This window comes from Arachis stenosperma, chromosome 1 (assembly GCF_014773155.1).
Source record: "Arachis stenosperma cultivar V10309 chromosome 1, arast.V10309.gnm1.PFL2, whole genome shotgun sequence".
Classification (NCBI taxonomy): Eukaryota; Viridiplantae; Streptophyta; class Magnoliopsida; order Fabales; family Fabaceae; genus Arachis; species Arachis stenosperma.
The window spans coordinates 131,015,956-131,148,773 of NC_080377.1; the positions used below are offsets into that span (position 1 = coordinate 131,015,956).

A 132,818-nucleotide genomic window follows, 5' to 3' on the forward strand; every position below is an offset into this window, starting at 1 on the left:
ATGCATCATTTGCATCTATGTGTTTGTTTGGTGTGATTTATTTGGATTGCCTAAGTGACAGCATAAACTATTTGCTACCTGCTTTATTTGCTGTATATGCTTTCTATTTGTGATTTCCTTGCTTGAAATTATTGTGTTTGTGGCACTTTTTTTCGTTGGTGGTTGGGTGGTTCAGAGGAGTTGGAAATGGGAGTTTTAGATAGCTTTGAAGACCCTTAGCCAGTTGCCTATTTTATCTTTATGGTTTAGTTATATTTATAAGCTTTAATTATATGTCGGAAGTTCTAGGATTGCCTTCAGCTTTCCTAGGACATTATATGTTAGATATGTGGACACTGTTATCATGCTGAGAACCTCCGGTTCTAACCCATGCGAATTTTGTGATTTTCAGATGCAGGACATGAGGCTCCTCACTGAGGCTTGCTGGAAGCTTCTGATGTTGCAAAGGTTTTTATCTTTTGGGCTTTATTTTGGTTATCTGTATTTGCTTAGATATTTATTATCTCCACCTATTATATATATGCTGTATTAATTTTTCTTAGTGGTCATTTTGGAGAAATAGGTTCTGTAACTCTATATTTTGGGTGTATTTCAGGTTCTCTAATATATATATATATATATATATATATATATATATATATATATATATATGCACACTTATTCGCTCGGGCCGGTTTATCTTCGCGAGCCGAGTCTTGACTTTTATTATATGTATTTTAGAACTCTCGGTATATTATCTCCTTAGCTTTTTCTATCTTACTTCGTCTACTTTATCACTTCGTGAGCGTTACGCTTTTCGATTTAACGATTTTTGCTTTACCCTTTTCTTTAAAGGCTCATAGCTATAAATCTTTTTTTGCTATATTATATAAATATATTTTTCTTTTAGAGGTCGTAGCGTCTCGCCACCTCTATTTTACATCCTAAGTGTAAAGCTCTGTGTGGTAGTGCGTTACAACTATTGATTCCTCTCTTCCCTCCATTGCTGCTTCAGGTAGGAAATAATTGATTCTCATCCTTGCATGAAATTATTGAATGGATTAACTATTGGATTCTAATTTAGTGACTACTTGATGAGCGGATAATTTATACGCTTTTTGGCATTGTTTTTAGTATGTTTTTAGTATGATTTAGTTAGTTTTTAGTATATTTTTATTAGTTTTTAGTTAAAATTCACTTTTCTGGACTTTACTATGAGTTTGTGTATTTTTCTGTGATTTCAGGTATTTTCTGGCTGAAATTGAGGGATCTGAGCAAAAATCTGATTCAGAGGCTGAAAAGGACTGCAGATGCTGTTGGATTCTGACCTCCCTGCATTCGAAGTGGATTTTCTGGAGCTACAGAAGCCCAATTGGCGCGCTCTCAACGGCGTTGAAACGTAGACATCCTGGGCTTTCCAGCAATATATGATAGTCCATACTTTGCCCGAGATTTGATGGCCCAAACCGGCGTTGCAAAGCAGCCTCAGAATTTCCAGCGTTTAACGCTGGAACTGGCATAAAAATTGGAGTTAAACGCCCAAACTGGCATGAAAGCTGGCGTTTAACTCCAGAAAAGGTCTCTACACATGAAAGCTTCAATGCTCAGCCCAAGCACACACTAAGTGGACCCAGAAGTGGATTTTTACGTCATTTACTCATCTCTGTATACCCTAGGTTACTAGTTCACTATTAATAGGATCTTTTGACATTGTATCTGTACCTCATGACACTTTACACGTTTCTTTGTGTACTTCTTACAGCATGAGTCTCTAAACCCCATGGTTGGGGGTGAGGAGCTCTGCTGTGTCTTGATGGATTAATGCAATTACTACTGTTTCTTATTCAATCATGCTTGCTTCCGTTCTAAGATATCACTTGTTCTTAACCCGGATGAATGTGATGACCCGTGACACTCATCATATTCTCAACTATGAACGCGTGCCTGACAACCACCTCCGTTCTACTTTAGATTGAGTAGATATCTCTTGGATTCCTTAATCAGAATCTTCGTGGTATAAGCTAGAATTGATGGCGGCATTCAAGAGAATCCGGAAGGTCTAAACCTTGTCTGTGGTATTCTGAGTAGGATTCAATGATTGAATAACTGTGACGAGCTTCAAACTTCTGAGGGCGGGGCGTTAGTGACAGACGCAAAAGAATCACTGGATTCTATTCCGGCCTGATTGAGAACCGACAGATGGATAGCCGTGCCGTGACAGGGTGCGTTGAACATTTCCACTGAGAGGATGGGAGGTAGCCATTGACAACGGTGAAACCCTACATACAGCTTGCCATGGAAGGAGCCTTGCGTGTTTGATGAAGAAGACAGTAGGAAAGCAGAGATTCAGAAGATGGAGCATCTCCAAAACCTCAACCTGTTCCCCATTACTGCAAAACAAGTATTTATTTCATGTTCTTTTACTTTTCACAATCAACCCTAATAGTCTTTGATATCCTAACTAAGAGTTACAAGATAACCATAGCTTGCTTCAAGCCGACAATCTCCGTGGGATCGACCCTTACTCACGTAAGGTATTACTTGGACGACCCAGTGCACTTGCTGGTTAGTTGTGCGGGATTGCAAAAGTGTGATTGCAATTTCGTGCACCAAGTTTTTGGCGCCGTTGCCGGGGATTGTTCGAGTTTGGACAACTGACGGTTTATCTTGTTGCTTAGATTAGGACTGTTTTATTTTTGTTGGTTTAGAGTCTTTTAGTTGAGTCTAGTTTCATATTTTAAGTTTGGTGTCAATTGCATACTTTTGTTTTCCTTCTAATTTTCGAATTTGCATGTCTTTAGTCCCTTTTTTATCCGTAAAAATTCTAAGTTTGGTGTCCTCTTTGTGTTTTTCCGTTAAAATTTTCGAAAAATTGTGTTTGATTTTCTAAAAAAAAAATTTTAAGTTTGGTGTCATTTTGTTGTTTTTCTCTTTCTTCATTTCAAAAATCAAATCTTTTTCATAAAATTTTTTCAATTATATCTTTCTAATTGCTAATCTCAAAATCTTTTCAATTAACTAATTGATTCAGTTTTCAATTTGCTTTGATCTTATTCTCTTTTAATTTTCGAATTTTTATTTTATTTTTCTTTTGTTTTATTTTATTTTATCTTTTTCGGATAATTCAAAAAAAAAAAAAACAAAATTTATCTGTTTGCAATCCATATCATTTCCCTTTATCCATTATGGACCTAAGTGGGATTGATCAGTCCAGAAGGACTCTGGGGTCATATGCCAACCCCATTACAGCTGCATATGGGTGTAGCATCTGTACACCTCCCATCAAAGCAAGCAGCTTTGAGCTAAATCCTCAACTCATTATCATAGTGCAGCAAAATTGCCAGTATTTTGGTCTTTCACAGGAAGAACCTACTGAGTTTCTGGCACAGTTCTTACAAATTGCTGACACAGTACATGATAAAGAGGTGGATCAGGATGTCTACAGACTATTACTGTTTCCATTTGCTGTAAAAGATCAAGCTAAAAGGTGGTTGAATAACCAACCTACAGCAAGCATAAAGACATGGAAACAGTTATCAGACAAATTCCTGAATCATTTTTACCCTCCAAAGAGGATGACACAGCTAAGGCTGGACATCCAAAGCTTTAAACAAGAGGATAATGAATCCCTTTATAATGCCTGGGAGAGGTATAGAGGTATGCTAAGAAAATGCCCCTCTGAAATGTTTTCAGAGTGGGTACAGTTAGACATCTTCTACTATGGGCTTACAGAAAAAGCTCAGATGTCTTTAGACCACTCAGCTGGTGGATCTATACACATGAGGAAGACAATTGAAGAGGCTCAAGAGCTTATAGACACTGTTGCTAGAAACCAATACTTATACTCTAGCAATGAGTTCTCTCCAAAAGAGGAAGTCATGGCAGTAGTCACTGATCCTAATCCTCAAGAACAGATGATTGAGCTTAATCAACAATTGCTTCTGATGACAGAATAGTTAGCAGAATTTAAAGAGATGCTCCATGAAACTAAAGTTGCTAACAAAAACATAGAACTGCAGTTGAATCAAGCAAAACAGCAGATATCTAAACAGATAACAGGAGAGTGTCAAGCAGTTCAACTGAGAAGTGGGAAGACACTGAACAACACCACTCAAAAGAGCAAAAAGTCAAATAAGGAACAATTGACAGAGGATAACCAAACCACTGTTCAAAATCCCTCTGAGGACAGTAAGAGCCCAGAGAGGAAAGCTAGTGGCGTTCAAACGCCAGAAAGGGAAGGAAAGCTGGCGTTAAATGCCCATTCCCTGCCCAGTTCTGGCGTTCAAACGCCAGAAAAGGGGGAAAAGTTGGCGTTTAACGCCCATTTTCCACCCAATCCTGGCGTTCAGACGCCAAGGGAGGATCAGACACCTGAGAGTGCTGACAGTAATCCCTCTAAAAAGGATTCTTCAACCACTTCTGTAAGGAACAAGCCTGCAGCAACTAAGGTTGAAGAATATAAAGCCAAGATGCCTTATCCTCAGAAACTCCGCCAAGCGGAGCAGGATAAGCAATTTGCCCGCTTTGCAGATTATCTAAGGACTCTTGAAATAAAGATTCCGTTTGCAGAGGCACTTGAGCAAATACCTTCTTATGCTAAGTTTATGAAAGAGATCTTAAGTCATAAGAAGGATTGGAGAGAAACTGAAAAAGTATTTCTCACTGAAGAATGCAGTGCAGTCATTCTGAAAAGCCTACCAGAAAAGCTTCAAGATCCAGGAAGCTTTATGATACCATGCACATTAGAAGGCGCTTGCACCAAGACAGCCCTATGTGATCTTGGAGCAAGCATCAATCTAATACCTGCATCCACTATCAGAAAGCTTGGGTTGACTGGAGAAGTCAAACCAACCCGGATATGCCTCCAACTTGCTGATGGCTCCATTAAACATCCATCAGGCATAATAGAGGATATGATTGTCAAGGTTGGGCCATTTGCCTTTCCAACTGACTTTGTGGTGCTGGAAATGGAGGAGCACAAAAGTGCAACTCTCATTCTAGGAAGACCTTTCCTAGCAACTGGACGAACTCTCATTGATGTACAAAAAGGGGAAGTAACCCTGAGAGTCAATGAGGATGAGTTCAAGTTGAATGCTGTAAAAGCTATGCAGCATCCAGACACACCAAATGACTGCATGGGTGCTGACATTATTGACTCTCTGGTAGAAGAGATCAATATGACTGAAAGCCTAGAATCAGAGCTTGAAGACATCTTCAAGGATGTTCAACCTGATCAAGAAGAACCACAGGAAACAAGGGAATTTTCAAAAATTCCTCAGGAAGAGGATAAGCCTCCCAAACCTGAACTCAGACCACTACCACCATCCCTGAAGTATGCATTTCTGGGAGAGGGTGACACTTTTTCAGTGATTATAAGCTCTGCTTTGAATCCACAGGAAGAGGAAGCACTGATTCAAGTGCTAAGGACATACAAGACAGCTCTTGGGTGGTCCATAAGTGATCTTAAGGGCATTAGCCCAGCTAGATGCATGCACAAGATCCTGTTGGAGGATAATGCCAAACCAGTGGTCCAACCACAGAGGAGGCTAAATCCAGCCATGAAGGAGGTGGTGCAGAAAGAGGTCACTAAATTACTAGAGGCTGGGATTATTTATCCTATTTCTGATAGCCCCTGGGTGAGCCCTGTCCAAGTTGTCCCCAAAAAGGGAGGTATGACAGTGGTTCATAATGAAAAAAATGAACTGGTTCCCACAAGAACAGTCACAGGGCGGCGTATGTGTATTGACTACAGAAGGCTCAATACAGCCACCAGAAAGGATCATTTTCCTTTACCATTCATAGACCAAATGCTAGAAAGACTAGCTGGTCATGATTATTACTGCTTTTTGGATGGCTATTCAGGTTACAACCAAATTGCAGTAGATCCTCAGGACCAAGAGAAAACAACATTTACTTGCCCTTCTGGCGTGTTTGCCTACAGAAGGATGCATTTTGGTCTGTGTAATGCTCCTGCAACCTTTCAGAGGTGCATGCTATCCATCTTCTCTGATATGGTGGAGAAATTCCTGGAAGTCTTCATGGATGACTTCTCAGTATATGGAGACTCATTCAGCTCCTGTCTTAATCACCTAGCACTTGTCCTGAAAAGGTGCCAAGAGACTAACCTGGTTTTAAACTGGGAGAAATGTCACTTTATGGTGACTGAAGGAATTGTCCTTGGGCACAAAATTTCAAGCATGGGAATAGAGGTGGATAAGGCAAAGGTAGAGGTAATTGAAAAATTACCACCACCTGCCAATGTTAAGGCAATCAGAAGCTTTCTGGGGCATGCAGGATTCTACAGAAGGTTCATAAAGGATTTTTCGAAAATTGCAAAACCTTTGAGTAACCTGCTAGCTGCTGACACGCCATTTGTGTTTGACACACAGTGTCAGCAGGCGTTTGAGACCCTGAAAGCTAAGCTGGTCACAGCACCAGTCATCTCTGCACCAGATTGGACATTGCCATTTGAATTAATGTGTGATGCCAGTGACCATGCCATTGGTGCAGTGTTGGGACAGAGGCATAACAAGCTTCTGCACGTCATTTATTATGCCAGCCGTGTTCTAAATGATGCACAGAAGAATTACACAACCACAGAAAAAGAATTACTTGCAGTGGTCTATGCCATTGACAAGTTTAGATCTTATCTAGTGGGATCAAAGGTGATTGTGTACACTGACCATGCTGCTCTTAAATACTTACTCACAAAGCAGGATTCAAAACCCAGGCTTATAAGATGGGTGTTGCTTCTGCAAGAGTTTGATATAGAAATAAGAGACAGAAAAGGGACAGAGAACCAAGTAGCTGATCATCTGTCCCGAATAGAACCAGTAGCTGGGACGTCCCTCCCTTCTACTGAGATCTCTGAGACTTTCCCAGATGAGCAACTCTTTGCCATTCAGGAAGCTCCATGGTTTGTAGATATTGCAAACTATAAAGCTGTGAGGTTCATACCCCAGGAGTACAACAGAGTGCAAAGAAAGAAATTAATTTCAGATGCCAAGTACTACCTATGGGATGAGCCATATCTCTTTAAGAGATGTGCAGACGGAATGATCCGCTGATGTGTACCCAGAGAAGAAGCACAAAGGATCCTATGGCATTGCCATGGATCACAGTATGGAGGACATTTTGGAAGTGAGCGAACAGCCACTAAAGTCCTCCAATGTGGCTTCTACTGGCCTACTCTCTATAAAGATTTCCGAGAGTTTGTACGTAACTGTGACAGTTGCCAAAGAGCTGGTAACTTGCCTCACGGATATGCCATGCCTCAACAAGGGATATTAGAGATAGAATTGTTTGATGTATGGGAAATTGACTTCATGGGTCCATTTCCACCATTATACTCAAACACTTACATTCTGGTGGTAGTGGACTATGTATCTAAGTGGATAGAAGCAATTGCTACACCCACTAATGATACCAAGACCGTGCTGAAATTCCTCCAGAAACACATCTTCAGCAGGTTTGGTGTTCCCAGAGTACTAATCAGTGACGGGGGCACTCATTTTTGCAATAGACAGCTATACTCTGCTATGGTCAGATATGGAATTAGCCACAAAGTGGCAACTCCGTATCATCCACAGACAAATGGGCAAGCTGAAGTCTCTAACAGAGAACTAAAAAGAATCCTAGAACGGACTGTGATAGCCCGAAGAAAGGATTGGGCAAAGAGTTTGGATGATGCTCTGTGGGCATACAGAACAGCATTCAAGACTCCTATAGGAACCTCTCCATACCAACTAGTGTATGGGAAGGCCTGTCATCTGCCCCTGGAACTGGAACATAAAGCCTACTGGGCAACCAGATTCCTAAACATGGATGCTCAGTTAGCTGGTGAAAAAAGATTGCTCCAGCTAAATGAGCTAGAGGAGTTCAGACTCAATGCCTTTGAAAATGCAAAAATTTATAAGGAAAAGGCAAAGAAGTGGCATGACAAGAAGTTGTCAACCAGAGTCTTTGAGCCAGGACAAAAAGTTCTGCTCTTCAACTCCAGGCTCAGATTGTTTCCAGGAAAACTTAAATCCCGGTGGAGGGGTCCGTATGTGATTACAGGAGTGTCACCATATGGATATGTTGAACTTTAGGATATTGATTCTGACAAAAGGTTCATTGTTAATGGGCAAAGAATCAAGTATTATCTTGAAGGCAATTTTGAGCAGGAATGCTCAAAACTGAGACTTGAGTGATTCTCAGTAAAGGTCCAGCTAAAGACAGTAAAGAAGCGCTTGCTGGGAGGCAACCCAGTCATTAGCAGGTTATATGTTTTGTTTTTACAAAGGCAAGTATCAAAAATGAAGGAATTCATAGAGTTACAGAAGGATTCAGCGCAAAAAGCAGAGAAAAAGAGCTTACTGGCAAAAAAACGCCAATAAGGGGCATTTTGGGCGTTAAACGCCAGAATGGGCACCATTCTGGGCGTTTAACGCCAGTAAAGGTGCCATTTTGGGCGTTAAACGCCAGAATGGGCACCATTCTGGGCGTTTAACGCCAGGTGTGCAGCATCCTGGGCGTTTAGCAAAACGCCCAGTGACAAAGGGGATTCTGGCGTTTAACGCCAGCCAGGGCACCTGGCTGGGCATTAAACGCCCACAATGGGCATCAAATGGGCGTTAAACGTCAGAATGGATGCCATTCTAGGCGTTTAACGCCAGAAAGGTGGGGGACCAAGATTTTGTTTTCCAATCAAATCTTTTTCAAACTTTCCTTTTCTTACCCATACTTTTCTACATAAACCCATCTCAACCTTTCATCATTCACTTTCAAATCCTCAAAAATTGAAATCATTCTTCAAATCTCTCTCAAATCAATCCCAAATCTTATTCAAAAACTCACCCTTCTCTCAAATTCTCTCCATATCTTCTCAAATCTCCTTTCAATTTCTTTCGAAATCTCCTTCCTCCCCTTATAAAACCACGTTCGGCCTCACCATTCCCCCACACCATTCGAATTTGCTCTTCTCCTCTCTCTTCTCCTTCCTTTCTTTTGCTTGAGGACAAGCAAACCTCTAAGTTTGGTGTGCTTTTCCGTGATCACTAAAGCCAAGATTCATCAAGATCATGGCTCCTAAGGGAAAACAAACCAATTTAAGAGGAAAGAAAGAGAATAATCCAAAGAATCTTTGGAATCAAGAGAAGTTCTTAACCAAAGAACATGAAGACCATTATCACAAAATAATGGGTCTGAGGTCAGTGATCCCGGAAGTAAAATTTGATCTGAAAGAAGATGAATATCCGGGGATCCAAGAGCAAATCCGAAACAGAGGATGGGAAGTTCTAACCAATCTTGAGACAAAGGTTGGAAGGAATATGGTTCAGGAATTCTACTCAAATCTGTGGCTAACAGATAAGCAGAGAATGACTGGAACCGCTTACCATACTTACAGAACCATGGTCAGAGGGAAAGTTATGTACTTCCATCTGGACAAAATAAGAGAAATCTTCAAATTGCCTCAACTGCAAGATGATCCTGAATCCTTTAATAGGAGAATGGTGAGAGCAGATAAAGGGTTGGATCAAGTTCTAGAGGACATATGCCTCCCTGGAACTAAGTGGATAACCAATTCAAAGGGTGTCCCAAACCAACTCAAGAGGGGAGACCTCAAACCAATTGCAAGAGGTTGGCTAGACTTTATTGGGCGTTCCATACTGCCCACTAGCAACCGTTCTGAGGTCACAATCAAGAGAGTAGTGATGATTCATTGCATTATTGATGAGCGGATAATTTATACGCTTTTTGGCATTGTTTTTAGTATGTTTTTAGTATGATTTAGTTAGTTTTTAGTATATTTTTATTAGTTTTTAGTTAAAATTCACTTTTCTGGACTTTACTATGAGTTTGTGTACTTTTCTGTGATTTCAGGTATTTTCTGGCTGAAATTGAGGGTCCTGAGCAAAAATCTGATTTAGAGGCTGAAAAGGACTGCAGATGCTGTTGGATTCTGACCTCCCTGCACTCAAAGTGAATTTTCTGGAGCTACAAAGGCCCAATTGGCGCGCTGTCAACGGCGTTGGAAAGTAGACATTCTGGGCTTTCCAGCAATATATAATAGTCCATACTTTGCCCGAGATTTGATGGCCCAAACCGGCGTTGCAAATCAGCTTCAGAATTCCCGGCGTTTAACGCTGGAACTGGCATAGAAATTGGAGTTAAACTCCCAAACTGGCATAAAAGCTGGCGTTTAACTCCAGAAAGAGCCTCTACACGAAAATGCTTCAATGCTCAGCCCAAGCACACACCAAGTGGGCCCGGAAGTGGATTTTTCTGTCATTTACTCATTTCTGTAAACCCTAGGTTACTAGTTCACTATTAATAGGATCTTTTGACATTGTATCTGGACCTCATGACACTTTACACGTTTCTTTGTGTATCTTCCACGGCATGAGTCTCTAAACCCCATGGTTGGGGGTGAGGAGCTCTGCTGTGTCTTGATGGATTAATGCAATTACTACTGTTTCTTATTCAATCATGCTTGCTTCCGTTCTAAGATATCACTTGTTCTTAACCCGGACGAATGTGATGACCCGTGACACTCATCATATTCTCAACTATGAACGCGTGCCTGACAACCACCTCCGTTCTACCTTAGATTGAGTAGATATCTCTTGGATTCTTTAATCAGAATCTTCGTGGTATAAGCTAGAACTGATGGCGGCATTCAAGAGAATCCGGAAGGTCTAAACCTTGTCTGTGGTATTCTGAGTAGGATTCAATGATTGAATGACTGTGACGAGCTTCAAACTCCTGAGGGCGGGGCGTTAGTGACAGACGCAAAAGAATCACTGGATTCTATTCCGGCCTGATTGAGAACCGACAGATGGATAGCCGTGCCGTGACAGGGTGCGTTGAACATTTCCACTGAGAGGATGGGAGGTAGCCACTGACAACGGTGAAACCCTTGCATATAGCTTGCCATGGAAGGAGCCTTGCGTGTTTGATGAAGAAGACAGTAGGAAAGCAGAGATTCAGAAGATGGAGCATCTCCAAAACCTCAACCTGTTCTCCATTACTGCAAAACAAGTACTTATTTCATGTTCTTTTACTTTTCACAATCAACCCTGATAATCTTTGATATCCTGACTAAGATTTACAAGATAACTATAGCTTGCTTCAAGCCGACAATCTCCGTGGGATCGACCCTTACTCACGTAAGGTATTACTTGGACGACCCAGTGCACTTGCTGGTTAGTTGTGCGGGGTTGCAAAAGTGTGATTGCAATTTCGTGCACCAAGTTTTTGGCGCCGTTGCCGGGGATTGTTCGAGTTTGGACAATTGACGGCTTATCTTGTTGCTTAGATTAGGACTGTTTTATTTTTGTTGGTTTAGAGTCTTTTAGTTGAGTCTAGTTTCATATTTTAAGTTTGGTGTCAATTGCATGCTTTTATTTTTTCTTCTAATTTTCGAATTTGCATGTCCTTAGTCCCTTTTTGATCCCCAAAAATTCTAAGTTTGGTGTCATTTTGTTGTTTTTCTCTTTCCTCATTTCAAAAAAATCAAATCTTTTTCAAAATAATTTTCAATCATATCTTTTCAATTGCTGATTTCAAAATCTTTTTAATTAACTAATTGATTCAGTTTTCAATTTGCTTTGATCTTATTTTTTTTTGTTAATTTTTGAAATTTTATTTTATTTTCTATTTATTTTATTTTATATTTTTTTTCGGTCACTTTAAAAAAAATAATAAATAAATAAATAAATAATCTACTTGCAATCCATATCATTTCCCTTTCTCCATCATGGACCTAAGTGGAATTGAGCAGTCCAGAAGGACTCTGGGGTCATATGCTAACCCCATTACAGCTGCATATGGGAGTAGCATCTGTATACCTCCCATTAAAGCAAGCAGCTTTGAGCTAAATCCTCAACTCATTATCATAGTGCAGCAAAATTGCCAGTATTCCGGTCTTCCACAGGAAGAACCTACTGAGTTTCTGGCACAATTCTTACAAATTGCTGACACAGTACGTGATAAAGAGGTGGATCAGGATGTCTATAGACTATTACTGTTTCCATTTGCTGTAAAAGATCAAGCTAAGAGGTGGTTGAATAACTAACCTACAGCAAGCATAAAGACATGGAAACAGTTATCAGACAAATTCCTGAATCACTTTTACCCTCCAAAAAGGATGACACAGCTAAGGCTGGACATCCAAGGCTTTAAACAAGAGGATAATGAATCCCTTTATAATGCCTGGGAGAGGTATAGAGGTATGCTAAGAAAATGCCCCTCTGAAATGTTTTCAGAGTGGGTACAGTTAGACATCTTCTACTATGGGCTTACAGAAAAAGCTCAGATGTCTCTAGACCACTCAGCTGGTGGATCTATACATATGAGGAAGACGATTGAGGAGGCTCAAGAGCTTATAGATACTGTTGCTAGAAATCAACATTTGTACTCTAGCCAAGAGTCCTCTACAAAAGAAGAAGTTATGGCATTAGCCATTGATCCTAATCCTCAAGAGCAGATGGTTGAGCTTACTCAACAATTACACCTGATGACAAAATAGTTAGCAGAATTTAAAGAGATGCTCCATGAAACTAAAATTGCCAACAAGAACATAGAACTGCAGTTGAATCAAGCAAAACAGCAGATATCTAAACAGATAACAGAAGAATGTCAAGCAGTTCAACTGAGGAGTGGGAAGACATTAAATGACACTGCTCAAAGTAGCAAAAAGCCAAATAAGGAACAATTGACAGAGGATAACCAAACCACTATCCAAAATCCCTCTGAGGACAGTAAGAGCCCAGAGAGGAATTTTCTTGGCGTTCAAACGCCAGAAAAGGGGGGAAAGCTGGCGTTAAACGCCCATTCCCTGCCCAGTTCTAGCGTTCAAACGCCAGAAAAGGGGGAAAAGTTGGCGTTAAACGCCCAATGGGTAGCCAAGTCTGGCGTTCAAACGCCACAAAGGGGTCAGACACTTGCAAGTGCTGATAGTAAACCCTCTAAAAAGGCTTCTCCAACCACTTCTGTAAGGAATAAACCTGCAGCAACTAAGGTTGAAGAATATAAAGCCAAGATGCCTTATCGTCAGAAACTCCGCCAAGCGGAGCAGGATAAGCAATTTGCCCGCTTTGCAGACTACCTAAGGACTCTTGAAATAAAGATTCCGTTTGCAGAGGCACTTGAGCAAATACCTTCTTATGCTAAGTTCATGAAAGAGATCTTAAGTCATAAGAAGGATTGGAGAGAAACTGAAAAAGTGTTTCTCACTGAAGAATGCAGTGCAGTCATTCTGAAAAGCTTACCAGAAAAGCTTCAAGATCCAGGAAGCTTTATGATACCATGCACATTAGAAGGTGCTTGCACCAAGACAGCCCTGTGTGACCTTGGAGCAAGCATCAATCTAATACCTGCATCCACTATCAGAAAGCTTGGGTTGACTGAAGAAGTCAAACCAACCCGGATATGCCTCCAACTTGCTGATGGCTCTATTAAATATCCATCAGGCATAATTGAGGATATGATTGTCAAGGTTGGGCCATTTGCCTTTCCAACTGACTTTGTAGTGCTGGAAATGGAGGAGCACAAGAGTGCAACTCTCATTTTAGGAAGACCTTTCCTAGCAACTGGACGAACTCTCATTGATGTACAAAAGGGGGAAATAACCTTGAGAGTCAATGAGGATGAGTTCAAGTTGAATGTTGTCAAAGCTATGCAGCATCCAGACACATCAAATGATTGCATGAGCATTGATATTATTGACTCTTTGGTGGAGGAGGTCAATATGACTGAAAGTCTTGAATCAGAGCTAGATGACATCTTTAAAGATGTTCAGCCTGATCTGGAGGAACTAAAGGAAATAAAAGAAATTCTGAAAATTCCTCAGGAAGAAGATAAGCCTCCTAAACCAGAGCTCAAGCCACTACCACCATCCCTGAAATATGCATTTCTGGGAGAAGGTGACACTTTTCCAGTGTTCATAAGCTCTGCTTTGAATCCACAGGAAGAGGAAGCACTAATTCAAGTGCTAAGGACACACAAGACAGCTCTTGGGTGGTCCATAAGTGATCTTAAGGGCATTAGCCCAGCAAGATGCATGCACAAGATCCTATTGGAGGATGATGCTAAGCCAGTGGTTCAACCACAAAGGCGGCTAAATCCAGCCATGAAGGAGGTGGTGCAGAAAGAGGTCACTAAGTTACTAGAGGCTGGGATTATTTATCCTATTTCTGATAGCCCCTGGGTGAGCCCTGTCCACGTTGTCCCTAAGAAGGGAGGCATGACAGTGGTTCATAATGAAAAGAATGAACTAGTTCCTACAAGAACAGTTACAGGGTGGCGCATGTGTATTGACTACAGAAGGCTCAATACAGTCACCAGAAAGGATCATTTTCCTTTACTATTCATAGACCAGATGCTAGAGAGACTAGCAGGTCATGAATACTACTGCTTTTTGGACGGCTACTCAGGTTACAACCAAATTGCAGTAGATCCTCAGGACCAAGAGAAAACAGCATTTACATGTCCTTCTAGAGTATTTGCCTACAGAAGGATGCCTTTTGGTCTGTGCAATGCACCTGCAACCTTTCAGAGGTGCATGCTCTCTATCTTCTCAGATATGGTAGAGAAATTTCTGGAAGTCTTCATGGATGACTTTTCAGTATTTAGAGACTCATTCAGCTCCTGCCTTAACCATCTAGCACTTGTTCTGAAAAGATGCCAAGAGACCAACCTAGTTTTAAACTGGGAAAAATGTCACTTTATGGTGACTGAAGGAATTGTCCTTGGGCATAAAATTTCAAACAAAGGAATAGAGGTGGATCAAGCTAAAGTTGAAGTAATTGAAAAATTACCACCACCTACCAATGTTAAGGCAATCAGAAGCTTTCTGGGGCATGCAGGATTCTACAGAAGGTTTATAAAGAATTTTTCAAAAATTGCCAAACCTCTGAGTAATCTGCTAGCTGCTGACACTCCATTTATTTTTGATAATGAGTGTCTGCAGGCGTTTGAAACTCTGAAAGCTAAGCTGGTCACAGCACCAGTCATCTCTGCACCAGACTGGACATTACCATTTGAACTAATGTGTGATGCCAGTGACCATGCCATTGGTGCAGTACTGGGACAAAGGCATGGTAAGCTTCTGCATGTCATTTATTATGGCAGCCGTATTCTAAATGATGCACAGAAGAACTACACAACCACAGAAAAGGAGTTACTTGCAGTGGTTTATGCCATTGACAAGTTCAGATCTTATTTAGTAGGATCAAAAGTGATTGTGTACACTGACCATGCTGCTCTTAAATATCTACTCACAAAGCAGGATTCAAAACCCAGGCTCATAAGATGGGTGTTGCTTCTGCAAGAGTTTGATATAGAAATAAGAGACAGAAAAGGGACAGAGAATCAAGTAGCTGATCACCTGTCCCGGATAGAACCAGTAGCAGGAGCATTCCTCCCTCCTACTGAGATCTCTGAAACCTTTCCGGATGAGCAATTGTTTGCTATTCAGGAAGCTCCGTGGCTTGCAGACAGTGCAAACTATAAGACTCAAGGTTCTCCTTCTGTAACCATGGAGAGGAAGCATGAAGAGCTTCTCTCAAAACAGAGTCAAACAGAGCCCCCACAGTCAAACTCTAAGTTTGGTGTTGGGAGGCCACCACCAACTTCTAAGTTTGGTGTTGAACCCCCACATTCAAACTCTAAGTTTGGTGTTGGGAGGTTCCAACATTGCTCTGAGTATCTGTGAGGCTCCATGTGAGCCCACTGTCAAGCTACTGACATTAAAGAAGCGCTTGTTGGGAGGCAACCCAATGTTATATTTATTATTTTCCTTTGTTATTTTATGTTTTCTATAGGTTGATGATCATGGGAAGTCACAAATTCAATTGAAAAAGAAGAAACAGAATGAAAAATAGAAAGAAAAATAGCACACCCTGGAGGAAAACCTTGCTGGCGTTTAAACGCCAGTAAGGGCAGCAAATGGGCGTTTAACGCCCAGTCTGGCACTATTCTGGGCGTTTAACGCCAGAAAGGGGCACCAGACTGGCGTTAAACGCCAGGAATGGGCACCAAGCTGGCGTTAAACGCCAGAAATGGGCACCAGCCCGGTGTTTAACGCCAGGATTGGTAGTAGGAGCATTTTTGCTCGCCACTTGGTGCAGGGATGAATTATCCTTGACACCTCAGGATCTGTGGACCCCACAGGATCCCCACCTACCCCACCACTCTCTCTCTTCTTTCTTCTTTTGCTCGAGGATGAGCAAACCTTCTAAGTTTGGTGTGGTAAAAGCGTTGTTTTTTGTTTCTCCATAACCATTTATGGCACCTAAGGCCGGAGAAACCTCTAGAAAGAGGAAAGGGAAGGCAAAAGCTTCCACCTTCGAGTCATGGGAGATGGAGAGATTCATCTCAAGGGATGCACTTTCCTCCACAAAACTATTGGGAGCAAATCAACACCTCCCTAGGAGAATTGAGTTCCAACATGGGACAACTAAGGGTGGAGCATCAAGAACATTCCATTCTCCTCCATGAAATTAGAGAAGATCAAAGAATCATGAGAGGGGAACAACAAAGACAAGGAAGAGACATTGAGGAGCTCAAGCACTCCAAAAGATCTTCAAGAGGAAGAACAAGCTGCCATCACTAAGGTGGACCCGTTCTTTAATCTCCTTGTTCTTTATTTTCCTGTTTTTCGAATTTTCATGCTTATGTTTATCCATGTTTGTGTCTTATGATCACTAGTGTCTTAGTGTCTATGCCTTAAAGTTATGAATGTCCTATGAATCCATCACCTTTCTTAAACAATGTTCTTAATTGAAAAGGAGAAGAATTGCATGAATTTCAGATTTTATAACAGATTAATTATTTTGATGTGGTGGCAATACTCTTGTTTTCTGAATGTATGCTTGAACAGTGCATATGTCTTTTGAATTTGTTATTCATGAATGTTAAAATTGTTGGCTCTTGAAAGAATGATGAAAAAGGAGACATGTTACTGAAGATCTGAAAAATCATAAAAATGATTCTTGAAGCAAGAAAAAGCAGTGAATTCAAAAAAAAAAAGGGAGAAAAAGAAAAAGAAAGAAAAAAAAGAAAAAAAGAAAAAAAAAGTTGTGATCCAAGGCAAAAAGAGTGTGCTTAAGAACCCTGGACACCTCTAATTGGGGACTCTAGCAAAGCTGAGTCACAATCTGAAAAGGTTCACCCAATTATGTGTCTGTGGCATGTATGTATCCGGTGGTAATACTGGAAGACAGAGTGCTTTGGGCCACGGCCAAGACTCATAAAGTAGCTGTGTTCAAGAATCATCATACTTAACTAGGAGAATCAATAACACTATCTGGATTCTGAGTTCCTATAGAAGCCAATCATTCTGAATTTCAAAGGATAAAGTGAGATGCCAAAACTATTCAGAGGCAAAAAGCTAAAAGCCCCGCTCATCTAATTAATACTGATCTTCATAGATGTTTTTGGAATTCATTGCATATTCTCTTCTTTTTATCCTATCTTGATTTTCAGTTGCTTGGGGACAAGCAACAATTTAAGTTTGGTGTTGTGATGAGCGGATAATTTATACGCTTTTTGGCATTGTTTTTAGTATGTTTTTAGTATGATTTAGTTAGTTTTTAGTATATTTTTATTAGTTTTTAGTTAAAATTCACTTTTCTGGACTTTACTATGAGTTTGTGTGTTTTTCTGTGATTTCAGGTATTTTCTGGCTGAAATTGAGGGTCCTGAGCAAAAATCTGATTTAGAGGCTGAAAAGGACTGCAGATGCTGTTGGATTCTGACCTTCATGCACTCGAAGTGGATTTTCTGGAGCTACAGAAGCCCAATTGGCGCGCTCTTAACGGCGTTGGAAAGTAGACATTCTGGGCTTTCCAGCAATATATAATAGTCCATACTTTGCTCGAGATTTGATGGCCCAAACTGGCGTTGCAAATCAGCTTCAGAATTCCCGGCGTTTAACGCTGGAACTGGCATAGAAATTGGAGTTAAACGCCCAAACTGGCATAAAAGCTGGCGTTTAACTCCAGAAAGAGCCTCTACACGAAAATGCTTCAATGCTCAGCCCAAGCACACACCAAGTGGGCCCGGAAGTGGATTTTTCTGTCATTTACTCATTTCTGTAAACCCTAGGTTACTAGTTCACTATTAATAGGATCTTTTGACATTGTATCTGGACCTCATGACACTTTACACGTTTCTTTGTGTATCTTCCACGGCATGAGTCTCTAAACCCCATGGTTGGGGGTGAGGAGCTCTGCTGTGTCTTGATGGATTAATGCAATTACTACTGTTTCTTATTCAATCATGCTTGCTTCCGTTCTAAGATATCACTTGTTCTTAATCCGGACGAATGTGATGACCCGTGACACTCATCATATTCTCAACTATGAACGCGTGCCTGACAACCACCTCCGTTCTACCTTAGATTGAGTAGATATCTCTTGGATTCTTTAATCAGAATCTTCGTGGTATAAGCTAGAACTGATGGCGGCATTCAAGAGAATCCGGAAGGTCTAAACCTTGTCTGTGGTATTCTGAGTAGGATTCAATGATTGAATGACTGTGACGAGCTTCAAACTCCTGAGGGCGGGGCGTTAGTGACAGACGCAAAAGAATCACTGGATTCTATTCCGGCCTGATTGAGAACCGACAGATGGATAGCCGTGCCGTGACAGGGTGCGTTGAACATTTCCACTGAGAGGATGGGAGGTAGCCACTGACAACGGTGAAACCCTTGCATACAGCTTGCCATGGAAGGAGTCTTGCGTGTTTGATGAAGAAGACAGTAGGAAAGCAGAGATTCAGAAGATGGAGCATCTCCAAAACCTCAACCTGTTCTCCATTACTGCAAAACAAGTACTTATTTCATGTTCTTTTACTTTTCACAATCAACCCTGATAATCTTTGATATCCTGACTAAGATTTACAAGATAACTATAGCTTGCTTCAAGCCGACAATCTCCGTGGGATCGACCCTTACTCACGTAAGGTATTACTTGGACGACCCAGTGCACTTGCTGGTTAGTTGTGCGGGGTTGCAAAAGTGTGATTGCAATTTCGTGCACCAATTATGCTTGGAAAAGAAGTGGAGGTTCATCATGTGATTGCTTGTGAGATCTACACAATTGCAAATAAGAATTCCACTGAAGCCAAACTGGCTTACCCAAGCTTGATCTCCTTGCTCTGTAAAGAGGCTGGGGTAAAGATGGGAGTAGATGAATTCATACCCATTGAACATCCAATCACCAAGAAGTCAATGGAAGGACAAATGCAAGACAACTCTATCAAAAGGAGGGCGCAGGAGTTCCTCCCTGAATTTCCTGAAATTGGCTACTGGGCCAGCCTAGAAGCATCTATCACCAAGTTGCAAGAAACTATGGAGCAACTTAAGGAAGAACAGCAGAATCAGAACTGCATGCTCTGCAAATTGCTGAAGGAACAAGAGAAGCAGGGGCGTGAACTTCAAGAATTGAAACGCCAAAAGTTCTTCCCTCAATTTGAGGGAGCATCCACTTCTCAAAATCAAGGTTGTTGAGTCCTAACTCTGTGAAAACCTCTATCATTAGGAGCCTATTTAAATTTTTTGTTTTCTATTTTTTCTCTAGTATCATCTTATATCTATTTTTGAGTCTTGTTCTTAATTCATAATTAATAAAATTTAAAATTCATGTCTTAAAGCTATGAATGTCCTATGAATCCATCACCTCTCTTAAATGAAAAATGCTTTAATCACAAAAGAACAAGAAGTACAGGATTTCGAATTTAGCCTTGAAACTAGTTGAATTAGTTTGATGTGGTGACAATACTTTTTGTTTTCTGAATGAATGCTTGAACAGTGCATATGTCTTTTGAATTTGTTGTTTTGAGAATGTTAAAATTGTTGGCTCTTGAAAGAATGAGGGAAAAAGGGAACTGTTATTGAGGATCTGAAAAATCATCAAATTGATTCTTGAAGCAAGAAAAAGCAGTGAAAAAAAAAGAAAGAAAAAGAAAAAGAAAGAAAAAGAAAGAAATAAAGTTGTGAACCAAGGCAAAAAAGAGTGTGCTTAAGAACCCTGGACACCTCTAATTGGGGACTTTAGCAAAGCTGAGTCACAATCTGAAAAGGTTCACCCAATTATGTGTCTGTGGCATGTATGTATCTGGTGGTAATACTGGAAGACAGAGTGCTTTGGGCCACAGCCAAGACTCATACACTAGCTATGTTCAAGAATCATTATACTTAACTAGGAGAATCAATAACACTATCTGAGTTCTGAGTTCCTAAAGATGCCAATCATTCTGAACTTCAAAGGATAAAGTGAGATGCCAAAACTGTTCGGAAGCAAAAAGCTACTGGTCCCGCTCATCTAATTGGAACTATGTTTCTTTGATATTTTGGAGTCTATAGTATATTCTCTTCTTTTTATTCTATTTTGATTTTCAGTTGCTTGGGGACAAGCAACAATTTAAGTTTGGTGTTGTGATGAGCGGATAATTTATACGCTTTTTGGCATTATTTTTAGTATGTTTTTAGTATGATTTAGTTAGTTTTTAGTATATTTTTATTAGTTTTTAGTTAAAATTCACTTTTCTGGACTTTACTATGAGTTTGTGTGTTTTTCTGTGATTTCAGGTATTTTCTGGCTGAAATTGAGGGATCTGAGCAAAAATCTAATTCAGAGGCTGAAAAGGACTGCAGATGCTGTTGGATTCTGACCTCCTTGCACTCGAAGTGGATTTTCTGGAGCTACAGAAGCCCAATTGGCGCGCTCTCAACGGCGTTGGAAATTAGACATCCTGGGCTTTCCAGTAATATATGATAGTCCATACTTTGCCCGAGATTTGATGGCCCAAACCGGCGTTGCAAAGCAGCCTCAGAATTTCCAGCGTTTAACGCTGGAACTGGCATAAAAATTGGAGTTAAACGCCCAAACTGGCATGAAAGTTGGTGTTTAACTCCAGAAAAGGTCTCTACACATGAAAGCTTCAATGCTCAGCCCAAGCACACACTAAGTGGACCCAGAAGTGGATTTTTACGTCATTTACTCATCTCTGTATACCCTAAGTTACTAGTTCACTATTAATAGGATCTTTTGACATTGTATCTGTACCTCATGACACTTTACACGTTTCTTTGTGTACTTCTTACAACATGAGTCTCTAAACCCCATGGTTGGGGGTGAGGAGCTCTGCTGTGTCTTGATGGATTAATGCAATTACTACTGTTTCTTATTCAATCATGCTTGCTTCCGTTCTAAGATATCACTTGTTCTTAACCCGGATGAATGTGATGACCCGTGACACTCATCATATTCTCAACTATGAATGTGTGCCTAACAACCACCTCCGTTCTACTTTAGATTGAGTAGATATCTCTTGGATTCCTTAATCAGAATCTTCGTGGTATAAGCTAGAATTGATGGCGGCATTCAAGAGAATCCGGAAGGTCTAAACCTTGTCTGTGGTATTCTGAGTAGGATTCAATGATTGAATGACTGTGACGAGCTTCAAACTCCTGAGGGCGGGGCGTTAGTGACAGACGCAAAAGAATCACTGGATTCTATTCCGGCCTGATTGAGAACCGACAGATGGATAGCCGTGCCGTGACAGGGTGTGTTGAACATTTCCACTGAGAGGATGGGAGGTAGCCATTGACAACGGTGAAACCCTACATACAGCTTGCCATGGAAGGAGCCTTGCGTGTTTGATGAAGAAGACAGTAGGAAAGCAGAGATTCAGAAGATGGAGCATCTCCAAAACCTCAACCTGTTCCCCATTACTGCAAAACAAGTATTTATTTCATGTTCTTTTACTTTTCACAATCAACCCTGATAGTCTTTGATATCCTGACTAAGAGTTACAAGATAACCATAGCTTGCTTCAAACCGACAATCTCCGTGGGATCGACCCTTACTCATGTAAGGTATTACTTGGACGACCCAGTGCACTTGCTGGTTAGTTGTGCGGGATTGCAAAAGTGTGATTGCAATTTTGTGCACCACTACTCTCCCAAATTTTATTTGATTATGAGTATGTGAAAATACAATGGATAATAGTTTCAACATTAGAGTAGCATCTGGGATAGGTTGGATTGGTGTTTGAGAAGCAATGGTAGAGAAATTTTATCACTGGGAGACATTCATGGAGGACTTTTCATATGAAGATTTAAACTTTGTGTGGCGCTTGAATTTTTCAAATATTGCTCCATACTTCAAGGTGTTAAGTTGTGTTTGGATATGTAGCTCAGAAGGCACATAAAAAAATTGGTATGCAATTCTATATCCTAAAGTTACATCATACTGTTTTGAAGTGTAACACCCAAACTTCTAGCACCTCATGATCGCGCTAAAAGTCTAAGTGTTACCTACCTCTACTCCTTTAATTTCATACTATATTTAATAATGAGCATTCGCGAATAAAAACCGAATTTTTAATTGTGAAAACGAAAAGTCTTTACTTTAAATCACTTAATCACATAATTATATCCACATAATATAAATACATAGACTTAGTCAAAACTTTTCAAATACGAGTCCTACCCCTCTAAAAACCAAAACAATAATTATCGAGGGAAAAATCTAATAACTAAACCAAATTCATAAAGTACAATCATATACAACAAGCTTGTAGTTTAATCGCGGCTTCGCGCCAAATCTTCCTGAACCTATCACTGAAAAAGAAAATCTGTATGAGGGTAAGAACATCGTCCTCGCAGGTTGTCAGCAGAACAACAGGGGGTCGCGTATGCATACACATGTTCGCGTACGCAAAAAGTTTGGCCAGTGGAGCTCGTTCGCGTACGCAGGACTTACATGGCGTACGCATGAGCGTAAACGTGATAAAGTCGCATACGCAACCCAATGTTTGTGTACACATGGCATATCAAAATGGGAAAAAGCTGTTATGTTGTAAAAAAACAAGTTTTTCAGTCCACATCTCAAACTTTCATAACTTTTTCCACAAAATTCATTTCTCAACCATTTTTGAACCGTTGGAAAGATTGGTAAATAAATTTTCATAAAAATCTAGTTTTTTTAAAATTTCCAACTCCGAAGAACGAGATACGACCTACCGAAATTGGCTGAAAATCAGTTGTTAACCAAAATAGAATTTATCAAATTTTCAAAGATTCATAAGCAAAAACAATTTTTAACTTAACAAAACAACCTTAAACTACTTCAATCCACTCATTCACAATCAACCAAAATCAAGCCTACTCAATTCACACATTTCACTCTATTCTTATTCATAATCATCGTTAGTCATCACCATACCTCGATCATACTTAATCATTATCCTCACTCCCAATCTTGAAAACATCATCAAACTTCAAGCAAATCCAATTGTCACTAATCACATCTTGATTTCAAGTATAATCCTTCAAAATTTATCTCCAAATCAAACACCACACAATTTTCATCACACTCCATAAAATAACTCTCTTTCTCTCAACTCTTATATTTCATTCACAACCTCAAACTCACTCATCTATCCCAAATCCTTGAATTTATAGAGAATTTAATTTTTAAAATCTTTAACTAGTTAATCAAACATCTTTTCGTTGTTATTAAAAATCAATAAAGTTAAAATGACAAATCAACCAAATAATAAAAATTCGATTCTCTTTAAAATCCTTAAAAATATTCAAGACTTGTCTCGTTTGATAATTAATTCAAACCAAACTCATTTTAGAAATCATAACCAAAATTTTTTCAAATTCTTAGAAAAATTTCAACAACATCTCCCCTAAAAACCGGAGTTTGCCACCCATCACAAGTCCCCTCTTATCAATCTCAACTCAACAAAACCAACATTTCAAGTCAACGTTTCCAAATCCATCATTTAAGACCAATCATTATCAATTTAAATCAAAGAAACTAAAATCAACGTATTCTTTCCATTTTACCAGAAATTCGGAAATCAACCAATTCAACAACAAACACAACAATGACAATCTCAACAAAAAATCATTTAGATCACAAATATTCATCACTTTGCATTAACTTACTAAACTTGTCAGGTATTCAAAACCCAAAATATTTTCTTATTAAAACAATCCCTGACGTAAGGATTATCATCGGCTTATAATTTTTTCTCGGTAAAAGAAATCATTTCGTTGTAAGTATAGCTCCAAATCGACTAATAACCCTCAATCAAAGTTTAATTTTGTTTGTCACGAATACAAATCCAATAAAAATAACTGAGAGTATTACTTTCGAGTCGTTCTCCCTAGGAATCGCAATCGAGTGCTCAATTATTGGTTATAAGTTTCACGGGTTGGGTTGATAAAGAAACAAGAATTTAAATGACAATAAAATAAAGAAAACAACTAAAGATAACAAATAATAAAAAGGGACATTCATGGCAAGGATTGAGAATCAAGGCTTTCCATCCTAGTCATTAATTATCATACAATAGTTGTCAAGAGCTAATCCTATTAAGTTATCTCCAACATCGGAAAAAAGTATAATGTTATCTTCACATTGAGAGAAAGTCAAATAGGACTAGTTAATCTCAATCCGTAAGTCCTAATCAACTTACTAATTGAATTAGCAAGAGATTAGCGTCAATGGAAGCAATATTAACTACAATTCTAGATCACCAACATAAGTTGGGTATTAATGACTCAAGATTACCTAATTTCTCTTTCCAAGCCAAGAATGTTCAAAAACTACTCTATACCTAAGCCAAGCATTTTGTCAAACTCTTGAAAGGCATAAAAGAATAGCATATTAAATTGCAAGAAATAATAAATTCTACAACTACCCAATGCAAGGAAATCAATAACAATAACTCAAATGAACATCAAGAAAACATAAAACATCAAATTTGCATTAAATGAAAGTAAAAGTTACAAGAGTTCATAAACTAAAAAGTAGCTCAAAAGAGAAATTAACAAGTAAAAACTAAGAGAATTAAAGTGCTAGAACAAGGAAAAGTAAAAGGAACTAGATGAAAACAAGAATTAAAACCTAAATTAAAGAGATTTTAACCTAAATCTACCCTAATTCTAGATAGAAGAGAGAGCTTCTCTCTCTAGAAAACTACCCTAAAACATGTTGCTAAGCTAATCTAATTGCTCCCCCCTTTCTCCTTCTTGAATTTTGCATCAAATAGCTTCAGAAATGAGTTGGACTTGGGCCTAAATGGCTCAAAAATCGCCCCCACCTTTTTTACTTTAATAAGGTCACGTGACCAGTGTCACCCGTACGCGTGGGTGAAGCGTGCGCGTTGCTTAACAAATTTCCTCCTCACGCGTACGTGTGGGTCACGTATACACATTGCCCTGAAAGATGTCCTTCTCACGCGTACGCTTTTGTTACGCGTACGCGTCGCCTTGAATTCAGCCAATCCTCATTTCTTCATGAATTCTCCACTTTGCATGCTTTTATCTTCACTTCTTCCATCCAAATCTTGCCCTATAAGCCTGAAATCACTCAACAAACATATCAAGATATCGAATGGGATTAAAGTGAATAAAATTTTTCTATTTTAAAGCTTAAAAAGTATGTTTTCACTCTTAAGCACAAATTAAGGAGAATCACAAAACCATGCTATTTCATTGAATAAATGTGAGATAAGTTGATAAAATCCCCTAAATTTAACACAAGATAAACCACAAAATTAGAGTTTATCAAACCTCCCCACACTTAAACTAATCATGTCCTCATGCTAAACCAAGAAAGACAAGAAAGGGGTAATAACATTTATTCAATGCAAATAAACTATCTAAATGCATTTTATCCACATGCATGTAACTACTTAGTCAAAATAAATCAATCCCCAAGAAAGCATGTATAAACATAAGGGTTAAAGCAATCACAATCAAATCAAATCCACAATTGAATTGAGTTATTGAAAAGAATTTACAAACTAGTAAGAAGGAGATGATCATAGGTGAAAACATGTAATTGAGCGATCGAACCCTCACCGGATGTGTATCCGCTCTAGTCGCTCAAGTGTATAGGGTTGATTTACTCAATTCTCCTCTAATCATACTTTTTAAGATTTGTTTTTCATCTAACAATCAACAATTATACTTTTCATAAGGTTGTAATGGGGCTAGAGTCAAGACAAGATTGTATTTGGTCAAGTGAACTTGAAATTTAAATCTTTGACTAACTTAAGCTCTCACCTAACCTATAACCTATATGATTCTAATACAATACTTAACTACACATTCTTCACTTTTTCACACACTCATGCATTCTTTTCAATTCATATCCCATATGCATTGATTATTATTGAGCTTTCCTTTGGGACATTTTGTCCTCTTTTTATTGCTTTCTTTTTCTTTTCTTTTCTTTTTCTTCTTTTTTTATATATTTTTTCTTTTTATTTTTCTATTTTTTTTAAAACTAAAATCATAAAAGAGCATTAATTCATATGGTTTAAACATTTAATGCATGAATATGTACCTAATTCCCAAGATCTTCAACAAAACTATAAAATACACTTTTATCTCACCCAATGTTCCCAAATTTCCCACATTTAAATGATATACACCCTCACTAGCCTAAGCTAATCAAAGATCTAAATTAAGGATATTTATTATTTTTCACTTAGGGATAGTGATGTGCTAAAATTAAGAACAACAGGGAATTAAAATAGGCTCAAAGTTGGCTAACAATGGTAGATAAAAGGGTAGGGCCATTTGGGTAAGTGAGCTCAAATGAAATGAAAGCCTCAATCATATAAATGCATTCATACATAGAATAATGGACATAAAGAATCAAACAAATCAAAAATTGCAATCATAAAAAGAGAATAACACACACAAGAATGAAAACAGTGGTTATATAATGTAACCAAACAATTAGGCTCAAAACTCACATGCTTATGGGTTCTTAGCTCAAAAACATATTCCACAATATATAATTCAAGCAAGTTTAATGAAAATTTTTTTCAACTCAATTGGGGTGCCCTATAGATAAATTTCTTGGAAGATTTCATTATTTTGACTAAGCTTATTATATATATAAGCAAAATAAGAAAATGCAACTAAAAATCCTAAAAGACCTAGTAATAAAATAAAATAAAATGTGAAAGTGTTAGGATTAGAAATTTGTCACCCAAAACTGCCGATCAGTCAGATGACCTTCCCACACTTAAAAGTTTGCACCATCATCAGCGCATTTAAAGATGAGCAAGGGGGTACGATGACTTTTTGGATTGCCACCTTCAGCTGGTGGATCAACCGGCTGCTGCTTGTTCTTTCTTCTGCTTCCATTTTTGCTTATAACAATCATCCTGAAAGATAGAAACAAGATAGTAAACGAGTAAATTCAAAAGCAAGAAAGCATAGATTGTTGGAATGAGGTAAGAGTCACTAAAATGAGGTGAGTGAATTAACATGTGAGATGCATGAAAATAAGTGTGTGAATTCTAGTTTGTGCGCGGTTTAGAACTCACATACTAGCATGAAAAGCTATGTCACAATTACATAAAAGATATATACACTTCACTCATTTTAGTGTGCTTGAAATACTTTAAAGTAAACTTGTTGGTTAAGGAAAACAACAAGCAATAAAGAAGCATAAAAGTACTCAAGAAAGAATCATGCAATTGTGAATTAGATAATGAGTGGACATTGATTGATGTGCAAGAAAACTTAATGAACAAAAAAGAAACTATGGAAATCATACATCAATCAATGACATACTTCAAATTTATTTGTTCGCATCACCTAATTGACATAGAAGTAGTAGACATGGGTGCTATGCAACTTAGGAAAAGAGAGATAGAAGTGAAAATCAATCACATAGCAAGCATGGTCCACAAAGCTTGAAAAGCTCAAAAATATGCAATTAGGTAAGCTTACGATCTAATTTCACAATTCCAAAATCTCAATGCATGAAATAGGTGATGTAAATAAAGATCAATCATAAACAAGTATCACCTAACAAAAAATGCATTGATGATACACAATTTCCATAACACATAATGAATTCAAATTATATGCTGGCCAAAACATGCAATTCAAAAGTTTTAGAGAGTTTTGAAGGCAATGTCACATGTACTTGGTTTTCAAAAATTATTAAGCATGAAAAATTCAAAACCAAGTAACAAATTGTAACCTCAATAAAGGAATCCAGCAATGAAAATTAACAATAATGATGTTAAGATAACATCCTATCAGTAATCAGCAGCAATAGACAGCAAACAAGATTAATAATCCAACACTTATCATGAAAAATAGAAAATTAAACAGAAATTAAACTAACTAAATAACTAACAAACTAACTAACTAAAAGAGATGGTGAATGGTGGTGGTGGATGATGGTTGAAGGAGGGAAAGAAAAGAAGAGAAAAGAAGGAAAGAAATGGAAAGAAGAGAAGAAAAGAAGGTGGGTGGAAAAGGGGTTCCCACGTGTACGCATGGGTGACGTGTAGGCGTGGGTTGGGAGAACGGGTGCGACGCGTACAGGTCGGTGACGGGCAGGCATGGAATGAGAAAACAGAGAGTGACGCGTACGTGTGGGTCACGCATATGCGTGGGAGGACTTTGTGCTAGACGCACAATTCCTGCACCCTTCGCACACAACTCTCTGGTTTTTGTATTGCAGCAGCAGCATTTCGGAGGTGACGCGTACGCGTGGGTTGTTGGAATCTTGGGGTGACACGTACGCGTGGGTGATGCGTACGTGTGGCTGGGTGCTCTATTTTTCAAAATTTTTCAAGTTCTAACGCCAATCCAAGCATTCCAAACATCCAAACAGCTATCAAAACACCATCAAACCTTATTCAACATATTAGACTACCAAATAAACTCAACAAACTAAGCTAAACATGAAATTAAACTTATTTACCATTATATACAAAAGGGAAAAATGAAAAAGGTTTACCATGATATAGTATCTCCCACTTAGCACTTTTATTTATTGGCCTTAAGTTGGATATTTTGAAGAGCTCTCATCAAGGTGGCTTGTGCTTGAATTCATCCTTGAACTTCCACCAATGCTTGGTCTTCCATTGGTTGTCAGAATTTCCAACCAAGTGCACCAAACCTTGGTGAAGTTTTTCACAAGCTTGGAGCTCCCAAAATTGATCCACATCTTGTAATCCGGGATCCCAAATCTTGTTTTCACACCCATCTTCTAATTGATCATCATGATTCCATCTAGGTGGTATGCTCATTTCAGAATTCTCATATGGGCACCAGACTATCCTCCTAGATCCATACAATTTAGCATTCCTCCAACCATGGGACCTATGCCTTGAGGGTTTAACCTTAATGAGCCTAACATCATTTTGCCAACCACTAATCATCTCTCTTATACTCTTCAACCCACAAATATTCATAAGTTGACCATCCGTTTCAAGCAAACCATATTCAAGTGGGATAAGAAATCTTATAGAGATGAATTTTACCAACTTGAATGATGTAGTGGCAGATGGTGACCTAGGGAGGGATGCTTCCAATGGTCTTGACACAGCAATTCCTACTCCCGTCCGTCCTCTTTGAAAGGCTTCCATCACTTGACAAGATGCTTCAAGTTCTACCTCTTACCGAGCTTCCTCAAGTTCAAATGCTTCCTTACCAATGTCTTCTAACTCTTCCCCGTCACTTAAGCCATAAATTGGAGGTTGAGTGAAATCTATCTCAACATCAAATCCAAGTTCAATGGGGGAAGGATTCATCAATCTCAAAAGGATCATATGTTGATGCGGAATCATCATAAATAGGTGGGTTGGTTGCTTGCCCCATTTCTTCTAATTCTTAATTCATAATATGTCTTGGAGGTTGTGCACTAGCCTCCTCAACATTAATTTCAAACTCCATGGAAGAAGGCTCTACAACTTTACATTTCTCTTTGCATTCAACATCTCTTAAATCTTCAACGACTTCTTCCGGTTCAATTATCTTTACTTCCTCCTCTTCTTGTAATTCTTGCTTCAACTCCTCTTTTTCACCTTGAAGCTCCAAGTCCTTCTCCTTCCTATGCTCTTTGGTTGGTTTTCCATATCCATTAATGGGATTTTCTTGAATGCATGAGCTTAGGTGGGAGGCCATGTGGTCAACGACTTCAATCATGGTAGCCAATATGGTTTCTAACCCCTTCTGCTCTTCTTCTTGCTTTTGGAGACGAGAGTAAAGATCTCTTTGTTCTTGCATGAAGGGTTGAAAAACTTCACTCAATGAATGCGGTAGTGGAAGAGAGAGTTCATTGTTTGGAGGAAAGGTGTCATAGTTGGAAGGTGATTCATATTGGTGAAAGTCTTGAGGTGGTGTATATGGAATTGGTGGTTCTTGGGAGTATTGGTGTTAGAATGGTGGTGGCTCTAAGTATGGTTCAAATGGTTGTTGATATGGTAGGTATGGGTTATGATCATTAGAGGTGAATGGTGGTATAGGACTTGTGAGTATGGTGGTTGAGGGCTATATTGAGGAAAGAGCTCATAGGCACATGGTGGTGGTTGTTGATAATCACAAGGAGGTCCACCATAGCCATTGGGTTGGCATGCATCATGGAATGGCTCTTGCTCATAGTACATTTGGGAAGGTTTTTGCCAAAAAGGTTGATCAAATCCTTGAGCCTCCTCCCATCTTTGATTGTTCCATCCTTGATGCATGTTATCATTGTAATTCCCATCTCCTACAACATAGTTAGAACTAAACTCATAGCCAAAGTGATGAGAACTCATAATGAAAAGGAAAAACAAAAACAAAACTATTAAGAGATAAAGAAACAAGAACCTAACTAGTGACTAAAACAAGCAAACAAATAAAGAGCAAACATATTCACACTATCAATATATATACAATAACCAATAACAAGCACATATTGTAATTTTCCGACAACGGTGCCAAAAACTTGATGTAAGGATTATCGTCGGCTTATAATTTCTTCTCGGTAAAAGAAATCACTTCGTTGTAAGTATAGCTCCAAACTGACTAATAACCCTCAATCAAAATTTAATTTTGTTTATCATGAATGCAAACCCAACAAAAATAACCGAGAGTATTACTTCCGAGTCGTTCTCCCTAGGAATTGCAATCGAGTGTTCAATTATTGGTTATGAGTTTCACGGGTTGGGTTGATAAAGAAGCGAGAATTTAAATGATAATAAAATAAAGAAAACAACTAAAGATAACAAATAATAAAAAGGGACATTCATGACAAGGATTGAGAATTAATGCTTTCTATCCTAGTCATTAATTATCATACAATAGTTGTCAAGAGCTAATCCTATTAAGTTATCTCCAACATCGGAAAAAAGTATAATGCTATCTTCACATTAAGAGAAAGTCAAATAGGACTAGTTAATCTCAATCCATAAGTTCTAATCAACTTACTAATTGAATTAGCAAGAGATTAGCGTCAATGGAAGAAATATTAACTACAATTCTAGATCACCAACATAAGTTGGGTATTAATGACTCAAGATTACCTAATTTCTCTTTTCAAGCCAAGAATGCTCAAAAACTACTCTAAACCTAAGCCAAGCATTTTGTCAAACACTTGGAAGGCATAAAAGAATAGCATATTAAATTGCAAGAAATAATAAATTCTACAACTACCCAATGTAAGGAAATCAATAACAGTAACTCAAATGAACATCAAGGAAACATAAAACATCAAATTTGCATTAAATGAAAGGAAAAGTAACAAGAGTTCATAAACTAAAAAGTAGCTCAAAAGAGAAATTAACAAGTAAAACTAAGAGAATTAAAGTGCTAGAACAAGGAAAAGTAAAAGGAACTAGATGAAAACAAGAATTAAAACCTAAATCTACCCTAATTCTAGAGAGAAGAGAGCTCTCTAGAAAACTATCCTAAAACATGTTGCTAAGCTAATCTAATTGCTCCCTCGTTTCTCCTTCTTGAATTTTGCATCAAATAGCTTCAGAAATGAGTTGGACTTGGGGCTTGGATGGCTCAGAAATCGCCCCTAGCGTTTTCACTTTAATGAGGTCACGTGACTAGCGTCACGCGTGCACGTGGGTGAAGCATGCTCGTCGCTTAGCAAATTTCCTCCTTACGCCTACGCGTGGGTCACGTATAGGCATCGCCGTGAAAGATGTCCTTCTTACGCGTACGCGTGGGTTACGCGTACGCGTCACCTTGAATTCAACCAATCCTCATTTCTTCATGAATTCTCCACTTTGCATGCTTTTCTCTTCACTTCTTCCATCCAATCCTTGTCCTATAAGCCTGAAATCACTCAACAAACATATCAAGGCATCGAATGGGATTAAAGTGAAATAAATTTAGCTATTTTAAAGCCTAAAAATCATGTTTTCACTCTTAAGCACAAATTAGGGAGAATCACAAAACCATGCTATTTTATTGAATAAATGTGAGATAAGTTGATAAAATCTCCTAAATTTAACACAAGATAAACCACAAAATTGGGGTTTATCAATCCCCCACCTCGAGGAATCAAGCCCGCAGCGATTTTAACATGATAAATCCCTTTTTTCCTCGGCCCATAACAGCAGTGGGTGCATCCACAGCTCTGCTTACTTCTACAACAATAGAAACAGTTTAATTGCAATATACAACCTCGATAACTGGTGTGCGAAATTGTGATCACTACTTTTCACAACTCAAATAATCCCTAGTAATGGCCCCAAAAACTTGGTGCTCAATACCATGGCATAAACACAACTTTGCACAACTAACCAGCAAGTGCACTGGGTCGTCCAAGTAATAAACCTTACGCGAGTAAGGGTCGATCCCACGGAGATTGTTGGTATGAAGCAAGCTATGGTCACCTTGTAAATCTTAGTCAGGCAGACTCAAATGGGTATAGATGATGAATAAAACATAAAGATAAAGATAGAGATACTTATGTATATCATTGGTGAGAGCTTCAGATAAGCGCATGAAGATGCTTGTCCCTTCCGTCTCTCTGCTTTCCTACTGTCTTCATCCAATCCTTCTTACTCCTTTCCATGGCAAGCTTATGCAAGGGTTTCACCGTTGTCAGTGGCTACCTCCCATCCTCTCAGTGGAAATGTTCAACGCACCCTGTCACGGCACGGCTATCCATCTGTCGGTTCTCGATCAGGCCGGAATAGAATCTATTGATTCTTTTGCGTCTGTCACTAACGCCCCGCCCTCAGGAGTTTGAAGCACGTCACAGTCATTCAATCATTGAATCCTACTCAGAATACCACAGACAAGGTTAGACCTTCCGGATTCTCTTGAATGCCGCCATCAGTTCTTGCCTATACCACGAAGACTCTGATCTCATGGAATGGCTGGCTCGTTTGTCAGGCGAGCACTCGGTTGTCAGGCGATCAACCATGCATCATGTATCAGGAATCCAAGAGATAAACATTAGAGCCTTGTTGCTTGTAGAACAGAGTGGTTGTCAGTCACTTGTTCATAAGTGAGACTGATGATGAGTGTCACATAATCATCACATTCATCAAGTTCTTGAGTACGAATGAATATCTTGAAATAAGAACAAGCGGAATTGAATAGAAGAACAATAGTAATCACATTAATACTCGAGGTACAGCAGAGCTCCACACCTTAATCTATGGTGTGTAGAAACTCCACCGTTGAAAATACATAAGAACAAGGTCTAGGCATGGCCGTGAGGCCAGCCCCCAGTGATCAAAGGATTCAAAGACCTGAAGATGATCTAAGATCCCCAGATGTCAAATACAATAGTAAAAAGTCCTACTTATAGGGAACTAGTAGCCTAAGGATTACAGAGATGAGTAAATGACATAAAAATCCACTTCCGGGCCCACTTGGTGTGTGCTTGGGCTGAGCAATGAAGCATTTTTCGTGTAGAGACTCTTCTTGGAGTTAAACGCTAGCTTTTGTGCCAGTTTGGGCGTTTAACTCCCATTTTGGTGCCAGTTCCGGCGTTTAACGCTGGGAAATCTGAAGGTGATTTTGAACGCCGGTTTGGGCCATCAAATCTTGGGCAAAGTATGGACTATCATATATTGCTGGAAAGCCCAGAATATCTACTTTCCAACGCCGTTGAGAGCGCGCCAATTGGGCTTCTGTAGCTCCAGAAAATCCACTTCGAGTGCAGGGAGGTCAGAATCCAACAGCATCTGCAGTCCTTTTCAGTCTCTGAATCAGATTTTTGCTCAGGTCCCTCAATTTCAGCCAGAAAATACCTGAAATCACAGAAAAATACACAAACTCATAGTAAAGTCCAGAAAAGTGAATTTTAACTAAAAACTAATAAAAATATACTAAAAACTCAACTAAAGCTACTAAAAACATACTAAAAACAATGCCAAAAAGCGTACAAATTATCCGCTCATCACAATACCAAACTTAAATTGTTGCTTGTCCTCAAGCAACTGAAGATCAAATAAGATAAAAAGAAGAGAATATGCAATGAACTCCAAAAACATCTATGACGATCAGTATCAATTAGATGAGCGGGGCTTTTAGCTTTTTGCCTCTGAATAGTTTTGGCATCTCACTCTATCCTTTGAAATTCAGAATGATGGGCTTCTTTAGGAACTCAGAATTCAGATAGTGCTATTGATTCTCCTAGTTAAGTATGATGATTCTTGAACACAGCTACTTTATGAGTCTTGGCTGTGGCCCAAAGCACTCTGTCTTCCAGTATTACCACCGGATACATACATGCCACAGACACATAATTGGGTGAACCTTTTCAGATTGTGACTCAGCTTTGCTAGAGTCCCCAATTAGAGGTGTCCAGGGTTCTTAAGCACACTCTTTTTGCCTTGGATCACAACTTTATTTCTTTCTTTTTCTCTTTCCTCTTTTTTTTTTTCTTTTTTCTTTTTTTTTTTGTATTCACTGCTTTTTCTTGCTTCAAGAATCATTTTTATGATTTTTCAGATCCTCAGTAACATGTCTCCTTTTTCATCATTCTTTCAAGAGTCAACATTCATGAACCACAAATTCAAAAGACATATGCACTGTTTAAGCATACATTCAGAAAACAAAAGTTTTGCCACCACATCAAAATAATTAATCTGTTATAAAATTCAAAATTCATGCAATTCTTCTCTTTTTCAATTAAGAACAAATTTTTTTTTTTTAAGAAAGGTGATGGATTCATAGGACATTCATAACTTTAAGGCATAGACACTAAGACACTAATGATCATAAGACACAAACATGGACAAACATAAAGCATAATTTTCGAAAAACAAGAAAACAAGGAGATTAAAGAACGGGTCCACCTTAGTGATGGCGGCTTGTTCTTCCTCTTGAAGATCTTATGGAGTGCTTGAGCTCCTCAATGTCTCTTCCTTGTCTTTTTTGCTCCTCTCTCATGATTCTTTGATCTTCTCTAATTTCATGGAGGAGGATGGAATGCTCTTGGTGCTCCACCCTTAGTTGTCCCATGTTGGAACTCAATTCTCCTAGGGAGGTGTTCAGTTGCTCCCAATAGCCTTGTGGAGGAAAGTGCATCCCTTGAGGTATCTCAGGGATCTCATGATGAGAGGGATCTCTTGTTTGCTCCATCCTTTTCTTAGTGATGGGATTATCCTCATCAATGGGGATGTCTCCCTCTATGTCAACTCCAACTGAATAACAGAGGTGACAAATGAGATGAGGAAAGGCTAACCTTGCCAAGGTAGAGGACTTGTCCGCCACCTTATAGAGTTCTTGGGCTATAACCTCATGAACTTCCACTTCTTCTCCAATCATGATGCTATGAATCATAATGGCCCGGTTTATAGTAACTTCGGACCGGTTGCTAGTGGGAATGATTGAGCGTTGGATAAACTCCAACCATCCTCTAGCCACGGGCTTGAGGTCATGCCTTCTCAATTGAACCGGCTTCCCTCTTGAATCTCTTTTCCATTGGGCGCCCTCTTCACAAATGTCAGTGAGGACTTGGTCCAATCTTTGATCAAAGTTGACCCTTCTTGTGTAAGGATGTTCATCTCCTTGCATCATGGGCAAGTTGAATGCCAACCTCACATTTTCCGGACTAAAATCCAAGTATTTCCCCCGAACCATAGTAAGCCAATTCTTTGGATCCGGGTTCACACTTTGGTCATGGCTCTTGGTGATCCATGCGTTGGCATAGAACTCTTGAACCATTAAGATTCCGACTTGTTGAATGAGGTTGGTGAGAATTTCCCAACCTCTTCTTCGAATCTCATGTCGGATCTCCGGATATTCACTCTTTTTGAGTGAAAAGGGGACCTCGGGGATCACCTTCTTCAAGGCCACAACTTCATAGAAGTGGTCTTGATGCACCCTTGAGATGAATCTCTCCATCTCCCATGACTCGGAGGTGGAAGCTTTTGCCTTCCCTTTCCTCTTTCTAGAGGTTTCTCCGGCCTTGGATGCCATAAATGGTTATGGAAAAACAAAAAGCAATGCTTTTACCACACCAAACTTAAAAGGTTTGCTCGTCCTCGAGCAAAAGAAGAAAGAAGAGAGTAAAAGAAGAAGAAATGAGGAAGAAGGGGATGGCTTTGTTTTTGGCCAAAAAGGGGAAGAAGTGGTGTTTAGGTTGTGAGAAAATGAAGGGGTGAAGAAGGGTTTATATAGGAGAGGGGGGCTCATGTTTCGGTCATGTATGGGTGGGTTTGGGAGGGAAAGTGGTTTGAATTTGAAGGGTGAGGTAGGTGGGGTTTTATGAAGGATGGATGTGAGTGGTGAAGAGAAAGATGGGATTTGATAGGTGAAGGGTTTTTGGGGAAGAGGTGTTGAGGTGATTGGTGAATGGGTGAAGAAGAGAGAGAGTGGTGGGGTAGGTGGGGATCCTGTGGGGTCCACAGATCCTTAGGTGTCAAGGAAAAGTCATCCCTGCACCAAATGGCATGCAAAAACACGTTTTGAGCCAATTCTGGTGTTAAACGCCGGGCTGGTGCCCATTCCTAGCGTTTAACGCCAGGTTCTTGCCCTTTTCTGGCGTTTAACGCCAGTCTGGTGCCCCTTTCTGGCGTTAAACGCCCAGAATGGTGCCAGACTGGGCGTTAAACGCCCACCTGCTAGCCTTACTGGCGTTTAAACGCCGGTAGGTTCTTCCTCCAGGGTGTGCTGTTTTTCTTCCTGTTTTTCATTCTGTTTTTGCTTTTTCAATTGATTTTGTGACTTCTTATGATCATCAACCTACAAAAAACATAAAATAACAAAAGGGAAATAGATAAAATATAACATTGGGTTGCCTCCCAACAAGCGCTTCTTTAATGTCAGTAGCTTGACAGAGGGCTCTCATGGAGCCTCACAGATACTCAGAGCAATGTTGGAACCTCCCAACACCAAACTTAGAGTTTGAATGAGGGGGTTCAATACCAAACTTAGAGTTTGGTTGTGGCCTCCCAACACCAAACTTAGAGTTTGACTGTGGGGGCTCTGTTTGACTCTGATTTGAGAGAAGCTCTTCATGCTTCCTCTCCATGGTGACAGAGGGATATCCTTGAGCCTTAAACACAAAGGATTCTTCATTCACTTGAATGATCAGTTCACCTCCATCAACATCAATCACAGCCTTTGTTGTGGCTAGGAAGGGTCTGCCAAGGATGATGGATTCATCCATGCACTTCCCAGTCTCTAGGACTATGAAATCAGTAGGGATGTAATGGTCTTCAATCTTCACCAAAACATCCTCTACAAGTCCATAAGCTTGTTTTCTTGAATTGTCTGCCATCTCTAGTGAGATTCTTGCAGCTTGTACCTCAAAGATCCCTAGCTTCTCCATTACAGAGAGAGGCATGAGGTTTACACTTGACCCTAAGTCACACAGAGCCTTCTTGAAGGTCATGGTGCCTATGGTACAAGGTATGGAAAACTTCCCAGGATCTTGTTTCTTTTGAGGTAATTTCTGCCTAGACAAGTCATCCAGTTCTTTGGTGAGCAAAGGGGGTTCATCCTCCCAAGTCTCATTTCCAAATAACTTGTCATTTAGCTTCATGATTGCTCCAAGGTATTTAGCAACTTGCTCTTCAGTGACATACTCATCCTCTTCAGAGGAAGAATATTCATCAGAGCTCATGAAAGGCAGAAGTAAGTCCAATGGAATCTCTATGGTCTCATTTTGAGCCTCAGATTCCCATGGTTCCTCATTGGGGAACTCAGTGGAGGTCAGTGCACGCCCATTGAGGTCTTCCTCAGTGGCGTTCACTTCCTCTCCTTCCTCTCCAAATTCGGCCATGTTGATGGCCTTGCACTCTCCTTTTGGATTTTCTTCTGTATTGCTTGGAAGAGTACTTGGAGGAAGTTCAGTAACTTTCTTGCTCAGCTGTCCCACTTGTGCCTCCAAATTCCTAATGGAGGATCTTGTTTCAGTCATGAAACTTTGAGTGGTTTTGATTAGATCAGAGACCATGGTTGCTAAGTCAGAGGGGTTCTTCTTAGAATTCTCTGTCTGTTGCTGAGAAGATGATGGAAAAGGCTTGCCATTGCTAAACCTGTTTCTTCCACCATTATTGTTGTTGAAACCTTGTTGAGGTCTTTCTTGATTCTTCCATGAGAAATTTGGATGATTTCTCCATGAAGAATTATAGGTGTTTCCATAGGGTTCTCCTAGGTAATTCACCTCTTCCATTGAAGGGTTCTCAGGATCATAAGCTTCTTCTTCAGATGAAGCATCCTTAGTACTGCTTGGTGCATTTTGCATTCCAGACAGACTTTGAGAAATCAAATTGACTTGTTGAGTCAATATCTTGTTCTGAGCCAGAATGGCATTCAGAGTATCAATCTCAAGAACTCCTTTCTTCTGACTTGTCCCATTGTTCACAGGATTCCTTTCAGAAGTGTACATGAATTGGTTATTTGCAACCATTTCAATTAGCTCTTGAGCTTCTGTAGGCGTCTTCTTCAGATGAAGAGATCCTCCAGCAGAGCTATCTAAGGACATCTTGGACAGTTCAGAGAGACCATCATAGAAAATACCTATGATGCTCCATTCAGAAAGCATGTCAGATGGACACTTTCTGATCAATTGTTTGTATCTTTCCCAAGCTTCATAGAGGGATTCTCCATCCTTCTGTCTGAAGGTTTGGACTTCCACTCTAAGCTTACTCAATTTTTGAGGTGGAAAGAACTTTGCCAAGAAGGCATTGACTAGCTTTTCCCATGAGTCCAGGCTTTCTTTAGGTTATAAGTCCAACCATATTCTAGCTCTGTCTCTTACAACAAAAGGGAATAGCATAAGTCTGTAGACCTCAGGGTCAACCCCATTAGTCTTGACAGTGTCACAGATTTGCAAGAATTCAGCTAAGAACTGATGAGGATCTTCCAATGGAAGTCCATGGAACTTGCAATTCTGTTGCATTAGAGAAACTAATTGAGGCTTAAGCTCAAAGTTGTTTGCTCCAATGGCAGGGATAGAGATGCTTCTCCCATAGAAGTCGGGAGTAGGTGCAGTAAAGTCACCCAGCACCTTCCTTGCATTGTTTGCATTGTTGTTGTTTTCGGCTGCCATGTGTTCTTCTTCTTTGAAGATTTCTGTTAGGTCCTCTATAGAGAGTTGTGCCTTAGCTTCTCTTAGCTTTCGCTTCAAGGTCCTTTCAGGTTCAGGGTCAGCTTCAACAAGAATGCCTTTGTCTTTGTTCCTGCTCATATGAAAGAGAAGAGAACAAGAAAATATGGAATCCTCTATGTCACAGTATAGAGATTCCTTGAGGTGTCAGAGGAAAAAGAAAAATAGAATGAAGAAGGAGAAGAATTCGAACTTTAGTCAAATAGAGTTCGAATTGTGCATTGAGGAGGAGTGGTACTCCATAAATAGAAGGATGTGAGAAGAGAGGAAGAAAATTTTCGAAAATTAAGTTAGAAAGATTTTAAAAACATTTTGAAAAACTTTAATTTGATTTTCGAAAACCAAGAGTGGGAAAGAAATCAAGTGATTTTTGAAAAAGATTTTGAAATTAGAAGTTAAAAAGATATGATTGAAAACTATTTTGAAAAAGATATGATTAAAAAGATATGATTGAAAAGATATGATTTGAAAACAATTTTAAAAAAGATTTGATTTTAAAAATTAATGACTTGCCTAACAAGAAAAGATATGATTCAAACATTAAAACCTTTCTCAACAGAAAAGGCAACATACTTGAAATGTTCAATCAAATCATTAATTGTTAGTAAGTATCTTTGAAAAAGGAAAGAAATTGATTTTGAAAACATTTGATTGAAAAGATATGATTTGAAAAAGATTTGATTTTGAAAAACTTTGAAAACTTGAAAAAAAAATTGATTTTGAAAACAAAATCTTCCCTCTTGTGCCATCCTGGCGTTAAACGCCCAGAATGGTGCACATTCTGGCGTTTAACGCCCAATGCACTACCTTTTTGGGCGTTAAACGCCCAACCAGGTACCCTGACTGGCGTTTAAACGCCAGTCTGTCCTTCTTCACTGGGCGTTTTGAACGCCCAGCTTTTTCTGTGTAATTCCTCTGTTGCATGTTCTGAATCTTCAGTTTCCTGTACTATTGACTTGAAAATAGAACCAAGATCAAATAAACAATGCATGCAAGACACCAAACTTAAAATTAGACACTAGACTCAAACAAAAAACATAAAATATTTTTGGTTTTTATGATTTTAAAAATTTTTTTTTTGTGCTTTTTCGAAAATTATATGAAAATAGAAAATAAAGGTTTCAGAATTCTTAATTTGAATTCCAAGAATCATTGCAATGCTAGTCTAAGACTCCGGTCCAGGAATTAGACATGGCTTCACAGCCAGCCAAGCTTTCAAAGAAAGCTTCGGTCCAAAACACTAGACATGGCCAATGGCCAGCCAAGCCTTAGCAGATCACTGCTCCAATAGCAAGATTGATAGAAATCAACAAGCTCTTGTGATGATAAGTTGAAACCTCGGTCCAATAAGATTAGACATGGCTTCTCAGCCAGCCAGATTTCAACAGATCATCATGAAACTCTAGAATTCATTTTTAAAGAAATTCTGAAAAAAATTACCTAATCTAAGCAACAAGATGAACCGTCAGTTGTCCATACACAAAACAATCCCCGGCAACGGCGCCAAAAACTTGGTGTGCGAAATTGTGATCACTACTTTTCACAACTCAAATAATCCCTAGTAATGGCCCCAAAAACTTGGTGCTCAATACCATGGCATAAACACAACTTTGCACAACTAACCAGCAAGTGCACTGGGTCGTCCAAGTAATAAACCTTACGCGAGTAAGGGTCGATCCCACGGAGATTGTTGGTATGAAGCAAGCTATGGTCACCTTGTAAATCTTAGTCAGGCAGACTCAAATGGGTATAGATGATGAATAAAACATAAAGATAAAGATAGAGATACTTATGTATATCATTGGTGAGAGCTTCAGATAAGCGCATGAAGATGCTTGTCCCTTCCGTCTCTCTGCTTTCCTACTGTCTTCATCCAATCCTTCTTACTCCTTTCCATGGCAAGCTTATGCAAGGGTTTCACCGTTGTCAGTGGCTACCTCCCATCCTCTCAGTGGAAATGTTCAACGCACCCTGTCACGGCACGGCTATCCATCTGTCGGTTCTCGATCAGGCCGGAATAGAATCCATTGATTCTTTTGCGTCTGTCACTAACGCCCCGCCCTCAGGAGTTTGAAGCACGTCACAGTCATTCAATCATTGAATCCTACTCAGAATACCACAGACAAGGTTAGACCTTCCGGATTCTCTTGAATGCCGCCATCAGTTCTTGCCTATACCACGAAGACTCTGATCTCATGGAATGGCTGGCTCGTTTGTCAGGCGAGCACTCGGTTGTCAAGCGATCAACCATGCATCATGTATCAGGAATCCAAGAGATAAACATTAGAGCCTTGTTGCTTGTAGAACAGAGTGGTTGTCAGTCACTTGTTCATAAGTGAGACTGATGATGAGTGTCACATAATCATCACATTCATCAAGTTCTTGAGTACGAATGAATATCTTGAAATAAGAACAAGCGAAATTGAATAGAAGAACAATAGTAATCACATTAATACTCGAGGTACAGCAGAGCTCCACACCTTAATCTATGGTGTGTAGAAACTCCACCGTTGAAAATACATAAGAACAAGGTCTAGGCATGGCCGTGAGGCCAGCCCCCAGTGATCAAAGGATTCAAAGACCTGAAGATGATCTAAGATCCCCAGATGACAAATACAATAGTAAAAAGTCCTACTTATAGGGAACTAGTAGCCTAAGGATTACAGAGATGAGTAAATGACATAAAAATCCACTTCCGGGCCCACTTGGTGTGTGCTTGGGCTGAGCAATGAAGCATTTTTCGTGTAGAGACTCTTCTTGGAGTTAAACGCCAGCTTTTGTGCCAGTTTGGGCGTTTAACTCCCATTTTGGTGCCAGTTCCGGCGTTTAACGCTGGGAAATCTGAAGGTGATTTTGAACGCCGGTTTGGGCCATCAAATCTTGGGCAAAGTATGGACTATCATATATTGCTGGAAAGCCCAGAATGTCTACTTTTCAACGCCGTTGAGAGCGCGCCAATTGGGCTTCTGTAGCTCCAGAAAATCCACTTCGAGTGCAGGGAGGTCAGAATCCAACAGCATCTGCAGTCCTTTTCAGTCTCTGAATCAGATTTTTGCTCAGGTCCCTCAATTTCAGCCAGAAAATACCTGAAATCACAGAAAAACACACAAACTCATAGTAAAGTCCAGAAAAGTGAATTTTAACTAAAAACTAATAAAAATATACTAAAAACTCAACTAAAGCTACTAAAAACATACTAAAAACAATGCCAAAAATCGTACAAATTATCCGCTCATCAATAACTTAATCCTAAATCATCAACGTCGTGAAATCCTTAATAACATATAACGGAATACTAATGGCAAGGATTCCGAGACAGAGATACTTATTGTAATAAAAGAACGAAGCAGCAACGACCTCTGAACTAATCGCCAGCAGCTCCGACAATTGAAATTAGCTCATAATAAGATTTTTTAAAAGTTCTAGGTCTTACATGAAGCACCATTCTCAATTTTTTAAACCAGCCCCTTCTTTAGAACACGACATCCCTCTAGCAGACTCCGCCAGTCCCAAGACGATAAGTGACATATTTCAGCATTCATCAAGTCACCATATCTGAAATATTTACCTTTCAAAATTCTTGCAAGAATTGAATTTAGCTGTTTAATGATTCTCCAATACTATTTTCTTAGTAGAGCTTGATTTTGAGCCCTTAGGTTTTTTAAACCTAGATCACCGTCTTTCTTAGGTTGCATCATCTGATTCCAACTTAACCACGCCATTTGTCTCTTTGAGCCCTTCTGGCCTACCAATAAATACTGAGAATGCTGTGAATTTTCAAAATTAATGAATCAAGCAAACGAAAACATTATAGGAAATAGATAGGAATTGCTTCTCCCACCACTCTGGGCATAATTTGTCTTCCTCCAGCTGATAAATAGTTCCTTTGTCAGCTCTGGGTTTTTTTTTTGAACTTTTTCCTTGATTTCACTAAATGTATCCTTCTTATACTTATGAACTAGGCTTCGAAGTCCCAAGTATTTACCTTGAGCTCCAAGATGAGTAATATTAAGTCTGTGTGCAATATCTGTCCGAAATTGCTGGAGCGTATTCTTGCCAAAAAATAAGACTGATTTGTTGAGATTGACTTTCTGACTACTGAAACTCTCATAAGTTTATAAGATAGCCATGATCTTATCACAACTATTGTCAGAAGCCTTACTAAATAAAATTAAGTTATCAGCAAATAATAGATGATTTATATTAGGACTTCTTCTATGAATTTGAATCCTGAAAACTTGACTATTTTGCTCTGCCTTGTGTATCAAAAAGGATAAACCTTCTACATAAAATAAAAAAGATATGAGGATAGGGAATTTCCTTGTCGAATTCTCCTGTTTGGTTTAAAAAATAAAAAATAAAAAAAATTGACCTTTTACAACAACAAAGTAAGAAACATTGGTCACAAGTTTCTGAACCCAATTAATCAATCTCAAACCAAAGCCCAATTTCTCCATAATGAACCACAGAAAATATCATTCCACCCTATCATATGCTTTACTCATATCTAATTCCAAAGCTATTTTAGCCTCCAAGCCATTCTTCTTTGCTTTTAGCTAATGCATACATTCATGAGCAATAAGAATATTATCTAAAATAAGTCTCTCCTTAATAAAAGAACTCTAATTAGAGCTCACAAGTTTATTTGTACATAGTTGAAGTCTATGAACCAAGACTTTAGATATAATCTTGTACATAACTGAAAATAAGCTGATAGGTCTTACCTGCGTCATATTACTAGCATCTGGTATCTTAGGAATAAGGTAGATATAAGAGTGATTGAAACTCTTCAATATCCTCCCTCCACCGAAGAAACTTCAAACTGCTTTAAAAACATCCTTGCCCACAATATCCTAAAATTTTTGAAAAAATCTAGCCGTCATTCCATTATCTCCTAGGGCACTCAGGGAGTGAACACTTAAAGTGGCTCTCTTGACTTCTTCTAGTGTGACTAGTCTTTGTAACCTTCGGTTCATGTTAGCTGTAACCTTAGGAGCAAAGTCTATGAAAAACGGAGAAGGATTCTCATGATTTGTAGAAGAAAAAATCCCTTTAAAATAGTCCTTTGCAATAGCCGCAATGCCATGGGGAGAAGAGGCTGTCTCACCATTCTGACCATGTAAACGCCATATCTTGTTTTGTCGTGTTCTAGACTTATACGTCCTATGGAAAAACTTTGTGTTACAGTCCCCTTCCCGTAGTGATTTAACTCAGAATTTCTCTCGCCAAAACCGCTCCTCATTAAGCCAAGCAGTCTCCAGTTTTTCTTCCAAAATTGCCAGCTCCTGACCACCATGATTCCCCCCGATTTCATGTTCTTAATTTAGTTAAGGATATCCTCAATCTCTTTTTAAGAGTTTGCTTTTGCCGATTGTTGCCATTGAACCAACCTGTACTTGCTTATTTTGATAATTTGAGCCACTTAAAATATTGCAGATCCTTGTACTGGGATTTTCCAAGCTTCCAAGATGATTTGCCTAACTTCATCCTTGTCACACCAACATTTTTGGAACTTGGAACATCGCTTGGTTTTCTCCAACTGAGGGTTAGAGTCCATCAATAATGGAGCATGGTCTAAACCTATCTCTGAAAGCCTCAAAACCATTGGGTCAGGGTATAACTGCATCTAGCTGTTCTGAGCTAGAATCCTGTCCAGATGTTCTTCAATAAGATCAACCCCTCATCTTCTATTTGTCCAAGTAAAATGCCTCCTTACCATTCCAATATCAGCCAAACCATTATCACCAATGAAACAGTTGAAAGACTCCCCAGAAGATAGAGATTTGTCGCCTCCACCTTCCTTTTCTTGTGAGCTTGTAATTGCATTGAAATCCCCATCAAAACCATGCTCTGATCACTTTGTCCCATCAGTAAAGACAGAGTTTCAAATTGCACCAATCTGACTTGTTCATTGTAGCTCAAATAAACTTCGATTAAAGTCCATTCTTCATGAGACATAGGATCTGAAATCGTAGCAGCTTTATAGAAGTTGGTAGAGCTAGAAATAACCACCTCCAAGTCTTCCTTCTATGCCAAAATTAAACCTTCAACTGCACTCATAGGATCTACACTAAACTACCTAGAGAAACCACATGATCTCATCTTCTTTTTCACTTGTTGATATTGATTTTTGAATTCACATAGAAACAAATCTTGAGGGAGTGGGATTTAATGATCCTTTTTAGGTTATAAACCGTAAGGAATTTTCTCAAATCCCTACAATGCCATGAGAAGATTCTGATGACCTCTGAGGTGCCATTTCCTCGCTGGTACCCTCCACCTCAGCAACATCAGATTAGTCATTTTCCAAACAAACTCTTTTTTGGCTATTCAAATTCTCCTTACCCGAATTACTTTTCTTTGCCCTACTAAAGAAATTCTCTATATAGCGCCTTTCTACACTAGATTTTTTATTTTCTACATTTTTGGCTGCATAATTGCTACTGCATCCAACAATAGAATGCTGTCCATAGTCATAGGCAAGGTAGTTTCCTTAAGAGTTCTACGCGTTTTAATAGTTATAGAGGAAACTTCCATCTCCCCTATTTCTTTTTCTTTTACCTTGCTAGGATTTGCAGTTAAATTAGTTGACAGTGCCTCTTTTCCATTATTCACCTTCATAGACAAATTAGAAAGGCTATTTAAGAGCCAAGAAGGAGTAGGTTACTTTCGCTGCCGCTAAGCTTTCTGTGAAGGGGCTGATTCAGAGGCATTAGCACAATTTTCATTCCGTAATTCTATTATTCTTCCAACCTGTTTAGCTTTTGTCCATTCACCAATATAATCTTATCGAACATTATTGGTGTTAAGAGTGTTCCAAGAATTCAACGCAAGTTTAGATTCATGGCCGATCCTCGCACAATAGGTACAGAAAATACCAATGCGCTCATATCTCAAGCCAATTTCCTTAGTATTGCATCTGGACCAGCAACACACAAAAAATCTCTAAGATGTTTAGTAGCATCTAGCTCCATCCTAAATGGCTGTCTATGTTAGTCCCCAGGAGAGAATCAAAAAGGAATTTTTTGACAAAATTAAAAAATATGCTGATGAGATTCAGGATCCTTGGATGCTATTGGGAGATTTTAATGAAATTGCTGAAGTGGGGGAAAAGAAAGGAGGAACCAGAATTGATGATCATGCTTGTAAAAAATTTAGAGAATGGATAAACAAATGCAAACTCATAGATCTCGGTTTTGTGGGATCGAAGTATACCTGGAAGGGGGGCAAAGGGAAGGATTGGATAGAGTCTTCAAAAGGTTGGATAGAACTTTAGCTAATGCAGAGTGGAGAACAGAATTTGGTGATGCTAGAGTGAAAATCCTTCTGAGGGTGCATTCAGACCATCACCCTTTATTGGCAGTTTTAAGACCAAATCGAATTGACGGGGGGGGGGGGGGGGGGGGGGGGGAGAAACCTTTTCGTTTTGAAGTCATATGGGCTACACATCCAGAATTTAATGAGATCATTCAAAGGAGTTGGAACCAAAATAACCATTTTTATCATAACTTGAAAACTCTCACCCAAAAGCTTAAAGTATGGAACAAAGAGATATTTGGTCATGTTTTCAAAAAGAAAAGAAGGATTCTGAACCGGCTGGACAGTATTCAAAGGAATGACGCATATGGAAGAAATAGTTTTCTTCAGAGATTAGAAAAGGAGCTCTTAGTAGAATTAGAAGAGATTTTGAACAAAGAGAAAATTATGTGGATGCAGAAATCAAGGCAGCAATTTTTTGTTGATGGAGACCGAAATACGAGATTTTTTCACACAAAAACTATGATTAAAAGGAGGAAAAACAGAATTCTAAAGCTACGAGACAAAGAGGGGAACTGGTGTGAGGACATGAGTGGTTTACAAAAAACAGCAGTGGAGTTCTACAAAGATTTATACCTAGAAGATAAAGACGACACTCCTGTTTTATTGACGCGAACCACATACCCTCCTCTAGAGGTGTTTGATGACAACTCCCTTCAAAAAACTCCTTTGGAGACTGAAATTCAGCAGGCTCTGTTTCACATTGGATCGTTTAAAGCACCCGGGGAAGATGAATTTCCAGCATTCTTTTTCAAGGAGTATTGGGATATGGTTACGGAGAATTTTTGCAAATATGTTGAGTTTTTGTGGAGAAATCCAGAAGAAATCAGAGACATTAACCAAACTCTCTTAGCCCTTATACCCAAAGTGGAACAGCCAGAATTTATCACTCAATTTTGCCCTATTGCACTATGTAATGTGGTGTACAAATGTATCACAAAAATTTTGGTGGCTAGAATCAAACCGATGCTTGCTGACAGAATAGCTCCCTACCAGTCTAGTTTTGTATGTGGAAGAGTCATACATGACAAAATCATTATAGCTAAGGAGATGACACGTGACATGAAGAGGATGAAGGGGAAGAGGAAGTTCATGGCCATCAAGATAGATTTTGAAAAGGCTTATGACAGACTAAGGTGGAAAGTTATTGAGAAGGCTTTGGAGGAGTTTGGGGTGGGAGGACATGCTAAGAGAATTATCATGAACTGTGTCTCAACCGTCTCCTTTAAAGTCCTCTGGAATGGATGCAAATCGGAAGAGTTCTAGCCAACACGAGGAGTGAGGCAGGGAGACCCCATATCTCCTTACCTATTCGTGATTGCTATGGACAAGCTCTCCCATCTTATAGAGGATAGAGTTATTGAAGGAAGGTGGAAACCTATGGTTGCTGGAAGGGATGGACCACTGATAGCCCATCTACTTTTCACCGATGACCTTCTTATTTTTGCTGAAGCCTCGGAGGCACAAATAGAAGTGATCAATGAAAGTTTAGCAGCATTTTGTGATGTATCGGGGTTAAAGATAAATGCGTCAAAGACGTCAATATTATTCTCTAGGAACGTGGAACAAAACCTCAAAGAAAAACTAATCCAGAAGAGTGGATATAAAGATGTGCCATGCCTTGGGAGATATTTGGGCGCCATGATTACAAATAACAGAAAAGACAAGGACAACTTTAAAGGTACCCTGGAAAGAGTGAAGAAGAAGTTGAGTGGCTGGAAGGCTTCTTGTCTCTCCTTTGCAGGACGAGTCACGCTAGCACAGTCAGTAATAGCCCCGGCTTTGAACTTTGATATGATGCATATGCAAATTCCTAAAGGGGTCTGCATAGAGATAGAGAAACTACAGAGAAAATTTATATGGGGAGAAGAAGGCAACTTGAGAAAAATACATATGATAAAGTGGGATACTATATGTAAAGCCAAAGGAGAGGGGGGACTTGGATTTAGACGAATTGTGGAAATGAATCAGGCTTTCCTCATGAAAGTTGTATGGAGGCTGCTAAATGAGCAAGATAGTCTATGGACAAATGTCTTGTATAGCAAATATGGAAGGAGCCTAAATTTAATCTATGAAATGAGAAGCGCTTTGACTGACTCACAATTTTGGAGGAGCTTGGTTAAGATTGTAGAAGAGGTAAGAAAAAATATAAGCTTTTCTGTAGGAGATGGAAGAACCATCAGATTTCGGAAAGACGTGTGGATCAGAGGAGAACCACCTCTAATCGAAATTCTGAACCAAGACTCTATTCAGGAAGATATGAGAGTCAGAGAATTCATTACTAGGGAAGGCACCTGGGACATACAGAGACTAAGAGAATGGCTGCCAGAAACACTTCTAAAGAAAATACATGCAGTTCTCCCCCCAAGAGATGAAAGGGGAAGTGATTCCATAGTGTGGATGCTCACTCGTGATGGTAATTTTTCTATTCGTAGTGCCTACGATTATCTAACCCCCCAAAACAGCACACAGGATCAAGTTTGGAACCTAATTTGGTCTTGGAAAGGACCACAGAGGATAAAATATTTTCTTTGGCAAATCACACATAAAAGAATCATGATAGCAGATAGAAGAAGAAGGATCTTTGGAAGCTCACCTGATTGTCACCGGTGTCGCGGAACCCCTGAAACCATAATTCACGTTCTTAGAGACTGTCTTGTAGCTTCTTGAATTTGGACACAGCTCCTTGATCCCTCCAAGATTCAGGAATTTCTTAGAGCTTCCTTCGAATACTGGCTAAGGTTGAATCTGTCCACTGAGCTAGGGAACCAAAACCAGCATGACTAGACCTCAATCTTCGCCATCGCTTGCTGGTGGCTATGGAAGTGGCGTAATAAGGAAATCTTCACCTATCCTGGTAAGCGTCCACAAGATCCAGTAACTTTTATTAGGCAATATGTTGTTGAGAAAGAAAAGGCTTTTGATAGAAATAGAATTTTTGGAAATCAAAGAAGAAGAATGGAGATCCTTATAGCCTGGACGCCTCCCCCGGAGGGATGGGTCAAAGTTAATACGGATGGAACCTCTGCTGGTAACCCTGGAGATGCCGGATGCAGTGGTGTGGTTAGAAATGAAGAGGGAAGGTGGGTAGCTGGGTTCATCATGAACATTGGACATTGCTCTGCTTTTGAAGCTGAGTTATAGGGAGTCTATCAAGGTATAAAATTGGCGAAAGAATTGGGATTTACAAGGATAGTAGTGGAAACAGATTCAAAGTCAGTTTGGCAAGTGTTAAGAAAAAAGACGTGGCGAAAGAAGCAAACAAATCCTCTTATTAGAAGCATAGAAGATATGTTGGAAGATAATAGACAAATAAGACTTTCACATATCTATAGAGAAGGAAATCAAGTAGCTGATTGGCTATCTAAAGAAAGCACTAAGTATCCAATAGGTGTTCATTTTTTGGATAACTTTTCTAGAGAAGCGGGACAACTATTGGCTAATGATGTAAGAGGGGTCTTATTACCCCGTACTGTGACTGTTTAGTTTTTTTTCTTTTAAGCCTTAGGCCTCGCTTGTAAACAAAAAAAAAAAACCCTTCACAATCCTCGATTTTTTCCCTTTCATCTCAAAGAAACCTGTTTCAATTACCTTCCCGAGTCTATCTCCAATCTTCCAACCAGCCCCCAGCGTTTTAAAGTTCTCCGGCATACCCCAGTACTGAATCCAAATTGGGAAAGTGTGGATCACAACATTATCACTCTGGTCATTCTCTTTGTGAAGATAATTTAAATTAAGACCTTCTACCATAATTATAGAAGCTAATTTGAAGATAGGTGTCTACATTTACTATTCTAAAAGTTTTATTAATACTGTTTTTTCTTTAAGAACTAATCTATCAAAAATATAAATCCTCATAAGTTTATTTGTCACTTTACTCTTATTTGATTAATCTGATTACATTCACATTATAAAATTTATTATATTTGGCACACAATTGAAATCACAATTTAACGGCGAAATATATACAAGCACAACCATTATAAATTATTTATAATCAATCTCTATAAGTAATATTTAAATTGTTGTCCAAAATCGCATATTTTAGTTGTGAAAATTCACGTGCAATTATTTTCATGTGAAATTTTTAACTATTTTCAGATATCAATTTCACATAAAAATAAATGCATCTAAATTTTCACCTATGAATTGTTTGATAGTATATATTTAACTCGTAAATGACATTGATAGAAACTGATTCGACATACACCCAAATTTTCAGTAAATAAAATTTTAATACCTAAAACATGTATAACATGCTATCTGGCAGAAAAGATGTATATGTTCTTAATTTAGTTAGTAAAAAGTTTGAATATATCTAAAGGAAATTTACTCATTCGAGTGTTAGTTATAAGAGCACTGAAATTGGGAGTTGAGTCAATTTGAAAATTCCGTTGTACTAAATATGCCTCTTAAACTGGGTTTGGTTGAAGCACTAGATCTTGAAGAAAATAATATGTTTAAGACACCAACATATTGCACAGCGCGTTTGAGAGCATTTTGATTCTAGATTTCAAGCATTTTCTGTATTCTGATTTCTAAGTTCTAACACCATTATGATCATTCGAATGATAATCACACAGAATTATCTCGTTATTATGGCTACTTACATCGAACGAGGCACACAAATACACAACATTCAAAACTTCGTACCCAGCAGCTCAACGACACAACGATCAAACCAAAAAACGAGAAACGTCAAAAACAGTACCGGAATCGGTAGATAAACATATACTCCTATATCCCCACAACTAACTCGAAGTCAAGTTTATCTAAAGCCGCTACATCAATGTTTATTTTGCATTTTAAAATGAACAGAGAGCATATGCTCATATATGATAAAGAAAGATAGTAAATGAGGAAGACGAGCAAAAATAAACAACAAAAGGAAGATACAAATACTTTTGGCAGCCTGTTTACCGAACCGGCTGCTGATTGTAGTGTGCCTTTTCTTTTTTCTTGGCTGCGGCAAGCCTTGCACTCCGTGCAGCAGCCTCACTAGCAGCTGCGCGTGCAGCCGCATCCATCTCCTTGCTTGACTTTTTCTTCTTCATAGAGGCAACTTTCTTAAGCCGCTCTTTGACATCAGTTGACGATGCATCATCGGCCTTCTCAGATCCTGCAGTCTCAGAAGTTGCATTATTGACATCCACGCCATCAGGCTGGTCTTGTGGTTCTTTCTGTTCCTTTGAAGATTTATCCTTCTTTTTCTTCTTTTTTGCACTTTTGCTTTCCCCAGCAGCATTCTCCTTCTTCTCCACCTCTCCATTGCGATCATCTTCCTTCTTCTCAGCACCTGCATTTCCAAAGGTCAGTAGGAGTGGAATTTCAAGTAGAGAAGCTCCAACTAACTATTTAAGCAGGACTGGCATGAGTGGATGAAAAAGTACACACGTTTGTTCAAAACAAAAGTATAAAAAATTCAACCTCAAGATTCATTTTCAGAAAGAATAAAAACAAGAAACTTAGAAATGGCTTCCTTCAATCTAATTTAAAACACCATATTACCATGGGAGTCATCCTGACCACTGGGTTCTTTTTGTAATCCTAGCTCAACCAAAACAGCTTCAAGCTCTTCAAGCTCTTTTTTCTTCAATTCCTTCTTTGAAAGTTGCCTTTCAGTTTCTTTGGTAGCTGGCGAAGGTTCAGGAGGTCTTTTAAGAACAGGCTCAGCTTCTACATGCACTTCTGAGCTATTTTCATGTTCATCCTCAGCTTCATCTTCAACATCATCAAGACCTTCTATCTCACTCTCACTTTCCTGGTTTCAAATATTAAATGATGTAAAACAGTTAGTTATATAGCCCGACAATGAAGCAACCAGAAGATGTTTCAACACAGACCACCTATTCTAGAATTTGTAATGGCTATTCCAAGACTTAACATTTAAGTATATTCAGGGTTGTCGACAAAACCTGTGGGGGGAGTTTTACCACCCTCAGCTTACTTGATTAATAACCAATATCATAGCAACTCTAGATATTTAATGGAATGATCCTCTCACCTTGAAGCAAATCAGCTAGGTTTATTGTAATTAATGTAGAATGCACGCAAAATAATAAATAACATTCCGGCGATTCAGTTTTTATAAATCAATGATATTTTCCAGGTTAGTTATTCATAATGATGAAACAATGATTACACAGGAGCATGCACATGAAAACATAACTAGGTGATGCACATGGAAAAATATCTCGGCAAACTACAAAAGCAACCAGGCCTGGTGCAAGTGAACTAGAATCAAGACTATGAATGAATATTGGTCGCGAATCAAGACGACCATTAACAATTCTATAATTTAACCTCAAAAGCCAAGCCACTAAGGCGCTACTAGTGTAAACGATTCAATATTCAACTTAATTCTGATGCAACCATAAACAACACAATCACCCCAACAAAAAACACCCCAATGCAACCTATTCTGAAAAAAGTGATCATTCGCTACTTAAACACTAGCATCCTCCCTTGAACTCATAGCAGATGAAATAATACTCAACCACAAATTAATTTCTATCAACCAAAAGTTCAAAACACATATAATTATCATACAGCAACTCTATCCAGGCAGAATTCTCAAAGGTATCCCTTGCCACCCATTCAAACTAGAAGGCCTAGAACTATCCAAAACCTAATAAAAATACAAATAATTCTCTCGAGTTCTAAACAGCAATCCAAGGCAACAAACACAAAATCAAGACAGAACAATAATTTCACCTCTCCGGCGGCCTCGGCCTCAGTCACCGAAGCTGAGGGAGCAGCAGTGGATGAAGCCCAAACGGCCTGAGGAGGTGCAGTGGTTGCATAGTAATCGTCATCGTCTTCGTCATCAACATCAGCCCAAGACTTGGCGGTGAGAGGAGCCGGAGCCCAGAAAACCTCCTTCTTCTCGGATTCCGCCTCCGCCGCGGCGCCTCTTCCCTTGGAAGAACCCTGTTGGTCCTTCTCAGGCTTCTTCTTCTTCTTCTTGAGGCTTCCGAGGGCGGCGAACACGTTGGTACTGTTTATGACCGGCGCCTCGTCTCTCCTGATACCTCCACCCACCATCCTCCAATCTCACAGAGCTCACAGCCTCGAAACGACACGGGAGTAACGCGTTTTGAAGTCAGCCGTGATGGAATTCCAGTGGGAAGGGCAAGATCGGAAATAGATAAAATTGTCTAGGGTTTCAGTTTTTTGAAGAGGAGGCGATGGTGATGGTGGTGTGTTGAAGTGTTTTACCTTTTTAGGATTAGACAAGAATCGGGGTATGGGAGAAATGAAACGACAGCGTTTTCGGATGAAGAGCTGAGAAGTGAGAAATGAAGGTTGAGTTGCTATTAGAGTAGAGAAAGAGAAGAGGTTGAGGCCGAAGGGGATATATATGGATATGATGTGGTTTTCTAGTTTTCTTTTGCGTCTGGGAATTTATAGGAGCTCCGTTTCTACTTCGTATTTTGTAATTTCGGGTGCGGTAAGAATAAAAAATCTGGGACCAATTCGGATATCGAATGATTTTACTGCACCATTTACTCATAAAAGATCCGTGTAGATGTGGTGTGCTGGGCCTCCATGACTGCGGTTAGAACCACTGCCATAACTGGTTGGGGAAGACAAACTGACCAAAAACTATTTTTTCAAAAAGAACTAACTAATTAAATTGACCCGTCTTGGTTGATCTTATTTGATTTTGCAATTTGCTTCATTTCTTGTGTACAATTTTTCACTCTGAATTATATTATTACGAATTCAGTTTGAACTCATAATAGTTCAAATATAAGAAATAGATACATAAAATTAAAATCTAATAAGAATGAAAAAATTTATAAATTTCAATTTTTTTATTTTTAACAAATCTTGTGGAAAAATGATCGAACTTCAAAATCATCAAATGTTTTCTCCTATAATTTTCCTCTTTGGGTCTTTCCCGTTTATACTTCAACAAATTAATAGGTTAGACAAGGTTGCACGCTGTAGCATTTGGTAAGATTACCCGTGATCTTGCCCATTCATTTCAATTCCATATCAACGTCACCAGATCCTAAAAGAACATTGATTTGACAAGAATGATGTGCTCACATTGCACCATGCTACTAATTCTCAAATTCCAGGAGCTGAAGGGAACAATAGGCAACCCAAATTCAAAAAATGCGTTGATGGATTCTAACAGGCTAACAACATCTGATTCATTAGATGAACATCATCAAGAATTTTCTCAGAGATGCGCAAACAACGAAACAAATGGGGCAGAAAAATGGATTATACATTCTTGCTTCAAAACTTTGATAAGTACACAGTACCAGAATGAAAGAAAGATTCATATACTCCTATTTTCCCTCACTTAAAATTATAAATTTGCTCATAGTCAATTTATCTAAAGCCGCTATTGATGTTTATTTTGCATTTGCAAATGAACAGAGAGCATATGCCCATATATGATAAAAGAAAGATTGAAAATATAAAGGGCAAAACAAAAGGATAAACAAAGAGAAGATACAAGTACTTTGCCACTTGCCACCTGTTTACCGCACAGGCTGCTGATTGTAGTGAGTCGCCTTATCTTTTTTCTTTGCGGCGGCAAGCCTTGCACTCCTAGCAGCAGCCTCACTAGCAGCAGCCCTTGCACCAGCATCCATCTCCTTACTTGATTTTTTCTTCTTCACAGAAGCAACTTTCTTAAGTCGCTCTTTCACGTCGGTTACAGGTGCATCCTCTGCCTTCCCCGTTCCAGCAATTTCAGTAGTTGTCTTTCCATCAGCCACAGAATCAGGCTGGTCTTGCGATTCTTTCTGCTCCTTAGAAGATTTGTCCTTCTTCTTCTTCTTCTTTGCATTTTTGCTTTCACCGGTGGCATTCTCCTTCTTTTCTAACTCACCATTGCGATCCTCTACCTTCTCAACACCTGAATTTTCCAGGACAGGTAAAAGACTCCACATAAGAAATTTCTACATAATTAGTCATCTTAGCAGGGCATGCAAATGTATTGGTGAACGTTTGCATGTGCAAGTTCAAGTCTCAACTTAATACATTAGATATTTAAATAGCATTCTCATAGCCAACGTGGTTGAATCAATAACAAATGCTGACAAAATAAATACCTCCTTGAAAGAACTAAGATAATTATAATATCTTTTTTCTTTTTTCCTTTCACAAGATCAAAAACATCATATTACCATGGGAGTCAGCCTGGCTTCCGGGTTCTTTTTGCAATCCTAGCTCTGCTAAAACAGCTTCAAGCTCCTCAAGCTCTTTTTTCTTCAATTCCTTCTTCGAAAGTTGCTTTTCAGTTTCCTTGGTAGACAATGAGGGTTCACGAGGCTTCTTAACAACAGGTTCAGGTTCTACTGGCACTTCTAAATCATTTTCATGTTCATCCTCAGCATCATCTTCAGCATCATCAAGGCCTTCTATCTCACTATCGCTTTCCTGCTAACAAATCATTCACATGTCTTGCAGTTAGTCAATGTGTCTAGCAGTTAGACAATGTGAAGCTCAATGAGCAATAATACCATCTTCTATGTTATTAATTTGCTATTAAGGCCAAAACCAATTAACAATTTAAGTGCCCAGTTATGCAGCTTTCAGCTTTCATTACTCCACGATCAATGGGATGTGCAGGGCAAGTCCCCGAAGAATAAAGGCTACGTTATATGGTCTAGGTTATACATTATAGTTATGGGTGAAAACGCAATCATTTTAACTATGCAAGATTGAACAAGTGAAAACTTGAGCTTGAAGAACCAAATTCCAAATCCAGAAATGAGAATAACAAATCGGCAAATTGACAAATAGTCATCAAATGCATATTAATCAGATTCCAAATCATTAAACGGAATAAATGACAACCCGACAAGAGCATAGATATTCAAATTAGCAAACCGACAAGCAACGTCATCAAATCCAAACATACCAGATTACAGATCGTTAGACCGTTAACACAAATCAAATAAATGACAATTCAACAAGTATCATAAATACCTTCCCAGAGCTAGATATCCAGAACAAGACCAGAATCCCGAATACTCATTATCGAACAGAATATCCAACATTATATCTTTAAGATATAAAAAGAAACACTCAGGTTTCTTTCCAATCATGCATGGAATAATATTCAACACAACTCTTTCTTCTCAAAGAAACCATCATCAACCCATCCAATCCAACCTTCAAAACAGCATTGCCTAACACATCCAACTAACAGAACACAGACAACACAAACAAAACCCCAAACCTACTGAATAACATCCATTCCAGTTCAGTTCACCTCGTGGCAAATAAAATGTGAGAACATGAACAGCTCAACTAATCCAACTTTTCCAAGTCTGGTCGCTATCCATGCCACAGGACTAACGGATTCAAAGATAAAAAACATAATAATAAAAGAAAAAAAAGTACACACTCTCTGCATCAAGCCAACCATCATCACCATCCTAGTTAAAAAATAAACGATTCAAGCCATTGCATATTAAGTTTCAGCAGTACTGATCGAACACACATAAATAGAAAAATCCAATTAAAAAAATGCTCAAAGTTTTATGTTCACCTCAGCAGGGGGCTCGGATTCAGCAGCAGCAGCAACAGGGGCGCCCCAAACGGATTGAGGTGGAGCGGTGGTGGCGTAGTAGTCGTCATCATCCTCGTCGTCAACGTCAGCCCATGACTTCGACGTGAGTGGCGCCGGGGCCCAGAAAACCTCCTTTTTCTCCTGCTGTTTTGCGGTGGAGGAAGCGGCGGTGGAAGAGGACGAGGAGGCTCTCCCCTTGGATGAACCCTGTTCCTTCTCAGGCTTCTTCTTCTTCTTCTTGAGGCTTCCGAGCGCTGCGAACACGTTGGAGCTGTTTATGACCGGCGCCTCCTCCCTCCTACTCCCTCCTCCCACCATTTCCAATCTCAAACTCCGCAGCGATGGCCCCGAAACGACCGCGTTTCGACAGCTCCAGTGAAGGGACAAGATCGGAAATAAATCAAATAAATAAAAGAAAGAGAGAAATTCTAGGGTTTGTTTTTGTTTGTTCCTTCTCAGCGAGAATGGTGATCTGAGAAGTGAGGAATGTAATGTGGATGGAGTTATAAAAGGGTGCGTTTTAGAAGGAGAAATGAGAAATGTGTGTGTTGAGTATAGAGATTGAACGGAGAGGGGCGGGGGATCAGAAACGACGATGATGTGTGTGTCTCTCTCACTCTACATTACAACAGTGTCATCCTTTTGGGAATTTATAGGGCTTATTTGAAAGAGAAAAAAATAAAAAATAAAAAAGGACCTCCCCGGATTTTAAGTTTTTAACCTCCGACTATGTATGTATTGGGTTTGGAACTTTGGATTGTCTTTTTAGAATGAAAAAAAATAAATAAATAAACCATTAAATAATGATTAAAAATAATAAATTTTTTAATAATTTTTTATAAAAAAATTAATTTTTATTAAATAAAATATTTTTATTTAATTTAAAATTTATTTAAATATATCTTTTAAAAAAATAATTTTATTAAAAAAAGTAAATTATTTATTTTTTAAAAATTTGAAAATATTTTATTTTTAAAAAAATAAAAAATATTTTAATATTAAATTTTTTTTAAAAGTCTGTTTAAATGTAAAATAATTTTTGTCTCTTAAAAAAAGATTTTTTTAAAATAAAAAAATAAATATTTTTTTAAAAGTCTAACCCTAATTAATTTTTCGAAAAAAATACCAATTAAAAGTTTAAAATCTTTAAAATAGCAAACGATAGACATGTTATATCGTTCTATTTATAAATAATACAAAACAAATAGAATTCTACATGTGTTTCATTATCTACAATAGTGTATCTCATCGCTTCTGCATAGTATAGAAACGATATTATTTTGGACAGTAAAATATTTGTTATTTTTTAAATTTTCATATAACCCGCATCAATTCCTCTTTATTCACCAAGAATCCTAATAAAGTAAGTAAAATTTTATTTAAAAGTTATTATTTCTATGACAATTTTTTACAAATAGACATATCGTTATGATTAATAGTACATATAAACAATATCATTAAATTTTATATGATAAATTAATAAAATGTCATAATATATCAACTATTTACTATTATAGATAATCTAATTAATTTTTTTATTCTTTGAAGGCTAATAAGTCTTAGATTAAAATTCTCAAATTATTCCTTCTTATCATCTTTTTTGTCTCAATCCTTCGATCATTTCCATCATTTTTACCACTGTCACTCTCCGAAAACGCTCAATTTTAATCCCCCTAAATATTCTTCTTATTATTCTCCTCTTCTTCTTCTTTTCTTTTATCGTTATCACCGTCATATTTATTATCATCACTACCATCACTATCTTTATCTTCACCATCATTATCGATGCAATAGAGATGTCATCACTCCAGTCGCAACAGCAAATCAAACACAGCCAAGTGCTGATTCAAGAAACAATGTATGCAAAATGTGGTTCCGTGGTGTGAGGAAGCGGCTATGGGAAAGATTCGCAGTAGACATAAGAGACCCATGGAACGTGTGTGGCCTAAAACCTTCGATTCTGTTGAAAAGGTGTGCCAACAACAGTGAAAGGCGAAAGCAACATCGGAGGAAAAGAAGACGAGAAAGAGAAGGAAGAGATAGAATGCAAGTGCAAGGAACACCATTCAATTTTATGCATCTAGTAGCATTGTAATTTGTCTTTCACATATCGGCCTACAAATCATTGAAGTTCTTAAAGTCATTGCTGGAGAAAATCCTTTTATTAGTACCTATTGATGATGCATGTGAAGCTTACATCTTCTTAATTACAAAGGCCTTCAATAAAGGAAAGATTGTGTGCAAGTTCCTATGTTTAGAGGAGTTGTTTGTCTGCAAGTAGGGGTGATCGCGAATTAAATATGATCAAAATGTTAATCCGATTCGATCCGCACTAAAATCATCGGATTTGATATCTGTATTTTTTTTATGTTTGAATCCAATCCAATTTCGCAAATCGGATATCGAATATATTCGCCATATTAAAAAAAAGTAAAAAGCTTATTCTTATTAAAAAATATCAATAAATTTCATTTTTTATTTTTTAAAATATATTTACTCATAAAATATTATTAAACATACTTTTCTTAAATAATAAAAATAAAATAATACAATATATAATAATTATTATTTGAAATAAAACATAAAAAATATTTACTTATTTATTTATTTTTGCGTATCCGCGAATATACAAATCGAATATGTAGATATCTATACGAAATTTTCATATTGAATTCAGATAAATACTACAAATATATAGATTAAATCCGATCCATAAACACCCCTATCTACAAGATTATTGTGTGTAAGTTCTTATTATCAATGCCTTTTGTTGTTATTAATCTCGAAAAGTAGTTGTATTGAATCTGAAAGTTCTTTAAGAAATTGCATATGGGATTGTTTTCTTTTTTTTTTTAATAAGGATTCGGATGGAAAAGAACATCAAAGGAATATTTTGATAATTCTAGAGAAAAATTTAATGGAGTTAACTCTATATTTAGTAATTGATTATTTGTGTCAGATGAAATTTTTCTTTCATAAGTATAATATTAGTTTTTTATGGTTAATTTTGTTAACGTTCAAATCTTTCATAGTTAAAAATAATTATTTATTCTAATCTTATCATATGTTTTAGAACACAAAATAGATAAACTCTTATTATAATATTATCAAATTATGTGAGTCAACCAACTTTAAATTGGTCAAGTAATTAAATTTTTCGTCCATTTAAGTAAGTATAAAGTATTTAAATTTTATCATGTGTATGCAGTTATTTATTAGTCAATAACATACACTTAAATATAATTCCAATCTATAATGGATTTTTTTTTTTGGGTGACTATCTATAATGGATTAATCATTAACTTTTGAATTGAAGAATTTCATAGAAACTAAAAAAATCAATTATGTGAGTCACAATACCAGTTTGGGTAAATAACTTAAATAAGTTCTTTTGGAAAATGAGCTTAAAACATAAGGACTTTTATTAAAAGCAGCTTATAAATAAGTTATTTTGTGTTTGATTTTTTAGTTATAAAAGTACTTATTTTAAAGTTGTAGCGTTTGGATAAATAACGCAAAAGATAAATTTTTTTATAAAAGAGAATGAATATTAAAATAACCATGATAACAAATATTTTCCAATATTGAATGTTGATTTTACATAACCTAATCACTAATATTGTGTATGATATGGTAGGTGAAAATAAAAAATAAATATAAAATGTGTGTCAATGTATATTTTATTGTTGTTTTTTATTTTTTATTTTTACTCCTATTAGAACTCTCTTCTCCTTTATTGAGGTCAAGAACTTGTTATAATTAACTATGAAAATAATAAGCTATAAAATTACATATGAAAAAAATAAAATTAAAACTGAAATTTCATACCACACTTGAATACAAATTTAATAATAAAAAATAGTGATAAAATGATAAAAAAAAATACTTAGAAGGAATATATGCAGTAAGTTGTTCAGATGTAATATTGTCTGGTGGATGATCAATACTTCCATAAGATGTTTCATTACGTAAAAATGGTGAGACTTGGAACATTGCGTGAGAATGATGGTGGAAGGCCAGTGCTTCTAGCAGACCTTGTGTGAAAATGGTAATGAAGGGTCAGTATTTTTCATAGAGTCAAGAAGGAAAGTAGATTTTTTTTGTTGTAAAATTAATTTTTTTAAGTAAGTGGTAGAATGACTTATCGAGAAGCAAGAAGTCATATATTTCTACTTCTTCAAAAAGCTACAAATTAACTTTTCGAGAAGTTAAAAGCTTTTTTTAAAATAGTGCCAAACACATAGATCGTGACTTTTTATAATCCAAAAATTAAAAAAAAAAAAGTAACTTCTGCTACTTTTCAAACGGGCTCAAATTGCAATAACTGATGCTAATTGACTTTGAAGATACATCCAAAGTTATTCAATTTGAATCAAGAATCCAAGAATCACTTTGTATGGAAATATATTTGATTACAAAAGTACTCTGCCGAAAAAAAATATTGACTACCATTAAGGCATTAATTATCACATATTAATGATGAAAGATTAAAAAGGGTAAGTTTTATAATTGCCAGTACCAAACTAATAATCAATTCTGTTGTAAAATAAATAAAAGATATATTAAATATAAAATATAGATATATAAATAGAAGATTTTAACATTAAAATAATTAGCTTAATAATAATTTATATATATATAATAATATTATATATTGTAATGTGTATATATATATAAAGATAGAAAGAAGTATTAAAAGTAAATAGAGAGAGAATTGCATTTGTTTTGTTACTGTAGTTGTATTTTCCTTTTACCCCGTACATGCTTTTATAGGCATACAAGACTTCACTTTTCAAGCTTCATAAATATTGTCTTGCTTCTTTTAATATGGGATTGAAAACTGAACCACCTACATTAATGGGCATCCACTTTGACTATATTGATCTTATCACAACACTCCCCTTGGATGCCCATTTAAGATTATTGCCTCGTTAAAACCTTACTAAAAAAAAACCCAGTGAAAAAAAACCTTAGTGAAGGAAAAAGAGAACAATATTCTTTGTAATGGGGACTGCCTCATTAAAAACCTTGTCAAGAAAACCTAATGGGAAAAAAACCTGACCAAGGAAAAAAGAGTACAGTCTCCCCCTCTTGCCGACATCATTTAATGTCTCGAAATCGACGCATTCCAATCTCATGTACCAATCTTTCAAAGGAGGATTTTGTGAGTGACTTTGTAAATAAATCTGCCAGATTGTCACTTGAGCGGATCTGTTGAATATCAATTGTCCCTTGATTTTGAAGATCATGAGTGAAGAAGAATTTGGGAGAAATATGCTTTGTTCTATCACCTTTGATGTATCCGCCTTTAAGCTGAGCAATGCATGCTGTATTATCTTCAAATAGGATAGTTGGAGCTATCTTATGATCAATCAATCCACATGACGACAGAATATATTGAATCAGGCTCCTTAGCCAAAAACACTCGCGACTAGCTTCATGAATCGCTAGTATTTCAGCATGATTAGAAGAGGTTGCTGCTATCGTCTGTTTTGTGGACCTCCATGATATAGCTGTATCACCATATGTGAATAGGTATTCTATTTGAGATCTCCCTTTATGTGGATCAGACATGTATCCAGCATCTGCGTAGCCAACTAATTGTGACTTGGATCCATAGGGATAAAACAATCCCATATCAACCGTTCCATGAAGATATCGAAAGATCTGTTTGATTCCACTCCAATGTCTTCTGGTTGGAGAGGAACTATATCTTGCTAGTAAATTCACAGCAAATGATATATCGGGTCGTGTATTATTAGCAAGATGCATTAGCGCTCCAATGACACTAAGATATGGTACTTCAGGACAAAGGATATCTTCATTTTCTTCTTTAGGATGGAATTGATCCTTCTCCACATCCAAAGATCTTACGATCATTGGGGTACTCAAGGGATGTGACTTATCCATATAAAATCTCTTCAAGATCTTTTCTGTGTATGTTGTTTGATGAATAAAGGTCACATTTTTTATATGCTCGATCTGCAGGCCGAGACAAAATTTAGTTCTTCCAAGATCTTTCATTTCAAACTCTTTTTTTAGAGTTTTTATAATTGTTGGAATCTCTTCAGGAGTCCCAATGATATTTAAATCATCAACGTACATAGCAATTATAATGAACCCAGATGTAGTTTTTTTTATGAAAACACATGGGCAGATATCATCATTCTTGAATCCGTTTTTGGCCAGATACTCAGTAAGACGATTATACCACATTCGTCCAGATTGCTTTAGACCATATAAAGATCTTTGCAATTTGATTGAGTATAACCCTTGCGAATATTCATTAGATGGTTTAGATATCTTTAGTCCTTCAAGGACTTTCATATAGATATCCCGATCTAATGAGCCGTATAAATAGGCTGTTACCACATCCATTAAATGCATATGCAGTTTATGATATGCAGATAAACTGACCAAATAACGTAATGTTATCGCATCCACTACAGGGGAATACGTTTCTTCATAATCTATACCGGACCTTTGTGAAAAACCTTGTGCCACAAGTCGGGCTTTATAGCGCACAACTTCATTTTTCTCATTTTGTTTTCTCACAAATACCCATCGGTATCCAACAGGTTTTACATCTTTAGGTGTACGGACTACAGGTCCAAAGACTTCACGTTTTGCAAGTGAGTCTAATTCAGCCTTCATGGCTTCTTTCCATTTTGGTCAATCATTCCTTTGTCGACATTCTTCGACTGATCTTAGCTCAAGATCCTTATTTTCATGCATGATATTCAATGCCACATTATATGTAGATATTTCATTGATAATTGTCTTATTTCGGTCCCATTTCTCTCCTGTAAAGACATAATTTATCGAGATCTCATCATTTTCACAATTTTCAGGTACCTGAACGTCTTCTGGCGTTAACACTATATCAGAATTTTGGACAACTACAGGTGTCTCTACTATGTCTTTTTCAACAGGAATATTATTTACCTCTTTTCTCTTTCGAAGATTTTTTTCTTTGGAACTGATAGGCCTGCCACGCTTCTGGCGTGAATTTGCTTCAGTGGCTACTTGTCCTACTGGGACATCAATTCGAATTGGGACATTTTCCGCTGGTATATAAGATTTAGTTATCCTCTTTGTATCGGAAAATGCATCAGGAAAATCATTTGCTATTCTTTGCAAATGTATAAACTTTTGAACTTCCAGTTCACATTGCCCTGATCGAGGATCTAAATGCATCAATGATGATGTATTCCAGTTAAGCTCCTTTTCAGGAAGCTTATTCTCTCCCCCTAATGTTAGAAATTTTGATTCATCAAAATGACAATCCGCAAACTGGGCTTTAAATACATCTCCAGTTTGTATCTCAAGATACCTCACTATAGAGGGAGAATCATATCCAACATATATCTCCAATTTTCTTTGGGGTCCCATTTTGGTGCGATTAGGTGGTGTAATGGGAACATATATCGCACACCAAATATTCTTAAATGGGAAACATTTGGCTGCTGGCCAAAAGCTAATTGCATAAGAGAAAACTGATGGTAACTCATTGGCCTCAAACGAATAAGTGCTGCGGCATGTAAAATAGCATGCCTCCAAATCGAGGTTGGGAGATTTGTTCTCATAAGCAAGGGTCTAGCAATTAATTGGAGGCGTTTAATAAGCGATTCTGCTAACCCATTTTGTGTGTGAACATAAGCTACTGGATGTTCAACACTTATTCCATTGGCCATACAATAAGCATCAAAAGCTTGGGAAGTAAATTCACCAGGATTATCAAGACAAATTGCTTTGATTGGATTTTCTGGAAATTGTGCTTTTAATCGAATAATTTGAGCCAGTAATCTCGCAAACGCCAGGTTGCGAGAGGACAATAAGCACACATGTGACCATCTCGAAGATGCGTCTATTAGGACCATAAAATATCTAAAAGATCCACATGGTGGATGAATAGGTCCACATATATCACTGATGAGCGGATAATTTGTATACTTTTTGGCATTGTTTTTAGTATGTTTTTGATAAGATTTAGTTAGTATTTAGTATATTTTTATTAGTTTTTAATTAAAATTCACTTTTCTGGACTTTACTATGAGTTTGTGTGTTTTTCTGTGATTTCAGGTATTTTCTGGCTGAAATTGAGGGACCTGAGCAAAAATCTGATTCTGAGACTCAAAAGGACTGCAGATGCTGTTGGATTCTGACCTCCCTGCACTCGAAGTGGATTTTCTGGAGCTACAGAAGCCCAATTGGCGCGCTCTCAACGGCGTTGGAAAGTAGACATCCTGGGCTTTCCAGCAATATATAATAGTCCATACTTTGCCCAAGATTTGATGGCCCAAACCGGCGTCCAAAGTCACCTCAAGGAATTCCAGCGTTAAACGCCGGAACTGGCACCTGATTGGGAGTTAAACGCCCAAACTGGCACTAAAGCTGGCGTTTAACTCCAAGGAGAGTCTCTACACGAAATTGCTTCATTGCTCAGCCCAAGCACACACCAAGTGGGCCCGGAAGAGGATTTTTATGTCATTTACTCATCTATGTACTAGTTTTCTATAAGTAGGACCTTTTACTATTGTATTAGAGAGCTAGAGAGGAGAGCTTTTGATCATGTTTTTATGATTGAACCCTCTTTGGGAGGCTGGCCATTCGGCCATGCCTAGACCCTGTTCTTATGTATTTTCAACGGTGGAGTTTCTACACACCATAGATTAAGGGTGTGGAGCTCTGCTGTACCTCGAGTATTAATGCAATTACTATTGTTCTTCCATTCAAATTCCACTTGTTCTTTATCCAAGATATCACTTGTTCTTCAACATGATGAAGGTGATGATTGACGCCCATCACCATTCTCACCCATGAACAAGGTGACTGACAACCATTCTTGTTCTACACGCATCCGAGGCTTAGTGAATATCTCTTGGATTTCTGATTGTATGATGCATGGTTGATCGCCTGACAACCGAGAGCTCGCCTGACAAACGAGCCAGCCATTCCATGAGATCAGAGTCTTCGTGGTATAGGCAAGAACTGATGGCGGCATTCAAGAGAATCCGGAAGGTCTAACCTTGTCTGTGGTATTCTTAGTAGGATTCAATGATTGAATGGCTGTGACGTGCTTCAAACCTGTAACCTACTGGGCGTTAGTGACAGACGCAAAAGAGTTATTCTATTCCGGTAGGGGAGGGAACCAAACCGGTGATTGGCAGCACTGTGACAGAGTGTGTGCATTAGCTTTCACTGCGCGGATGGGAGGTAGCTGCTGACAACAGTGAGACCCTATACGAGCTTGCCATGGAAAGGAGTAAGAAAGGATTGGATGAAGACTGTAGGAAAGCAGAGAGACGGAAGGGAAGGCATCTTCATACACTTGTCTGAAGCTCATACACCAATGATATACATAAGTATCACTATCCTTATCTTTTATGTTATTTTCGTTCATCATCATATATATCTGAGTTTACCTGACTAAGATTTACAAGATGACCATAGCTTGCTTCAATACTAACAATCTCCGTGGGATCGACCCTTACTCACGTAAGGTTTATTACTTGGACGACCCAGTGCACTTGCTGGTTAGTCGTGCGAAGTTGTGTAATGCCATGGTATTAGGCGCACCAAGTTTTTGGAGCCATTACCAGGGATTATGAGAGTTGTGAAAAAGTATAGTTCACAATTTCGCATGTCAAGTTTTTGGCGCCGTTGCCGGGGATTGTTCATGTTTTGAGCAAGCTTTTGGTAACATCAGAGCCAAGATCCGGCAACAACATCAAATTTTTGGTGTTATTGCCCGGGATTGTTTAGGCTGGACAACTGACGGTTCATCTTGTTGCTTAGATTAGGTATTTTTTTCGAAATTCTTGAAGGTGAATTCTAGAGTCTCATGATGATTTGTTGAAATCTGGCTGGCTGAGAAGCCATGTCTAATCTGATTGGACCGAGGTTTCAACTTATCACCACAAGAGCTTGTTGATTTCGTATCAATCTTGCTTTTGGAGCAGTGATTTGCTAAGGCTTGGCTGACCTTTGGTCATGTCTAGTGTTTTGGACCGAAGCTTTCCTTGAAAGCTTGGCTGGCTGTGAAGCCATGTCTAATTCCTGGACCGGAGTCTTAGACTAGCATTGCACTGATTCCTGGAATTCTCATTAAGAATTTTGATACCTTTTTCCACTTAATTTTCGAAAAAATACAAAAAAATTTGCAAAATCATAAAAATCCAAAAATATTTCTTGTTTGAGTTTAGAGTCTCATCTTAAGTTTGGTGTCAAATGCATGTTTTTGTTATATTTTTCGAATCCATGCATATATTTCTTGTTTTGATCTTTAAATTCTATTGACTTGAGTGTTTATGTGTCTCATATAGTGTCAGTAGTACACAAACTGCTAAGTTTGGTGTCTTGCATGCATTGTTATTTGATTCTTGTTGCATTTTGATTATTAAAAATCCAAAAATATTTTTAATTTGTGTCTTTTCAAGTCAATGATACAAAGAATTGAAGATTTAGAACATACTGCAGAGGAATTATACAGAAAAAGCTGAGCATTCAAAAATGCCCAGTGAAGAAGGCAGACTGGCGTTTAAACGCCAGCCAGGGTACCTGGTTGGGCGTTTAACGCCCAAAAAGGTAGCATTTTGGGCGTTAAACGCCAGAATGTATACCATTCTGGGCGTTTAACGCCAGGATGGTGCCAGGGGAAAGATTTTGTTTTCAAATCAATTTTTTTTTTCAAGTTTTCAAAGTTTTTCAAAATCAAATCTTTTTCAAATCAATTTTTTCAATCAAATGTTTTCAAAATCAATTTCTTTCCTTTTTCAAAGATACTTACTAACAATTAATGATTTGATTGAACATCTCAAATTTGTTGCCTTTTCTGTTGAGAAAGGTTTAATGTTTGAATCATATCTTTTCTTGTTAGGCAAGTCATTAGTTTTTAAAATCAAATCTTTTCAAATTGTTTTCAAATCTTATCTTTTAAAATTGTTTTCAAATCATATCTTTTCAATCATATCTTTTAAAACCATAACTTTTCAATCAAATCTTTTTAACCTCATCTTTTTCAAATTAGTTTTCAATCAAATCTTTTTAATTTCTAATTTCAAATTCTTTTTCAAAAATCACTTGATTTCTTTCTCACTTTGAATTTTCGAAAATTATCAATCTAATTTTCAAAATGTTTTCAAAATCTCTTGATTGAATTTTCGAAAATTCTCTTCCCTCTTTCCCACATCCTTCTATTTATGGAGTACTACTCCTTCTAAATGCACAATTCGAACCTTATCTAATTAAAGTTCGAATTCTTCTTCTCTTTCTTCTTACTATTTCTCTTTTCCTCTGACATTTCAAGGAATCTCTACACTGTGACATAGAGGATTCCACATTCTCTTCTTCTTTTTCTATTTCTTATGAGCAGAAGCAGAGACAAAGGCATTCTTGTTGAAGCTGACCCTGAACCTGAGAGAACCTTGAAGCGAAAGCTAAGAGAGTCCAAAGCACAACTCTCTTTAGAGGACTTGACCGAATTCTTCAAAGAAGGAGACATGGCAGCCGAAAACAACAACAATGCCAACAATGCAAGGAAGGTGCTGGGTGACTTTACTGCACCTACTCCTGATTTCTATGGGAGAAGCATCTCTATCCCTGCCATTGGAGCAAACAACTTTGAGCTAAAGCCTCAATTAGTTTCTCTAATGCAACAGAATTGCAAGTTTCATGGACTTCCAATGGAAGATCCTCATCAGTTCTTAGCTAAATTCTTGCAAATCTGTGACACAGTCAAGACTAATGGGGTTAACCCTGAGGTCTATAGGCTGATGCTATTCCCTTTTGCTGTAAGAGACAGAGCTAGAATATGGTTGGATTCTCAACCTAAAGAAAGCCTGGACTCTTGGGAAAAGCTAGTCAATGCCTTCTTGGCAAAGTTCTTTCCACCACAAAGATGGAGTAAGCTTAGAGTGGAAGTCCAAACCTTCAGACAGAAGGATGGAGAATCCCTCTATGAAGCTTGGGAAAGATACAAACAATTAATCAGAAGATGTCCATCTGACATGCTTTCTGAATGGAGCATCATAGGTATTTTCTATGATGGTCTCTCTGAACTATCTAAGATGTCTTTGGATAGCTCTGCAGGAGGATCTCTTCATCTGAAGAAGACGCCTACAGAGGCTCAGGAACTAATTGAAATGGTTGCAAATAACCAATTCATGTACACTTCTGAAAGGAATCCTGTGAACAATGGGACTAGTCAGAAGAAAGGAGTTCTTGAGATTGACACTCTGAATGCCATACTGGCTCAGAACAAGATATTGACTCAACAAGTCAATTTGATCTCTCAAAGTCTGTCTGGAATGCAAAATGCACCAAACAGTACTAAGGATGCTTCATCTGAGGAAGAAGCTTATGATCCTGAGAACCCTTCAATGGAAGAGGTGAATTACCTAGGAGAACCCTATGGAAACACCTACAATTCTTCATGGAGAAATCACCCAAATCTCTCATGGAAGAATCAAGAGAGACCTCAACAAGGTTTCAATAATAATGGTGGAAGAAACCGGCTTGGCAATAACAAGCCTTTTCCATCATCTTCTCAGCAACAGACAGAGAGTTCTAAGCAGAACACTTCTGACTTAGCAACAATGGTCTCTGATCTAATAAAGACCACTCAAAGTTTCATGAATGAAACAAGGTCCTCCATCAGAAATTTGGAAGGACAAGTGGGTCAGCTGAGCAAGAAAATTACTGAACTCCCTCCTAGTACTCTCCCAAGTAATACAGAAGAAAATCCAAAGGGAGAGTGCAAGGCCATTAACATGGCCGAATTCTGGGAAGAAAGAAAGGAGGAGGACGCCACTGAGGAAGACCTCAGTGGGCGTGTACCAACCTCCTCTGAGTTCCTCAATGAGGAACAATGGGAATCTGAGGCTCAAATTGAGACTATAGAGATTCCATTGGACTTACTTCTGCCATTCATGAGCTCTGATGAGTATTCTTCCTCTGAAGAGGATGAGTATGTCACTGAGGAGCAAGTTGCTAAATACCTTGGAGCAATCATGAAGCTAAATGACAAGTTATTTGGAAATGAGACTTGGGAAGATGAACCTCCCTTGCTCACCAAAGAACTGGATGACTTGTCTAGGCAGAAACTGCCTCAAAAGAGGCAGGATCCTGGGAAGTTTTCTATACCTTGCACCATAGGCACCATGACCTTCAAGAAGGCCTTGTGTGACTTAGGGTCAAGTGTGAACCTCATGCCCCTCTCTGTAATGGAGAAATTAGGGATCCTTGAGGTGCAAGCTGCAAGAATCTCATTAGAGATGGCAGACAATTCAAGAAAACAAGCTCATGGACTTATAGAGAATGTTTTGGTGAAGATTGAAGACCATTACATTCCTACTGATTTCATAGTCCTAGAGACTGGGAAGTACATGGATGAATCCATCATCCTTGGCAGACCCTTCCTAGCCACAGCAAAGGCTGTGATTGATGTTGATAGAGGAGAGTTGATCATTCAAGTGAATGAAGAATCCATGGTGTTTAAGGCCCAAGGATATCCCTCTATCATCATGGAGAAGAAGCATGAAGAGCTTCTCTCAAAACAGAGCCAAGCAGAGCCCCCACAGTCAAACTCTAAGTTTGGTGTTGGGAGGCCACAACCAAACTCTAAGTTTGGTGTTGAAACCCCACATTCAAACTCTAAGTTTGGTGTTGGAAGGTTTCAACAAGGTTCTGAGTGTTTCTGAGGCTCCATGGGAGTCCTCTGTCAAGCTAATGACATTAAAGAAGCGCTTGTTGGGAGGCAACCCAATGTTTTATAATTAATTATTTTCTTTTGTTATTTTATCTTTTTTGTAGGTTGATGATCATAAGAAGTCACAAAAATAATGAAAAAAGCAAAAACAGAATGAAAAACAGGAAGAAAAACAGCACACCCTGGAGGAAGAAGCTGTTGGCGTTCAAACGCCAGTAAGCCTTGCTGTTGGGCGTTTAACGCCCAGTCTGGCACCCTTCTGGGCGTTTAATGCCAGAAAGGGGCACCAGACTGGCGTTAAACGCCAGTAAAGGGCAAGAACCTGGCGTTAAACGCCAGGAATGGGCACCAGCCCGGCGTTTAACGCCAGAAATGCCTCAAAACGTGATTTTGAGCAACTTTTGGTGCAGGGATGACTTTTCCTTGACACTACAGGATCTGTGGACCCCACAGGACCCTACCATCACTCTCTCTCTTCTTCCCCCATTCACCAATCACCTCAATACCTCTTCCCGAAAAAAAAAAAAAAAAAAAAACCTTCACCTATCAAATCCCATCTTTCTCTTCACCACTCATATCCATCCTTCATAAAACCCCACCAACCTCACCCTTCAAATTCAAACTACTTTCCCTCCCAAACCCACCCATTATGGCCGAACCTTTACCCCCCTCTCTCCTATACATACCCTTCTTCATCTCTTCATTTTCACACAACATAAACACCCTTTCCCCCCCCCCTCTTTGGCCGAATACACTACCACCTTCCCCCTCTTCCTCATTTCTTCTTCTTCTACTCTCTTCTTTCTTCTTTTGCTCGAGGACGAGCAAACATTTTAAGTTTGGTGTGGTAAAAGCGTTGCTTTTTCGTTTTTCCATAACCATTTATGGCATCCAAGGCCGGAGAAACCTCTAGAAAGAGGAAAGAGAAGAAAAAAGCTTCCACCTCCGAGTCATGGGAGATGGATAGATTCCTCTCAAGGGTGCATCAAGACCACTTCTATGAAGTTGTGGCCTTGAAGAAGGTGATCCCCGAAGTCCCCTTTTCACTCAAAAAGGGTGAATATCCGGAGATCCGCCATGAGATCCGAAGAAGAGGTTGGGAAGTTCTTACCAACCCCATTCAACAAGTCGGAATCTTGATGGTTCAAGAGTTCTATGCCAATGCATGGATCACCAAGAACCATGACCAAAGTGTGAACCCGAATCCAAAGAATTATCTCACTATGGTTCGGGGGAAATACTTGGATTTTAGTCCGGAGAGTGTGAGGGTGGCGTTCAACTTGCCTATGATGCAAGGAGATGAGCATCCTTACACTAGAAGGGTCAACTTTGATCAAAGGTTGGACCAAGTCCTCACAATCATATGTGAAGAGGGCGCACAATGGAGGCAAGACTCAAGAGGAAAGCCGGTTCAATTGAGAAGGCATGACCTCAAGCCCGTGGCTAGAGGATGGTTAGAGTTCATACAACGCTCAATCATTTCCACTAGCAACCGGTCCGAAGTTACCATAGACCGGGCCATCATGATCCATAGCATCATGATTGGAGAAGAAGTGGAAGTTCATGAGGTTATAGCTCAAGAACTCTACAAAGTGGCGGACAAGACCTCCACCTTGGCAAGGTTAGCCTTTCCTCATCTCATTTGTCACCTCTGTTATTCAGTTGGAGTTGACATAGAGGGAGACATTCCCATTGATGAGGACAAGCCCATCACTAAGAAAAGGATGGAGTACACAAGAGACCTCACTCATCATGAGATCCCTGAGATTCCTCAAGGAATGAATTTTCCTCCACAAAACTATTGGGAGCAACTACACACCTCCCTAGGAGAGTTGAGTTCCAACATGGGACAACTAAGGGTGGAGCATCAAGAACACTCCATTCTCCTCCATGAAATTAGAGAAGATCAAAGAATCATGAGGGAGGAGCAACAAAGACAAGGAAGAGACATTGAGGAGCTCAAGCACTCCATAGGATCTTCAAGAGCAAGAAAGAGCCGCCATCACTAAGGTGGACCCGTTCTTTGATTTCCTTGTTATTGTTCTTCTGTTTTTCGAATTTTTATGCTTTATGTTATCCATGTTTGTGTCTTATGATCATTAGTGTCTTAGTCTATGCCTTAAAGTTATGAATGTCCTATGAATCCATCACCTTTCTTTAATAAAAATGTGCTTAATTGAAAAGGAAAGAATTGCATGAATTCTGAATTTTATAATAGTTTAATTAGTTTGATGTGGTGGCAACACTTTTGTTCTCTGAATGTATGCTTGAACAGTGCATATGTCTTTTGAATTTGTGGTTCATGAATGTTGGCTCTTGAAAGAATGATGAAAAAGGAGACATGTTACTGAGGATCTGAAAAATCATTAAAAAATGATTCTTGAAGCAAGAAAAAGCAGTGAATACAAAAAAAAAAAAAGAGAAAAACCGAAAAAAAAAGCGAAAAAAAAAGAGAAAGAAAGAAAGAAAGAATAAAGTTGTGATCCAAGGCAAATAAGAGTGTGCTTAAGAACCCTGGACACCTCTAATTGGGGACTTTAGCAAAGCTGAGTCACAATCTGAAAAGGTTCACCCAATTATGTGTCTGTGGCATGTATGTATCCGGTGGTAATACTGGAAGACAGAGTGCTTTGGGCCACAGCCAAGACTCATATAGTAGCTGTGTTCAGAATCATCATAATTTACTAAGAGAATCATTAACACTATCTGGATTCTAAGTTCCTAAAGAAGCCAACCATTCTGGATTACAAGGGATAGAGTGAGATGCCAAAACTATTCAGAGGTAAAAAGATAAAAGCCCCGCTCATCTAGTTAATACTGATCTTCATAGATGTTTTTGGAATTCATTGCATATTCTCTTCTTTTTATCTTATTTGATCTTCAGTTGCTTGAGGACAAGCAACAATTTAAGTTTGGTGTTGTGATGAGCGGATAATTTGTATACTTTTTGGCATTGTTTTTAGTATGTTTTTGATAAGATTTAGTTAGTATTTAGTATATTTTTATTAGTTTTTAATTAAAATTCACTTTTCTGGACTTTACTATGAGTTTGTGTGTTTTTTCTGTGATTTCAGGTATTTTCTGGCTGAAATTGAGGGACCTGAGCAAAATCTGATTCTGAGACTCAAAAGGACTGCAGATGCTGTTGGATTCTGACCTCCCTGCACTCGAAGTGGATTTTCTGGAGCTACAGAAGCCCAATTGGCGCGCTCTCAACGGCGTTGGAAAGTAGACATCCTGGCTTTCCAGCAATATATAATAGTCCATACTTTGCCCAAGATTTGATGGCCCAAACCGCGTCCAAAGTCACCTCAAGGAATTCCAGCGTTAAACGCCGGAACTGCACCTGATTGGGAGTTAAACGCCCAAACTGGCACTAAAGCTGGCGTTTAACTCCAAGGAGAGTCTCTACACGAAATTGCTTCATTGCTCAGCCCAAGCACACACCAAGTGGGCCCGGAAGAGATTTTTATGTCATTTACTCATCTATGTACTAGTTTTCTATAAGTAGGACCTTTTACTATTGTATTAGAGAGCTAGAGAGAGCTTTTGATCATGTTTTTATGATTGAACCCTCTTTGGGAGGCTGGCCATTCGGCCATGCCTAACCCTGTTCTTATGTATTTTCAACGGTAGAGTTTCTACACACCATAGATTAAGGGTGTGGAGCTCTGCTGTACCTCGAGTATTAATGCAATTACTATTGTTCTTCCATTCAAATTCCACTTGTTCTTTATCCAAGATATCACTGTCTTCACATGATGAAGGTGATGATTGACGCCCATCACCATTCTCACCCATGAACAAGGTGACTGACAACCATTCTTGTTCTACACGCATCCGAGGCTTAGTGAATATCTCTTGGATTTCTGATTGTATGATGCATGGTTGATCGCCTGACAACCGAGAGCTCGCCTGACAACGAGCCAGCCATTCCATGAGATCAGAGTCTTCGTGGTATAGGCAAGAACTGATGGCGGCATTCAAGAGAATCCGGAAGGTCTAACCTTGTCTGTGGTATTCTTAGTAGGATTCAATGATTGAATGGCTGTGACGTGCTTCAAACCTGTAACCTACTGGGCGTTAGTGACAGACGCAAAAGAGTTATTCTATTCCGGTAGGGGAGGGAACCAAACCGGTGATTGGCAGCACTGTGACAGAGTGTGCATTAGCTTTCACTGCGCGATGGGAGGTAGCTGCTGACAACAGTGAGACCCTATACGAGCTTGCCATGGAAAGGAGTAAAAGGATTGGATGAAGACTGTAGGAAAGAGAGACGGAAGGGAAGGCATCTTCATACACTTGTCTGAAGCTCATACACCATGATATACATAAGTATCACTATCCTTATCTTTTATTTATTTTCGTTCATCATCATATATATCTGAGTTTACCTGACTAAGATTTACAAGATGACCATAGCTTGCTTCAATACTAACAATCTCCGTGGGATCGACCCTTACTCACGTAAGGTTTATTACTTGGACGACCCAGTGCACTTGCTGGTTAGTCGTGCGAAGTTGTGTAATGCCATGGTATTAGGCGCACCAAGTTTTTGGAGCCATTACCAGGGATTATGAGAGTTGTGAAAAGTAAGTTCACAATTTCGCATGTCAAGTTTTTGGCGCCGTTGCCGGGGATTGTTCATGTTTTGAGCAAGCTTTTGGTAACATCAGAGCCAAGATCCGGCAACAACATCAAATTTTTGGTGTTATTGCCCGGGATTGTTTAGGCTGGACAACTGACGGTTCATCTTGTTGCTTAGATTAGGTATTTTTTTCGAAATTCTTGAAGGTGAATTCTAGAGTCTCATGATGATTTGTTGAAATTTAGATGACTCAAATCCAATCTTTACTGGTGATGGCCTTAAAATTAACTTTTCCTGAGAACATGCAGCACAACAAAATTCACTAGTTTTAAGAATCTTCTGGTTCTTTAGTGAATGTCCATGGGAGTTTTCAATAATTCTTCTCATCATGGTTGTTCCCGGATGACTCAATCTATCATGCCAAGTTATGAATTCATTTGGGCTAGTAAACTTCTGGTTTACGATGGCATGTGACTCTATTGCACTAATCTTGGTATAATATAACGCAGAAGAAAGTGAGGGTAATTTTTCTAATATAACATTTTTATTTGAATCATAAGTTGTGATACATAAGTACTCATGACTTCTCTCATTCATAGTCTCAATATGATATCCATTTCGGCGAATATCTTTAAAGCTCAACAAGTTTCTTCGAGACTTGGTAGATAATAGTGCATTATTTATTATGAATTTTGTTCCTCCAAGAAACAAAATTATAGCTCTTCCGGAGCCTTCAATCACATTGCCTGATCCAATAATAGTATTAACACATTCTTCTTTTGGCACCAGATGGGTAAAATATATATCACTTTTGAGAATAATGTGCGAACTTGCACTATCCGCAAGGCATACATCTTCATTATATATCCTTGTCATTTTCTTCAAAGACAATAATATAAAAGAGCAGTATGCACAGTTAAATTGAATACTTGATCGGAATTATTTTTCTAAGAAATACTGCACATAATATCATATACTAAAATTTTATTTTAAAACATGACATATTTAATGATTTCAAAATTCATAAACATTGATATTTTATTATTTATATACATCATATTTGAAACTCAAATACATAGAAAATAAAACTTAATAATAAGTTCTTTACATTATTTATTTACATGGATACTTGACAATCTCACATATTAAACTATTCCATCATTGATCAAATGACCAATATTCCCTTCAGGATCCTCAAAGAAATTAGATACATCATAACGAGTGATGGAATTTTCAGCATCATTTGAAACAAAATTTGTTTCCTTTCCTTTGTCATCCTATTTCAAAGATGCCTGGTAAAGATCGACTAGGTGCCTTGGGGTACGACAGGTACGTGACCAATGACCCTTTCCACCACAACGGAAACACTTATCCTCTGTTGATTTATTCTGCCCGATATTTCTTTCTTTATCCCACTTCTGGTGAGATCCTCTCTTTTGAATATAATTCTTTTTCCTTCCATAATTTTTCTTGTTATTAAAACATTGCTATTTACCTCTTCTGGGGTAATTTGCCGCATTTACTTCAGAAAATGGGGCGGCGCCAGCTGGGCGCGCTTCATGATTTTTCAAGAGCAACTCATTGTTGCGTTCAGCAACAAAAAGACAAGAAATTAACTCAGAATATTTTTTAAACCCTTTTTTTCGATACTGCGGCTGCAGGAGCACATTCGAGGCATGGAAGGTTGAGAAAGTTTTCTCCAACATATCATAATCAGTTATCTTTTCCCCACATAATTTCATTCGTGAGGTGATTCGAAACATTGCAGAATTATATTCATTTATGGATTTAAAATCTTGTAGACGCAAGTGCGTCCATTCATATTGAGCTTGAGGAAGTATCATCGTTTTCTGATGATTTTACCTTTCTTCAAGGTCTTTCTAAAGATCTGCAGGATCTTTTAATGTGAGATATTCATTTTCAATCCTTCGTCAAGATGACGACAAAGAAAATCATGGCTTTGGCTTATCCTTCCGGGATGCATTATTTCAGCCCTTAATGGTATCTCCAAGATCCATTGAATCAAGATGGATTTCAGCATCTAATATCCATGATAAATAATTGTTTTCAGATATATCAAGAGCATTGAATTCAAGATGAGAGAGTTTCGACATAATAAAAAAATTTTACATGAGTCTTCCTAAAAATTTGATCAGAGTCTCGTGCTGATAACGTGTTGTAAAATAAATAAAAGATCTATTAAATATAAAATATAGATGTATAAATAGAAGATTCTAGCATTAAAATAATTAGCTCAATAATGATTTATATATATATATATATATATATATATATATATATATATATATATATAAAGATAGAAAGAAGTATTAAAAGTAAAGAGAGAGAGAATTGCATTTGTTTTGTTACTGTAGTTGTATTTTCCTTTTACCCCGTACATGCTTTTATAGGCATACAAGGCTTCACTTTTCAAACTTCATAAATATTGTCTTGCTTCTTTTAATATGGAAAAATTGAGCCACCCACATTAACGGGCATCCACTTTAACTATATTAATCTTATCACAATAGATTCGATCAGAATACATTATTAATGAATTATTAGTTTAACTATTAAATAATTGATTAGATCGATTAATTTGATCATAATTAAATAATTATATATAATTTTTTTATAATAAATAATTTTTATATTAAATTAATTATTATTTTTTATTTTAATAATTCAGTAATTAATTTGTACCTATTACATTATTTAAGTATATATAAATAAATCTATTTTGAGTTTGAATTTCTTATTTAACATTTCTTAGCCAAAAAGAATTATGTTAAATTATACATAAATTTATGGATTGCACATATTTAATTTCATCAATTTGATTACTAAGTTAAAGAGAATGATTGTTTTATATTTTTATATGTTACTACAATAAATATGGCCTTCTATTTTAAAAAATGATTTTATAATTGTTACCATGATTTGTTTTTAAGCCATGATTTTTTATTATTGTTTAAACCATGTCCAAAAGAAACACACAAAAAACCATTGCCAAAATGCTACACTTCGAAACCGTTCTATTAGATGGTCTTAGACAATAGTTTTTGCAGTGTTGCTATTGAAGTTTAAATTTTCATTACGTTATAGCAACAAAATAAAACCATTCTCTTTGACTATTTTAAAAAATATTTTATAACCATTATAACAATTGTTTATCAAATAATAATTTTTTAATATTATTTAAATAATTATACAAATTAAAAGATATATATAAAAATAATTATAAATAATCATACAAATTTAAACAATTTTTTCTATAAATACTAAATTTATAAAATACTCAAAAACTATTGTTATAAATATATAACAAATATTATTTTTGAAAAAAAATAAAGTTAAATAAATTTATAATAAATATTATATATTTTTGTTATAAATATATAACCAATATTATTTTTGAAAAAAATAAAGTTAAATAAATTTATAATAAATATTATATCTTTTTGTTATAAATATATAACAAATATCATTATAGAAAAAAATAAAATTAAAATAAATTTATAATAAATATTATATAATTTTTGTTTAATCCCCCTCTAAATTAAACCATAACATAACCAAGGAATTCTCTTCAGAACAAAACAACATCAGCATGTGTGGTCTTCTTCCCTGCTCCCTCTACCATCAACCATAACCCACACCAACTCATCAGACTTAGAGTCATCATTGCACAAATCAAACTTTCCGCAACCTCACCATGTAGCCCTAACCCATTGTCGAAGGAAGGAGCTCTCGGTGCGCCGTCACTACGTCTTTGAATAGTCACTGCATCTCTGGCCGTTTCTCTCCTTTTCGCGGCATCACTGCTTCTCCCATCTCCGCAGCGTCGCTGCTTCTCCCATCTCCGCGGCGTCGCTGCTTCTCCCCTCACCTTGCCGCGTTTGTTGTTGTCTTGGTCGTTTGTGGGTTGTGCTTCTTCTGCTTCTACTTCGCTGCTTTTGCTTCTGTCGTTTATTGGTTGTCGCTACTTCTGTCGTGGTTGCTGGCTTGGTCGTTTGTGGGTTGTCATTTGTGATAATTGGTCTTTTTCTTTGATTTTGTTTTGATTTTAATATTAATTTTAATCTTGATTTGGTTTAATGTTGTTCTGATGTTGATTTGGTAATTGGTTCTTTGGAAATGTTGTTTTAATTTTATTTTGATTTTAATGTTGATTTGGTATGTAACTGGTTCTCTGGAAATGCTGCTCTGATTTTGTTTTGATTTTAATATTAATTTGTTATAATGCTATTATAATTTTGATTTGGTAATTGGTTTTCTGAAAATATTGTTCTGATTTTATTTTGATTTTAATATGATTTTATATTCATTTGGTATAATGCTGTTTTAATTTTGATTTGGAAACTGGTTCTCTGGAAATGCTATTCTGATTTTATTTTTATTTTAATATTCATTTGGTATAGTGCTATTCTGATTTTGATTTGGTAATTGGATCTCTGGAAATGCTGTTCTGATTTTGTTTTGATTTTAATATTGATTTTGGTCATTGCTCTGTTTTGGTCATTGATTTAAAATAGAAAAATATTACCACAATTATGCAGATTTGTATATGGTTGATTGGCTTGGTGGCTTCTACTCGTGCTATTATTTTTAGTCTCTTTGAGCTGTTTAACGTAAATAAATTTGATTTTGTTGTTAATTTTTGGATGTCATAAATTAGAAGTGTTTTGGTTCACTAAGTATATAATTATTGATTTTCTGATTGGCTTGTTAAGAGATAGTGAATTTAGTAATTTGTGCCGGTAGACAGGTTGAAGATGCTTTTGTTATGTGGTAACTAGTGTCTTTGGTGGGTTTTGTAAGATTTATAGGTGCTAGTGCTAGTGTGTAGTCATGGAAGTGATAGTAACATTATTAGTATTAGGATTATGGTTATGAATTGCTTATATTTTTATTCTTTGTTGCTGTTATAGTTTGTCTCTTTAAAACCAGAAAAATAGAATCAAATAGTTTGTCTCTCTGTAGCTGCCAACACTACAGGTGAATCATTTAATAGGTTATCTTTTTGAATTCGTTTGAAGATTTAATTGTTAAGACATTTAGTGATTGATTGATTGCTTAAGCTTCTTTGTATAGTTTGTTAAATACAAATTGTTAGTTTTATGATTGGTTGAGATGTTATCTTTTGAAGTAATAAGCTCTTGATTAGAAAAATCACTTATCGTTAGTCTAGAACATATGTCTGTGTGTTTTACTTTAGTTGACAAAGTAATGGACAAAAGGTGGAATAGTTTACCAAGATATACGAAGGTAAACTGTTCCGCCGACTTCCCTATTTGAAACTTCTCCATGTCTTCTTCTGGCTCTGGCCTTGCCTTGTCTTCCATTCTTACATCTAGATCGGCCAAGAACACGCCAGCCACCTTCTTGGACTCCTTCCTTAGGGAGAGACTGGCGTTGTCGCATGTGACCGCAGCTTCCAAGTCTCCCGTAATGGAGCCGACCGTTTCTTTGTCTGTCACGAACTTCATTGTTAGGAATTTGGTACATATCACAGCTGAGAATTTGTTGATGGTTTTCCTTTGAAAAATGATGTTGTAGGCCATGGAGTCTCTGAGGACTACGAAGTCCGCCATTACCGACCTCCTAGCGTCACCTCTCCAAGGCAGATTGGGAGTGAGATCGTCCCGTCAGGTTTTATGTAATTGGCGCCTAGCCCCATGACACCGTGTTGGTGAGTCTTGAGGTCGGACTCCCTGAGTCTCATGGCGTCAAACACGTTTCTGAGCAGGGTATTGGAATCAGCTCTAGTATCGACGAGAATTTGCCTGACCAACCCGGTCCCAACCATTGCTGTGATCACCATGGAAGGGTTCTCAGGGAGGTCGTGAAACCACTGGTCTTCTGGGCCGAAGGATATCATGGGAGGTCCTCCGTTTGGGGTGGTGGGACCTCCCGTCGAAATGGAGAGGATCCAGGTATCTTTCTTTGCTGTTGACTTAGATTTTGGGGGTGGGGGGTATCGCGTCTGACCACGACGTTAACCACAAAAGTTGAGGGGTTGTCAGTGGCCCCTGTGGGTTCTTGTCTCGCCTTGACGGTTCGGCTTCGATCTTCTTCTGAGCGCTCCCGTTCTCGTCTTCTGGGCTCTCGGATAAGTCGGATGAACTCATTCAACTTTCCTTCCCGGATGGCCTGTTCTAAGGCATCTTTGAGGTCGAAACAGTCTTGGGTCTTGTGCCCGAAACTCTTGTGATAATCGCAGTAGAGGCTCTTGTTGCCTCCCGTTCTTTCTTCCAACGACCTGGGTCTGGACAGGATTTCCTTGTCCATGATTTGTTGGTAAACTTCCACTATGGGCACCGTAAGTAGCGTATAATTTGTGAACCTTCCGACTCACGGAGGTTGTTTGTGCTGCTTGGCTGGGGTTCCGTCCCTGGGGGTCTCCTGGTATCTATCGACCTGGGAGACCTGCTGGGCTGAAGAGTTAGAGAGTTGCTGCTTATTGGCTGCTACAACCTGACTTACTTCCTCATCATTGATATATTCCATGACCACGCTTTGAATTTCCTGCATAGTCCATACAAGCTTAGTTGTGAGGTACTTCCTAAAGTCCTCGTTTAGCAGGCTGTTTGTTAGGAAAAGACTAGTGACCGAGTCCATGAGGCCGTCAATTTCCAAGCATTCGTCGTTGAACTTGTCCAGAAACTTTCTAGTCGGTTCCCTGGGTTTCTGGGTGACCCCTAGCAAGTTAATTGGGTGTTTTGCCTTGGCTATGCGTGTCGTGAACCGAGCCAGAAAGCTTTGGGAGATGTCCACGAAGGTCGTAATGGACCCTTGTGGGAGGGCGTTGAACCATCGGATCGCTGGGCCGGCCAGCGTCACAGGGAATGCTCGGCATCTGACCGCATCGCCTACTCCTTCCAAGTTCATCCTTGCTTCAAAAGCTGTTAGGTACTCCTGGGGATCCTTGGTCCCGTTGTACCTCATGTCCGTCGGCTTGTCAAAATTCTTCGGAAGCCGGACCTTCAGGATTGAGGGATGGAAGGGGGTGGCCCCTATAATTATGGGTTCTTGTTGTTTCTTGGCCTTCCCTCTTTGGGATTCTCCGCGGACCTCGAACCTGCCCTGGTGAGGTCGAGAGGTCGCCTGCGTGTATACCTCGTCGCGCTTTGTTGGACTCCTTTCTCGGCTCTCTAGTCTTCGGGAAGGAGAGCGGGTGCAGGTGCGAGATCGGCTGGCGTCGCCGCGGGAGTGACTGACGTCTCCGTGGGATCGGCTCCTCGCTGCCAGCTCCCGTTCTAGGTTTTGTACTCTGTGTCTGAGCTACTACATGATCTTGGCGCTATCGGCTCCTGTCCCCCCGAAGAGACGCCTTTCGGGGGTTTTGTTGTAGATCTATTGGTTAGGCTGAACGGAGGAACGTGGGTGTTCGGCAGTACGAGCCGTCAAACTTGCCCTACTTAGGCGAGCCCCTCCTCCTTCGCAAAGCTCCTCCGACGTGGAAAGCCGCTCCATGTCCACAGGGTCCCCACAAACGGCGCCAATGTTCGTTACCTGATGATCTCGGGTACTCGACGAGTCAGGTGGTGATGAGAAGGAGAGTGGGTGAGACCCTGAGCTGACGTGGAGTGAAGACAAAAAACACGCTGGTAACGCCATAGGCGGTGTGAAGCGTGGGGGGTGGCCACCTGCAAGGACACTCCGGCGATCAAGTCAGTGTCCGTACGATGTAGTAGCCGAATTAGGTAAGAATGTTATGTACCTCGGGGGGAGAGCTGACCTCTCTCATTTTATACTGTACGGGGCGGGCCCTGAGAATGACCTGTCTTAATCCATGTGGGAAAGCAGGTCGTTCTGGACCCCGGGTCGGGGCTTCGGGTCATGATCCGAAGGTACCGGTCCGACCGGTTTCTTGGGCCGTACGGATGGTAAGTCGGGTAGACCCTGGGTCTGGCGTTCTAGGACCCGACCCGTCGGACTCTCTTTTGCGGGGTCTTGGGCCTGGGTCAGGGGTGGTGCCCTGACCCGACGGCTAGTGGGCTGGACTCGGCGGTCCGTAACAACTTCTAACCAAATTCTTTTTCACAAGTTTAGAAATTTGAAACATGCTTGCATGTCTCAATTTCTTGTGCCAAAACCAATTTTCAAATTCCTTGGAAGTGAAACAAGTTACATTTTGTTCTTTTAGTTCCTCTAAGGTTTGTCCATACACCTTATTGCATCTTTTAGCACCAAACAATTTCACCGAATTTTTCACACACAACCAAGGGTTCCAATTTCTTGAAAATAATCAAATATTCTAAGTCACACAATTAATTAATGCTTAGATGATTGTGTTTCAATCTATTAACTAAAAATATAATATTAATAAAAGTTGAGAAACTCTTACCAATGTTACATACGGCCACAGTTTTCTTTTACCATTGTCACCGAAAATCACAAAGCCTCTATCTTATTTATAAGCTTGATGAAGAATATGAACGTTCTGGTCATGTGCCTAGAGCACCCACTATCAAGTATCAGATGTCATTCTTCATCTTGGATGCTAGGCAAGAATGCGCAAAGCTTTTAAGTGACCTTAGGTATCCAAATCTTTTTGGATTCTTTAATGCTAATCCATCTTGGTTGCCCAAGTGCATTAAAATCACAAACAACCTTTTATGTTTTATTTCCAACTCTTTTTTTGTCAATAAAGCATTGAGAAGAAGAGTGATCAGGTTTATTGCAATTAAAGCAGTGATTTGTGTGGGCATGTTGCTGAAAATGATTTAAGGTATGATGCTGATGGTGATTAAAAGATTTGAATTTTCTAGTATTTAAAAATGGTGCATTTCTTTTGAAAGATCCATTTTTAACATTAGTACCTCCTTTTGCAAAAAACCTTAAACTAGAATTTCTTGACACATATGGATTTCTAGAACATGAGGTTCATTTGTGAAAGAGGGGTTTTCTAAAAATAGCCTCATTGTTAGAGATGTAACCCAGACCAGATTTATTTGAAGCAGGTTCAGGTTTTGAAGAACATGCATTTTTATCAAAATATAGCTTTTCAAATTCAACATCAATGTTAGATGAATATCCAAGACCAGATTTATCAAATGATGATTTTATTTTTGAAGATGATGCTGTGAATTTGCAAAAGATTTTTCAAAAATTGCATCTCTTTTTGTTACATACCATAAACCTGATTTTTTAAACAAAGGTCTTTGATTAGCAAGTAATTTGTTCAAGTTGCTTGAACTATATGCAAATTTTACTAAATCATTATTCAAACTTTTGATTATTTCATTTAATCTTTTATTTCCAGCTACAAGTTCTTGAGAGGGATCAATAATGTGCTTTCCTTTGAACTTTTCAATTTCAGAGTTTAAGAATCTATTTTCTTCAAAGAGATCAAAAGCACATTCAGTCTCTCTCACCTTTTCTTTCAAAAACTCATTTTCAGATTTGTATTTATTGTATTTATTCAGCAATTTTTCAAAATGGTGAGTGAGATCATCAATAGTAACATGCAAATCATCAAGAGATAAGTCATAGTAATTTACCCTTTCTTGTTGATCTTTATCAGCCATGAAACAGATTCGTGCTTTCGGAGTCTTCTTCCTCATCTGAGTCAATCTTGAGATCCTCCCAATAAGTCATAAATCCCTTCTTCTTTGGTTCCTTTGAGCTACCACATCTGCTTCTTCCTTTGAGTCTCATTTTCTTTCTAAGTTTCCTAGAAAAAAAATACAAACTCGTCATCTGATAAACAGTCACTGGATTCATCATCCAATGATTCAATGCAAGATTTAAGAGCCACTCATTTCCTTTTTGTATCATTTTTATGTGAGTGATTTCATATGCTAATAACTTTCCTCTCAGCTTATCATAGGTTATTTTACTCAGGTTACTGCTTTCAGAGATAACAGTAGCCTTGGTTTCCCACTCTCTAGTCACACTTCTCAAGACTTTCCTCACCAGCACTTGTTTGGAGTGAGTAATCCCCATAGCATCTAAGCTATTAATGATGATAGAGAACCTCTCGAACATGTTATCAATTGATTCTCCTTCTTTCATAGAGAACATCTCATACTCTTTGCTGAGTATGTCAATTCTAGTTTCTTTTACTTGTGTGATGCCCTCATGTGTGACTTGGAGCTTATTCCAGATTTTCTTTGCTATTTTGCATCTTAAAACCTTCTGGTATTCCTTGAAGCTAATTGCACAGTTGAGCATGTTGACTGTCTTGGCATTAAGTTCCTCATTTTCTTGTCATCTTCATTTCATTCTGTTTCAGCCTTGGGAGTGATAATACCATCAACGCCAAATTTTGTAGGAATTTGAGGACCATTTATGATTATCTTTCACAGGTTGTAATCCACTGTCTGAACAAAGATCTTCATTATTTCTTTTCAATAGTTGCAGTTTTTTTCATTGAAGAATAGAGGTCTGTTGTTGGACTGTCCTTCTGTCAGAGTGTAAGCCACTGTGTTGGAACCCATGTTGTTTGCCATCAAGATCTTTCCTCTAAGCTGTGAAACTTGATCTTTTTGAGACCAAGTTCTGATACCAATTGATGGTTACCAGTAGCTAAGAGAAGGGGGTTGAATCTTGGCCACCGTTTTTTTAGCTTTTAATCTTTGTATTTTGTTGAAGTACTTTGAGAAGAAAATAGGATAAACTTTTGGTTGTCTCTTAACGTGGTAGAAGATACTTCAGTTTTGTCTCCTATAGTGCAAAACCAAAAACAGAGAAGAGGAAGGATAATGACACACAGATGTATCCTTGTTCAGCTACTCAGTGCAATGTAGCATATATCTAGTCTCCATCATAACAGTGACGGAATTTTAATATCTTTCAACAAGATTACATTCATCGCCAATTCTTTATAGGATCTACCCAATCCTATTTGGGACAAGCCCAAATTCTAACATAATCTGAACTTGACTAGGCCACAACCTAGCTTTCAACAGTAAAATGCTAATCCAACTTGTAAGGGAATACCCTCAGGATCACGATACAAAATAGAAATACTAACAAAAGATTTCTGAAATAATTTATGCTTTTTCTCCAAGTTTAGCTCACTGCCGTTTTTTTCACCCGTTGGCTTTTTCTTACAAATCTCACCATGTTTGTCTTTTTCCAATGAAACTCAGATAGACTAAACTGAGAAAAAAAATTACAAAATGAAAACTATGAAGGAGAAGAACAAATAGCTCAAAGAGCTATGAAAACCCAAATGTGTGTTCTCACTCCTTGTTCCAATCCTTGGCCGTTCACCTCTATTATAAAGGAGTGAAACTTCCAGGGCTTGAAACCTTCTTCAACACATGTTAGTTCTCTTCTCCCAATACACAGATGTAGCAGCAGCGTTCACAGAGGAGAGAGATGGTAAAAGCAGTGACATGCAACCATACCTTCAATCTTCTCTTTCAACATTTTTCTTCAAGAATCTTGAATATGAGTCGTGCATTCTTGTTTTGGCCCCAAGTTTGTTAATTTACGATAGATTCCAAGCAGAGCACCATTGACTTCACCTTCTCCATAGTTTTCAGAACGTGCTTGTACAAAGTTGATTTCTTCACGATTTCTTGATGAAACACAAATGAAAAATTGCCTTTTTGTGATTCTCTTTTTTGAAAAAGTCTTCCCTTTTGTTGTAGCCCTTTTTTTCTTGTTTGAATTTGGAAACAAACCTTTTGTTCTTCACGGAACCCTAGAACCAAAACTTTCTTATTCTTTCTTTCTTCTTTGTTCAAAGAGTGATGTGACATTAAAAAAGAGGAGAGAGAAAAACGAATTTTGATTCGGTGGGTGAAGTGAATGGTTCAAATGAAATGAAATTTGAATCACTTAGTTACCATCTAAGTGAATGAATAAATTTAAATGTTGACCACTGTTGACCTTGTGTTTGGGTATGGCCAATTACTTTTTTTCCTTTTTTGTTTTTTTATCATATTGTTTGCTTTCACTTCTGCTGAATTGAACATATGATATGAGTGCTTTGTTTGAATCAATATTAGACTTGCTATATGGCTTATAAGAATTTTGGACCAATTTTAATTCAATTTAATTTTTGCATACTAAACAAAACAAATTACACAATCAATTGGATAATAGTCCAATAATATTTAGTCATCATCTCAATTATAATTTAATTCTTTAAACTCAACAAATGATGATAAGATTGGTTATTAATATTTTAAAATATTATATAATTATTTATTTTAAATAATAATTTAATAAATAAATAATCATTTATGAATATAAAAGATTTAAAGGCTGACAAAATTAGAACTTTTTCTTTTTAATGTATTAGTATGGGTGAAATCCTTTATGATAAACCTGTTAAACACTATTATGGTCATCTACAAAACGTCACTTTTGTATTTCTTCAATTAAAATAATTTTTTTATTACAAAACGTCAATGACGTTTTGTTCTTTCATAATTAAAAAAAAAATTTAATACGCTATCACCACAACCATGTAGAACACTAAAATGATCAAATATTTTAGTATTTCACATTCAAATTATTCATATATAAAAATTTTAGCCACAAAATTAACCATAAAAAAACTTAATAAACTTTATAGCCATGAAAGTATGCTTTCTTTTTCATTTCTTCTTCTTCTTCCTCTTTTTTCCCTATTACAGAAAGTCAGAAATAAAATAAAAAACAAAAGAATCCGAAACCCCATTTCTGTTCGCCACGAAGCTGCACCTCTCTTCACACTTCTATTTCAGCAAATTCTCTTCCTTTAAGCTTTTAAAATGCTCCCCCTTTCATCAGTTTCAGAAGCACCCCATTTTAAATTGAGCATTCATAACAACAAGAAGCCCTTTCTCATATAAGTTTCTAGAACTATCATGGAGTTGTAGTTGTGGGAACCCTCTTTATAAATAAATTTTTTTTACGAGAAAATAAAGAAATTGTACACTTAAGTACCCGAAGAAATAACTTTCTTTTTTGACGGAAGAAGCATCCTCCTCTTTTCATCACTTTCAACATACATTACTGTCCAAAAAAGGAAGGACCAAACACAGAAGTTCTATTAATAGAAAAAAAAAAAAGAATCAAGATGAAGAAGGGGAAGACGAGTTATCGAAAGTTGTTCCTACATGCTGAATAACAAACCCATAAATCTTTCTCTTCAGACTTTCAATCTTATCACTCAATGAATCATTCTCTTTGGAAACCACACGGTCCAGCCATGCATTCACACGCTTCAAATGTGACAACACAACAGCAATGGAGCCACCATCAAGAGGCAACAACGCCCTCTTCCCATCAGCACCACAATCCCCAAACACTTTGAACCCTGCTTCAAGGGACTCCTCAACAAAGCGTAGAAACCACATTTGCATTTCAGACAACAAATTTCTTCCAAGCTCTACCGTATCCTTCATTCCACTGCCTCTTGTCCATACACCATTGAGATTTGATTGTGGTGAAGAGCCCTTTAGATGGTTTTTGGATGCACCGAGAGAGTGCCGTTTCGACAAGCTTTTTGGCCGTGTGGACGGGGAATCCACGCCTGTGCCAGTAAGAAGGGACACTATCTGAAGATCAGTGGCCAAAGCAGCTTCAACCCACAAAGAGAGTGACTTTGATTTCTCTGTTGGAATGCTATCTTCAAATGTCTCAGGATTATGACTTTTGACAACAGTTTCAGCTATTGCAGTTGTTCTTAGGACATCATCGTAGATAGTGAAGAATCTGTCTATGGTTGGCAAAGGATTCCTAGCCTGGCAAACGGTGCAGAGGTCCGAAAACATGCTGCCGTAGGAAGGAAGAAAATAACAAATATTGTCTTCAGCGATTAATGAAGCGGCAAAAGATAACACAGAATGTTATGAAATTTTGACACCTTTTTTGGGAAAATGGATTATCTATTGAAGGTTAAATATTAAAAATGTCTTACAGAATTGGTAAGTCCGGAATAAGATACACATTTGGTGGTTACAACTGCTGTGCATTTTATGCATATGAACTTCTAAGATATGAAATAAAGGAGGCAGGGATTATTAATACCTTAAATTTCTTACAACACATTCAGTAGCATTGGCCTCCTCCAATGCTTCAGCAGCAACTGCAGAAGCGAGAGCTTTTCTTTGCATAGCTTCCTGAATTTCGTTCATATATGATTCAACTTAGTCCACAAATTAAATAACCAAACTAAATGCTCTGCAATTACTTTTCAATTTTTCATGGTACTACCGTACTAGAAATTGCTAAATGACCCATCCTTTCTTAGATAAATAGTTTAGAAGATGCTAACAATGTACATAATTCATACCTTTCCGAGCTTAGCAAGGTTTGCAGACACTGAATCCAATGAAACACTACCATCTGTCCACTTCTTTTCATGAATTGTGATGCCCAAAGAAGCAAAATTGCACTTCTCTCTGCTCACACCACGCTCAGGAGAACCACGTTTACTCTTCTCGTTGGTTGAAGAATCACTGCTGCTAGTTTTATTACCATTTGCATCACTTAATCGCCTTGACATTGCAGCCTGAGAAAATCAAACCACCATTGATTTAAAGCCAACACATAGAACATATATAGAAAGAGGCAGATTGCCCAAATTATTTTATGAAACCATGATAACTGTTAAGATGAAATGAAGTGATATGAAAATAATTAAAAACATGACACCTTAAGCTTGCGAAAAGGACAATGTTTTCTTACTTTCGTGGAAGATCAATCATAGCATCAGTTTCTAACAAAAATCAATTATATCTAGAATCAGAATGAGAGCCAATAACACCCTAAGTGCATTTTCAAAAATTACATATCCCTTTATGCCAATTCAGCTATGACATATCTACTACCAATTTAATTTATCTACTGAAAAAGTTTGATTCCTAAACATTTAATCTTTACCTGAGTACGTAAAATTGCTTGCGGGTCAACCTTATTTTTTGACGAACCCTTCTCTCTGTGTTCAACCTCAGAAGTAGGTGGTGTTACAGTCTCAGCACCCGGTTGTTCATCCCAAATCTTCCTCCCACCACTTCCCTTCGCAGATCCAACAAGTGCTTCTGACACCTTCGTAATTCCAGCAGCCACGGTAGCCATCTTCTTCTTCCCGGAGGAGTCCCCCACTGCCGGGGAGAATTTCAATACGCCGGACAACCTCCTCCCTGGAGACAGGGACGCCCTCCTCGGATTTGGCGAGGGCTGCTTCCTCCCCGTCGGCGATGGATTCCGGTACCTTGATGGCACCACTATCGCCGGCTCCCTTGCCACCCTCCGATTCTCCTCCCTCGCCGATACCAAACTCGGGACCACACATTTCGAAGGCACCGGAGAGGCGGACCTCTTCACCTTCCCAGCCGGCGAAGGATCCCTCTCCGCAGCCGGTGTAACCACCGAATTACTCTTCTTTCCAGCACTCTGCGACCTCTTAGCCGTCGCTGGCGACGAGAACCTACTCGCCGGCAAATTCTCCCTCGGTGCAAGTGGCTGCCTCGTCAAAACCCTAGCCTCCTTCTGCATCGGGGGTTCAGTGTTCTCTGCCCTAACCACTTCCTTCTTTCCCGATAGGTACAACGCAAGCGGATCAGAATTAAGATCCGAATCAGAAACCGGTTGGATGAGGAAATCACGAGAAGAAGAGGAAATTCGAGCAACGAGAGGCTCAGGAGTTCCAACGAAAGGGTGGCGACCGGGGAGGGGACGGAGTCCGGAGACGGAGGGGAGAGGGGAATCAAAGACAAGGCGGTCGATGTAGACGAATTGACCGAGCTGGAGGCGGTTAGAGAGGATAAGATCAGAGTCAGGGTCAGGGAGAATGACGTAGGTGGAGTTGAGTGAGTCGGAGAGCTGAATGTAGAAGCCGCGTGAGGACCAGAGGTCTTGGCCGGCGGCGAGGGCGGGTACGATTCCGATGACTTGTAAGAGGGCGGAGCGGTGGTCGCCGGTGACGCGTGTGTTGGAGTTCATTGCTTGAAGGAGCTTCAGGAGTATCCCTGGTGTTAGGGACGCCATTGTTGTTGAGGTATCTGTGTTTGTGAAAATGTCTGTGAGATTGAGAAGTGAGAAGACGGATATAGAAGAGGGGGAATGGGGGGAGTTTTTGTCCGTTACATAACCATGATTTGAATTCAAATATTATTGCGACGTTACCGTTTTCATTTTTATTTTATTTGAATTGAGATGCCCCACCCCTTACGTTACCGTTGTCTTCGCCTCTTTTGCTGCTGAGACTGTGAGTATGACTATGATGTTACATTATGTTGAGGTTTTTATTTAATCAAATAAATAAAATATAGTATTGGTTTACTCAATAGTGGAATAATTTGAGGTTATACATAATTTTTGGAAATACGTGTAGAGTGAAATTTAATTTCATGCTTCAAAGAGAGTTCTGTGTTTAGCATTTACATGCTAATTCTATATATGTGGTTAGCAATTTTAATCATTGATTTTATTAGATAAACAATTGAGTGCGATGGAAAAATAACTTGAGATTATTCACAAAGATAGAGTGAATCGTGATTTATTACTTAAATATATTAAATTGTGATAAGGACTAAAATTAATATCTTTCATTAGAGAAGAGAAATATCTTTAAGTCTTTATTTATCATTTTATAATATAATGACGTGATTACACTTTAACAGTGATAACTGGAGTCCAATTGTCCAAAGAGGAAGCAATTGAATCCCCCCATTGGAGGGTGTCTATGGAGCAATTGAAATGCTATAAGAAATGGTGTCGAAACGACTGCGTTGCATGGCATAATTCCCCATGCTTAAAAAATAATGTATCAATGTATGTAAAATTCATTGTGTCACGCCACTTAGGTTGGTAATAGTAACGAAGGCACAGGAGTCTGGAGATCCCGCTTATGCATTGTGTCACGGCTGAGTGTTGACACATGAATTATGCTTATGTCTTTAACGTTGAGTTTGTTACACAACCGGGACAGTTAGACAAAAATATGAAATTATATTTGACGAAAAAATATAAATAAAAATAATATAAAAATATTAACAAAAGAATTTTTTATTTTTTTATTATTGTTATTAAATATATATTTTTTATTATTATATTTTTTTAATTTTTATATAAAAAAAAAAGAATAAATTAAATTTTTATAATTTATTTTAGTTTATTATTAAATAAAATAAAAAATATTAATTTATATTTTTATCTTTTATATCTTATTATCAATATTATATCTTGTCTTATTCTAAGAATTAATGACAATCTAAGTGTTTATCTCTCGAATAAAAGAGTTTGATATTTTAATATATTGAATATATTGAAAATTTTGTTGTTTCTACTAATTTCTAATATTACAAGTTAAATTAAATTTGGATTAGCAATTTTAGAATAAGTTTGAAGTAGTGATATCTCAATATAAACATTGAATGGATGAAAATTACTAATTTAAAATTAAATGTGACTAAATTTTTAAAGAAATCTCTCAGATTCGGTTCGTGCACTAATGTTTTCTCTCAATTTTCAATTGCACTAAATATACCCTCCAGTTTGAGCTCCGGGCTACATACAGATTTTTCTGCCCAATTTCGGCGTGAGTCAGTAAGTAAAGCACTGAGTTGACATTGCCACTGACACGTAGGACATTTGAAATGGCTAGCTGATGTGGATGATGTGGAATACCTTTTAAAATTATTCAATTCAGTCCATGATCCCAATCATAAACCCTAAACGTAGTTCTTCCTCCTTCCCTTGCCATTGCAATTGGCCCCATGAGTGGCAGTCACGTTTCAGAAAAGTCGAATCGCTCATCTGCAACGAAAAATTGGATAAGGAACAATGTGCGAAGCAAGCGTAGACCAATTCCGGTGTGGTGCGGGTGTGGTTGTCGGCTGGTCCTTAGGTGGTCAGGAACAGAGATGCATTCTAATAAGCCGTTCTTCAGGTGTCCAAATTATAATATGAGTGCATTAACTTTCTGAAATTTTAAGTATTGTTGATTTGAGGTAGATGTTTGCTAAGCTTGATGCATATTGCAGACTAGTGGAAAGAATTGGTGCGAGTTATTTGTCTAGGCAGATTATGTACAAGATAAGGTTTAGGTGAAAGCTGATGAAGAAAATGAGAAGGGTGAGATGAATAAGAACATTGCATGGATGGTGGGTAAACTAGAAGTAGAAGTAAAAAATGTAAAAGTGATGATCCAAGTGCTTGGTGTAGGATTTTTCATAGTATTTTTGTTTGTGTTAATGTTGATGTTGAAAGTTTGAACAGAATCAGTCCTGTATTGCAGAACCATGATGTTAATGTAATCTATTTTACAAACATTGTACTTGATATAAGGTGGGTTTTGATGCATGAAATGATTGTGCTCTTTGGTAGCTTATTTCTTTGGTTTTGTTTTTGTAAACACACAATTTTCAAATGGATAAGCAACAATAACAATAGCTAACATAAAATATAATTCATAATTAATCTAAAATAACATTAGTTCATCTAAAGTTCTGCAATAATGCAGTGATGATAATAACATTCAAAAAGAAATTTAGCATCGTTTTAGCTATTTTTCGGTAACCTAAATTCCATAACATAGTTGCAAAGAAGTCTATAAATTTCCATTAACAAACAAAAATAAAAAAAATATTGTCATAATTATTTTACAAAATATCACAAACTTTAAAGCTAACATTCTAAAGCTATGGACGTTAATCACTTCTTTCTTAGGGCTTTGAATCCGAGGATGGGCACAAACTTGAGGAAGCCTGCCAACCATTCTGCAATGGCTTCACTAGCTCCCTGCAGTTGATTCAAGATTGTAGACCTTGTTGGAGGAGGTGATCTTCTTCTAAGTGCCATATTTGCAAGTCTATTTAGTGCCTTCTTCTTAAGTAGACGAACCTGCAGTGCATACAAATAACAAAATAAACAGATATAGAAATTAGAATATTCTAAATTTCAAAAATACATAATATGAGCACTTATGAGATAATACCTTTTGGGAGTTTTCTGCTTCAGAATATAACGGCTGAGATAGATCAATCTCAACCTGCTAGACATCCACTTCCACAAGAGGGGTAGGATCAGCGGTTGCAATGGTAGCAGATGTTGTTGCAGTACCAGTTATTGTAACAGAAGCAACTGCAATGGCAGTTACAGTAGCACTAGTTATTGTAGCATTTGCAGAAGCAGTTGCAGTAGAATTTTGAGCAGCATTCTTAGGGTCCTTTGTAGCAACCTCAGCAGCTTCTGCAGCATCGGCAGCTCTCTTTTTCTCACATCCTCTTTTGGTATGACCCTTCTGCAGAAAATACTTGCAAGTAAATGGTCGTAAATGCCTCTTCAAAGTGGTAGTTGACTTTGATTTTTTGTTAGAGTGTCCTCTTTCATCTGCATCCTTTCTTCTCTTAGTTTGGAGCTTTCCCGATTTTCTCTTAACCAATGGTGCCAAAGGTCTATTGTATTCAGATTGTTTTCATAATTGTTGGCCAGGTAAGGGGTTGATGTGGTGGCTGTAAGTGACTTTGTAGGACTCCGTAGTTAATAGCCTGTGACAAAAACTCTCTAAATACTTATTCACTCTATCAATAGCAGCACAAGCATACACACACAGGACTCCTGCAAACATAGAAACAATAACCAAATAACTAATTAACCAACCAAGCATATAAACAATAATAAGTGACAACAATTGTAAAGTGACATGATACTACATATAAATAATTTATATACATAATAGATCAAATTTATTATCAACCAATACTATTTTACCATAAAAATACATATTAAAGAATGTTCTTCACAGGTGCCAACAAATTATAAAGTGGCATGCATTTGCTAAGTAGTTTAAGTAACTAAACCTTAAGTAGTTTAGGTAACTAAGTAGACTAATTAACTAATTAATCCAGCAACTACTTAACTAAGTAACTAATTAACTAAGTAAATGAGTAACTAATTCATGAGACCAATCATACAAACAATAATTCAATAACTAATTAGTTAAGTAACTAAGTTACAGTAAACAATCAAAAAGCAACTAACTATTGAAATAAATATATTTAAGTAACTAAGAATTGAATAAACATATAATAAACTTGTGACAGAAAGTTAAAAGTATCACCAGTTAGCATCCAAGATGGTAAGTACATAGTCTTTTTCCCAAGTCAACTACATGGTTTGTAGGATGTTCATGCACCTCGAACTTCTCATAGCTGGTGTCTCCAATCCAAATTGGGTGCTAGTGTTTAGATTCTTTTCTCACCTTCTCAAGTTTACTCTTGATTATTGGGGGAAGTATCCCCAGATGATTATCAAACTTCACCTTATTCTTGGCCATTGTCCTCATTACAAACATCATCACTTCTTCAAGCAAGGTAATTATCGACTTTTTCCTAGCTTCTTTTATCTTCGAATTGAATACTTCACAGGCATTGTTACAAATAGAATCTAACTTTGTCTTGTGACTGAACTGTGACCTTGTCCAAGAATATCTTGGCCATTTTTTTAGGTACGCCCATGCATCCTCATTAAGCCGCTTCATCTTTTTCATATATTCCTTAAATTCTTCGTAAGTAGTGGCACATGCATAATCCCATAATAAGTCCCTAAGCTCTAGATCTTTCCACTATTTATTAAATTTTTTTCATAGATGTCATACATAGAATCGGTGATGCACATTAGGCATCACCTCCTGCACAGCATGAAGCAAGCCCTACAACCCAAAGGTAACGCATACAATTAGCCATTCATACCCATGATTATTCTAAATAAAAGTCCTTAACTATTCAGTGTCGTGACCCATAATTGTCCCTCACATTACTGTTCACTCACCATAACAGTCCCTTACATTCATATTATAGAACCATAAAAGTCACTCACTTTTGTTATCATGCACCTAAACAAGTCCTTTAAACATAGTAATAGCAACTAATATGACACAGTACAAACATCATGGCAATAATAAGTTAAATATTTACCAACTCAGAATACCTTTTGCATGTTAGAAATAAAGTTCCATTCATGTATCTTGTAATCTCCCAAGTCTTGGTGCAATAGTTTCACGAACCACTTCCAATTCGCTGTGTTCTCAACTTCAACAATTGCCCATACGATTATGTATATGTGATGGTTAGCATCCTGCACAACTGCTAAAAGAATCTAGCCTCTAAACACAACCTTTAGAAAAGTTTCATCAAGTCCAATGAGTGGACGACAGCCAGACTTGAAGCCATTCTTGCATCCACTTAAACAGACATACATCTTCTCAAAAATTACCTCATCGTTTGGTCATCTATGAATGTCTTCACTTGCCAGCAAGTATTCTCATGATCCTTCGAAGCAAAAGTAACCCAGTTGCATTCCTTCACCTTGCATACTGCCCTTAACCTCTTCCTATCATTCTTCTTGAATCGAATATGCCTTTCCTCTTGGATGGTATACTTCCTAACATTCTCTTTGAAATCTCACTTGGTATTAAACTTCATTCCAACCTCTAAATGTAACTCACCAAACCTAGCACCCTCCCTAAAAACTGGAAATACTTCATCAAATTCATCCTTTTCCTTTAGCTCGTCTTCAGAATTCTGTGGAGTCTTCATCTCCAACGAATGTCAGAAGTTGCCACCATCAGAATCAGTCCCAGGATCATAGGCATCATAATTTTTAGGCTTGCCACCTCCTACGAATCTAGATCTATTTCAAAATCAGAAATATCTTCTACAAAAGCGTCATCATCAACACATATCTTCTCCTTATCCTTTCCAAACCCTTACCATTACCCTTTTCATCACTTTTATTTGTATTTTCCTTTCTACATATTTGCTTACGTGAAGGAATAGGGTCTCCAACATATGAATCAGACGAGTTGTCTTCCTTAACTGGTTTATAGGGCTTATCTTCTGCAGTCTCATCAGAATTAGAGGAGTCTTCATCAGAAGACAACATTACAGGTATATTGCTACCCTGTGACTTTTTCTGACCTTTTGTGTAATCTACCACAGCAGCAGACCTTAAGCAATATCTCCTGCTCACTTTGATTTGAGTTGGTTTGGGGACTATCTTAGTCTTCTTTTTTAGTTGTTGTTCCTTAGGCACCGTAACTGAGGCTTTGGGTACTTGGTCACTTGGTCAACTGATATTAACAGTAGGAGTCTTTTCAGCATTGGGATTAGCACAATGGTGTAGAACGGATGCAGTATTTTTGTTTGCTTGCTCTCCAACATCCCTTACTTGATCATCAACATAGATCATAACCTCCTTCCCTTACAGCAATTCAGGTGACGAAACCTCATGTTTAATAAAAACATCAATAAGATCCTGGCTTTGTGAACCCATCCAACACATCTCTCTTAACTCTGCATCAGTGTTTAACTTCCTCAAATCGACCTCCATGCTCTTCCCAGGTACAAGCCACCAAACTTCCTTCATTCTGTCATAACCTAGCTCTTTAAAGTAGTTTCTCAGATAAAATACATCTAATCTATCCACCTTAAGATCACCCAAGCAGCTTCTATTATCAAGATAGTACCCCACCTTTTCATCAACATCCTTTTTAAAAGTTTTTCCATGATGAAACATAATATCCAAAACTTCATCCATCTACAACATATATAAATAAATAAATTAAATACATGCAGTACTAACAGTGTATCAAACTTCACATGAGTAACATTCATAAAAAAAATCTCCTGTTTCATACATCAAAAAACAAAGCAAATGAAATCCCTCCCTAACATAATAACCACAAAAAACCTAACAGCATAATAATCTCAAAAAAACACAAATGCGAATGAAATCACCTCAAAAAATAACTCAAATGAAGAATGATCAATGAGTACCCAAATTTTTTTTCAATCGGCAATAATATTGCTAACATCGTTCATACTCACCATGATCGTACCCTCTGCTTCAGCAACTTCCTATGGTTGGCATCCTTCCTTCTCATACTAACAAACTAAGAAAATCATTAATGTGAAGGTGTCCTGCTGTCGCGATATTTTCTGGAGGAGGAGGAAACAAAACAGTTTAAGAAAAGAAGAAGAAGAAGAAAGAATTGTGAATGATCACCCTTACCCAAAAAATCTTTCAATATCCCCTGCACAACAATACAACACCGTTCTTTTTCATTTCGTGCCTATAAGCAAAACAACGTCGTTTTAGACGTCCTACATTGCAGTAGCAGTGCCAGGTCAACACCTGCTTGTTGACTCACGTTGGAATTGGATAAAGGGATCTGTATGTAGTTCGAAGGTCAAACTAGAGGGTACATTTAGTGCAATTGAAAACTAAGGAGCAACATTAATATATGGGCAGAATTTAGAGGACCACTTTGGTGATTTAGTTAATATTATAGGATAGACTGACTGAATTGATAATTAGATTTTTGAATAAAATATTATTTTAATTTTTAAAATTTTTGTCTAAAATTAAAAGTACTAGTTTTTGAGTAATTTTATCCCTATAAAAGTTAATTATGAAACAAAAATCTCTTCAATCCCCTGTTCATTGGTGTTAGGATTTTGGAAGAATTGGAATTAGGATTAGTTGTGAAATGACAGTGGCAAATGTAGGTTTAGTTTAATTAAGTTGTTTTTAAAAAAGTGCTTGTGCTTTTTAAAAGTTTTTATTTTTGTGTTTGGTAAATAAAAAAGAAGTAAAAATTTATGTGTAGTTATTTTTATGTGAAGTTGTTAGTTAAAGATTGCTAAATGATTTGACATATTTGACTAAATTATTATCTAACGATTTTTAATTATCAATATCACATGAGGACAATTGCATGTGACTTTTTGCGGAAATTATTTTTAATATGGAAATAGAAATTGTGTTTTGGTTGAATATTGACATTTGAAGTGTATTACAGTACTGTGGATGTGCAGAAAATGCTGATACAACATGTAGGGAACATGTTGCTGTAACTTGATACGTGTTCAACACGCCCTTCGCATGTTGGCTAAGATGTTGCCACGTAGGCAAGCCCTCACCTGTTGATTCCCACCTACAAAATCTACCCACCTATAAGTATACCAAATAATTTCATTTCCAACAAAAACACCAATATTTTTTCATATGAAAAAAATTAGCTTGAATTTTTACCTCAAAAAACTATATGCTTTATGTTTGCATCTTTTAAAAAATAGAAGTACTTTTAAAAAATCTAAAATGGAGCTTCTCAAAATTGACTTGTACTTATCAAAATTTAAAAAATTTTAATATAACTTCATATATTAATAAATTTCTAAAAATTTACTATTATATTTATGTTTATTAATATGTTTAAATTTTTAAAGTTATTTTACTAAATACAATGATTGTTATTTGTACTTATCAAAAAATTTATTTTTAATTTACTTTACCAAAAATAAATATTATAATTTTTAAAGAATTATATTTTAATAGCTAGTTTTATAAATTATTTTTGAAAAATAAATACTTTACTAAACTACACCATAATGGGATATTATAGTGTGTCTTGGGATTACAATGGGGTGAGATTTTTTTTGTATATTATTTTATTAAGAATAAATTCGTTTATAAATTAATATTTTAAAAAAATGACCATTTTAAAAAATTATTGTAACGTTGGAACAATTTTAAAAATAAAAAGATGATTTTAATATTAGAAAAAAAATCTTAAGAGTCAAAATAATATTTTATTGTATATTTTTATATTTTTTAAGAACCACATAATTGGATCTGATTATTGTTCGTTGGATCTATTCCTTCTTAAATCAACTGTGAGATGAGGAAGAATTGTTATACTTATTCTTTTATATGGCAATATGGCATGACCAATTTTTTTTGTTTCTTTAAAATAGAGTACTATATCTAATACTACAATCAATTTATCTAACATAATAACTTAAGATAACTTAGTCTTCGATTCCTTTTAAATAGACAGTGAGATTTGGCTTATTATTTGTTAGTAAACTTGTGTCAATTCAATTAGTCTTGCTAGATTGTTACACACATGCTGCTAACATAACTACACATCTTATCTCTAAAAAAACTCTTTGATAATCCACCTTATCAATTTGCAATAGCATAACATTTTTTTAATGAAAAAAAAAAAGCATAAAAATGAAAAAGCAAAAAGAAAGTGTCCCAATAAGAATATCCCAGAATTCTTTCAACAACTTGCTCCTAAAAGAAATTTACACACTTACAAGCATAGCTGTTTTTTCAAAAGAAAGTAAAAGTAATTAAAAATAAATCCTAGGAGATCACATTTTTCCCCCCTTTAATAATGACTTTACAAATCTTTATCATCTAAAGGACTAAAAAGGACATAACAAAAATATATAACCACAAAGTTCTCTTTAACATGTCGGCAAAACCTGCATACATAGCCAAAGAAGAAGCATGAGAAATAATCATGATAGGGAATTGGCAACCCTTTTGAGATGGATCTTCATCTGTTACAATAGCCAAGCCAGAAAAATCACAGTCCCAATCTCTCTGATTGTTCACTTGATAATACATATTGAAGGCATAAGATGCATTCCCTTCAAGTGTTAGGCCATTACAAGAGGAACCATATCCCAAAGCAGTGCAATCTGATAGGCTACAAGCATAGTCAATGCTATCTGGCAAGTAGTTTAAGTCAACAGCATCAGGGTCTAAGATACACCATTGTTTCTCTCTGTACCTCACTCCTTCCACAGGAGCCAGACCCTTATTCTCATTCATACCTATGTTGCACAAACACCAATGTTAATATAAGATATCATAAAATATCTTATATGTAAGATACAAATACAACAATATATTTGACTGAAAATAAAAGATTACCTTTCAAGTCAAGTTGGTACTTTGGTTTGCCATCAAACTCAAAGATTCCCCAATGCCTCTCAAAATTACCAGGTGCAATGCTCTTAGCATTCTCATCAATAAGACTAAATAGATAAATGTCAATTGTTGTGCCTTTCCTCTTAGGAGTTCCATTCCCACTCATAACATGTTTGAGCAAACCCATATTGAACCTTTCTGCATTCTTGACATTAGCATTTTTGTCACCATCAGTTGGCCACCCGACTTCACCAACCATGACATGCATCTCAGGGTACCCTGCCTTCTCTAGAGCCCAGAGAAGCGTGTCGAGATTCGCGTCGAAAACATTGGTGTAGACCGAATTGCCATCCCTTAGAGGCTTGTTGTTGCCATCAAAGAATGCAAAATCAAATGGGAAATGATCATTTCCATAGAGACTAAGGAAGGGATAGATATTAACTGTGAAAGGTGCATTGTTTGAGTATAAGAACTGGATTATCTCAATTGTGAGGTCTCTAACTTCAGGTCTGAAGTCACCTGCTGAAGGAACTGGATTTGATTCTGGGGAATAGTATATGTCTGCATTGAATGGAACTGTTACTTTCACCCTTGATCCAATCCCTGCATTGTTCAGTGATGTTTGAATGTTCTTCAGAGCTGGCAGAGTTGATTGTAGATAGCTGCCATTATATTCCTTAAGGAAAGGTTCATTCCCCACTGCTATGTACCTTCAAGAATCAAATTCAGAACCATGTCACACAAAGCAGAACATAGAGTTCAAAACAGAAGAAAGAATGCTAGTTTTTAAACAGTTGTTTTCAATGAAAAGTTTGGAATATACCATCAAGAATTTGACCAAGAAAAATTCAAAGAAAGAATGAAAAATGGTGTGATCAAAGATTGAACTATATACTTAACTTGATGTTTACTCCACCAGTGTACAAGTAACTGGTGACATTCTCATCAACCCAAGAATCTGCAACCTTTGGATTCTTACTCATTTCTTCCAACATATTGTTTGGAATAGCCAACATAACTTCAATATCAGTTCCTATAAGTGCAGCCATGATCCATTCCTCTGCATCAAACAGCTTCAACTTATCAAAACCGTTTTCTTGAAGCATCTTAACCACTTTCTCTGGTGGAAGCTGGTGAGTTGCCATTGTTCCCCAGTTTACTCCAACCCCAGAAACACACAAGAACATAGTTGACAATACAATGAGGAATATTGCTTTTTCTTCTGCCATGTTCTTTCTTTCTTTCTATATTGAGTTTTATGCTTTGGAATAAGCAGAGATTCAAAGAATAATGACAGAAAAAGAAACCAAACAAATTGGAGAGTCAATGAAATGGAAGAAACTGAAAGAGAAAGAGAGAAAGGGGGGAGGTTATGATTCTTGGTTTCAGAATTTATAGTTGAAAAGGGAAGAAAGGGTTTCTTTCTTAGTGTTTGTTCTTGTGTGTGTGTGTGAGCGTGTGGTTTCAGTGACTTCATGGAGAAGGTAAAACAAAGGACTAAGAATTGGTTTACAAGAAAATTTTAAAGAAAAATAAATAGGAGGGAATTGGAACAAAGATTCGTTACTTAATTCAGTTAAAGAAGTGCCAGACATTGCCAGCATGTGTTGCATTTGTCTTAAACTCTTGTTCAATAATAATAATAATAATAGCATTTAGTTCATATTTCATAACTAAGATTGTATTAAGAAATTATATATATATATATATATATATTAAAAAAGAACCTATAAATTAAATGTTTATGAGAATATAACATATCAATTTGAAAGCTACAATGTTTATGGAGAATTATTATCTCACTATTCTTTTTCATGCTCACGTATTCAAATGGGATTGCTTTGAAAGATAAATGCATGCAAAATGGGGACACAAAGACTCAAAGACTCTTTTAGCATTGACTGGTAATTGACTAGAATAGAAGAGGGACAGGGTCGTCAAATCGCCCACTTTCCACCTTAAATTTACGTGTACGTTACTATTATCTTATTAAGTTATTATCCTATCTTGCTTTATTGTGTGTGTGTAATATATATATATATATATATATATATATATACACACACACAATGAGTTAGTATCAAATAATACCACTCATTTTAAATACTTATATAATCTACTATAATATATATAACAAAGTAAAACTTTAATAAAAAAAAAAAGGAGTGTAGGGGCTCCCTTTTTGCTTCCTATTAGAAGCATTTCAATTTTAAAAAATCATATTGTCTCAGTAGGGAGTGTTTATCCTCGCAGGCGATGATATGAAAACATATTTATATTAGTATATTAGTTCGTTTTACGTCACTCACGTAGTGCCTTGGAAAAATTATTATCCCACCCAAGTATTTAGGAATGAAAGTATATATATAACAATGATTAATGATTACCCTATACTGGATCCTTCTAAGTCAAGCTAGCGTAGGTAAAGTATATTCAGCTTCAAATTCTTGCAGTTTAGACCAAAAGAATAATGTAAAATCAATTTTTGCTAAAAGTAGAAGCAAAAATAAAATAAAATTAATTTATAAATAAGTTAATTTGAAAAAACAATTTAATTAAATTCTTTAAAAAAAACTTAAAAACATACAGATTTATATTAAAAATAGTTTATAAATAAGTTATTATATATTTAATTTTTTAGTCATAAAAGTATTTATTTTAAAAAGTTGATAAAAAAGCATATTATAGAAAATGTTACTTTTTAAAATTTTTTCATAAATATTTTAAATATCTTTTTTTTTTTTAAATTGCAACTTAATTTTAAAAATGATAGCAAACATAAAAGTATCTTTTTTTACTTACATTGTTAGAGGATCTTTTTCCCTCCTCTTCATGGATAGGATACAGCTATCTTCCAAGCTTAGGGGATTAGGAAATTGTTTCATTGCGGTATTAACTTGTTTTCAACTGCAAGCACTTTCCAAATTGCAACAATTAACGAATCAATAACTAATCGTTAAAAGCATGTATGAACTTTTGAACTGGAGCTTCTGATTAATAGACTGATAAACCAAAGTATAAACTAGTCCACTTGTATAATCCACTATGTTCCCACATCTTTGATTTCTCCTTTCTTGTTATTTTGCGTTTTCATCTGAACCAATTGAGACCACTTAAATATTGAGGATTACCTTTGACCTGCTTCAAAATCTAATCCTCCATTAGCAAAGAGTATGCATAGCAAGTAACATTTAGTTATATATTTTTTCAGCCGAAAGAAATAAAGCAATAATGAGATAATAAGATATTACTCCTTTTTGCTAGGCTTCTTTTCATCATAGATAGTGGCTATGATAAGTTGTGAAAGTTTTATTTGCTTAAACTTGATAATTACTTGTAATTTCTTTTCTTTTTTGGTCCTTGACAACTCATAATTCCAAATTGAGAGCAATAACTACCAAAGACAAAGTTGCATAGTATGGAGATAAGTGTTCTCAAATAACTTCCAAGAACAAAAACCCGAACTTTCCTAATAATAAGAAAGGACAATAGCGTTGGAAACAAAACAGAGCATAATAATTAAGTAAAACACTGCCCAAAGTTATATCCCAACATTTTTTATCAATCACTAAGGAAAGCTTGAAAACTTAAAGTAGGATGCTGTAAAATACTAACTCTCATATAATTGGGGAAATATCTACAGCTTTAATCATTGCTCAAAACAGTCACTACTTCATCACAACATATGATTAGGCAAGCTAAGAACTTCTTTCTAGAAGAATCAACAAGCCCCTAGAGTTAGTGTGTGTATGTGTGTGTGTGAAAAGTTTCATTTTGAAGGAGGGAAAAGAGGAAACGGAAACAATTTGAAGAGTGACCTATTCTTTTTGCTGATTTTTCACTTTTAATATGCTTTTCTGAGTCAGATAGCATGGCACGGAATTGAATCGATCTAAACACAAGCATGGCCCTGTTATACCCGGAAAACTAGAGCAATAAATCATTCAAAGCTAATATCTCTTCAGCAGCAACAAGAAAGCATGCTCTTGTTATTGATCATCTTCCCTACAGCATGCTTCTGGCAACCTGAAGCTTAAACAAAACATTGCCTGCAAAGTAAATAGAAAAAGACCATGAATACAGATATTTTATAGTTTCTACAAACACAAATCAAATAGAATAGCAGTGATCTATAGTACTGAATACTGATACCTTGTTTGGAGCTACATCCCTAACCCGATGAAATATTGGGTCTTGTATACAGGCACTCAAAGCAGACTCTGCCACCTGCAAAAGTAAGTTCAAAATTAACTGCCTAAATAAGTGAAGCAAGAGTTTGATCAGTGTCCATTGCGAACTGTCTTACAAAATCCAGGCTCCTAAGCCACCCGAATGGGCAAAACATTGTAAATACCACAAATCAATGAAATCATTGATATTCTTAACAAACATAGGAAAAAGAAAATGGGAAATACCATTAGTAGAAGGAACTCACAGCTATTATCGTCTCTGGAGTTTCAGTTGCTCTAATGAAGCAATAGCAGTGGACCCATGGTAGATTTCCTTTCCAATATTTCCTCTGGATTAATCCCCTAAATGCATCTGGCAGAACATTTTTTTAAGTCAGATATCTGCCAATAAATCTCAAAGATAATGAGAGTTTTTTGCAAAGTAAAGAATGAGTTATGAAACTCCTAGCATAGGAAGACAACAAGAGTCTTACACGAAAGTTCCTTAAAAAAAATAAGTTACATTACTTCCAATGACATCACTCCATCTGTACCTAGAAACTGAACAGCTGATGCTGGTAGGTTCATTATTACGTGGTCAATATGCTCCCAAGTTTTTGTGTCAGTGAACTCGGAACCTCTCATTCTCTTGTTTTGGCTTCCTCTTTTCCCGCCACCTTCAAAGCTATCAGTTTCACGAATCTTTCCATTCTCTGTAAACAAAAACAACTTTATCAGGCTTTAATTTCAGTCTTAAGAGTATGTTGAATACTTTAATTGTTTCTCACTAAGAAGGGGTACTGTTCAACAATGTTAAATTTATTTATTTCCAGAACAGAAGTTGTAGAATTATTTTGAGACTATAAGATCAGGTAGCCACTGTACTAGTGATATCCTTGGGTGTCACAGTGGTATCAAGAATACCTTCATGGGAACTACTAGAAGATCTCTTAGCAGAAGTTACAGATGTATCATCATGCTTTGATGGACATTCTACATCCTCTAAACTGTTGTTATTGCGATCTCCTATGCCCTTTCTATCAACTGCAAGAAAAATATCAGTGTTAGGTAACATATTAAGATATCAAACCAGTATTTGCAGTTATATCCTGTAAAGATATTACCAATTAGCAAGGCAGTTTCTGCACTTGTTTCAACATCATCTTTTGTGTTGCATGACTCACATGTATTCAGACATGGAACATTACATTCTAATTTAACGTCAGAAGTTGGCATCTCCATCAGCTGGGAGATGAATTTTCTAGCATCCGTGTTGTATGCATATATGCGATCTTCGACCTTGTTGACTTTGGCATTGATCCTCAGATAGTGAATGCTATCTGGATTCAAATCATTTGCATAGACTAGGCATCCTTTTTGGGCTGCAGGAATTGCAAAAGGACCTATACCCGCAAACATATCGCAAATGATCTCTCCAGGTTGGAACAGAGAAACCAATCTTTTATGTTCATGTTCCAATCTAGAATTCCAATAAACCAAACTGTAATCAAGCTTAAAAGTGGCACCATATTGCTTCACTTCTGTAACCATATCATGTTCTCCTGCTAAAACTTCAAATTCTGGAACACGAAATTCATTTGTAATGGTTCCCACTTTATTAACAACGGTTTTGATTCTTGGATAGTTTTTCTGCATAAATAATTAAAACATGAACAATAATAGGAGAAATATGTATAAAACAATATGCTTGACACTATAAAGACTGAGTTTGTGGACGAATAACTGAATGAAGTTCTATGTCACATAGGCCATGCCATTCAAACATACAAACAGACATTATTGTATTATCTATTGTTGGTAAAAATAAAAATTCAGTTTGCTTCATACAAGCATGAAGCACAGAGATATGAAGACAGCAGCAATAAAATAAGGCCCTCACATCCAATAGAACAGAGGATTCAAAGCCTACTTTTCAAAATAGAAAAATGTTACAAAGAAAGGACGCATCATAAATTTCATAACTTTGATACTGCAGCAAGCATTATGTTCATATACCTAAACAAAAGCTGGTCTAGTGCTATTCCAGACCGAGATGAAAAGGGCAGAAGGATCTAACAATTAACAATTAAGTGTGACTAGTTCATGTAGTGGATGTAAATAGAAAAGGTAACTGAAAAGTAAAAGCTAAAACTAAAGCCGGAAGTAAGAAAACATACATCAAAAATAACCTTTGCAATAACATCTTTGTAGGGAAGTAATTCATCGTGTAGGTTTAAATGGGCAATTTGACCTGCATTAGTAGGACAAATGTTAGCTTAGCATTAGTGACTGACCAACTAATAAAATTTAAGAAGTTACAATCCCACCCTGAAAGAATAAATGTTTAACAACTAAAAAAGAATATGCTTTTAGCTCATTTCAAAGAACAAGCAAAATTGGATGGATATACACACATCAAAGAACAGTAGAATCAGAATCAGACTCAGAATCATTATAGTAATATAGCCATACAAGACAGATACCAGGGAAAAAAATGAAATAAATACTTAACTATTGTTTCAAAGGATGAGGGAACCTCAACTCCAGCAGGCAGTATCTGCTTAAGCACATGATCTATCAACAAAGATATTTGTCAGGTGGTCATAAACATGAGCAGGAAGAAAGAAAGGGGCAACATATAAAACAATTCAATCATTACAAAGAGAGCATCATATGAATGCTGATCCTGTGAAAACATTACCTAGCATAAATGTAAAAGAGATGCATGTTTTCCATCAGATCGGAAAGGAAAGAATAGGTCCATGCAAACTTGGTATGCCAATACTTAAGAGATGATATTTGATAGCGAATTTGAAGTACAAAAAATTTTAATTGTTTAATATCTAATTAATGTAGTCCTAACAAAGTTTTTTGAACTCCATGGCCCATGCAATAATTGCCATAGACTATGCAGCATGCTTCAAGAGAACAGTGCCACTCACCAGCACTCCAATATGAATACCCTAGTGTTAATGAGTAGGGAAAAACTTCAATCTCACACAAGCCCTTAAGCTCATCGAGCTTTTCCTTCGGAATATCAGATAAATCTGCTCCACATCCAAATCAAGTCAGCAACAAGAAGTTCACCAAAATTCATTATTAAATAATGCAAAACAAATAACAATTCATAATCACTTTTCATGAACACAAATTATATATATTCACAAGCTCATACCTGAACATCAGTGCAGAATTTAACTCATTCATTGCCTAAAACATAGATTCATACCTTGGTTCTGAACTTTCTCGGAGAGAATAATGTAACGGTTTTTACGAGATGTCGGGTCCTCAGTGATGGGTTTAACCCGGGGCTTATCAAGCATGTAACTGCACAATCACAACCAACCAAACTCAAATTCTAATTAGGAATATAAAAGCTGCAAAACGCACAATTACACACAAAAAAAACACACACACACAAATGAAGAGACAGAGAGTGAATTGGAGGAATACCCATTGAGTATTCGAGTGGCGAGTTTGCAATGTTGGCAAGGAATTCGAAGCACCCAAAGCTTCAAGTGGACATCAAACTCGCTCTCATCCAACAACATCGTGTAGTTCCAAGATTAAGCTTGATGAATATAAGTGGTAGAATAAAATTAAGCTTTATCTAAAGGCAGAAACACCAGACTAGTTTAGACACCCTAATGAAATTATTCCACCAAACTCACTCGTTGCCCATTAACAATGAGAGATTAAATAGGACAGGATGAAAAGAACAACATAACAGATAGGGACACATTGTGCACCTTTCACAGAGAGAACAAAAGAGGCGAGAGCTCTTGCAGCAGCGGCGGCAACGGTGACGGCGGCGACGCTATGACTCTGCAGAAACGACGAAGAATAACTGTAGAGACGTGAAGAGATGGAGTCCGAGGCTATTCTTGGGCTTTTACGTTTTGTGCTTCTTTAATTAAAAAAACGGCGTACTAAAATTCTAGGGGCCATGCTTATTGTCTGTTTTAAAATTTTATAAAATACTATAAAATTTAATAATTGGGTATTATACTATTATTGTAAAATTTTATTAATATATAAAAAAACATAATTTTATTTTTGTCTTTATTTTTAATTCTTTTAATTTTATAAAAAAAATTAAATTTTATTTATTATTTTTTTAATTTTAAAAATAAAATATTAAAAAATAAAAATACAAACTAAATATTTTTAATTTTTTATTAAAACGTCATTTATTGAAAAAATAAAATTCATAACACTTAAATTTTTTGTACTCAATTAGCATTAGTTAAGGTTTTGAAAACCAAATTATTCATCAAACTATTCTAACTACTAATTTATTAGTTTAATAATTCAATTGATTTAATTGTAGTTTAACTATAATAACGATTTATAATATATAAAAAATTTGTTTATCATGTACTTTAAAAACATATATTAAGACTACAAATTAAAAAAATTTATTAAAAATACAAAAACTTTAAATTTTTAACACATTTATTTTTTACAATTGAATAAAACAAAATTTAAAATCTTCTACTAGTAATAAATTTATCATGTGTTCTAAAGATACATATTAGCTAAATCCTATATAAAAATGAATAAATATACAAATTATAATAATATTATAATATAAATCTTAAAATTTCATTCAAATTAAAAATTTTACATCAACTAAAGTATTACAATCTCATCCAAATCCACAAAAGTCAAATAATAAAAAAAAAAATTAATATAAAAAACAACATTAACATTTATCATCGCTGGTTAAAAATGTACCAAGGCAGGCATTAATCCCAAATGCATTATTCACCAACAAAAATTAACTACACCAAGGCAGCCATAAAATTATTTGGTTAAGTCAATGTTGATCAAACTAGATTGAATCAAGAAAAGTTCAATCCAATTCATAAATTTTGTGAACCAAATAAAGTGACAATTATCACAATAAAAGGCATTCAAATGTCTCTATTACTAGTTCATTACAGCATAGGCAATCAAGTGGTGACAAGAGTAATAACCTGTAAAATAGTGTACAAGTCTAAAACTCTAAATCCTTGAATAAAAAGCTCCTCTGAGTGAGTAATGCATGCATATTATGTTGTGTTTTTTTATATTTTTTCACAAAAAAATAAATTCATAATGATTAATTATGATGTATTTGTGTGCTTAAGTTATATATTACTTTGATCTCTTTGATTTGATGAATTTGGTAGAAAATAGTTAAAAAAAAAAAAAGCAAAAAGTACTTGGAGTAAAACAAGCCAACAGAAAATTGGGAGTTTTGAGAGGTGTGAGCACGCACACACTTGTGCGCACGCACAAGTACTAAAGATTCAAAGAGTGTTGGTGGATTCCCAACCTCAAGTGGGACCCACAACCTTTTAAAACAAAAAAAAAAGGAAAAACAAAAAAATAAAAAGAAGTGGCTGAGAGCCACCGGAGAGAGAAGAGTTTCATTCCTTTGAATGAAAAAAAAAGAAACACGAAACACAGCGCCGAAGAGGAGAAGAATTTGGAGAAAAAGGGCAAGCTAACCTTGATCACATTGACTTGGTAAACTTGCTCCATTTCTTATGAAATTTTAGTATGTTATTCCTGGTGTATAGATGAACATTAGGATATAACTTGTTAGTTGTATTGCCTTCTCTTTTGCCTGATTTGAGATACCCACTTTGTGGAGAGTTTATGTTGATTCCACCAGTTTTGGTGATGTATTTTGTTGATTGTTGAGATGCCCTAGTGTCACTAGGAAGACTATTTGTGTACCCATTATTCTGATAGTGGAAGATTTTTCTGGACTAGGTCCCGTGGGTTTTTTGTCCCTCTTTTGGGGGTTTTCCCACGTTAAAATTCTGGTGTCTAATTATTTAATTTCTGCCATTATATTTGTTGCTTGGAGTATCTTTGGTATTGCCCATTTAATTGCACAGGTTGTGGAAAAATTATTTTTGGTTCTTCCGCTGTTAGATAGGTTCTTGTTTTTTAACCTTTATTGAGTTTTTTCCAACAAAGTGGTATCTATAGCTTTGGTTGTTTATTTCTGTGCTGATTAAATGGAAAAAAATACTCATGGACCGAATATGGTCAAATTAAATTCTCAAAATTATTCAATTTGGAAGACCCTCATAGAAGATATGCTGTATAGCAAGGACTTGTATGATCCTGTGGAGGGAGATAAATCCAAAGGTACTAAATCCGATGTTGAATGGAAGAAGCTGAATCGGAAGGCAGTTGCTTTGATTAGGCAATGGCTTGATCTTAGCGTGTATCCATATGTTGACACCGAAACGAATGCCGAGAAGATGTGGAAGAAATTGAATGAGTTATATGAGAGAAAGAATGTGCAAAACAAAGCATTCTTGATTAGGAAGCTTGTCAATATGAAGTATGTTGAAGGTAAATCAATGCCGGAGCACTTGAGCATTTTTCAGGAGACAGTGAACCAACTGACAAATAATGAAATCACTTTGAATGATGAGTTGCAAGCCTTGTTGTTGTTGAGCTCTTTGCCTGATAGTTGGGAAGTTCTGGTTGTGACACTGACTAACTCAGCTCCAAAAGAAAAGTTGACGTTAGCAATGGTTAAAGAGAGCATGTTGAATGAAGAAGCCAGAAGAAGAGAGCGAGGTTTGACTAATGCCTCCTCCCAGTCAGAAACACTTGTTTCAGAGTCACGGGGGAGAAGTCAAAGTAGAAAACCTCACAGTTCTGACAGGTCAGAGAGTCGAAGCAAGTCAAGAGGAAAGTACAAGCCAAGAAAGGAGTTCATTTGTCACCATTGTGGCAAGCCGGGGCATATCAAGAGGTATTGTAGGTTCTTGAAAAGAGAACAATCAAGGGGAAGAAATGAAGACAAAGGTAAAGATAGTGATAAAGAAACTGCTGCTATTGTTTATGAAGATGTTCTTATCACATATGATGAAAATTATGTGAATCTTGTCTGTGATGATTCCACTTGGATTATGGACTCTGGTGCCTCATGTCATGTCACTCCGAAACGTGAATTTTTCACTTCCTATACTGCTGAAAATTTTGGCAAGATCAAATTGGGAGATAAAGGAGTGTGTGATATCATTGGTATGGGTGATATGTGGCTTGAAACTAACATGTGATGCAAGTTGCAGTTGAAGAATGTTAGGCATGCGCCAGATATGTGGTTCAATCTCATTTCAGTGAAGGCATTGGATCAAGAGGGGTATTGCACTTCCTTTGGTAGTGGAAAATGCAAGATTACCAAATGGGCTCTCATTGTTGCTAGAGAAGACAATAGTCTTACTACTATCTACCGGTTGCAAGCAAAGTTGTGCAAAGAAGATGTGAATGTAGCTGATGATTCCTCTTCTGATTTGTGGCATATACGTCTTGGTCATTTGAGCGAGAAAGGACTAAGCGTCTTGGCCAAGAAGCACTCACTTCCAGTGAAAGGTACAACTTTAAATACTTGCACTCATTGTTTTGTTGGAAAGCATGCTAGAGTATCATTTCATAATTCTGGACCTCATAGGAGATCACATATTCTAAATTTAGTTCACACTGATGTTTGCACTATGGATGCTAAGACATTAGGTGGTGCATCATATTTTGTTACTTTTATTGATGATTATTCTCGAAAAATGTGGGCTTTTGTTTTGAAATCTAAAGACCAGGTGCTCGGTATCTTCAAACACTTTCATGCAAGTGTTGAAAGAGAAATAGGAAGAAAATTGAAATGTGTTCGAGCAGATAATGGTGGTGAATACAGGGGTCCGTTTGAAGAGTATTGTAAAGGACATGGAATCAAGCTTGAAAAGACGGTTCCTAAGACTCCTCAACATAATGGAGTTGCTGAGAGAATGAATCGCACTATCAATGATAGAGTCAGGTGTATGCTCTCTCATGCAAAGTTGCCTAAATCCTTTTGGGGTGAAGCAATGAGGACTGCAGTAGATTTGATCAACCTTTCTCCTTCTGTTCCACTAAATGGTGATGTTCCAGAGAAATTTTGGAGAGGGAAAGATGTCTCCTATAGTCACTTGCGAGTGTTCGGCTGCAGAGCTTTTGTTCACATTCCAAGAGATGAAAGGTCTAAACTTGATGGGACGTCAAAGCAGTGTATCTTCATGGGTTATAGTCACGAAGACTTTGGTTACAGATTATGGGATCCGGTGAGCAAGAAGATAATTAGAAGCCGAGATGTGATTTTTCTTGAAGACCAAACTATTGAAGATCTTGAGAAGACAGATAAGTCAATAACTGTTAGGCGTTCTGTTGATGATGAACCTGGTCCTTCCACTAGACCTCCTGTTGATGGGGGAGATATACAAGTTGATAATGTTGGTGATGATTTGCATGATGAACCTACACCTCAACCTGAGGTGCCAGATGTTGAAGTTCCACCTGAACTACCAGTTGAGCTTGAATTGAGAAGATCTACTAGAGAGCGTCATCCTTCTCAGAAATACTATCCTCATGAGTATGTGATAAACACTGAGACTGAGGAGCCAGAGAGCTACCAGGAAGCTATGTCTGATGAGTATAAGGAAGATTGGTTGAAGGCCATGCAAGAAGAAATGAAATCTTTGCATGAGAATCATACTTTTGAATTAGTGAAGTTGCTGAAGGGTAAGAGAGCATTCAAGAATAAATGGGTGTTCAAGTTGAAAGCAGATGAAAATGTCTCACGGCCAAGGTACAAAGCTCGATTAGTTGTGAAAGGCTTTGAGCAAAAGAAAGGTATTGATTTTGAAGAGATTTTCTCTCCAGTTGTGAAGATGTCCTCTATTCGAGTTGTGCTTGGATTTGCGGCTAGCTTGAATTTAGAGGTTGAGCAGCTTGATGTGAAGACTGCATTCCTTCATGAGATGAGGAAATCTATATGGAGCAACCAGAGGTTTTCGAGGTTAAAGGAAAGGAGCACCTTGTATGCAAGTTGAAGAAGAGCTTATATGGGTTGAAGCAAGCGCCAAGGCAGTGGTACACGAAGTTTGATTCCTTCATGGAAGGTCATGGGTGCAGTAAGACTTCTTCTGATCATTGTGTATATGTTAAGAAATTCTCTGATGGTGATTTTATAATTCTCTTGCTTTATGTTGATTGTTGGTCATGACACTAAGAAGATTGAAAGTCTTAAGAAAGACTTGAACAGATCCTTTGCTATGAAGGATTTGGGTCCTACAAAGAAAATCCTTGGCATGAGTATCACTCGTGACAGGAAGAATGGGAAAATGTGGTTGTCATAGCAGAAGTATATTGAGAAGGTTTTATAGAGGTTTAGTATGAGTAATTCCAAACCTGTTAGTACTCCACTTGCTAGTCGTTTCAAGCTGAGTTCGCAGTAATGTCCTACAAGTGAGAAAGAGAAAGCGGAAATGAAGAAGATTCTATATGCATCTGCAGTTGGCAGTTTGATGTATGCTATGGTTTGCACCAGGCCGGATATTGCTCATGCCGTTGGAGTTGTTAGTTGGTTTCTCTCTAATCCTGGCAAGGAACACTGGCAAGCAGTGAAGTGGATTCTCAGATACCTTAATGGTACTTCCAGAGTTTGTTTATGCTTTGGGAGTGGCCAACCTGTGTTGGATGGTTACACAGATGCGGATATGGCTGGGGATCTTGATTCAAGGAAGTCTACTTCTGGTTATATGATGACTTTTGCAGGGGGAGCTGTGTCGTGGCAATCTCGACTTCAGAAATGTGTTGCTTTGTGATAAACCCCATTTGTAGGGTTTATCTTGTATTGATTTTTGGGGATTTTATCACCTTTTACCCACATTTATTCAATGAAATAGCATGGTTTTATAACTTCTCCCTTAAGTGTGCTTAAGAGTGAAAACATGCTTTTTAGGTCTTAAAATAAATAAATTTAATTCACCTTGATTCCATTAGATGCCTTGATATGTTTGTTAAGTGATTTAAGGTTTAGGAGGCAAAGATTGGATCAAAGAAATGAAGAAAGGAAGCATGAAAAGTTGGAGAACTCATGAAGAAATGAAAGAACCGGAAAGCTGTCAAGCCGATCTCTTCGCACTTAAACGACCATAACTTGAGCTACAGAGGTCCAAATGATGCGGTTTTAGTTGGGTTGGAAAGCTAACATCCGGGGCTTCGAAACGATATAAGATTTGTCATAGTTGCATCGCGCATAGGGGCGCGCACGCGCACGGTACGCGGACGCGCCGATGGTGGCACATGACCCACTTAATGCAACACGTGGCCAGCGATTTTAGAAGCCTTGTGGGCCCAATCCAACTCATTTCTGATGTCATTTAAGCCAAGGATTAAAGGGGAATCAACATACTTTTAACATACTTTTACATACTTTTAATCATTAGTCATAGTCTAGTTTTAGAAGTAGTTTCTATAGAGAGAAGCTCTCACTTTTCTCTAGAACTAGGATTAGGTTTAGTTCTTAGATCTAGGTTTTGATTCATCTTCTCTCCTACTTCTATCTCTCAATTCATTGTTATTACATTCATCATTCTTCTACTCTTTTGTTGTAATTTCCTTTATATTGTTCTTATACTTTGTTGTAGATCTACTATTGCTACTTCCATTTTCTTTCAATTCAATAAGAGGTAATTCATAATAATTGTTCTTCATTGCTCTCCTATTGTTGATCTCTTGTTTTTGTAGTTGTAGATTTCTTTAATTCTTGCATTTAATAATGTTTACTTGTATTGCACTCTATGTGTTTGATGAAATGTCCCTTCTAGATATAGTGTAGGTTTTGTTCCTCTTGGCCTAGGTAGAGTAATTAGTGACTCTTGAGTTATCTAATTCCTTTGTTGATTGATAATTAGAAGTTGCTAATTAATTTGAATACCTCTAAAGCTAGTCATTCCTTTAGGAGATGATTAGGGCTTGAGGAATCAAATTGATTCATCCACTTGACTTTCCCCCATAGTTAGAGGTTAACTAAGTGGTAGTAATGAACAATTCTCATCACAATTGAGAAAGGTAACTAGGATAGGATTTCTAGTTCTCACATCTTGCCAAGAGCTTTGTTAGTTGTTAGTTCATTTTCATTGCCATTTACTTTTCATGCTTCTTATCCAAAACCCCAAAATAACTCATAACCAATAACAAGACACTTCATTACAATTCCTAGGGAGAACGACTCGAGGTTTGAATACTTCGGTTTATAAATTTTAGGGGTTTGTACTAGTGACAAACAACTTTTTGTATGAAAGGATTATTGTTTGGTTTAGAAACTATACTTTACAACGAGATTTCATTAGTGAAATTCTAAGCCGTCAAAAATCCAATCATCACTTTGTCTACTACAGAGGCAGAATACATTGCTGTTGTTGAAGCTTCTAAGGAACTCTTATGGATGAAGAAATTCCTACAAGAGTTAGGCATCAATCAAGAGAAGTTTATGTTATTTTGTGACAGTCAGAGTGCTATACATCTCAGCAAGAATCCGACGTTTCATTCTAAATCGAAGCACATAGAGGTGAGGTATCATTGGATACGTCAAGTGCTTGAGATGAAGTCATATGCACTTGAGAAGATCCATACTGATGATAATGGTTCAGATATGATGACTAAGAGTTTACCTGCAGTGAAGTTTGATTCCTGCAAAGAGAAGGCGGGCTTGGTAGAGCAGCCTATCCCCACTTGAGTTGGTGAGGGGGAGATTTGTTGGTGGGTCTCCAACCTCAAGTGGGACCCACAACCTTTTAAAACAAAAAAAAGGAAAAACAATAAAATAAAAAGAAGTGGCTGAGAGCCACGGGAGAGAGAGAGAAGAGTTTCATTCCTTTGAATGAAAAAAAGGAAACACGAAACACAGCGGCGAAGAGGAGAAGAATTTGGGGAAAAAGGGCAAGCTAACCTTGATCACATTAACTTGGTAAACTTGCTCCATTTCTTATGAAATTTTAGTATGTTATTCCTGGTGTAGAGATGAACATTAGGATATAACTTGTTAGTTGTATTGCCTTCTATTTTGCCTGATTTGAGATACCCACTTTGTGGAGGGTTTATGTTGATTCCACCAGTTTTGGTGATGTATTTTGTTGATTGTTGAGATGTCCTAGTGTCACTAGGAAGACTATTTGTGTACCCATTATTTTGATAGTGGAAGATTTTTCTGGACTAGGTCCCGTGGGTTTTTTGTCCCTCTTTTGGGGGTTTTCCCACGTTAAAATTCTGGTGTCTGATTATTTAATTTCTGCCATTATATTTGTTGCTTGGAGTATCTTTGGTATTGCCCATTTAATTGCACAGGTTGTGGGAAAATTATTTTTGATTCTTCTGCTGTTAGATAGGTTCTTGTTTTTGAACCTTTATTGAGTTTTTCCCAACAAGGAGTGTGCCTACGCACAGCAACGCAACTCTGAGAAAAATATATGGGCATTGGTAACGCCCAGTTTAAGGGGAGTTACCTCACAACAACACCCAAAGCACCCTGGAAGGAAGGCCCTGGCGTTGCCAACGCTAGGATGTATTGGCGTTAGCTCAAAACAACGCTAGTGCATATCAAGGAAACCTTTGGAGCTTAAATTCAGACGTTGGCAATGCCTAGACACAAGGGCGTTACTCCAAACAACGCCAAGTGAACCCTGGAAGCAATTTATGGGAGTTGGCAACACCCACTTCAACCAGCGTTATCGTGCAACAACGCTAGCAGCGGAAGGTTTTGGAAAGTGTGCGTACGCACCCAATTGTACGTATGTACAAACACTGAAGAAATTAAAAAGTGTGCGTACGCGCAGGTCAACATACAAGAATGCCCACAAAAAGAGCGTTATCTCCAAGGAACGCCAAGCTGGCGTTGGTAACGCCAAGATAAATTGGCGTTACCCTGCAAACACGCCTGCGACACTTAATATTGGAAGTTTCAAGAAGTGTGCGTAACAAGGTTCTGAGAATCGGATCGGTCATCGAACAGCTCTAATCATTGGTTCACTGGTCCAACCGTAGTTCAACCGAAAAAATCGTTTTAAAATAAAATGATAAATAAATTATAAATAAACATCCTAAAATACAATTATAATCTAATATAAATCTTAAAATATCTTCCAAATTTAAAACAGTACATAAAATGTCATCAACCAAAACTATATGATCTTATCAAAATATAAACTCAAAAGTTAAATCGTAAAAAGGAATACCTAAATATTAAATTCCAACATGAAAATTTGTCTTCAATCATCAAAATTCGCAAAAACTTGTTAAGTATTCAACATTAGAAGCCATTAGTTTCAACTTTAACTGAAATACAAGTTCATGAACAATTAGGGTAAAACTCCTGGTCTGGGGCTGCAGGGCACATTAAACGGTTTATCAATGATGACTTTCCAATATTAGGGTATCCAACTATTCCAACTCGAACCTTTATACAGTGACATGAATAATTCACTTCAACTTAGTTATATTCATTTGAAACAAGTACTAAAGAGTGAGAACTAATGTAAAACTCAAAAAGAAAAATAAACTTATTTTTGTAAAATAAAAAACACAAGAAATAGCCTAAAGATTATACACAGCAATCAGATAGATTATTTTGGTTACGCAACGTATTGATCCAAACTTTCACTCAAACAATGTGTTTCACTATATTTATATCATTTAGGAGTTATAAGAATGCTGCAACAGAGAAAGAAGTACAAATTACTACCCATACGATTTAAATTATGTTTTCCATGTATAGATATTAGATAAGGAAAGGAATTCTTTTAAGCAATAAGAGAATTTCTTTTGCCAAATAATTATTAAAGGAATGACACAACTAAAATTGACACTTAATTTGTTACATAACCCACTAGACGAGTCTTTTGGCTTTGCGTTTAATATTTTCATTGGCTGCTAATTCCTTTGCTAACCGGCCTACCTTCATTGTACCCTTTGCAATACATACAACACAGAATTAAGTATGTGGCATGTGAAACTTCCTAACAAGAGGTCAAGAGCTAGAAAGAAATTAATTTATAGCAGCAGCATAACAAATCCATTTTAAGTAATAATTTCAATAATAACAGTTACTTATTCCATAGTCAAGTGCAAAACCTATTCACAAGAGGAGAACCTGTTCGATTCATATCAATTTATATTTTTTTCTTATTCATTAGAACAAAGATGCTTAGTAATGCAATGCAGCAAACTGAATTACCCATGAAAACAATATGTCACTCACTTTCAGCTTCACATACACGATTGTTTTTTAAATACTGCCAAAAACAGCAATCTCCTCCTAAATAATACCAAAGCCAATTCTTGATTGAATCCTAAATCCTAAATAAAAAATAATATTGCGGATTCCCAATTCTTGGCACCGTTTCTGGAGGTAATCTAACTGCCATGCTGTTTAATCACATTAGTAAAAACCCAATAATCAGTAAAGAACTTGAGCTAATCACAAAACATTCATTAATCAATAAAATCGCAACACACAAAACCAGAGCTAATCACAAAAACAGAGTATAAAAAAGTAGAAAAATGAAGAACAACTGAACAATCGAAGAACAAGCGAGCAAGACATTCACTGACCTTCAAAGACGACGCCGACAGACCCTTGATTGACGGACGACACCGACCAGACGACGGCAAGAAGATGCAAATAGTAGGGGATGGGGCGAGCTCGCGGAAGAAGAGTGTACAGGAGTTGGAGACTTGGGGGCAGTGGCTACACGGACGGACGGCGGCCGAGCTCGACGGATGGACACGGCAGTGGCTCGAAAAGAGTAACTAGGGTTGGATAAGGGAGAGTGAATGATTCGGGCAAGCAGAACATAGGCTGAGAGGAGTGAGAAGTGAAGTGGTTCAGTTCAGTAATCAATAGGCCAAAGTGCAAACGACCCCGTTTTCTTCAAACCGGCCGGTTTCCAGTCCGGTCCAACCAACCGATTCTTGGACGATTCATCATTTTTTTACTGGTTTTTGTTTCAGCATTTTGCATGCTTAACCGAACTGTTAATACTGCCGGTTCGTGATTGGACCAGTTTTCAGAACATTAGTGCATATGCACAGAAACTCTTTATTTTTTTTGCAAAAATTATATGGGTGTTGGCAACGTCCAGCATAGGGGGCATTATCCCCAAACAACGCCTATTGGCGTTGGCAACGCCACTTAAAGGGAGAGTTATTTCAAGGTGACACCAAGACACCTTTGGAGTGCACATTGACCCACTTCTCTCGTCCAAGTCCATCTCAAAATTCATGCAAGCAAGCCCACAATAGTCAACAAATCAAGGCTACAAGAATCATCTCGAAGTAGTTAATTTTCAGTTGATTGTAATTTGTTTTCAATTTCATTTGAATTTGTAATTTAGGATAGCCTATAAATAGGCCTTAGTTTCATCATTTAAAGTAGACACTATACGGGAGGGGAGTCTTCGGAGCCTCTCCTCACTCTCATCCTCTTTTTCTCTTCCACTTCTATTTCTTACCCACTTTTGTAATTCTGTTGCAATGAGTAGCTAATTCTTCTTCATTTGGGAGAGGAGCTCTGTTTGCATTTTAAATGAATTGATGTTTGTTTTCTTCTCTTCTTGATTCTATCTTTGTTACCTGGGAGAGAGTTTTCGTTCTTCAAAGATCCAATTCAATCGGAAGAAGAATTAGATCTATTAGAATTCTATATGAATCTTGGAAAAGGAATCATAGCAATTCAGTTTGAAATTCTCTTCTCACAATGAATTTGATCTTGATTTAGAGTTGATATTGTAATATGTAATCTCTCCATGATTGGAGTCTTAGGAGTTGTGTGGTATGGGATTAGATATTGTGCTTTGTTTATCTAAGAGAGAGTTTTCACTTTTCAAAGATCCAATTCAATCGAAAGAGAAATTAGATCTATTAGAATTTTATGTGAACCTTGGAAAAAGAATCATAGCAATTCAGTTTGAAACTCTCTTCTAACAATGAATTTGATTTTGATTCGGAGTTGATATTATGACATGTAATATCTCCGAAATTGGGATCTTAGGAGTTGTGTGGCATTGGATTAGAAATTAAGTTTCACCTCTTTTAATTAGTATTGGATAAAGGAATTGACATTTGATCATGATTTGAGAAATTGAGTAACCAAGGAGTTGGAGATCAATTACTTATGATCCTCCAAAGGTCTAACATTGCATGAATAAGAGAAGAAGTTGAGAATCATTGATTCAGGAGAAATCAACATCTCTAATCCCTAATGTCATCTATCTTTCATCCTTAGTATTTTACATTTCTCGTACTTTACATTTCTTGCCAATTAACTTTTCAACACTTTACTTTCTTGCACTTTATATTCTTGTCATTTACTTTTCAGTCACTTTATTGCTTTCTTTTAATTTCAAGTCATTTACATTTTTTATTTGCTAATCACCCAACTATGATTGTCTAACTAGAATAATCAATTAACTATTGATTGCTTAATCCTTTAATTTTCGTGAGATCGACCTCACTTTAAGTAAGTTTCATTACTTAATACGACCTAATGTATTTGCCGGTAGTTATGCAGAAATATTGTGTTCATCAATTTCTGTATCAGTGGATTACTTACTAAACAAGCCAGGATGAAACTGCAATGAGGTAATGAATGAATCACTAAAGCTTAATTTAAAATTTATATTCAGAAATGGTGTGCTGGTTCATATGAACACAAATAGAAATGTTTCTCTCCACTGTAAATTTAAAACTGTGCCTTTAATCTCTTATAAAGTGATAGTAATGACCAAAAGCTCTTTTGATTAAGCTATTGTATGATAGTCTGGATTGCTTAGCAATATTTTGGAACTGATGGCGAAATTTTGTATGAGTTTTTTTCTTCTTTATGAGATTGAAAATTCAATTTTGATCCAAAAAAAAAAAGAAATCCTTTGAACACCTATGACCAATGTGAAAATCATAGCAAACATAACAAGAACAAAAGCTAAAATCATAGCCAACACAAGAAGAACAAAAACTAAAATCAAGAACAATTTAAAATACATTTGGTTTGTATTTTCATTGTCTATTTTCATTTTTAGTATTTTCTATTTTTTAGATTTTATAAAGAAAAAAATGAAAAAAATAAAATTTGACTTGACTTAAAATATTTCATTGTGAAGTATGACAAAAACCACAAAGTGCAATATACCTATATCTTTTGTTTAAATACTTATAATGGAGGGATATATAGAATGAAATATCACATTACAAAAATTTCTAAACAAATTAAAGTATATAACAAAGTCACTAAAGAAGTTGAACTTCAATTCAAAAGGCTTTTGATGAAAAATAAAAAAATAAGATAAAAAAATTTGAGGAAGAATCTTATGGTGTGGAAATACAAGCACAAGAGTCTAAATTGTCTAACTCTGTACAACCTGTTGTTCTTACAATAACAAAAGACAAAGGAAAGAGAAGAGCTATTGTTGCTACACAAATTGAAAGTTGTTTTAAAGAAAAGACTACTCTAGGAACTCAACCAACTTTGAAAAGTGTTTTGATTAGTAAAGAAATTATGCACAAGGCTAAGTTGGGGCTTGCTAAATGAATCGCTGATGCACGTATTTTTTTTAGTGTAGTTCAATCACCTTACTGTCAACCTATCTTGGATGGTATTGCTGTAATTGGATCTGGTTTCAAGGAACCGTCATATGATGAAATGAGAGTCAATTTGCTGGCCGATCTTAAGAAAGAGCGTCAGTTGCTTGTTGAAACCTATAGGAGCTCATGGAAAAGCGCCGATTATACATTGATGATAAATGATTGGACTGATCAAAGACAACAAATCTTAATTAACTTTTTAATTTATTGTCCTACTAGTATGTCATTTGTTAAGTCTGTTGATGCTTTTGATATGATAAAAACTGTCGATACTTTATTTAATTTGTTCGCTGATGTTATTGAGTGGGTTGGGCCTAGTAACGTTGTGCATGTGATCACTGATAACGCTGCTAATTATGTATATGCTAAAAACTTATTCATGAAAAATATCCAAATATTTTTTGATCTCCTTGTACTGTCTATTGCATCAATCTTATTTTAAAAGATATTGCAAGTATACCTTATATAGCTGACTTTGTTTTTCATGCTTTAAAAGTTACTATGTTTGTTTATAATCATATGATCTAATGATTTTCTTGTCTTGACTTAGAAAAAAAAAATTATTCAACTAGGAGTCACACATTTTGCCATTGTTTTCACATATTTAGCGATTTATTTTTGGTTTTGTGTTTTAAATTATGAATATAAATATTAATTTTGGTGAGTTGATTAGTATTTGAGTTTGTTTTATTTTATCACGAATATGCAAGTAAGAGTTATATGAAACATTATAAATTTTAATTTCTTTGCAAGTTAGAAAGATGTACAAGAATAAAATGTATATAAGCACATCTCATTTACTTTTTGTAGAAAATAATTGGTTAAATTATTTATCCCACTTGAACAATAGAATAGCTACAATGAAATAATAAGCAACATGCATGTAAATAACTAATTTTTTTAGAATCCTAATTTCTGACGTTTGCATAAAATTAATTTTGATTAAAAGTAAATTGATGTTAACACGGTTTATATTTAGTAATTTTTATATCAAAATAAATTATAATAAACTAAATATTTTTTGAATTATATTATTCAAACTTACTTTTAGATAAAGGTTATACATTAAGGTGACGCAATACGTTAGTTACCCGTTATCAATCCAATCCCAAAAAATTTGACAACTTAGATTCTAAATTGAAAACCGAAATAATAGAGAGAGGGTTAGTGAAATTCAAATTAAGATTCTAATTACGTGATCCCAACCAAATGATTTAATTGGAAGTGAAGACCTAGATAGTTAGAAAATGGAAGTTGCACTTTCTTGGAAATTATCTCGACAAGATTAAGAGCGGTGAGCAGTTGAGACCAAGTGATTAAGACAAAAAAGTATTGAATCCGAAATGAGACCACTAACCACACCTCTTTTCAGGTAATTGAATCTGAATTTTGAGGATAAAATTATTAATTAGGTGGGTAGGATGTAAACTCCAAAAAAGTAGTAAATAATAAGCCAATAAATTAATTTTTAATAAAAAAATTAGAAATATGAATATTATATTAAAATAGGAAAGAGCTCATTAAAACGAGAATTTTGATACTAATTTCTAAGAATTTGGTTTAAAATTGAGCCAAACGAAACGAACCGAGTGAACCGAGACAAAATGGGCCCAAGGCCCAATTCATCCCAGCCATATTTAACCCAAAACCCAGCTCCCCTTTTCTCATTGCTCTTCATTCACCCTGCAACCTTTTGAGAAGGGGGAAGAAAAATAAAAACCCTTGATAAAAAATTCAAACCTCCATAACTTCTTACTCCGAGCTCCGATCGCCGCACCGTTTGCAGCCACGCATCTACCGCGTCAAGTTCTACGATTTCATCAGAACAATTTCATAGGTAAGCCACTCCATCACTCTTAGCCTCTCCTTCCCCCAATTTTTTGAAATTATGTAAGTGGTGTTGAAATTTTTGCCACTTTGATGTATCTAATTGGCTTGAGGAAAACATTCACTTTTACTTATACGACACTTGGGTAAGGTGAAAATACTAAAACTCTAGCTAATCTCTTGAATTAGTATATGAGTATTGAATTTTATATATGAATATGTGAAATTAGGTGTATATGTATATATACTAGAACTTGACTTGTGGACATTTGGAGACTTGGTGGAGGATTGGTGCCAAGACTTTGATGATTTTGGAACTTGTGGGACTGTGTGTGTGGATTTGGTAATTGGCCTTGGTCAATACGTGGAAATCGGCCAAGGTATAGTTTAGGTTTCGCGTATTCAATATATAATGTTCTGTGAAAACTTAGGCTAGACGACTATAGGATAGGATTTGAATGCAAGTGTATGTTAAAATGTTTAGTGCATTGAGAATAATTGTGAATCAAGTTAAGAGTTGATTGTTGATGATATTGGATATAAAAAAATGAATGTCGAATGATATGTTTATTGAGGATTGGCAAATTTATGGTAATGGCCTTGTATGGAAAATGGAGTGCTAAATGATGCTATGATGATAATTGCCATGTTGATAATAATGAATTTGTATAGGCATTGATTTACTGATATTCTTATTGATATAAGTGTGAAGTTCACGTACTAGAGTTATTTAAATTGGAGTTTAATTGGATGGAGGAAGGATGGGAAGTGAGGTGTTGTGATGTTGCTTGAGTTTGTGCTGAATTTGGACATGATAGGTTGATTTTTGAAGGATGGCTTGATAAAAATTTGAGGTTTTAGGTTTTTGTGAAAATTGGGTTTTTGGACAAACTTCGATGAGCCATAACTTGGCTTCCGACCCTCGAATAATTTCAAACTTATTCTATATGAAAATTGGGTCCGCGAAGTTTACGCCGTTCAAAGAACGGAAGAAAAATGATTTAAAACGAAAAAGTTATGCCCATCAAAAGTTTGGGTTTGAAATTTGAAATTCTGCAGCTTTTTCAGATTGAGTAAAATTTTTGGAAAAACGTATGTGATAAACCCCATTTTTAGGGTTTATCTTGTATTGAATTTAGAGTATTTTGATGACCTTTTCTCGCATTTAGCATATGAATTAGCATGGTTTTGTTATCTCTCCCGTATTTGTGCTTAAGTGTAGAAACATACTTTTTAAACCGTTAATTTGATAATTTTAATTCATCCTTGATTCCATAAGATGCCTTGATGTGTTTGCTAGTAATCTCAGGTTGAAATAGGCTAGGCATGGATCAAAGGAGCAAGGAAGGAAGCATGCAAGTGGAGAGAAGCACAAAAGCCAAAGAATTGATCTCGGCCAAGCACGCGCACGCGCACAAGGCGCTCGCGCGCACATTGCAGAATTAGCCAGGGACGCACACGCGTACCGTGCGCGCACGCGCCGTAGTCCACACGTGATTCTGTTATTGCAACACGTGTCTGGCGATTTTGGAGGGTTTCAGCAACCAACTTTGGCGCCAAACTGCATATAAGAACCAAGGATTGAAGGGGATTGATAGATTCACATCCACACACTCATTCCACAAGTTTTTTTAGATGTTTTTGGTTAGTTACATTTGTAGAGAGAGAGACTCCAACCTCTCTCTAGGATTCATCTTCATTTTCTCAATTCTCAACCATTCCTTGGTGAGATCTATTGCAACTCTCAATTTACTTTGTTCATGTTGTAGATCCTCTTCTCTAATTTCAATTAGTGTTTGTAATTGTTCAATTCTCATAGATCTTAGATTTAACTTTGTTGTTTTGGATTCTATTGATTCATTGAAGATCTCATTTTCATTGTTGTTCATTGTTGATTGTTGTTAATCTCTTGTGTTGAATTACTTTGATTCTAAATCTCTTCTCAATTTTACTATGTCTTTCATTCTTACTCTCCAAATGTTTGAGAAAATGCCAACTTTAGATATGGAGTAGCATCCCCTCACTTGGCCTAGTGGTTGAGTCATTGGAGACACTTGAATAATGGATGTCAATTGTTGATTAAGAATTGAGAGTTGCTAATTGACTTAGAGTGCACTAAAGCTAGACTTCCCTAGGGTAAGACTAGGACTTGTGACTCAAGTTAGTTACTTTTACTTGACTTTCCTCTATGATTAGGGGTTAACTAAGTGAAGCAACACTCCTTTGTTATCACAATTGAAGGAAGCTATAGTGATGGAACTTCCAATGTTCAACCTTGGCCAAGGCTTTTAATATTGATTGATTGTTGTTTTCTTTTATTAGCACTTTTATGCCACACTCTTCAAGCCACAAAAGACCACTTAACCAATAGCATGCGTCCTTGTAGCATTCCTAGGGAAGAACGACTCGGGAGATTAATACTCTCGATTATAGATTGTAGAATTACTTTGATAATGTATTTTGCGTCGGTTTAGACTATACTACGATTGGTTACTTGATGATTTCTATACCGGCAGAAATTTCATTTATTAGTATGCCTGCACGTACGCGTGGCCTGGGATTTGCTTACACGACTATCTGCTTGCAACGCGACCAAACCTTTCGAGTTGGAATTCATGCGTATGAGAGCAGAGAGCTTGCGTACGCGAACAAGGAATTCTCACACCCACGCATATGCGTGGCCCCTGTTTCAGTAAAAATGTATTTTGTGTTTTCCAAGCCTAATTTCAAACTTCTAAACCCCCTGTTTTCATTCTTTTAGCCATAAACTATTGTAGTAAGTCTAGTAATGAGCTGAAGCTAGAAAAAGGTGATAACTTGAGAGTGAAGTAATAATCTTAAATGATGAATTCGGTACAAATTACAATGATCTGAGGTGTATGTATGAGACCATGCTAAACTATGGCTATAAAGAATGAATGTGAGAAAATGATGATGATAAATGATGAGATTTGGGATGACTGTGTGTAGCCGAAATGGTCAAGATGTGTATGTGGCCGAAATGGTCGAGATGGCAAAGTTTGGGTGTGATCCCGCTTGCGTATTAACTTGAAAATATCTTTGGATGGTAAGTTGAGAACGGAAGTTTCCTCTCTTATCATGATGTGGATGTGAGGAAGGTGGAAAGGCACTCTCCTTCATATTATTTCTCCCACATTCTTCTGTGGTTGCAAGGTGGAAAGGCAAACTCCTTCGATGTGGAAAGGCACTCTCCTTCGTAAAACCTCCAGGAGAATGTGAAAAGGCACTCTCCTTCGTTTATGATCTGTCTAGAGATGCGTAACCTAGAGACTAATGTCTGGGATAGCTACCAGATGTGTCGGGTTCTGGCAAAGTAATCGACATGTGAGCTTACGACTAGTAGGATAGACATTCATCATATGCATATGTGTGCTTTGTTTCCTATGCATTAATTGGGAATGCCTAATTGATTATATTATGCTAATTGTTGTAATTGTTACTTGAACTACTTGTTTTCTACCTGTGCTTGCCTTGTCTGTTTGTTTGTCTATGCGAATTATCGGAGATGGAGGTATGGAGGAAAGGAGGAAAGACTTAGAGTTACGATTAAGTTAGGTTAGACTTAGATATCCTAGAAGACCACCTTTTATGGCTTCCGTTTAATCTTTTTAAGCTTTATAATCTGAGTGTCGGTATTTTAAAATTGCCTCTGGCATTCCCAGGACCTTAAATATTATGTGTGTGGCACCTTTACCATACTGAGCATCTCCAGTTCTCATTCCATACAATGTTGTGTTTTTCAGATGCAAGTCGAGAGGCACCTCACAAGGCGTCTGGAGCTCTCCGCAGCGAAGTGAACTTTTGGGTTTATATTTCTGTTCTGTTTTGTTGTGTATGTGTGTATGTGCGTGTGTGTGTGTGTGTGTTATTTTACTTTTGTAACTCTTAGAGATTTATGGATAATTAGGGTTTATCTTTGTATTTTGGATTTTGGGGTATGTATATATGTATGTAAATATTCTCCAGTCGACTTTAGTTTCACAGGCTAAGTTAGAAGCTTGTTATATCGTTTTCTTGTCTCTCTATTCCTATCACCTATTTAGTTATGCTTTTAAACCTTAGTTTTCTTCATACGCAAGTAATCACGTTTCCTGAGTGTTGCGCTTTTATTTTCGCGATTTTTGTTTCACCTATTTTTCAAGCCTCCTAGTTTATCACATCATTTCTACTATTATATGTATATATTTTATCCTTAGAGGTTGTAGCGTCTCGCCACCTCTGTTTTACATCCTATGTGTAAAGCTCCGTGTGGTAGGTGTTACATTATGGTATCAGTGCAGTTCGTTCCTGTAGAGCTTGAGGGACGGACTAACTATACTTCTGTGCATTCTCTGTATATGTGTCTATGTGCTATTAGAATATCTAACTGATATATGTGGCATAAACATTCATGAGCATGCATTTGGGACTTGAAGCACTAGACTTGCGATATTAAGACTGATCACCTTGATATCACTTGTTTGGTGTGTATAGGAACAAGATGTCGACTCGCGGACGCGGTCGAGGGCGAGGTAGAGGTAGATTAGGGAATGCTAATCCGAACTGACAGGGAATGATGCTGTAGATTTCATGGCTGCCCTGGAAAATATGGCTGCGGCGATGCAGGCGAAAGCCGAAACGCTGGGGAATCAGATGAACAATGGGAACCATCAAAATAATGGCGAAGAGGGCCTTATGATGCTTTTCTCTTTTCTGAAGGTTCACCCTCCGACCTTCAGAGGAACCTCAAATCCCACCGAGGTGGATAATTGGATTCAGGCAATGGAATGGGCGCTGCAGGCTCAGCAGGTTTTCAAAGAGCAGTGGGTTGAATTTGAAACTTATCAGCTGCAAGACGAGGCTCAGTATTGGTGGCAGGGAATACGGCGTATCTTGCAACCAGACGGTGTTGTAATCTCTTGGGAAGTGTTCCACACAGAAATTTACAGAAAGTATTTTCCAAGCTCAGTTAGAAATGCCAAAGAACTTGAATTGCTTCAATTAAAACTAAGCCAAATGATTGTTGCTGACTATACTAAAAGATTCAAAGAACCGTGCCAATTTTCTCGTATTTGGCAAGGTGCGCCTGAGGATTTTGCAGAGTGGAAGTGCATTAAGTACGAGAGGGGGGCATTCGGAGTGATATTCTGAGCTTCATTGCACCTATGGAGATCAGGGTATTTTCTGAACTTGTGAACAAGAGCCAAATAGCTGAAAAATGTGTGAGGAATGCAGCCGTGGCAAAGAATGACAACCGAAAGTTCCATCGAAGAGACCACCATCAGAACTTGGCACCAAGGAGTCAAGAATTTGAGAAGACAGAGAACTACCGACCAAATAGGCAGCATAAAAACAAGCAAGGTCTGTGTTACCGGTACGGATCACCAGGGCATCTAGTTAAAGACTGTCCTAGTCCACGTGGGGGAAACTCATGATGCAGATCGGTCACAATCACAAGGTTAAGGTAATTGCAATTATTGAGTTCAAGGAGCATTGTACCCACCCTTCTAGGATACCATGATTACTCATAGCCTAGGATAGGAAAGAAAGATCTAACAGTGAAATGTCAAACTTAGTATTGGATTTAGAACCAAACCAAATCATTTCGAGTAGGGTATTGACATCAAAACTTGCAGAGTTTAGTGAAGTTTTTGGTTGGTGTTGGATGAATGACCGAGAATCTTAAAGATAAGCGAATCAGAGGCATAGGGCGATAGTTTATCCACGTAGGAGGTCCCAAGGTGACAGTGGGTCACAACGAGGAAAAGGCAGGCTGAAATTGGTCCCTGAATTTTAATTGCGTTGTAGGAGTGAGACATCGCACTTACTCATACTTAAGAAAAATCAGAATTGTAGGTGCCAAATTTAACAACCCAAAACTGCGAGAAAGAGGCATGACACGGATTTAGCTTAGCTGCAAATTGCTCAGGTGGCGAGAGAGAGTGAGTAGCGAGAAAGATTAGAGTCAAGGACCGAATCATTCTTGGTTACCTTATGTATAATAACACTGTTAAAGTCGACAAAACTTGGAAAGCTAGATGAAGTAAGCAGTAGAAATGAAGTCCGTTCGATTAAGCACTCTCAATGCGAAATACCGATGATGTCAGAGGAAGAGAAAGATAACAACAGAAATACTTTCGATAATAAACTTACTGCAGCTCAATCTAAAAGCCAATTACAATATCACCTTTGTCAAATCGTCGGTGTACCATGGTTACATCACAAGTTAGCAGCCCAAACATTTCCATACTCATTATTACTCGAACTTATTTCAATACTATAGTTGGTTATTTGGTAGCTCTCCCGATTCTATTTCTTAGTTCATAGTTTTGTTTAAATTTGGAAGCCCTTTTAACAATTGGAGTTGATAATTCTTTTAAATTACTCAAGCCCTCCATGCTTTTACTACACATTTTAACTTAAATACAACTGTGTACTTGCTCTCGACTCACACACAGCTAGCTTTCATCACGATGAATCACGAATTCATCTCTTACAATGCCATCAAACAAACCAGAACCGATCTTATCCCGAGCCTACTCGCTAATTCCCAACCTTATCAGCTCTCGTCATTTAGTCATACAAAACAAATATAAGTAACCCGCAATTAACCGATAAGTTTTGCAGCACTCATAATGAATTGGCCATCTTTCCGAAATTTTACTCCTTACTTGCGTGGCCTCTGTTTCGGTAAAACTGTATTTTGTGTTTTCCAAGTCTAATTTCAAACTTCTAAACCCCTGTTTTCATTCTTTTAGCCATAAACTATAGTAGTAAGTCTAGTAATGAGCTGAAGCTCAGAAAAGGTGATAACTTGAGGGTGAAGTAATAATCTTAAATGATGAATTAGGTACAAATTGCAATGATATGAGGTGTATGTATGAGACCATGCTAAACTATGGCTATAAAGAATGAATGTAAGGAAATGATGATGATAAATGATGAGATTTGGGATGATTGTGTGTTACCAAAATGGTCGAGATGGCAAGGTCTGGGTGTGATCCCGCTTGCATATTAACTTGAAAATATGTTTGGATGGCAAGTTGAGGACGAAAGTTCCCTCTCTTATCGTGATGTGGATGTGGGAAAGGTGGAAAGACACTCTCCTTCGTATTGTTTCTCCCACATTCTTCTCTGGTGGTGGAAAGACACACTCCTTCAATGTGAAAAGGCACTCTCCTTCGTGAAACCTCCAGGAGAAGGTGGAAAGGCACTCTCCTTCGTTTATGATCCTCCTGGAGATGTGCAACCTATAGACTAATATCTGGGATAGCTACCAAATGTGTCAGGTTCTGGCAAAGTAACCGACACGTGAGCTCACGGCCAGTAGGATAGACATTCATCATATGCATATGTATTCTTTATTTGCTATGCATTAATTGGGAATGCCTAATTGATTATATTCTGCTAATTGTTGTAATTGTTACTTGAACTATTTGTTTTCTACCTTTGCTTGCCTTGTCTGTTTGTTTGTCTATTCGAATTATCGGAGATGGAGGTATGGAGGAAAGGAGGAAAGACTTAAAGTTACGGTTAAGTTAGGTTAGACTTAGATATCCTAGAAGGCCACCTTTTATGGCTTCCATTTAATCCTTTTAAGCTTTATAATCTGAGTGTCAGCATTCTAGGATTGCCTCTGGTATTCCCAAGACCTTATATATTATATGCGTGACACTTTTACCATGCTAAGAACCTCTGATTCTCATTCCATACAATGTTGTGTTTTTCAGATATAGGTTGAGAGGCACCTCGCAAGTGGGCTTTTGGGTTTATATTTCTGTCCTATTTTGTTTTTTGTGTGTGTATGTGTGTGTGTGTCTGCGTGCGTGCGTGCGTGCGTGCGTGCATGCGTGTGTGTGTGCGTGTATGTGTGTGCGTGTAGATTCTACCTATATATCTATATTTTACTTTTGTTCCTCTTAGAGGTTTATGGAGAATTAGGGTTTGTCTTTGTATTTTGGATTTTGGGATATGTATATATATATGTAAATATTCTCCAGCCGACTTTAGTTTCGCAGGCTAAGTTAAAAGCTTGTTATATCGTTTTTTTGTCTCTCTATTCCTATCTCATATTTAGTTATGCTTTTAAACCTTAGTTTTCTTCATATGCAAGTAATCACGTTTCCTGAGTGTTGCGCTTTTTTTTTTCACAATTTTTGTTTCACCTATTTTTCACGGCTCCTAGTTTATCACATCATTTCTGCTA

At 37.2% G+C, this 132,818-nt stretch overlaps 6 protein-coding genes and 2 non-coding genes across 15 annotated transcripts; 2 read left to right on the forward strand and 6 right to left on the reverse strand.

Annotated features, from left to right (window-relative positions):
* Positions 1–38,757: 38,757 nt before the first annotated feature.
* Positions 38,758–38,861, forward strand: LOC130953407 (small nucleolar RNA R71). Its single transcript, XR_009075582.1, has one exon. It is a non-coding gene; the product is annotated as a small nucleolar RNA R71 (small nucleolar RNA).
* Positions 38,862–51,360: 12,499 nt separating this feature from the next.
* Positions 51,361–54,052, reverse strand: LOC130939072 (uncharacterized). Its single transcript, XM_057867202.1, has 3 exons — positions 53,355–54,052; positions 52,149–52,401; positions 51,361–51,936 (listed from the first exon to the last, which is right to left on the reverse strand). The coding sequence occupies exons 1-3, from the start codon at positions 53,682–53,684 to the stop codon at positions 51,557–51,559; spliced, it is 963 nt and encodes a 320-aa protein (XP_057723185.1). The 5' UTR covers positions 53,685–54,052; the 3' UTR covers positions 51,361–51,556.
* A 537-nt stretch (positions 54,053–54,589) lies between these two features.
* LOC130961596 (uncharacterized) lies at positions 54,590–57,838 on the reverse strand. Of its 2 annotated transcripts, none has more exons than XM_057887559.1 (3): positions 57,160–57,838; positions 55,790–56,045; positions 54,590–55,518 (listed from the first exon to the last, which is right to left on the reverse strand). In XM_057887559.1, the coding sequence occupies exons 1-3, from the start codon at positions 57,496–57,498 to the stop codon at positions 55,139–55,141; spliced, it is 975 nt and encodes a 324-aa protein (XP_057743542.1). In that variant the 5' UTR covers positions 57,499–57,838; the 3' UTR covers positions 54,590–55,138. The 2 variants fall into 2 exon arrangements, with proteins under 2 accessions (XP_057743542.1, XP_057743548.1); XM_057887565.1 differs by having other exon boundaries at positions 54,592–55,518; positions 55,790–56,042.
* An 11,248-nt stretch (positions 57,839–69,086) lies between these two features.
* On the reverse strand, positions 69,087–69,190 carry LOC130950736 (small nucleolar RNA R71). The gene has a single exon (XR_009073711.1). It is a non-coding gene; the product is annotated as a small nucleolar RNA R71 (small nucleolar RNA).
* An 18,873-nt stretch (positions 69,191–88,063) lies between these two features.
* On the reverse strand, positions 88,064–91,456 carry LOC130939872 (uncharacterized). The gene is made up of 4 exons (XM_057867939.1): positions 90,309–91,456; positions 89,719–89,937; positions 89,454–89,545; positions 88,064–89,198 (listed from the first exon to the last, which is right to left on the reverse strand). Exons 1-4 carry the CDS (start codon positions 91,413–91,415, stop codon positions 88,496–88,498), a joined length of 2,121 nt encoding a protein of 706 aa, XP_057723922.1. The 5' UTR covers positions 91,416–91,456; the 3' UTR covers positions 88,064–88,495.
* Positions 91,457–100,492: 9,036 nt separating this feature from the next.
* On the reverse strand, positions 100,493–104,689 carry LOC130966589 (glucan endo-1,3-beta-glucosidase 8-like). 4 transcript variants are annotated; one of them, XM_057891584.1, is made up of 4 exons: positions 103,959–104,689; positions 102,057–102,216; positions 101,160–101,866; positions 100,493–101,059 (listed from the first exon to the last, which is right to left on the reverse strand). In XM_057891584.1, exons 2-4 carry the CDS (start codon positions 102,203–102,205, stop codon positions 100,638–100,640), a joined length of 1,278 nt encoding a protein of 425 aa, XP_057747567.1. In that variant the 5' UTR covers positions 102,206–102,216; positions 103,959–104,689; the 3' UTR covers positions 100,493–100,637. The 4 variants fall into 4 exon arrangements, with proteins under 4 accessions (XP_057747567.1, XP_057747465.1, XP_057747513.1 ...); XM_057891482.1 differs by lacking the exon at positions 103,959–104,689 and having other exon boundaries at positions 101,160–101,597; positions 101,676–101,866; positions 102,057–102,622; XM_057891530.1 differs by lacking the exon at positions 103,959–104,689 and having other exon boundaries at positions 101,160–101,517; positions 101,659–101,866; positions 102,057–102,622.
* A 2-nt stretch (positions 104,690–104,691) lies between these two features.
* Positions 104,692–109,242, reverse strand: LOC130966390 (tRNA (guanine(37)-N1)-methyltransferase 2-like). Of its 4 annotated transcripts, none has more exons than XR_009081286.1 (12): positions 109,075–109,242; positions 108,779–108,935; positions 108,555–108,652; positions 108,268–108,372; positions 107,837–107,899; positions 107,503–107,576; positions 106,450–106,975; positions 106,250–106,369; positions 105,880–106,038; positions 105,572–105,698; positions 105,309–105,383; positions 104,692–105,205 (listed from the first exon to the last, which is right to left on the reverse strand). XR_009081286.1 is itself a non-coding variant. In XM_057891271.1 (12 exons), exons 2-12 carry the CDS (start codon positions 108,874–108,876, stop codon positions 105,146–105,148), a joined length of 1,485 nt encoding a protein of 494 aa, XP_057747254.1. In that variant the 5' UTR covers positions 108,877–108,896; positions 109,075–109,242; the 3' UTR covers positions 104,692–105,145. The 4 variants fall into 4 exon arrangements, 3 of the variants coding, with proteins under 3 accessions (XP_057747254.1, XP_057747194.1, XP_057747307.1); XM_057891271.1 differs by having other exon boundaries at positions 105,592–105,698; positions 108,779–108,896; XM_057891211.1 differs by having other exon boundaries at positions 105,592–105,698.
* Positions 109,243–129,220: 19,978 nt separating this feature from the next.
* LOC130935015 (uncharacterized) lies at positions 129,221–129,763 on the forward strand. Its single transcript, XM_057864554.1, has one exon. It carries the CDS (start codon positions 129,221–129,223, stop codon positions 129,761–129,763), a length of 543 nt encoding a protein of 180 aa, XP_057720537.1.
* The last annotated feature ends 3,055 nt before the right edge of the window (positions 129,764–132,818 follow it).

Excerpts from the sequence above, each read along its gene's own strand:
- LOC130939072 (XM_057867202.1), bottom strand. The coding sequence starts at position 53,684 with ATGGTGGGTGGAGGTATCAGGAGAGACGAGGCGCCGGTCATAAACAGT. Across the intron at positions 52,402-53,354 it reads AGGCCGAGGCCGCCGGAGAG|GAAAGTGAGAGTGAGATAGA; the intron begins GTGAAATTATTG and ends ATTTGAAACCAG. Across the intron at positions 51,937-52,148 it reads TGGTCAGGATGACTCCCATG|GTGCTGAGAAGAAGGAAGAT; the intron begins GTAATATGGTGT and ends TTGGAAATGCAG.
- LOC130961596 (XM_057887559.1), bottom strand. The coding sequence starts at position 57,498 with ATGGTGGGAGGAGGGAGTAGGAGGGAGGAGGCGCCGGTCATAAACAGC. Across the intron at positions 56,046-57,159 it reads AATCCGAGCCCCCTGCTGAG|CAGGAAAGCGATAGTGAGAT; the intron begins GTGAACATAAAA and ends ATGATTTGTTAG. Across the intron at positions 55,519-55,789 it reads AAGCCAGGCTGACTCCCATG|GTGTTGAGAAGGTAGAGGAT; the intron begins GTAATATGATGT and ends TGGAAAATTCAG.
- LOC130939872 (XM_057867939.1), bottom strand. The coding sequence starts at position 91,415 with ATGGCGTCCCTAACACCAGGGATACTCCTGAAGCTCCTTCAAGCAATG. Across the intron at positions 89,546-89,718 it reads ACCTTGCTAAGCTCGGAAAG|GAAGCTATGCAAAGAAAAGC; the intron begins GTATGAATTATG and ends AACGAAATTCAG. Across the intron at positions 89,199-89,453 it reads TGTGTTGTAAGAAATTTAAG|CATGTTTTCGGACCTCTGCA; the intron begins GTATTAATAATC and ends TTCCTACGGCAG.
- LOC130966589 (XM_057891428.1), bottom strand. The coding sequence starts at position 102,385 with ATGGCAGAAGAAAAAGCAATATTCCTCATTGTATTGTCAACTATGTTC. Across the intron at positions 101,867-102,056 it reads ACTGGTGGAGTAAACATCAA|GTACATAGCAGTGGGGAATG; the intron begins GTTAAGTATATA and ends TGATTCTTGAAG. Across the intron at positions 101,060-101,159 it reads GTACCAACTTGACTTGAAAG|GTATGAATGAGAATAAGGGT; the intron begins GTAATCTTTTAT and ends TGTGCAACATAG.
- LOC130966390 (XM_057891271.1), bottom strand. The coding sequence starts at position 108,876 with ATGTTGTTGGATGAGAGCGAGTTTGATGTCCACTTGAAGCTTTGGGTG. Across the intron at positions 107,900-108,267 it reads GTATTCATATTGGAGTGCTG|ATCATGTGCTTAAGCAGATA; the intron begins GTGAGTGGCACT and ends CTTTGTTGATAG. Across the intron at positions 105,384-105,591 it reads CTCCAGAGACGATAATAGCT|GTGGCAGAGTCTGCTTTGAG; the intron begins GTGAGTTCCTTC and ends TTACTTTTGCAG.
- LOC130935015 (XM_057864554.1), top strand. The coding sequence starts at position 129,221 with ATGGCTGCGGCGATGCAGGCGAAAGCCGAAACGCTGGGGAATCAGATG.